General features: G+C 36.6%; 1 protein-coding gene and 1 pseudogene across 1 annotated transcript; both read right to left on the bottom strand.

The window, feature by feature from the left end:
* Positions 1-43,590: 43,590 nt before the first annotated feature.
* On the bottom strand, positions 43,591-71,937 carry LOC149263949 (uncharacterized; annotated as a pseudogene).
* A 13,898-nt stretch (positions 71,938-85,835) lies between these two features.
* Positions 85,836-91,638, bottom strand: LOC149263948 (uncharacterized). The gene is made up of 2 exons (XM_089388660.1): positions 90,505-91,638; positions 85,836-86,046 (listed from the first exon to the last, which is right to left on the bottom strand). The coding sequence occupies exons 1-2, from the start codon at positions 91,394-91,396 to the stop codon at positions 85,976-85,978; spliced, it is 963 nt and encodes a 320-aa protein (XP_089244786.1). The 5' UTR covers positions 91,397-91,638; the 3' UTR covers positions 85,836-85,975.
* Between the last annotated feature and the right edge of the window lie 52,541 nt (positions 91,639-144,179).

The raw sequence follows: 144,179 nt of genomic DNA, 5'->3' as shown, positions 1-144,179 counted from the left end.
TCTCTGTCTTGTTTATGTGTAGGTGTTGATCTAGGAGCTAGCAGAGGGGTCTTCCGCTTTGCTATATTTTGTTCTCCAGTAGTGCTACACCAAGGGCTGAGGTAATCTCTCTTCTTTGCTTTGATTATCATGCGTTGATATAGATATATGTATGCTTCTTTGTGACAAATGCAGTTAATCTGAATGACCTGTTCACAACCACCTGTGCATTAATCCCTATAGCAGAATTGGCGACTCCATTGGGGACTATAGTTAGTTCCCAGTTTTACCTCCCATGTTCCCAAATCTCTCTTTCTTTATAAGACTTGTTGTTCTTCTTGATTCCCATTTTGACCACTCAAGACACTTCACAACCTTCTTTACTATGCTCAGCCTTTGATCAGACCCTGAATGACTTTGTTTATAGCCTCTTCTCCTGTAACACACCCTAGTTGTGCAAACCAGTGAGTTATAATGCTGCCCAAGCTTGCAAATAGAGCGTTAGTCCTGCCATTAACAACCTGTAGCCTCTCCTGAAGTGTGTTAGCCAACCATTATCTTGATAAAAAACTTGCTCTGTGAATTCCTGGGTTGGGAAGCTGCTTATAGTCTGTTTCAAGGATCTCCAATTGTGCACTGTGCTTGGTTTCCTGTTTCCTGATCATTTTTTCTTTTTAGATAAATAACTTAAGTGCATTTGTTTTTTGAAAACAAAAATGAAAAAAATTATTTATTATTTTCTGTTTTAGCTTGTTAGATTCTGCATTTGTATATTGGGTTAGTTGTTAGAGAACATTGCATGTCTACAAGTTGTGCATGTGTTTACTACATTGGATGTATGGTGCTAAATTGATGTATAAATGATTATTTCCTTGTATAAATGATTCTCTCCTTGTAGAAATAATTCATTCATCAAATTGAAATTGAAAAGCATTTTCTACACGGTTTGCATCAGAGTCTCACAAAACTCCATACATCAACACCCTTCCAAAGACATTAATAAAGTACATTTAAAATATATCTCGTAATAAAAGCAATAAACAACTCTTTTTGAGTATACACACATATTAGTCTAGGCTAGGATCTTGGGCTAGGAAGTTGTGAGTTAACTACCCAAGATCGTAAAACTAAGACTAGTGTCGTTAAAGAGAGTAAAATCTTGTTGCACTCATACTATCCGGGACCGCTCCAGTCAAAGTGGAGTTAAATGTGAGACAACATTGGAATGTGAGAGAAGGTAGTCTGCCTTCAATTGCATCTCCATTGGGTATTCTATGTATTGGGGATCCCTTCGGGGATATCAGAGCTGAGTCAGGGACTTAGGTATCCTACCCACATAGCATACTATCTATGACCATGTCCCCCCCGATAGTGTCTATGATTTGAGGTAACCATAGTGGCCAAACTTTTTTAGGGATGAACATAAGGTGACTGGGGTAGGCTGCCTTGGTACCTAAACAGATGAACCTACTATGTCTTCGGTTTTTGGGAGGGTGCTCGTCTTCACGAGAGTACTTGGCCCCTTAATTTGAGGTTCGGGTGAAGCTCAAGAGTAATTGTAACTGTACATTTGGCCAACTCTCTCTTTTATCCATTGTGATATTGGGTTTCATCTCCAGCAAACGGTGGTTATTAGACAGAGTCATATCCCCTGACTGCTTGCTGATTGACTTTTAGAGTAATTTTTATTTTTTAGGTGTTGGTTTGTTATCAGTGAGACTATAAGAAAATATCGCTATAATTTTTTTTGATGAAATATATCGGTCATCGTGGAAACATATGGCCCTGATCATCAATCTTGGTGACAACAAGATCTTCCTCCACTAACTGCAGAGGATCAACTGAGCCTTGGTGATCCAGATTATCCCTCTTCGGGTAATCAGTCTCCAGTATCTAACACTAAATCACACAATACCTCCCAGGACACTATACTATTGGAGGACTTTTTCACTGAAGGAGTTGTACCTCCTTATAATCCTCCCCTCACTGATCCTCTGGGACCAATATTGATTCATGTAGCACCTGTACCTACCATGTCTTCGACTGTACCTACATCCACCATTCCCTTAGGGACTAATGGGTCGTTGGATTTTATGGACAAGTTTGGTCCACCCTCACTTCCCCCGCCAATAGTCAGTAATACACAGGTGATTGGTTACTCCGTTGTCCAAACTATGCCAAGTCCGAGCAACTTAGTTACACCAACTATGAGTGGAACCCAATACATGCAAGTTTCTACCCCTTTTGTGTCTACTCCCAAACCTTCGGCTATCGCTCCAAATGGCATTATTATCGTGAGTACCTTCAGTAATACTTTTGGTTGGAATCCTCTGTGAAGTTCAAACCCCCAGGCTCAAATTCTAGGGGGTAATGTTCCCAACATGCACATACCAGTAGGGGGCATTACCATAGCCCCTCTGCCTATAGGACAAGTTGGACTGTCATTAATTGACATAAATCCTCCAAGTGGACACTACCCCAATGTCAGTAATGTGCCTATGGCCAACTACATGGCTAATGGGATCCCTCAACCTGGTCCTGCTCAATCCATTTGGGAACCCTCTCCTCCCCAATGCCCAATGCCCCCTAAACTTCTAATGCTCTTGCTACTCAGCAACTTGGTCCCATTGGCACTACCTATGGGGCTACTGTAAAACAACTTATGTGCACATTGCCCAGTTGTCTATCGATATCGCTACATCTACCCAATCGGTTGGTCTTCCAACCACTGCGATCAAATTTGTGCTTTATACACAAAAACCAAGCAGAAAGAACAAGAAGAATAAGAAAAAGGCCTCTCCTTCTAAAGAGCAGTCCACTACGTAATCCAACCCCAAGAAAAAAGTTACTGTAAAATCTGACAATGGAAAGGGCAAAGTTGTAAAGTTCCCTTTCAAAATCTGTGTGGAAGACCATATGACACACCAATGTCCATGTCCCCAAGAATGCACAAATCTTCTTTCTCAAAAGGGCACTGGTCGGACCCCATCAGTCCTACATAGCCCATTCCCTACTTAGCAACAGTAACATCTTATTGCGACCCGCCTCAACCCCCGCAAGGGGGCAACGACAGTTCAAACCATCCTTCATGTCGTAAAGTATCATCAACCATTTACACCTTTGAAATGGTTGATATTCAAATGCAAGCCAAAACTTATGGAGCTCTAGTAGCTAACACTTAGGACCTTACCTCGAGTTCAAACCCACCGTCACCTAATGATCTTCATATTGAAAGGCTTGTTGTTGATCTTGTAATTTTCCCCCAAAAAGGGGCACTTTGTCGCACAACACATAATACTTCTGCACGTGCTACCCAAAACTACAGTATTGTAGAATATTTGGTGCAAGCACCATTAGCTATGTCTACACTCAAAGTATTGCAAACTTGTCTAGCACAACAGAAATCTTTGCTTTCGGCCATTAGTGGGGTAGACCCAAAGGATTCCATGCTAGCAATATTCAACATGGAGAAATGTAAACCTAGCCTTTCCCACCAACTTGCATTTCAAGTGCAGTTTTTTTCAAAAGGTAGAGGTGTCCATAGAATGGTCATTAATGAAGGCACTTGAACCTGCATCATGTCTAATTCATGTTGGCTCACCTTGGGTTCTCCGACGCTATCTGCATCATTGAATTCCCTTAAAGTATTCGATGGCCATACATTCATCCAAAAATGATATCCTACCAGCTACCCCATCACTTTGAGTGGGAAAACGATAACGGTGGACATTGAAGTTGTAGACCATCATATTAACTATAATCTGCCTTTGGGTCACAGTTGGTCTTATGCCATGACTTCCATTGTGTCTTCAGTCTTTCACCTCATCCTATTTCCATTGGATGGGAGAATAGTCACAGTGTGTATGTTGTCATTGTGTACTCCAGATTACTCCCTGTTTCCTAGTGGCATCATACCCTTAGTGGGTGGCATACTTGACTCTTACTTCAGTATTGGTACCAGTCTTTTGAAGGGTTCTTCCCTGATGGGTTGCTTTCCTCTCTCGCCATCCAAGGCTCCACAAATGGATTCTATGGTCTCTACCATTCCTCATGACCCAATCAATCCCTGGATCCTCCCAACCCCTTCTGACATTGACTCTTATGGAGAACAAATGCTACTGTCACCAGTCGAATTGGCTTACCAAGCCATTCAATCTACATCTGATTCTTCCATCACTTTGGTTACGACCAATGGTACCATCTCCTCTCCCATAACGACTCCCTCTAATGATCTCCTCAATGAAGTCCTACCTACAGATGAAGCTATTCGAGAGGTCTTTTATTTATACTAGTCGCCCTAGGAAACCTCTCACCATCACGCTTTGATATCTGATTCGGACGTGAACCCTATAAAAATCCTATCTTTTGAGCCACCTGAGGTTGTTCCCTCAAGTTACACAACTGTCCAAACTTTGGATTTAGAAGGGAACATGGGAAATATTTCTAAGACAATGCTCATTGATATCTTAGTCAAAACAAGTATCGTGGAAAATATTCAGATTGGAGCCGATTGCAATCCTAAGGAAATTGCAAGCTTCACCTGCCTTTTCAAGGAATTCCATGATGTATTCACTTGGTCTTATGAGGAAATGCCCGACATGGACCCTTCTATTGATGAGCATGAGATCAAGAAGTTCTGAGCATTCTTTTTATGGTATTTTTCTTGCTCATTAATCCAAAAAATCCCTGAGTTATCATCTTTGGGGTCGTAAAACTACTACGAAGATGATATGAGCACTTTCTTTTTTGGGACCTTTTCTCGCTCTTGAACTTAAAAAATCCATGAGTTATCTTTTTCGGGCTCATAAAAATTTTACGAAAAAGACTTGACCAGTTCTTTTATCTCTTTTTCCTCGCTCATTAAACTAACAAAGACATATCGAGTTTCCTTCATTCGACTCGTTAAAATTTTATGAATACTTATCGAGTTTTCTTCATTTGACTCGTTAAAATTTTATGAAGATCTATTGATTTTTTCTTCATGTGACTCATTAAAATTTCACGAAGAGTATTGAGTTTACTCCATCCCCTCGTACTTGTAACAAGATGAGGAAAACTTCTATTGAGCATAGGTTTATCACTTTATCCAGACTCAATAGACTAACTTACGGAAAAGAAATTGTGTCGGGTATACTATTAAACCTTTATTTCACCTGGTTATCAACCATGACAAAGGGAACCCCCTAGAGTTGCTCTTTAAGATCTTTTCAGACTCTCGAAATAGGAAAAGACCACCAAGTTTACCCTGTTGGCATTATGGCTAAAGTGTTGTCCTTGATGGCAACCCATTCAGGTGATAGATCACAGTACTTCAAGTCAGCAGCAGAGATTGATGATCAGCTATCAAATATTGAAGAAAATAAGGGGTACGCAGGTACACCTTACATAAGGTGCGTACACGCAGGTCAGTGTTACATAAAGTGCGTACATACCTGCAGTTATCCCATTCAGGAGGTGCGTACCCCCAGTGCACACATTTCAAGGCAAAGAAATTCACATGTGGGGTTTTCTTATGTTTTACTCTTGGTATTTAGCGGACAGTATTGGTTTATTATGGTGTCGGCTCGTGGTATTGATCCATGTTTTAAGGAAGAGCTTTCCTATATAAAGCAAAGGAGATCATTTGGCTTGAGCATGTTTTTGGTTGAATATCTTATGAGGGCTAGATCTGGTCTAGATCTAAATAAGGCGAATCTACTAATGGACCGAGATCTCTTCGACGCATGTTCAGATCTGTAGATCTGACTGTCTGGGTTATTTCTGAAATCTTGAGATCATCTATGCCTGAAGGTACGCAGGTACAGTGAGAGAAAAGTGCGTACATACGCAGGAACTAAGCGTTTCAGGTGCGTCGGTACGCAGGCACAGAAGGGTTTCAGGTGCGACGGTACGCAGGCACAGAAGGGTTTCAGGTGCGATGGTACGTAGGCACAGAAGGGTTTCAGGTGCGCCGGTACGCAGGCACAGAAGGGTTTCAGGTGCGCCGGTACGCAGGCACAGAAGGGTTGCAAGTGCGGAGGTCTGCAGGAAGTTCAATGGACTCAGAGCGAGGTACGCAGGCTAGCAGTTGAGCAGAGTGCGTGCGTAAGCAGGCGAGCAGTTGAGCAGGGTGCGTACTGTAAGCAGGCAAGCAGTTGAGCAGGGTGAGTACTGTAAGCAGGCCAACAGTTGAGCAGGGTGCTTAGGTAAGCAGGCGAGCAGTTGAGCAGGGTGCTTACTTCTCTTAAAATCTTTGTTTATCATTGTTGTGTTCTGGGTTTGGTCCTATTATTGTTGATCTGGTTACTACAGTTGACTGGGTGATTCTCTTATACTTGATGATTATTTGATGCTTATGGATCCAGTTTGAAAATTTATGAAAAGTGGTCCTTGTAAGAAAAGAAGTAGGGGGTTGTAGCTCCCTTCCAGGAGAGGCTGGAAAATGAGAGAGAGAGTTGTAGCTCTCTGCAGGTTGCTGCCTGCGTACTGGTAAAGGACTGCACCAGTACAAAACCATTGTAAAAGGAGTTTCTAATTTGAAAGAAGATAGAGACATATTGCAGCAGGTGGTTTTCACCCACATTGGGTTTCCACCTTACATCTTGTGTTCTTTGGTGTGACTATCTGTTTTCTTTTGTTCATGCTCATTATTTTATGGTACTGACATGCAAAAATAATTCAAAGAACAAATAAAGAAGATTTATTAAAAGAATTAGATAATACTGATTCACCCCCCTCTCAGTATTATTTCCAACAATTGGTATCAGAGAAGGTCCTTCAGAGAAGCTTGATCGCTTGAAGGTAGATCGTTCATCATGAGCAACTACGAGAGAGAAGCATCAATCAGGCCACCGGTTTTTGATGGGACAAACTTCAATTATTGGAAGGTAAGAGTTACTGCCTATCTTCAATCTCTTGGTACAGAAGTTTGGGACATCGTAGAGACAGGCTATGCTTTTCCTTCAGCTACTCCTATAGATGCAGCCGAGAAAAAGAAGTATGAAACAAATGCGAAAGCAGTCAGTACTCTATTAGGATGTATATCTCAATCAGAATTCATGAAGGTAATGCACTATAAATCTGCAAAAGAGATATGGGACAAAATTGTCACGAGCTATGAAGGAGATGAACAGGTAAAGCGTGCTAAACTTCAAACTCTCAGAATTCAGTATGAGACTCTCAAAATGTATAATGATGAAAGTGTGGCTAACTATTTTCTTCAGGTAGATGAGGTTGTTAACTGTATGAAAAATTTGGGTGAAGAAATAAAAGAGGCTATTGTGGTTGAAAAGGTTCTAAGATCATTGTCCCCCAAGTTTGAATCTCAAGTATCTGCAATAGAAGAAAAGGAAAATCTACGAATTCTTACTATGTCTCAGCTACATGGAATTCTAACTGCTTATGAAATGAGAAAGGGAGGTCCATCAGACAGAAGAGAAGCTGCTTTCAAGGCATCAGGCAAAGGAGATTATTATGAAGCGAGCCACGTCCCAGAAGAAGAGAAAGAAGAATCAAATTTTGTCAGAAATCTTCAAAGGGGTTCTGGAAGGTTTAGAGGTAAGTTACCTTTTAAATGCTTTGCTTGTGGAAGAGTAGGTCATTATGCTGCAAAATGTCCTTATAAGGATAAAGGAAAGGAACCTGCTAGATGGAACAAGAAACAGAATGCAAATAAGAAAAGCTACTACACTCATGAAGATAGTGATGGTCTATCAAACAGTGATGAAGATGAACAAGGTAATGAATATAAGTTGTTAATGGCATTTGAAGATGATGATTATATGGATGCTATAGATGTGGATAACCTTTATGATGAAATTACTAGACTCAAGAGATGTATAGAAGAAAAGAACATGATCATTGATACTCTACAATTTCAAATTGATGAAAAGGAAAAACATCTTGAAAAATTAGAAGGTGAAATTGTTGGTCTTAGAAAAGAGATTGAGAAAACAAAAGCTATTAATCTCAAGTTTGTCAAAGGATCTGAAACTTTGGATGAGATTATCAATGTGCAACGGTCTCCTCTAAACAAGACAGGTCTGGGCTATAATGGAGAAACTTCTCAAGCATCCACCTCAAAAAGTTATCTTGATGCAGCAAGAAGAAATGAGCAAAAGCACAATGAAGATCATCAGGTAAAGCAGGGACGAATTAGAAACAGAAACTATCAGGGGCAATCCATCTTAAGGGTGAACAAAAGCTACAACCAGCCACAGGTAAAATCTTCTCAATTTGGTTCAAGAATAGATGACAATAGAAATTACAATCAATTGGCTGGTAGATTCGATAACCACAGAAATTTCTTCAATGGACAATGCTTTTCTTGCCATAACTTTGGTCACAAAGCAGCTCAATGTGTTGCATATAAAACGATCATGACTAGGGAAGCTCAAAAACAAAGAAGTATGACGGGGATTACAAAAAGGACCTATAACAACTTTTCGGTTCTTGAAAATGAAGTTGAATGTTCTATTTGCAATAACTTTGGTCATGAAGACTCTGAATGCAGGAGTAGGTTTCAGCAGAAAAAGGAACAAGCCTCAAGCACCAAAACATGGAGAATAAAGGAACCTCAAACAGAAAGATGTGGGATAGCATTTTATGCAGAGGGACAGGAAAATCTATGGTACATTGACAGTGGATGTTCGAAGCATATGACAGGTGATAAAGAAAAACTTGAGTCTTATTCTACTCTAGAAAAGGGAAAGAAAGTCTCTTTTGGAAATGATACTCCTGCAACTATAAAAGGAAAAGGAATTGCTCAGTTAAAAGAAAAGGTCAAGGCTGGAAATGTTTTGTATGTTGATGGATTGAAGCATAATCTTCTAAGTGTCAGCCAGATGTGTGATCAAAGAACCGAGGTTATATTCAGATCAAATGGATGTCTTGTTCGTGATCTTGATACAGGTAAAACAGTGATCAAAGGCAAAAGAACTCCAAATAATCTGTACATATTTGAAGAAGGACAACAACAATGCTATCTGAGCAAGGATGATGAGCACTGGTTATGGCATCGGAGGTTGGGACATCTAAGCTTTTCACAAATAAGGAAAGCATGCAAATATCAGGCAGTTCGCGATCTTCCAGATATCAAAATTCCTGACAACACCATATGCAAATCATGTCAGTTTGGAAAACAAACCAGAACTAATTTTCCAGAGAAAGAAGGTTCAGCTAGCATGCCTCTTGAGCTAGTACATACAGATACATGCGGTCCTTTCAGGAAAAGAACACCTCGAGGAGAAGAATACTTGATATTATTCATTGACGATTTCTCCAGGTTTGTCAGGTTAGGACTTATGAAGCATAAAGATGAAGCATTCGAAAAATTCAAATCCTTCAAAGCCTTGGTTGAAAATGAATCAGGTCACAAAATTAAGCGCCTCAGATCCGACAGAGGTGGGGAATTTACTTCAAATGAATTTTTCGATTTCTGTGAAGAACATGGGATAAGAAGAGAATTCTCTACAGCAAGAACCCCTCAGCAAAATGGAGTTGTGGAAAGAATGAACAGAACAGTCCAACAAATGGCTCGTGCTATGCTTGATGAGTCAGGAACTCCCGCAACTTTCTGGGGTGAAGCTGCACATGCTACGGTTGTTATTCTCAACAAAACAAATGTCCGGGTGAACAGCACTCAAACTCCTCATGAGCTCTGGAGTGGTAGGACTCCTTCGGTAAAACACTTCAAAATCTTTGGGAGCAAATGCTATATCAAGAATACTGATGAGCAGCTTGGCAAACTTGAACCTAGAGCAGATGAAGGCATTCTTCTTGGTTACTCTCCACATAGCAAAGCATACAAATGCTACAATAAAAGACTTGGCAGAATTGTTGATAGCATTGATGTAGTGGTTGATGAGAAGGGATACATTCCTAGGCAAGTACATCATGAAGACATCGAAGAAGATGAAGGCTACCCCCAACGACAGAATGATGAAGAAGAAGAACCTCAAGAAGAACCTCAAGAAGAACCAGAAGAGCAAACAAGAATAGAAGAAAAGACTCCATCCAGATATGTTCAAAAGAATCATCCAGAATCTCAGATTATGGGGCAGAAAGAAGCAGGTGTACAAACAAGAAGAACAGTTGCAGAAGCTTCAAGCTATTTGGCATTACTCTCCTCTACTGAGCCACAAAATGTGAAAGAGGCATGCAAAGATGAATGTTGGGTGAAAGCAATGGATGAAGAACTTGAGCAGATCGAAAAGAACAACACTTGGGAGCTGGTTCCTAGACCAAAAGATAAGAATGTTATCGGGACAAAATGGGTCTTCAAAAATAAATTGAATAAAAATGGAGAAGTAATTAGAAACAAAGCCAGACTTGTTTGTAAAGGGTATGCGCAGCAAGAAGGAATAGACTTTGAAGAAACCTTTGCTCCTGTTGCAAGACTTGAGGCCATCCGAATGTTCCTTGCTCTCTCAAGTTTTCAAAACTTCAAAGTATTTCAAATGGATGTGAAATCAGCCTTTCTGAATGGAGACTTGGAAGAAGAAGTGTACTTTGAACAGCCAGATGGGTTCATTCTTGGAAATGATCCAAATCTTGTATGCAGATTGAAAAAGGCTCTCTATGGTCTCAAACAAGCTCCAAGGGCTTGGTACTATCGTTTGGACAAATATCTTCATCAACAAGGCTTTTCAAAAGGATCGGCAGATAGCAATCTTTATATAAAAGTTGAAAATGACAAATTGCTAATACTTGTTGTGTATGTAGATGACATTATTTTTGGGAGCAATGAAGAAGCTATGAGTCAAAACTTTGCCTTGGTCATGCAGAAAGAATTTGAAATGTCCTTGCTAGGAGAACTGACATATTTCCTTGGTTTGCAAATCCAACAAAAATAAGGAGGAATCTTTTTATCTCAAACCAAGTATCTCAAACAGATTTTGAAGAAATATGGTATGGAAGATGCAAAACCAGTATGTACACCCATGGTCACAGGATGTAGCCTCAGTGCAAATGATGAATCTGTAGCAGTACATCAACCAACCTACAGATCTATGATTGGAAGTTTACTTTATTTGACAGGTACCCGACCAGACATCATGCATGCAGTTGGAATAGTTGGAAGATTTCAGGCAAATCCGAAGGAGACTCATCTTCAGGCAGTGAAGAGAATTTTCAAATATCTTCAAGGGACTCAAAATTATGGCTTATGGTATCCTAGAGATACAGATCTTACACTTCATGCTTATACAGATGCAGATTGGGCCGGAAGCGTGGATGACAGGAAAAGCACAAGTGGTGGTGCGTTCTTTATGGGTTCCAGACTGGTATCTTGGTTCAGCAAGAAACAGAGTTCGATTGCCTTGTCTACAGCTAAAGCGGAATATGTTGCTGCTGCATCTTGTTGCACCCAACTCCTTTGGATGATGCAGACTTTGCAGGATTTTCAAATCACTTGTACACCACCAATCCCCATCTTATGTGATAACACAAGTGCAATCAGCATCTCAAAGAATCCTGTTATGCATTCAAAAACCAAGCACATACCAATCAAGTATCATTTTCTCCGGGAACAAGTGCTTGAACAGAAGGTCAAGTTGGAGTATGTTCCTTCTAAGGAACAAGTTGCTGATATTCTCACCAAACCATTGCCCAGGGACACTTTTGAATACCTCAGACAGACGCTGGGGGTTGTTGATGCATCATCTTATTGTTGAACCTCTTCTGATTGATGGTACAGGTTCAGGGGGAGCATATAATGCATTGTTGGCATTATGGAGGATGTGCAAAAGGAGATCTTGGAAGTAGCTGCAATATGTCTCTATCTCTTTCATGGTGGATTATGGTTCTTCGTTGCAAATCTGGTTCATTTTTAGGGGGAGCATGTTCTTAGGGGGAGCATAACCCTTTGCCCTTGATGTCAAAGGGGGAGAATGAAGCTGAAGTTTTGAGGTTGCCATCAAGTCCAAAGGGGGAGATTGTTGGCATTATGGCTAAAGTGTTGTCCTTGATGGCAACCCATTCAGGTGATAGATCACAGTACTTCAAGTCAGCAGCAGAGATTGATGATCAGCTATCAAATATTGAAGAAAATAAGGGGTACGCAGGTACACCTTACATAAGGTGCATACACGCAGGTCAGTGTTACATAAAGTGCATACATACCTGCAGTTATCCCGTTCAAGAGGTGCGTACCCCCAGTGCACACATTTCAAGGCAAAGAAATTCACATGTGGGGTTTTCTTATGTTTTACTCTTGGTATTTAGCCAACGGTATTGGGTTATTATGGTGTCGGCTCGTGGTATTGATCCATGTTTTAAGGAAGAGCTTTCCTATATAAAGCAAAGGAGATCATTTGTCTTGAGCATGTTTTTGGTTGAATATCTTATGAGGGCTAGATCTGGTCTAGATCTAAATAAGGCGAATCTACTGATGGACCGAGATCTCTTCGGCGCATGTTCAGATCTGTAGATCTGACTGTCTGGGTTATTTCTGAAATCTTGAGATCATCTATGCCCGAAGGTACGTAGGTACAGTGAGAGAAAAGTGTGTACATACGCAGGAACTAAGCGTTTCAGGTGCACCGGTACGCAGGCACAGAAGGGTTTCAGGTGCGATGGTACGCAGGCACAGAAGGGTTTCAGGTGTGACGGTACGCAGGCACAGAAGGGTTTCAGGTGCGCCGGTACGCAGGCACAGAAGGGTTGCAGGTGCGGAGGTCCACAGGCAGTTCAATGGACTCAGAGCGAGGTACGCAGGCTAGCAGTTGAGCAGGGTGCATACGTAAGCAGGCGAGCAGTTGAGCAGGGTGCGTACTGTAAGAAGGCAAGCAGTTGAGCAGGGTGAGTACTGTAAGCAGGCCAGCAGTTGAGCAGGGTGCTTACGTAAGCAGGCGAGCAGTTGAGCAGGGTGCTTACTTCTCTTAAAATCTTTGTTTATCATTGTTGTGTTATGGGTTTGGTCCTATTATTGTTGATCTGGTTACTACAGTTGACTGGGTGATTCTCTTATACTTGATGATTATTTGATGCTTATGGATCCAGTTTGAAAATTTATGAAAAGTGGTCCTTGTAAGAAAAGAAGTATGGGGTTGTAGCTCCCTTCCAGGAAAGACTGGAAAACGAGAGAGAGAGTTGTAGCTCTCTGCAGGTTGCAGCCTGCGTACTGGTAAAGGACTGCACCAGTACAAAACCATTGTAAAAGGAGTTTCTAATTTGAAAGAAGATAGAGACATATTGCAGCAGGTGGTTTTCACCCACATTGGGTTTCCACCTTACATCTTGTGTTCTTTGGTGTGACTATCTGTTTTCTTTTGTTCATGCTCATTATTTTATGGTACTGACATGCAAAAATAATTCAAAGAACAAATAAAGAAGATTTATTAAAAGAATTAGATAATACTGATTCACCCCCCCTCTCAGTATTATTTCCAACATACCCATCGGGACTCATTAAACTTAATCAGATGGGGAAATATTGGACAACACAGTGACTCAATATCTATATTCAAAAGGATCTTTTGGCAGCAGTCATTCGCTTGAACATGGAACTCCCTCAGAAAACCTCTTTTGTCAGCCTCTCAGATGAACCTTACCATCCTATGAGTTTAGCCTATATACTCCGATGTTCCTGCATCCCTGTATCCTAACACTCTTTGGCGTTCATGAGTCTAAAGCTGCCTGGTAAACCTTTGTGTCATACCTTCTATTGTTCAAGGGATTCACCTATCCTCTACTTCATGTATCAACCATCGATCATATACTTCCTTCATCTTGGGCCTCTGTCTGTTTGACCCTCTTCACAAAATTTATCTCCAAAACAAATCATTATTGTCCTATTTCATGTCGACTGATGTTGGACACCTTATTTCCTACCTTTCGACAAGTCTCTCCTATTGACTTCAACAATTTATCTAGGAAGCAGATCCATAATTATATCAGTACCCTCGAACTTCCAATCATTAGTGATAGGTTACCTTGTGTTTGATTGGATGTTTTCATCATTGGCTCCCAGTTGAATGATTCTACGAGTGTTCGACGACAACATCATTCTTCACACTCGCTAAATTGTATTTCGCATCTTGGAGACCATCATCATTATCGGTGGCCATCCTCGCATCTGTTAAAAATTTTCATTATTGAATGGTAATCTGATGATTTCTCACATGTTCGACATCAACTCCTTTATTCACATGTGCATAAATATGTTGTTCAGATAAAGCGACAACCAAGACCTTGGGTAGAGGCTTGCATCACTCAGCCTTGTTTCCTCTCCCAAGCTGCATATATTGTTTTCGGAGATAGCTTGTCAGGATTATCATATTATGACACAGTTCCACATTATGCTTATCGGTGGACAAGCTCATCATACCTCTTTTGAGAAATCACTCTGACATAGATACTAAGCATGGGAATGCCCGACTCAAGACATGATTCTATATTTTTGACATATGTGGTTTGTTTCAAGTTTCCTGCAGTCTTAAAGCTCCGATCCTCTCTCTCTCTTTCCAAACAATATTTATAAAGTATTTCGACCATCGTCTTCGTCTCTAACCTCACACTTTAGGGGCATCTATTATACAAGAAAATGACCTCCTCATCAGCTCAGAGGAGAAAGACAGTCTAGTTAAAGACATGACTTAAAGCACATGCCTATTTGCCAAGTTAACACTCCCTCAAAATAGGCAATAAGAGTTATAACGCTCTCCATGCATGAGCCAAGGGCATTAGTCCCTAGGGTAACTCACTGTTTTGCGTAAAGGACAACATTACCTAAGTTTTGTGAGATTCCAGAGGTCAAAGGGCGGGTTAAGTGACTGATATTCTGCTTTTCACTCAAATGTCAGCCCAAAAAGTAGGAAACATCTACCTCTGACCTAACTAAGGACATTTCTATTCCTAACGAAGTCTCATGAAAAGGGAAAGAGAAATAAAGTGAGGAAACATCCTCGATTTTTACTCAACGGAACCCATGAGGCAATTGGCAAGGATAAGCCTCTCATCATCCATATATTGGAGGCTTAGGCATTGTGATTGAGGTCAAATGGTTGTCAAATGATTGTCGAAACTTTGTATGAGATATAGTTTTTATGCTACCAAGAGGTTGAGAGAGAGAGAGAGAGAGATCAGGAGCTTGAGGACTAGAGGAAGCTTGATCCAACCAAGATGGCTGTAATCATTCTTCTTCAATCTAATAATATAGATTCGTTGTTGTGTTGTCTACTTGATGGTGTTTATGTAGTGTTTATTTACATGTTGATTCAATACCATAATTTATAAGTATCTTAGAGGCATGGTGTCTTATATCTTTATGTATGAATGCTTTAATTTCCAGAGTTTATATGTTGTAGGATTACTCTCCATCTTGTTTATGTGCAGGTGCTAATCTAGGAGCTAGAAGATGGGTCTCCCACTTTGATAAATTGTGTTCTCCAGCAGTGCTACACCAAGGACAAAGGTAATCTCTCGTCCTCGCTTTGATTATTATGCATTAATATAGATATATGTATGCTTCTTTGTGACAGCAGCAGTTAATCTGAATGGTCTACCTTGGATCTTGGGAAGGTCCTTGAGGGTATTCTAGCCAAAACTACCCATGCATAATCCCTATAGCATTGCCTTATTTAATTTTGCACCTATGGTTGTGGTTGTGCCTGTAGTTGTTGGGGTGTCCTCGAACTAGAGCTCGCTTTTTCCAGAGACACCTGTGGCATTGCTACTCCAATATGTGACTATATAGATTCTCTTTGAGTAGCCAATATATATAGATCCAACAATCCTTTCCACTCTTTTCCAATTGGCACAACATATGTTTGTGCATCCAAAATTGACCCTTCCAGATTTGTGACCACATCGTAGTCCACTTTCCCTTTTTCTTTGACAAGGTTCTTTAGAATGAACAAAAATTCAAAATGATCTCCATACAAGTTTAAAATATCTTTTCCTTACTGAGTGTGGTCCTCTTCTACAAAGTATTTCTAGTCATTTATGATTTCAATTAGGTTATTCATGGGATACTCCTTAGAATATAAGTCTCCATTACCATCAAAGAATTATGGGAATTTCCTCTTGTACAACATCTCACATTTATCCTTGAAGTCATGTACTTCCTTTTTCAGTGCCTCTGCCTTCTTCTCCACCATCATTACTAGTTTTTTCTTTCTTTTCATTTGATTGGCCCTTGCTACCAATCTATATTTATCAATATTTTCCTTCATGACATCCTCCTTAGGCATATGATTAAGGAAATATATTATCACTCTTGCCTTGGTGGGGGAGTCACTAATATTTTTCTTAATCACATTCATCTCTCTATTAGCTCTTTTGACAATTTCTATCTTCTCCTTAATGAAATCCATATGATCCCAGTGCTTATCAATTATCTTCATTATTCTATCCCATATGATTAATTTTACAACCTTAAAAGAGGATTTGTAGTGGGTGTTTCCTTCTTAGGACCTCCAATTCGACCTCAAATTTTTAACCATCTTCTTGTGTTCAGTATAGTTCTATGTTTGTGAATTCCAATTCCTCTTCCTTTTTCTTCAACTCTTCCTCCCAATTGGAGAGTAGAACTTGCAATTTCTTTGCATCCCCCAACATTATCATTGATTCAACCTGCCCTGCTATAGTTTAAGGAGTTTTATGACAGTGATATGTGTCACCTGACTTCTCTTTCATTCCTTGTACTTGTGCCTCTAGTAGAACAACATAATCTTTATATTCTTTATTCTTAATTAACACATTATGGAGCTTCTGCTTTAACTTCTAGTTCTCTTTCTTTGCCTCTACCAACTCATCAATTTGCACGGGGCATGCATTTGGGATCTTGAATTTCTTTTTCATGGAGGCTATCTCCCTATCCTTATCCTCCAACATGGTTTTATACTTCTTAAAATCATGAGGATACGTAGCCAAGTGGGTGATTTTATCCTCCAAGTTTTTATCTTCATTTTCATCGATCTACATACCATCCTTTCATACTTCAACTAGATGCTCACCTTGTTGTATATATTCCTATAACTTTCTAGCCATGACATTATTTATATGCATATGTCTATGCATCATATGAGTCACTTGCATATCCATTTCAATGAGATCTGTGGATGGAATATGATCTACTAGAAGGCACATTTGATGAACTTTGTAGTCCTCCATATACGTGATTGTCTCTGCCTCATATTGAAAAACTGCCAACTTGAAGATTCCCCTTTCGTGATCCAATGCACTCTTGACTTGCACTCGAGGAAGTGGTTGATTTTATGCTATCCTTATATCTCTTTTCCTCACTTTGGTTGCTTGTTTAGTCATTTATTGAAATTGTTCTACACTTACACCTGTCCGGGCTCAGAAATTTCACCTGACTCTACTACTTTGGATGCTAACATAGTAGAGGGCATATGTTCAATAGTAAAATCTTTCTTTGGCTGGGATACCAACTGGCTGTTATACAACACTAAGGCTTGTGACTTTATCTCTTCATCATCTTCCTCATCTTCCTCGTCTCCTTCCATTTATTCTCCCTTGGATTTCTTGGAGCTAGGATCCTCCCCTTGATCTATGTCCATGGGTTCTGAAGTGGCCCTTTTCTTCCCTGAGAGGCAAGACGTAATTGAATCTACTATATGTAATATTTATTTAACCTCCTCCCAAGTAGATTTATTGGCAAAATTCTCTACTGAGGGTTTTAATTCATGTTTATGATTTTCTATGTCTTTATCCTTTCTTCTCTTGTAAATGATATGAGGGTCATATTTCCATACTCTTGCTTGCAGGAAAGAAAAAAATTGCAAGGTCTTCTACACAAGATTTAAGGCATTCCTTTCATTAAGCACAAATGGTCCTACCTCATGAGGAAGACGGAAAGTCAAAACTGCCTTCTTGGAAGAAAATGTAGATTATCACTACTGAAACTTTGCCTTATGTACTCCAGTGCAAAGATGTAAGGAGTCAAGAATGCTGGTAACTAGTAAGGTCTATATTCGAATCCATAAAACATGATGACTATATATTCTTGGGAAAGGTACTAGTCACCTATTCTAGTATCAAGAGTGAATTGCAACTTCTCCCTAAGGAATTGGTGAGCTCTGAGTAAAGGTTCATTGTGCAACAAGGTATAGACAACAAACATGCAATACGGCACATTTTTGAAGAAGGCTTAATTATTTTTTGGTTTTCTAACCATGGGTAACCACTTATAAACAAGTAATTGGGCATTTTGTTCATCCACCATCTTGGGCTCTAACTTCTCAATATGGGAATACTTCTGGTGGATAAACAAATGGACTAGGTAAGCTTGATACCTAAAATACCTCCCCTCTTTAAATTCTATCAGTTGAGAATGAATATAATTCGATAAGAATTGAGGAAAATCATATTTTGTACAGGCCTTGGTGACTGGGCGACATAAGATGACTAAGAAACCTACAATAAACTCAATTATATGGACAGCTGTGTTGATATCGAGGGCTTGTGAAACCATAGAAAAAGATAATTTGGGCATAGAATCAAATGCTATGATGGAGTAGGGAGGAGGCTCGGAAGGGGAAACAATTCCTTCTTTGAAATGCCCATTGACCATTTTTTTCTTTACGTCTAGAGAAAGATCCTTCCATTTCTCTTCAATTATATCTTTGTCTAGCTTATGCATACCCATTCTATCTAGAAATGAGAGCATATGTGCAATGGCTTCTAGTTTTACTTTGATTACTGCCTTGTCTCCTTGAGATGAGATAGTGACTCTTTGATCTGGTAGATATCAGCTGACACACCATGATACCATTTCCAAGAAGTGATACACTTGTGGGACCATTGCTAGGACTAAATTTGATTAAGATAGATTGTTGTGATCCCCTATTATGTTGAAGGTTCTTTGTATCAGTTGGATAACCTTCCTCATGTCTTAGGTAGTTATGATAGGGTCTTGAACATTGGCATCCTGGTCATATAAATCAAGTTCTTTGGATTTTTCAACCATTAGAACATAAAAAGAACTTAGAGGAGATGAAGTGGTCATGGAAAAAGTAGGATTTGCTGAAAAACAGATTAGTTGAATGAGGTGGAGTGAGGAAAAGGAAAAAAGTGAGATTTGCAAGTGGGACTAACTTGCCAATGAGTAAGTGTTACATGGATAAAGGGGATTGGCTAGTGAGATGAAGGGAAATTATTTAAAATGTCTGGGTTGTGACTGGCTAGTCCACGCAAGTATGAAATTAGAAAATTTTGAAAGAGTTGTGTGTTTAAATTGAGTGATTTCAGGCTGATTAGGAGGCAAATTCGAGGTTAATTTTGCAAAGGGAAAGGTCAAATGGCTTATAATCAATTTTTCCTAAGGAATTGTGTGTTTCTTCATGGGGGGAAGTTAGGGTTTCCTATTAAATTCATATTCTTTCAAATTCATCTTGATTAAGGGTTTTAGTATGAGAAATTTACAAGGATGAGGTGAATTAGTGGGCTGAAACTATGAATTTGGGCTTAGAGGGTGCGGAAATGAGAAAATTGAGTTCATGGGTGCATCAGGTTGACTTGGAGAATGAATAGGAAAAAATGGTGGCAAAATGGGCCCCCATGCCCTTTTATAAAAAAAATTCTACCACGTGCCAAAACATTATTAGGCACAAAATTTTGTGTTGACATCATGCTGATGTCAATGAGACAAGGTTGGATCCTACCACATGTTGCCAAGTGGTAGGTGATGATTGGGTGGAAATTTGATGTGGTGTATCTAGTCGGCTTGGTGGAAGCTTATGTGGAGGGTTAGGTCAATGTGGGAGGCTGATGTGGTGGGTTGTATGGAGGCTAGCATGTTGCCCTCTGTATGCCCCCAAAATTGGAATTTGAAAATTTAGGCAGGGTGCGGGAGGCATGCAAGGGCACCACATGGATTCCTTCGCACCCCTCAACTGGGCTAACACCCGTGCACTTCAGCAGTATGGCGCACTGTGAGCCATTGGATCGACTTAATCACCCAACATTGGATCTTTGGTAGGTGCAACTCCCTCAGCCCCGCTAGTTGAAATTCCAGGCACCATGTTTGTCATTGTCACTTGCCCATCGGCACCTGCTGTTGGCGTGGTTGGGCGGGATTTTTCCCATGGGAACTTCGTGAACCAAACCTGTATGCCAAGAATCGTGTTTGTGATTTGTGGAAACCCTTATGAGCTCTTGCCTTGGACCTCTGGATTCTCTTGTGACCTCTTTTGCTTTGATAACCTTGAAGAAAAACTTCTTAGATATGGTGCATTTTGGCGTTAACACATGCCATGCAAATCAAAGGAAGCGAATCAGGTATGATGGAATTCCTTGGTTTATTCGGTGAAGGAGGGATACATCACTCTGCTCTTCCAATGTCAAGTTCCACCAAAGTACAACACTTGTAAAAAGGTATGAAAATCTAACACTAATCCAAAGGTAAAATATTTTTATTGGCTTCTTGCTCATAGAACAATTTTGATGGTTGAGAATTTAAGAAAGAGAGGCATTCATAGCCCATCTCAGTCTCCTCTTTTCTTGCATAAAGTGTAAGACATCTCCCATATATTCTTGGATTGTGATCATTCCATAGTGGTTTTGATGGAAGCAATTTCCTCACTCTTCAATAGAGTGAAATGGCCCCCTGATTTTCAAGAATTCTTTTATTCTTGGAAAAAACATTTTAATAGAAGAATTTCGAGGAAACCTCTCTTCAAAAATTATTAGGAAGCTCTCCCAAAGTTTATATGTTGGAAAATATGGTTAACAAGGAATAATGCAATATTTAATAACATGAATACTCTTCTCCACAACACAATGATGAAAACTATTTCCTTGTGTCCTAAGTTTGGATCTCAAAAAATAGATTATAATTCTTCTCAACAAACCTTAGACCAAATGGAATGGGATTGGATTAGAAATTTTATAGTTTTGGACAACTTTTCCCAAAACATAGGATGGAACAAGCCTAAAATAGATGAAATCTGGAAGCTAAGACTGACAAAGGTAGAATTAAGAGCATGGAAGAGCTCACAACAAGGTTGGATTCTCTATTTTGATGGGGCATCCAAATGAAACCCAGGGGTGGCAGGAGGGGGAGGGGTACTCTATGGCCTCAAAGAGGACAAAATTTTTAGGTACTCATGGGGTCTTGGTCATATGACAAATAATCAAGCATAGATATATGGTCTCTACCAGGGATCTTTGTTACCCAAAGAACATTATGTGGACACACTTACGGTTATGGAAGATTCTCTCCTAATCCTACATCATCTGGTCAAAGGCTCTCTCCCAAGGGAGAAATCTATGGAAAAATCATAAAAAGAATTAGAGAAACTGCGGAAGATATCCCATTCAAAGCACATTTCTGTGTCTTAAGAGGCTTTAATAGAGAAGCATATAAGTATGCTAATCGGGGTGTAAATTGAAGATAGGTGACTTAAATATTAATGATCAAATCATGCTTGCTATGATTCCTTAATGGCGGATAAAGTCTATTAATTTTTTTTTAGTTAAATTGGTTGATACAAGAAAATATAAAAATGGAAAACTAGGGGGCCCAAGAAGGGTGATTGAGGAGCTTAAAGACTAACTATTCAAAAACTTAACTCTTAGCATAAGTGACTCAGCTAGCTCAAGCACTCCAATAATTGTTAATTTCCTTGACTTGAATGAACTTCTCTAGGACAATAACAGGTTCATATTCATGAAAGATTTCATAATCAATCAATAGCATTATGTGTTGTAAATTTTGTGTTTTTTCGGGATAGTTTTGTAAGGTATTCACCTACAAAATCTCTCTTTTTGTTGCTTAGATATTTTCTCCTCAAGGAAATCATATATTCCTATTGGAAAGGAGAAAATGATTGGAAAATTATGACAAATTAGCTCTGTTATGCCTTTAAATGTATTTGTTGCAAACTAGGTGCGGGATTATACAATTCAAATACTCTTTCTAGTTTTGAAAAAAGTGTTCACTATGATTAATAAAATTTCAAAAAAGGGTTAAATTTTGTTTTCGGCTATGAATAAATGTTACTATTATTGATTTCATGAGAGAAGTTTTAAAAAATGTGTAGTTTAACTCTTTTATCTTTTGCTTTGTTTTTTGTTTTTTAAATTTAAATTTGATAAAAAAAAAATTGAAGAAATCATAATTTTTTGTTATATAAAATGTGTTTTTAAATATATAAATAAATTTAACACTTGAAAAAACTAAACTTTTGAATATTCCCATTATGTAGATCACTATCAAAAGCAAAAACCTAAAAGATTCTTAATGATAATTTTTATTTTTTTAATGTTATTTTTGTAAAATAGGCCATGGGGCTTTGAGTTTTATTTTTTTTAATGTTTTTTTGTACAATAGTCTATTGGGCTTTGGATTGATGGTGAATGGTGTACTATTAAAAAACTCCATGGGAAAATGTCACAGGCTCAAATCCCTTGTGACTGTTGACAAATTAAAACGTGATCACAATTTTTACATGTCATTATATTTTAAGTTAAATATAATTAAAATCATAGATATTGGTCTTAGTTTTAATATATTCATTTAGTTTATTAAATTTATAATATTAAATTAATAATTCTATATATATATATATATATATAGAGACACACACACTCAAACTTCTAGGCTCAATCATAGAGCCTGATCTTAAGAGTGTTGAGAGAATTGAACCCATGAACTCTCAATAGCAAAGATGCTTTAATGACGGGAACTTGACCTATTAAACTAACCCTACTGTGTTTTTTCTAAATATTATAGATATATAAAACTTAATATGATTGTTATTAATAATTTGGGAAGTTTACAAATCTATATGGTATTTCAACTTCCTTATATATAATAAGTGTAGTTACATTCCATGTTTAATTTTTAAACTTAATATGAATGTAAAGTTTAATATATTATCTTAATGGCCTATTTGGGGTAGCTTAATTGGCAAACTTCACTGGAAATCTTGGGTTCAAATCTTGTGCTATCCCCGAATCGGAGTGAGAAGTTGGACATGATAAAGATATAGTCCTACAAAATTCACAAAAAAATATATATTATCCTAATAAAATCATAGTGAAAGATAATCATGTAGTTAACTTATTTTGATATCATCTCTTTTTAATAATATGTGATTGATAATCTGTAGACACGTTAGTTTTCAACTTAATGCACTGGATCAATATTTTTAATCATATAACCATTATCAGAAGATTAAAAAAAAACTAATAGTATTACTACTTATTGATTTAGAGCTTAAAAATAAAACTCACAATGTTTATACCATTGATTATTTCCGGCAAAATAAATTTTATATGGTAAATAGATTCATGTAAATGTTATTAATTGTTTTTTAATTATATATTGATAAATGTTTTTCCATCCTTTCAATCCTCTATGAATTATTAGGGACTTGCAAAAATTGTTTGCTTGTTATTATATGGTTGGAAATAAAATTAGTAGGGTAAATATTGTTAATTGATAAAATATTAAAAGTAAAATTTAAACAAGGTAATTGAAAATTTATTTGTAATAAATTTAACAAATGATTTTTAAAAATAGAAAAAACACGTACCGGTGTAGATGTCATCATTAAAGATGTGGTTATGGTAGAAACTTGGTTAATGTGTCCAGCCAAACAATGGATCAGCCTATAGAAGTGGGTTGCCATTGTTTATGTCAATGAGTTTTGAAATGAAATGTGAATCTCATATTTATTTATTTTTTAACAAAAAAAATAGATGTCATTATTAGAAATGTGGTTAGTGTAAAAACTTGGTTTATGTGTCTAATTAAACCATGGATGAATTTATAAAGGTGGGTTGTGGGGTTGCCCTTGTTTATGTTAGTCATTGTTAGTTATGGTTAAAATGAAATGTGGATTTTCATAGTTATATTTTTGTTTTTAAAAAAAATTAAGAACTCAAGACCTTAATTAAGGGTTAATTAATCTTTCTGTTTATTCTTTGATGAAGGACATGTTCCATCCAAAATCCAAGACCTTAATTAAGGGTTAATTAATTTCTTTGTTTATTCTTTGATGAAGTACATGTTCAATCCATATCTAAATTATTTTTAAATCGAATCTTGCCCAAAAAAAAATGTGACCAAGCTTTGCGAATTCATCATAGTTAATTTCTTAATAAATAGAATTGAATATAAAATTAATATTTTTGTTAAAAACTATAGAAAAAGTAAAATATTAGGATTCAAGTATAATATAATTATTCTCATTTTTAAGTTTCATTAATTTTACCATCAATGTAATATCATCTTTCTTTTGTTGTATCAATTTAAACATGAACTTTTTAAGTTCATTATTTAGGTGTATTGTTTTCAGTGTAGATTTATTATATTATTTTTTGTACTACATTGATTTAAGCATGAAGTTTTTACGTTCATTATTTAGGTGCATTGTTTTTAGTGTAGATTTATTATATTATTCCTTGTATTGCATTGATTCCAACTAGATCCACGTGGTGGCATGTCATTGCTTTTTCTTTTTATATATAGATAAATTTTGTGTATGTAATTTTAGTTTGTTTGACTTGAGCCACTTGGTGACATGCCATTGTTTGTTTTTTATTTTTATATATAGATAAATTTTGTATATGTAATCTTAGTTTGTTTAACTTCGATAGAATTCGATGGAATTTTGATTTCAAAATAAAACTCACTTTCCATCTCATGGATGACTATTGTGCTTTGATAAATAAAATGAATGGCTATTCAAGGAATAATTCATTATACAAATTATAAGCATTTGATAACTGAGGAAAATAGCATTGGAAGAGCACTGACATAATAAGAGAAATTCTAAAAGAAATTATCATGTAAATAATTAAATGCAAGAGCTGAAAACTTAACAATGAATCTTAAAACAAGAATAAAATAACATAATGGTGATTATTACATATAAATATATACTTAATAGGATTACATATTATATTTTATTTTTATAATAATAATAATAATAATAATTCTTCATTTCTAATTATTTAATTAAATATTTCATCATCTTTAATTTAATTTTTCTTTTTCCATAATTTATCCATCATAATTATAAGTAAAAATGATTATTTCTTTACTAATAAATAGTTAATAAGATATTTTCATGTTTTAAATTTATTTCATATTTTATAAAAAATAATAAATCATGAGCTTGTTTGAAATTCATGTATGACTATGCAGATGGAATTTGATGATACAAAGTTCAATTATGTAGATGACTCGGTGTACTAGAAACAATAGCAATCAATGAAATTCAAAATGACAAGTCTATGATTAAGGAAGAATACTTGATTGATGTTTTAGACAACACAATATCCGAATCATGTTCCATAACTTTGTCCTAAGGAAAAGGTAAGAGGCCACACACCAATCTGTGCTCTGTAACTTGTCAAACATGATATTATATGACGGGCTCTAGATTCTAGAATTATATACAAATATTTGGAAAACAGGAAACAATGCTGCTAGCTTCTCAATTTTGTATTTTGGAATTGTGTATGGAGATTTAGTAACTTCATCGTTGTATGTGTAAGAGAATGCATATCTTAGAGTAAGAGAATGTTTTGACCTAAATAACTAAATCCAATGGCAGAAGATCAATTTGGAAAGAAATGAAAACAAAACAACTAAATATAAAACTACCATGGTATGTCATTATATTAATAACCCTGTCATGCAACATCCAATGCAATTGTATCAATAATCAATAATCCTCCCATGCAAAATCCAATGCAGTTGTATTAATAATCTTGTCATTTTTTATGGCATCCTGCACTTTCTAAGCCCACATCTATAAATCCTCTCTCCAATGCCAACAATTTTTCACCATGCATAAGGTGATCCACAATCAGCATAACCATGGAATCTAGCCACTTGGTTAGAAATGAAACCCGAAATGATGCAGGAGTAATTATCTCCCTATTTCTCATTGCATTTAGAATCCGATCAAGTAAAATATCTACTTTAACTTTCACACCAATGCAACTATATTTTGTCGGGTCACGAAGGTAATGTATGATCATGGAAGTAATCATCATTGCAAAAAACTTCAATAAGTGTTTGATAGACCTTCCCATCACAAAGCGTAATAACAACAAACACTTTCTTATTTAATGGCATTAATGGAGTTGGACAGGGATTTGACGATGCATTAGGATTTGGAGCTTTGATGTAGTGGCGCTGCTGACATCATCCCTAGAAAAACACAAAAGCCAAAATTAACTTTCTAAAATGTAATTCTTATTTTTATATTTTATATATGCCCCAAACTAATAACTCAATATGGATCATATATATTATTGCGAAGCTACAATGATATAACAAACAAATTTATTGTATTATATATTACAATATCTTAAATTTCCACAACAAATGATAATATTATTTTCTTGTAGTACATTAAATTCAATGTTTTCTTCCATATTAAAAAATGCATATCATCAAAAATAAAATATTGAATAAAACATAATCATGTTTGCTCATAATAAAAAAATTAATTAACACTTAAAGTAAAGAACCAAAACAGATAGTGTAAAAATGTGTTAAAAGACAATAACAAAATGAATCACAAAAATAAATGGAAAATTGAAGAAAACAATATCATGAGTAATATATATTTCACAGAGTGAGTGAAGGGATAGAAACATGATTAAAGAACTAAGGTTTAAATAAAGGAAACATAATCTTGCATAAAAAGCATAACAACAAACACAACAATATGGAACTATCGAATATTTGTTTGGGGATATTTTTGATACCAAATATTCTTATTTTGTATTCTTATTTTATGTGAATCACTAAATAGGACCTCAAAATTGAGTCTCTTTCTAAGAGGATTCTCTTGCTTCTTTCGTCTTCAGTACTGTTATAACATTGAACATATTCGCATCAATATTGCACTTAGCGTTTTAATACTAGTAAAGGACATTACCAATTTACTAGTCATATTTGATTAGTTTAGAAGAAACTAGGAGACATGTCAAATATATCTTTATTATCGAGAGAATTTTAATATTAGTTTAGAAGAAACTAGGAGACATGTCAAATATATTTTTATTAATGAGAGAATTTTTAATACATTTTTATCAATGAGATGAATTTTATAAAGAAAAATATGTTGTTGAATTGAGGCTTCTGTGATCCATATCAAATTTATGAGAGATTTTTTGGCGTAAATCACATGAAATTTCATTTGTCGATGCGTTTCGAACCAACCAGTGTGGTTCATTGTCAGGACAAATTGAAGAATCTGATCTAGCTTTGCATATTAAATCATGCTCAACTTCAACGAGTTTTCCTGAAAATTTTGTATATTTCTTTTTGGAATGGGAAGCATGAATGTTATTAGTGGGTGATTTTAAATAACTTCATAAAGGCCACTTTAGAAAAATATTATACTTATTCAAAAATGTTGTGGTTCTCGACACAATGTTGATTTAGAATGAGAATTATTAATGACATACATATACTTTTTCATGTGGTTTCACAAAAGAGCTTTTAATAAGGCCATATATTTGTTTATAAGAAATGATGATATCCATAATCATGATATATTTTTTGAGATTTATAATTCATTTAACGTATGTGATGTTGTTGCAAGAGTAAGAAAAAACTTTTCTATTAAAACAAATTATAAACAATAGAAAGTTGAATTTCTTATTTTAATTGAAGATAGAATAATATTTCCTTACAACTTATGGATTAATGTAGGGCTTGTTAATAGTGCACTTAGAGTTGTTGAATGAATTATTGTGTATAATCTTGAGAGTTCACATCTAAATTCATTTAACGTATGTGATGTTGTTGCAAGAGTAAGAAAAAACTTTTCTATTAAAACAAATTATAAACAATAGAAAGTTGAATTTCTTATTTCAATTGAAGATAGAGTAATATTTCCTTACAACTTATGGATTAATGTAGGGCTTGTTAATAGTGCACTTAGAGTTGTTGAATGAATTATTGTGTATAATCTTGAGAGTTCACATCTAAAACCTCCCATATATGTTTTAATAAAATTTGATAATTATATGGGATTATATAGAATGAGATATGCATTAAACTAAATCCTATTACAAAAGTAAAAAGAACATATTCCATGGAAAGTTGCTTCATGACAAACAAACCATAACATATATGGATTTTCACATTGAATAAAGTAATATCTTGAGTTAAATGTTTGAATGATTCTAAAATTCAACTTTCTTTCCAATGTAATTGAAAACATAATTTTGATATGATTACTTGTGATTGGAACTAGCCTAGATCCATCTTATTCGACATAAGCTAGGGTCAATTGACTTTTTGGATGAAAGAATGATTCACCCAAATGTGGGATGTTGTCACTAGGATTATGTGACATTTGATCAAGTTTGAATTCCCTTTGGGACAATGCAACCCCCACAATTGACTCCCACCCTCAACCCCTACATATGAGATTTGAATATCAGACCTTATGGGGCTAAACTCGATACAAACCAACTAATCTACACCAAGTATGTAGGATTATCAAGTGTATTTTAAAAGAGAATATGGGTGCATATGTGTATATTTCTAAAATTGAAATAATATACATAGAAAATTATAATTTTAATAATAATTTTTTTTGGTGAAGTTGGACCATTTATATTATGTTTAAAAAGAATGATACAACAATTATCACTTGCTACTAGCTACTACTTGGGAAACTATACCAATATCATAAGCTCAAAGTTTTGAGATTACTATTTCTATTTGCTGACTGATAGATTGTCAAAAAGAAAATGTCGCTAGCAGAGAAATTAAACTCTAAACCAATAAACATGCTAATGCCATTAGCATTAAAGAAATTCTGCTTAAAGTGAATGGCTCGCTTGGACTTCATTCTGTATGAGAATCCACCTAAATCGGTGGTTGTAGGTCATTAATATTATCAGAGGAAAAATCAAGATTTGTTAAGTTCTTGAGAAGGCCTTTGACCTTCTTGTTGAGTATGTCAACTTTGTCCACCAATTCTTCGATACAGATGACCAATTCTTATTGGGCATCAGTTCTGTCAATCAGGACTCTACCCATTAGAGTCTTGATATGCCAATGTAGATTAATGGTTTACATATAGGAGGTGGTTCTGGCTTTATGGAATTCCCCACATTTGGAACCTAATCCATGGTGTCTTGGTCAACTTTTCTATCTGGAATATAACATCTAGATTTCCTAACTTGCTCCTCTACATCATAGATGACTCTTTGAACCATTGCAAGGATAATATTCTTGTAATGCTCCATTGCTACTTGTGTTGTTTCTTGGGCTTGGGTATGATGGGCAAAGGAAGGTCTATGATTAAATGTTGGAGAAGGACCTGGTTGCCCTCTCCTTTTGCTTTGTAGAGGAGCAAAGAGTTGACACTAGGCCATTGAGTTAGGCCTTAGGATGGGAGAGCAAGGGAAGAAAATATCTTGTGACAAGTAGGGGAGAAGGACGCCGTAAAGGATGGGTACCTGAGAACAAAGAAAAAGATAGGAAAAAATCAGAGAAGCAACAAAATGTAGTAAACTTGGCAAAGTGAAACATGGTTGGCTCGGGGAAAGAAAAGGGAGGGAGGTTAGAAGGTAGATGAGATGAGAACCAGTGAAAGGTTGAGAAGTCACTGGGTCAAAATAAACATGCCCCCTAAAATTAGTAGTCCTAGAGAAGGGATACATAACCATAATCCAACAATCTTGAGTTGTGATTTCAATATTGTTAGCAGGAAATTTATAATTGAAGAAAAATCCTAAATTGAAATGATAATTACACCAAATGTGAAATGGTGGAGACTACCTCGAATTGTGTCGAAGGTCCAAAGTTTCCCCTTTGGAAAAATTACCAGCTGATAATCACTACAAACCTTGCATGCATCAAAGCCTCCATGAGTCTGCTTTCCAAGACAAGCAAATCTGCGAAAGCTCTCAACAACCCATGGATGACAAGTGATCTTCATGCAATAGACAATGAGTAAGGTGTTTAAATCCACAACTATCCATCCCTTGTCATAACACTGAAACTATCCCCCATATATTTCCATAATAGCCTATGAAATTCCCCTGCAAGTCAAATTTCAGACAGATCGCCCTTCACCTGTGTTCCACACGATTAGTTCCAGGTGCTCTACAAGTTCCCACAAGCATGCCTTCATGGATTCCCAAATGTGATGTACGAGCTCCCATATAGATTGTCGTTTAAAGAGCAACTTGCCACCATCATTTAAACCTATGGCTTTCATCACTAGAGGGTGGTGACTCCACATATAAACACCCTTTGTGGGAATTTAACAATAACATTTTATAATTATATCATTCTTATAAATACCATTTCAGTTATCAAAACTTATAATTCCAATTACACTAGACCTTAAAATTGTAATTCTATTTACATCGTCAAAAATCTTTATATATTTAAAAAATTTAGGTGTGTTAACAATTAACAACAAAATTGCCTATTATAAAGTGTTTTTACGGTGTTGTTTATTGACAACGGTACCTTGGATTTCTAAAAATTTGTCCTGAATTTTTTCAAAATCCTGTTGGAATTTCCATTGTTTTCCTCTTTAGACTGCATATTTTTTCTAACACTTATAAAAATAGATAATAAATTTGTAAAAGCATAGGCTACCATCACATTTCACGAACTGACTGAATTTGAAATTTCTACCTTTGTGCAAGGGACCATTGTTTTCCTCTTTAGACTGCATATTTTTTCTAACACTTATAAAAATAGATAATAAATTTGTAAAAGCATAGGCTACCATCACATTTCACGAACTGCCTGAATTTGAAATTTCTACCTTTGTGCAAGGGACCTATTTCCTATCACTCACAACCAGGGTTGGAATTTCAAAGTAGACCCACCCGTAATTTGATGGTTTTCACACCTCCCAATTGGTATTCACAGTTCCAAAAAAAGATTTTTTGACAATTTTACAAATTTCTTAACTGTGTTTGACGAGTAAATCATTCCATAACGTGAAATTTGCCTATCAAATTCCATCCCCACAAATCACAACCTACCGCTGACATCAACCCACAACCAACAGTAGAGTTAACTTGTCAAATTCCATACCTGCTCACAACCTGACACAAACAGTAGAGTCAACTTTTCATAGAAAACCGCCCCTGCTCACAACCTGACACAAACAGTGGAGTCAACTTTTCATAGAAAACCGCCCCTGCTCAACCGCCCGTGAATTTTATTGCTGCCCTTGTTCAACGGGTAGCATTAACAGCAGGCGTTAGGAGTTAGTTCGTATGTATACGACAATCTTCCTTGAGGCTGACGATATGAATGGAAGCTTCCTCTTCGTTTTTCTTCTTTGTAATAAATGCGAGTAAAGGTAAAGGCAATTGTGCGCGACATTTCGAACCCGTGATCGCTGTCAGTGTGTTGTTGGCTGAATTTTCTGGTGAACACAGCAGCATTTAACGCCGAAGATACAATCCAAGGTTGTACACGCGCCTGCCGTGGCATTAAATGCTATTGTGCGGGTTGTTTATATCTTGTCGAAATTTCCTAATCAAGCGACACAGATTGAAAACCTGTAGTACCTAGTTGTTTTTTGGATGGGGTGTAGTTTTAATAGTTTTTTTAAGGTGGTGGAGTGCAGTTTTCTGTCAGGGTAAATTATTCAATTTTAATATATATATAGATTTATATCCATATAGATATAAAATTTATCATATATATTTAATATATTAAAAAATTTATTATAATTTAGTTGTTTAATTGATAGTGGAACAATTATTATTGACTAATATCGGTTATTGTAATTAATTCTATTTTTTGTTTTGGTTTTAAACCAATAAAATTAATTTAAAATATACTCCAAATACATAATTTATATATATATATAAATTGATTGATTTAAGAAATATGTAATTTTTTATAATATATAAAATTTATATGCAAACAGATTTTGATACACTATAACTTATATAAAATATTAAATGTTAAATAAAAAGTACTCAAAACATATAACCAAAAAAATAGACATATTCTCATTCTTTTATATTTTATTTTTGTTTTAAATAAAAACAAATTTTCAATTAAAAAAATAAAAGAATTGAATTTTTTTAGCTCTAACCTATCAGATAATCCATGTTGGCATATATTGAATAATCCACGTTAATTCAAAACATTTACCTCAAACTAATTAGAAAAAGCCATTTAGTTCGATTTCCATGGAACCAAATAAAAAAAATCAATTTTTAAATAAAACCAATATATAATGTCTCAACTCTATTCAATATATAATGTCTCGACTCTATGTAAAATTTAAACTATTATTTATGGAAAATTTATGGAAATGCAACTTGGAGGGTTATTACATGTGGATTTTTACAGTTTGAATAGAAATATTATCAGGAAAAAGTCATTTAGTTCAATTTCCATTGAATCGAATTAAAAAAATCAATTTTTAAATAAAACCAATATATAATGTTTCAACTCTATGCAAAACTCAAACTATTATTTATAGAAAAATTTATGGAAATGCAACCTAGAAAGTTATTACACATGGATTTTTACACTTTGAATAGAAATATTATCAGTAAGGGTTAATATTTTCTATGAATTAGCTCCACATAACATTTCACTCTTTAAAACATAAAATGTAATGTAACAAAAGTGTGATATAAACTTGCCAAATTTGAAAATTATAATTTCTAACTAATGTTGCATTGAGATTAATGCCTTGAGATTAATGCCTCTAGTGTATTTACATGACCAATGTTGTTGAAAGAAGATCACTTCTCTAGACCATATAATCAATAAACTTAAGATTTATGTTAATATATTATTTTAAAATGCTAATTTTAAAATATTATTTTAATTAATGTGATTATAGTTAATATTAATTATGATATGTGAAATTGTTATTTATATATTAATTTAAATATGTAATATTATTTTTTCAAGTATCATTATCATATGTTTTATTAATCTATTTAATAAATAACATTAAGACTCATTCTACATTGAATTTAGTGTTTTTTTGTTAGGAGATACATATCTAAATAAAATATAAAATATTGAATATAACATAATTGTCTCTTCATAATATAAATGTTAAAGAGCTTTTAGTTACAATCTACTAATTGAGAAATATTTTGTCATAGTAATCATGATTTGATTTGTGCATGAGACATCGAGCCAAAGCATTGATGAAATATCCATTTTTCGTAATAGTGGAAATCATAAAACATTAAGAATAATGCTATTGAATTTAGTGCTTTTCTTTGTTAAGGGATATACACCCAAATAAAATATTAAATATAACATAATTGTCTCCTCATATTATAAATGTTAGAGAGTTTTTAGTTACAGTTGGGAAACATTTTGTCATACTAATCTTGATTTGATTTATGCATGAGACATATAGCCAAAGCATTAATGAAATATTCATCTTTCTTAATAGTGGAAATCATAAAATATTTCTCTTACCAATGACCTTTTCCTTATGCTGACTTTAATTATGAAATTCACAAATTTTATATAAACAAAATCATAATTATATTAATCACATTATCATATACAACCTTTTGCATCTATGAAAACAAATACATTTACCATATTTAAAACAAAATGCAATTAAAAAAAACATATATGAATTACTATTAGTGACATTAATAACAATGTCTTATCAAATTCAAGAATTATTAAGATGATAAAGACAATGTCATCTTGAAATACATACTTAATGACTTTTTGTTTCCTAAAACATATGCCAAGATCTAAAAAATTTCACTTAATAATATAAAGTCTTAATGAAGTTGAAGAAAATACTAATATCCTTTACCAGATGTATCTGTTGAATATTAGATATATTTTCATATTTTTTTGGGGTTAAATTTGGATAAAACAATATAAATTTACAATTTTTAAATATATTTATTTATCAAATTAAGTAAAATTAAATATATCTATTTTAAATTGATATTGAATTTCTGTTACTCAAAAAAAAAATTATATGATCATCCACCATTTCATACAATCCATCATTCACCATTCCATAATTAACTACTAATAACAATATAAGTAAAAGATGTAAACTTCCACATTTTTGTTGAAAATAGCAATAAGAAATGCTAAAAATAGAAGTGCTAAAAATAGCACTGCTATAAATAGCAGTTTGGGTACTAGTGCTGGATTGAGCAACAGGGACTGAAAAATGGAAGTGCTAAAAATAACATTGTTATTTTTGGCAGTTCGGGATGGATTCCTATTTTAGTCAGTCCCTGGACTAAAAATAGGAAGTAAAATTCGAATTTGAACTTGATAGTTGTTTGAAAATAAATTAATTAATTCACCATGAGTTAATTAGTTGTGAAAAATCAAACCTGAAGTCTATGTGAGGACATGCAACAATTTCTCCATTAATTGAGGAATTTATCCATCGGTTAAAGAGATAAGGATGAGTTCTAATTTGAGTAATAATTAGTTGGCTCAGTTAACTGAGTCAAGTCCAGTTAGATTGATTTAAACAGTTTGTTTAAATTAATGTGAGTTCAGTTAGTTAATGCATGCTTGCATATAACTGCTGCACTTCAAATAACTGAATATTCTCTCATGAATAACTCATGCATGTCAGTTCAAACAGAGACCCAGTTGAGATCAGAGGAGGGACAGTGTACTATCAGTTGGATGGATTTTTTTCCTATAAAGGAAGCTCATCCATGGAGAAGGATTTATCTCCTTTAGGATTGTGCTGTTAGATCAGAGGTTAGTGAGTGTGTGAAGAGGCCAATTCACACATGTGGCTTCACTGGACCCCAAGAAAAAATGTGCAAGGAAATAGGAGGCTTGGAGGGCAGAGGAGAAGGTTTGAGAGAGGCCTTTGACTGTCTATGAGCAGCAGAGGGATTGCAGAGAGAGCAGGATAGCTTGAGAGCTGATTATTTTTGTAATCCGAACTATATTTCCACTTGTATGATAATACAGAGTTGGGGTTTTAGGCTGAGGTTTTCCCCGGGTTATTTCTTCTATGTTATGTGTGATTGATTCCTTCTTATCAGTTATATGTGTTCAATTGATCTTGCTCAATTCGATTAAGCTTCCACATAATTGGTTGTAGAAGTAGATCAAGTATTTTGCTTTAGTATATTGCATTATCAGGTGATCTACAGTGGGAATTTCTACATGGTATCAGAGCAAAGGTGGTCAAGGAAGAACAGCATACAAGAAGGGAGAAGTTTGAAGTTTGTGATTCTTGAATACAGAAATCGAGTTCTTATCACATCTCTATTTCACCTATGGCGTTCAGTGGTTTAAGACTTGAATATGCCCTTCATGGCAGTTCGAATTATGTAGCCTGGAAGGATCGCATGGAGGCAGTATTAGAAGATAACGGTCTAAAGGACTTCATTGATCAAGAAGTCCCCAAGCCGACTGATGTTACTCAATTGGCGGAATGGAAAAAGTGTGTGGCTAGAGCAAGGAGAATCCTTTTGGAGGGAGTTCGAGATCACATAGTCTCGGGTCTCCATGGGAAGGAGACACCATTTTCAATGTGGAAAACATTGAAAGATCTATATCAAAATAGCAGTGATTAGAGGAAGCTGGCACTAAAAGACAAGCTTTGTAAAATCAAGTGTGAAAAGGGTGACACGATCTCTACATATCTGAACAAGCTCACCACCTGCAGGGATGAGCTTGGAAGTGTAGGGATCACGACAGCTAATGATGACATGGTGAGTCCTGCACTCCTCGTTCTTCCTAAGAGCTGGCATAGTTACCAGGACTCGGTTAATGGAAGAGAGAAACTACTAGATTGGGAACGACTTTGGTCGGATCTGATGCAGGAGGAGATAAGAAGAAGCACCAAAGATGGTTCTTCATCCATGGAGGATGAAGAAAACTGCGCCTTAGCGAGTAAGGCGAAGAAGGGGAAGGAGAAGGATTCTCTTTCCCAATCTAGTTCTTCCCAAGGTGGGAAGAAGTTTGACAAATTGAAAGTGCGATGTTTTCGTTGTCATGAGGTATTTTGCTACAAATTTTCCACTGAGGAAATCCAAGAAGGGATTCGTGGAAGGATCAGAAGATGAGGCACTTGCCTCACAGTTCGAGTTGGATTTCACACTGTTCGCATGCATGGTTTCATCCATGGTGGGAAGTGGTTGGTTTCTTGACAGTGGAGCTTCTTTCCACATGATCAACGACAAGAGTTTGTTCAGTACTTTGGAGGAGAAAGATCTCCAGATACTCATAGTGATGGGTAATGATGAAAAGTATAGTGTCTCAGGTGTAGGCACGATTGTTTTTCAGAGGGAGCATGGAGCTCGCATTACCTTGACCGATGTCAAGTATGTACCAGGACTGAAGAGAAATTTGGTGTCAATCGCGATGCTGGAAGATAGAGGCTATGATGTAGTCTTCAGTAAGGGAAAGGTTTTCCTTAGACACATCATCACTAGACAGGTGAAGCAGATCGGTTCACGGGTCAAGAACCTATATGCTCTTGAGGTTCAAGATGCATGCAAAGCCTTGAGGAGCAAGGCAACTGATGGAGACTTTGTGGTTGAGAGGGAGAGTACATTACCTCTCAACATGTAGCGCCAGAAGAAGTCTCAAATGATTGTGGAGGAGCCACGATTGGTGAAGTAGCTTCAGGAGGTTGTGGAGTAGCCACAACTGGGGGAGCTGAGAGGAGACAGAGTGGAGGCATCCACTCATGTAGAGACCTCCAGTAGGGAGAAATTTCGAGCCAAGTGGGCAGAGGGATCACATGCATCCATACCTTCAGGTAGGAGGTGGGGCGATGTGTAGTGATCGTCCCAAGAAGGCTGGAATAGAGGCAGGATCCTTGAGGTACCCAACCTCTTTAATTCGACTTTGCTACAGGAGCCTCGACGGGGAGTAACAGGACTGGCTGATTGGGTAGAGACAGATGCGGATGGAGTGACAGAGAGAGCTACAGTGCAGGAGTTCCAGGACTATGTAGAGCTAGTAGGCTGCAACAATGCGAGAGGCACAAGAGTGTTGCACCAGTGTAGGATGGCACAAGGAGGTGTGCAATAGTGAAAGATGCATGGATTTTTGCAGTAACTCAGAGGTCAGAGAGGGAGCACTTGTCAGCAGCAGGTAGAGCTTCAGCATCAGAGTATGTTTCTAGCCCAACAGAGAGGTTAGTGGGGAGTTTTTTTGTTTCTAGAGTTGCTGGAGCAACCACACTTGGTAGAAGTGTTGCATGCAGAACATTCCAAAGGTACAGGATCGGGTTCAAGTTGAATGCCTTTCTTGTTGAGAGGGAGTGTTGAAAATAGCAACAAGAAATGCTAAAAATAGAAGTGTTAAAAATAGCACTGCTATAAATAGTAGTTTGGGTATCAGTGCTGGATTGAGCAACAGGGAATGAAAAATGGAAGTGCTAAAAATAGCATTGCTATTTTTAGCAGTTCGGGATGGATTCCTATTTTAGTCAGTCCCTGGACTAAAAATAGGAAGTAAAATTCGAATTTGAACTTAACAGCTGTTTGAAAATAAATTAATTAATTCACCATGAGTTAATTAGTTGTGAAAAATCAAACATGAAGTCTATGTGAGGACATGCAACAGTTTCTCCATTAATTGAGGAATTTATCCATCAGTTAAAGAGATAAGGATGAGTTCTAATTTGAGTAGTAATTAGTTGGCTCAGTTAACTGAGTCAAGTCCAGTTAGATTGATTTAAACAGTTTGTTTAAATTAATATGAGTTCAATTATTTAATGCATGCTTGCATATAATTGCTGCACTTCAGATAACTGAATATTCTCTCATGAATAACTCATGCATGTCAGTTCAGATAGAGACCCAGTTGAGATAAGAGGAGGGACAGTGTACCATCAGTTGGATGGATTTTTTCTTATAAAGGAAGCTCATCCATGGAGAAGGATTTATCTCCTTTAGGATTGCGCAGTTAGATCAGAGGTTAGTGAGTGTGTGAAGAGGCCAATTCACACATGTGGCTTCACTCGACCCTAAGAAAAACTGCACAAGGAAATAGGAGGCTTGGAGGGCAGAGGAGAAGGTTTGAGAGAGGCCTTTGAATGTCTATGAGAAGCAAAGGGATTGCAGAGATAGTAGGATAGTTTGAGAGCTGATTCTTTTTGTAATCCGGACTATATTTCCACTTGTATGATAATACAGAGTTGGGGTTTTAAGCTGATGTTTTCCCCGGGTTATTTATTCTATGTTATGTGTGATTGATTCCTTCTTATCAATTATATGTGTTCAATTGATCTTGCTCAATTCGATTAAGCTTCCACATAATTGGTTGTAGAAGTAGATCAAGTATTTTGCTTTAGTATATTGCATTATTAGGTGATCTATAGTGGGAATTTCTATAATTTTATCTATTTATCATATTAATTAATTATTTAATTATTTATTTTTTTGTGTTATTTATCTAATAAATCTCTGTAAATATAGCTATACAAGTTGAGAATGAAAAATATCATACAAATGATTCTTTAAAAGTCCACTCCAAAGTTTGAATAATTTAATATAATCATAATCTTATTTATTTGCATGGGTTACCAAGTCCGTCCTATTGTATAAATATATACTATCTAGAAAGTTTTATTTTAATAAATAGTATTATTTATAAATTAATGATGATGATGATGGTTAACGTCCGCTGAGACCAAATAATGATCTATCGGACCTAAAAAGACAAATTATTTATTTTGATTTAAGATTTTATTCCTATGCTCAAAAAGCTTGGAGAGAAGCCTCCCGAGTTCACTATAATTTTGGCATTGTAAAAGGCTAGGAAGGTCAGTATTGTAACAAAGGTTGTGAAATTGAGATCTAATGTGGTTGTATGCAGGGCACTCTAAGAGGAAGTGGTTTTCATCCTCGATGCTCCTATTCTCACAAATATGGCAGATCCTTTCCATCCATGGTGTTTTAGGAACTGCCCAGCGGCCAGTTTCACTATGGAGCTCATGAGAATTCGTTCTTATTAATTTTCTTCTTTGAGCTAGTTAGAATAGAGAGATACTTTTGATCTTCAAGGGTGGGGTTGATGACCTTCTTATAATAACTTAATTTTCTTTTAGACGCTAAATCTTTCTCACACCACAATTTTTCTTTGAACTTAGAAGTAACAATATCTTTAATGTTATTTATGTTTTGCAAAGCATCATTCTCACTGATCTCCCAATAGTTTAACCAGGCCCTTGTGTCCTTATGCCATCCTCGGTTAAGCCTTAGGTGGTTTTGGCTGGAATTTAAAGCTAGCTTAGGAAGTCTATGATTGTCTATGTTATTGAGCTTGTGCTTGTACAACAGAAACCTGAGCATAGCTAGGCTCTCAATAGGAGAAAGACCTGCTTCTATAAGGAGAATAGGATAGGTTGTATTACTTTTAATTTTCAGGTTATAAGTTATAAAGCGCTTCTGGATTTGCTCAATCTTCCTCCATGATTCTCTGGAGATGCTGCAGCCCCAAACTTCATAGCCATATAAGTCTTAAGATAACAGGAGTGACTAAAGTTTCAAAGAGGAACTTCTTTTTATCCCACATTACGAGGTTTGCTGTTTTACAATTAGTTTCAAGACCAAAATAAGCTTTCCATCCCCCATTGATCCTTTTCTCAATGCTATGGTTCCAGTTGAGCTTGTGATGGATATCAATTCCTAGGTACTTGTAAGAATACACTTCCTCCAAGTTATTATTTTCATACATAAAATTAGCGCAAGTGTCCTTCTTGGATTTGATAATCATAACTTTTGTTTTGTCAGTGTTAACAGTCATACCCATGGTAGAGCAGAAATCCTTAAGAAGCTTTAGTTGCTTATCAAGATCAGAAGGGCACCTTGCCAAAAGAACAATATCGTCAGCATAGAGAAGAAGGATAATGACTATCCCAGCTACGATTGTGCCACCACATCCTGCTTCTTCTAAATAACCTTCGAGCTTATCGATGTAAATGCCAAATAGAGTAGGGGAGAGGGGGCAACCTTGTTTAACTCCGATGTTACACTTAATATCTTTTGACCACCCCTCATTATTCTTTAGCTTGGCAATTACATTCTCGTATAGCCTTATAGCAGCAGCTCTTAACTCAAGAGGAACCTTTAGCTCTTCTAACCTATTCCAAAGGTTGTATCTAGGAACCGTATCGAAAGCCTTTCTAAAGTCTACAAAGCAGCAAAATAAATTGGATTTATCATTACGACATTCCTCCGCAGTGATCCTTAGCGTAACAAGGTGGTCTGTTGTTGAGTGATGCCTTCTGAAACCTGCTTGGCCTTTAGCCCGCTTACCTTCACTTTCAAGCCATATGCTTAACTTTTTTTCCAGAATACTACCATATAACTTGGCTAAGAGAGGGCTGATCATAATTGTCCGATAATTAGAGGGGTTATTTGTATCTCCACTTTTAAAAATAGGGATAATGAGGCTCTCAGTCCAAGGTTTAGGGAACCCTTGCTTAACAGCTTGATTGAAAAGCTTGTGGATGTGGGGGATGAGGACAGGGCCTCCAATTTTTAAGATTTCTGCTTGGTAACCTTCAATGTCCTTAGCTTTCCCATTCGCGAGGCGATTAACCCCAAACTTAATGTCTTCTAAAGAGAAGACTTCTTTCGTTGTGAGCAGGGTTTCCAAATTATCCATGACATTAGGAGATTCATAAAGCTTTTTAAGATAAGAATTCCAATCGTGAAGAGCAATTTTATTATTATCCTTAGTCTTCCTAGTCAGAATCTGCCTCCAAAATTTCTTAGGAGCTACCTTAGAGAGGTGTAAGAGATTCTCCTGTCTTTGACGAATGTACTGCCTCTTTCTCCTTTTAATATGAATAGCATTATTTATAATTTAATATCTTTCAATATTATTAGTTTCAATAGAAATGAATGATATGTATTTGTTATGTTTTTAAGTTTTGAGATATAAATATTATCACTAATTAAATTTTAAGTTAAAAACATGTTATATGTTACAATATTATTGTAAATTTGTGCAATATTTTTTTTACCATTAAAAATTATTTAAAAATCATTATAATTTTTGTTGTAAATTTGTGTAATATTTTTTTACTTTTAAGAATCATTATAATTAAAAATTATAATATCTTCAAAATTTAAAAATTTTAAATTTATTTTAATTAATAAAATAAATTTTAATTTGATTTTAATAAAAAAATTAACAAATAATTTAATTAACAAAAAATATTTATCATTATAATTATTTACAATAAATTAACAAAAAAATTAATTGACAAAAAATATTTATTATTATAATTATTTATAATAAAACATAATTTAAAATTATAATTTTTCAAACCAAAAAATTATATATATATATAATATTTTTGGTTTGAAAAATTATAATTTATTTTATTATAAATTACATATATGTGAAAATATTTTACGCCAATACTCAAATTACATCTTATTAAATTACTTGTATAATAAAATTGCATCTTTTAATGATTTTTTCATATTAAAAATAAATATCAAAAACTATTATTTTATTTTTTTGTTATTTTTATTTTTATTTTTTAATTTAATAAATCCCATAATCATTATGCTTAAATCTTATAAACTAATTACTTACCTATAATAAACTAATTACTTTTATATATATATATATATATATATAAAGAGATATTATGTATTGCCAATTTAGTGGTCTTAGAATAGGGGTGATGCAATTTGTTAGATATTTGTTTTGGGAATTGCACGCAATTTTTTATCCATTGATTTTCAATAATGATATGCACTACTTTGTATTATAATTATATATAATTTATTATTTGTTTTTTTTAAGGTTGTTAAATATTTATGTTGATGTTATTATTAATTGGTGATAAGTTTTTTTGAGATTTCAAAAGTGATTTGTATATATTGTAAATTTATTTGTTGCATTTATTTCAATAATTGTATTGGGCAAAATAATCTAGTGCATTGTTTTCAATAATTAGTTCCAAATGTTTTAGTGCAAATGTGTGTAGCAAGAATATAACACAAAATTGATATTAACAATGATATAATGCACAATGGTCTAGTGAATAAATTTTAGAAATGATTTAGTGGAAAACAAATTGATTCATTGATTTCAGATTGCACAATAATCCACTAGTCATCTCTTGTACTTTTTTTTAGTTTCTTTTCTTCATCATTTCAACTTTAGAGTTCTTATTGTGAAAATATGAAATGAAGGATAACTTTAAGGTAATGAGATATTGCTGTTTGTTTGTTTAGATTGGATTATATATTTAGAGTAGTTTTTCATTATTGCCAATCAAGTAGTGGAAGAAGAATATATTCAATTGAGTAGAGGTTTGGTTAACTATAGATTATATGAGTCTTTATATTTCCTATTCGAACTGAGAAAATTGGGTTGCTTACCCATGTCAAGGTTCCATGAGATTTTATGATTGTCCCCACTAGAAAGAAATAGATTTGGATAAATTTTGTTTAGTTTTGCTTGGTGATTAACTTTTCATATGTCACAAGGATTAATATTGTTGGAAAGAAAAAGTAACATGGCTTAACCTTTGCTATAATAACTCGAGTTAAAAGTTATAGTTCTTTATTTCAACTTTTCTCATATGATTGATTTCACAATATAGAAAAGTGTATAAGTGTTTTCAAGAAAAACATTAAATTATTTATATATATATATATATATATATATATATATTTTTTTTCTTTTCATTACTAAACATTGTTATTATAAGAGGTTAGAATATATATATTATATAGATTTTTTTATTTTTTTTTTTAAGTAAAATTACTCTATTAACATTAAAAGGGGGTAAAATTACATCTAGACCGGAGTAAAAAACAACTGCCCTGAGGGAGCGACAGAGAATATCAGAAACACTACCCACGGTAGAGAACTTAGCCGAGAACTAGTTATCACATCCCACGCAGGGGAACAAGTGTTGACCTTCTTACAGAGCTTACAGAAATTCACAAAAACTTGCATTATGTACCATAATTTGCAGATGTTGACCCTCTTATCAGCATGAACAAAAATTTGCCCGCTACTATGGGCCGAAAGACAAGAAACAGAAGCAGCAGAGAACGACCTACACATCTGGAGGCTCTTCCACAATTCTGCACCAACCGAAATCAGGCAGATCCCTTGCACGAGCAGCAGCCGATTCAGAAGGACCAAGAGCAGCATCAGTTCCAGAAGGACCAGGAGCCGCTGGCGCCATCACCATGTCCAAGGCATTGTGAGCAAGGGCCTCCGAAGCCTGCACAGAAAAAGGATTTGGCTCAAAGATGGAGGCAGGGCCCTCCTGATGAGAGCTAGACTCTCCAACCTCCTGGGCTTCCTCATGAAATATCACCGAGATGTGAGCAGAAATCCTTGGACGATTCATAGAGCAATTGAAGGTGAAAATCGTAGAGCCGAATGAGGGAGAAGACGAGGAGTCTGGAGGATGGGGCTCAGGGTAATGGCTGGGCAAAAGAAAACACCCTCTCCCACTGCGAGTGCGAGGGTAATGGCCGGCTATGAATTCGCTGGAGAGGGAGGGAGAACTGGAGGACGGGCTGGAGGGCACACGCTGAGGAGTTCCCCTGCGGCTCCTCATTCTATGGCGAAGACGGGGCATAACGAAAACAACAGTGGCACTATGAGAGCAAGACCGAACAACCACTACGACAGAACACAGGCTATTCAAAGGATCATCCGAACGAGGGCCTGAGGCCTCAGAAAGAAACCTGGGAAATGACGGAAACAGCTTCTCAGGATTGCCAGAGCATAACCATACCAACAAAGCAACAGACCATAACAGACCATGACCATGAACAGACCATGAACAGAGGCTCCAAAGTAATCCCATGACTAAGCCTATATTTATCACCCTCAATCCTGCCTCGAATTGCACCCGCCATTACTCTGGCATTGAAGAGAGCCGAGGACCAGGGCAATTCAGAGCGTGCGGAGGCGAAAAACAAATCGGAGGACAGGCTGGGCGGATCAGAGCCACTTGAAGTGAAGCAAGTGAACCTTACGATCCCCATATGCCGAGGATCATCCTTCGTCAGGCGTTTAACACTGCGGTACAGGGCAGGCAGGTGTCGACCTACCTCGCCCCACCCCTGTCCCATCACATTAACTATCTGGCGATACACCCGCATCCAGAGACATCTATATAGATTTTACCATAACCATAAAAATTAATTATTATTATTATTGATATTTTATTAATTTAATGATTTTTTTATTTTTTATTTTTTTATAATATAATCACTTACCACTAAAATAATATAAGTCCATCTAATTCCAAATTTATTATTTATTAAACACCAAAAAAGATCAAATCCATAAAAATAAGAACTTTTATCAAATTTTCTTTTTTCAAAATACATTATACTTTAAAATAAATTATTAAGTAAATTGCTTTATATATACTATACTATAAATTTGAATTACAGCGTACACTCAATACGCGCATTAAAATAATTGAAATAATACTTTTTCTTTATTACCATAATGGATGGGTGGGACAAGATATGAAATTAGTCAGGCTTTTACCATTTCCATATAGTCACAACTCACTGACATGCATTCGTTGAGTTCGCAAATTCCAATGGGATACAAATGAAAATGAGTAAGTGAATTAGTAGGCTTTTACCATTTCCATATAATCACAACTCGTTGACATGCATTCAAATTCCAATGGGATACAAATGAAGATGAGTTAAGTGAATAAGTGGGAATCATGTACATGAGAATTAGGGTTGCATAAAATGGTTCCGGTGGGTGTCTCTTACTTAAAAAATGTGTTTAAGTTTATATATATGAATAATATATTTTTTTTCAAAGTGGAAAAATTTATCAAACTCAGTTATCAAACCAACAATGAGGACAATTATCTCTGGTTGCTATTCCTGAGTGTTGGTTGACCTATCATTGTTATCAAGGAAAACCACGCCACCTGGAATAACCCACTGGTGGTCCGTAAGGGGGCAGGGTTTCACTCCTATGAGATGCCTCTGGGTCCTGGGCCGTTAACCTGTTTCCTTACGTCCGAGGAAGACGACCTCTTAACCAAGCAGAAGCAGTTTTACGGCATACTCCAAGCCGAATATGAATAATATATTTATTTAAAATAATAAAGTATTTTAATTTAATATATTATTATTATTATTATTGAAAATATTATTAAAAAATTAGTTAATTTAATTTAAAATTTAAAATAAATTATTTTGAATTAATGAAATTATAAGTATTAAATGTCAAGTTTTATTAGCACAATTAGTTGAGGATAGACCTTGTTAGCAAGACAATTCAGGATCAAACTTCATAGGGGTGATTATGCCTTGTGATAAGAGAAGAGACATGCAAAAATATCTAGCTAGCTTAGGGTTGGTGTGGCCTAGACCGGGTGCAATCCCTGGGTGACTTTGATGGATTAGATGACCCAGGACTTTGATGAATTAGATGCCCCTGGGTCGCAACTCCTAAAACCACAAATCAAGAATGGAAGATCACTAACAACTTAAGAAACAAAAAAAGAAATGATAAATATTAAATATTAATATTATATAATTTAGTAATAATAAAAATATTTGGGAATGTTTAATTCATTTTTTTATTAAAATAATAATTCATCAATTTAATATAATTTTAATAAAAAATACATGATTAAATAATAATAATAATAATAATAATAAATATTTATTTTTTTCCTTTAAAAAATATAATATAATATATTACTATACAAAATATTTATTTATTTTATTTATTTAATTGTAAAACAATATTTATAGTTTTATTATTAGAATAGAAATTATATTTCTTAATATAGTCAAAAATTATTTTTAATATTTTTGTTAGAATAAAGATGAAATAATATTAATATTTATTTATATTTGGCTAAAAAATATTTAGGAAAATTATTTTTTCCAATTTCGATTAAAAGTAATTGTTTTATAGTTGTGTATATTTAACAGTTGGAAATATTTGTTCATTGCTACTATGATCTGATTCTTCATCTTATCTTAACAATAAACCACACTGATTAATTCTAAACACATCAGCAAACAACTTCTACTTAATATAATTATTTTTCTGAAATAATTTTCTATATATACACTCTATAAAAATAATTGAGAAATAATTTCATCATGAACATTGTACTTAACTTATTTAAGGCTTAATGATTTATAATTGATTCGAAGTGTCGATGATAGAGAATAATCAATGTACTTTATCTAAGGTTCCATAATTTATAATTGAAGTCTCGATAGTAGAGAAGAGTCAAAGTTTAATGTTGACTCAAGGTTGATTGAGATGCTTTGGAATATTTTTAGTGGAGCATTACTAAATTTCTTCATGAAAACTATGAATGTGGTTTCCCTTAAATATTTTTTTTGTGATTTTATTTCAAACTTTTTAAAGGTAAATTGAAATAGATTCGAGAGGTTTAATATAGAGACAAAAATATGGTCAATTTCTTTAATGTACACTTTATGGTACATTTATAAAGTAAAACTTTTAGTTAGTGGTTAAAGAAGTCTATATATAAAACAAAATTAAATTGACCATAGAAGACATTTTCCACATAAATTAAAGTTCAGTTGTAAGAGAAGAAAACTAGTAGATTAATGTGATTTCCTTTTTTCTAAGAGAACATACACCTTTCAATGTATGATTAGATACCCATAATATTTATGGGAAAGCCATTATTTAATGTTCAGGTTTTCTTTAGTAAAACATGTCAATGCAAGTTTCTTTCTATACTATTTTCATATAAAACATGTTAATGCAAGTTTCTTTCCTATACTATTTTCATATATATATATATATATATATTAAATATGCTTTTGGAACGCAAATTTAGGGTTTTGGTGGAGGTGGTGTGCTTTGTTTTTATTTTCATTTTAATTGTAAATATAAGTATATATTTAATCGATGTTTAGTTGATGGAAAGGGGTATAGTTTAGAATGTAATTGATATTTTGATGGTAATAACATTTTTTTTTAATGGTTGATTTTGTATATATTTATGAATAGCAAGGATCTTAAAAGTGTGATTGGATAGGTGAGTAGTGATGTGTTGTATCAGCTAATGTTTGATTCTTTTGCGAGGTAGAGATCCATTGAATTAATGGATGACTTTTTCTCTCGAACACAATAACCAAAGAATGTTTTTCTTGCTTATGACATTTAACTAGAGTTTGAAATTGGAATTTTTGGACTTTATGTAAACAAAATAATCTAGAGATATAAGTATTGCGATGACATTGTCATGTATTCACACTTCCAAGTCAAAAGTTATCTAGATCTTCATTGTCCATGTTCTCCATTTCTAAAGGTATGTTGGTTTTCATTATGCAAATAATTCTTTTGTGTTTGTGTAAATAACTATTTTGTGTTTATGGACCTTTCCACCAAATCTTACAAATAGAGACCAAATTTTAGTTAAGAAAGCAAAGAAATAAAAATATATCCAAACAAATGCTTAACTCCATTCATCTGTATAGATTTACAATAGGTACATTCAAATTAATTGACATTTTAAAAGAATAAATAAACTAAAATTAGGCAACACAAGGTTATAAATAAGCTAAAACTAATGTAATATATGCAACTTGAAGGATAAAAGATGCAAATAGTAATCCTTACATGTTGTTAGCTAAGCATTGCTTATGAAGCATCTTCCTTGGGTTGTGCCACTGTTGAAGTCTCCATCTAGGTGAATTTATTCTTTCATTCCACATCAATTCCTCCCCATTTTGTTGAAATTGTCCCCAATTTCTCAATTAGCTAGAGGAATGTGGATTTAAACATAGATTTGATCAATAACCACTTGGCTTGGGTTGGGAGTTGTTCTCTACACCCCATGAGATAAAAATAATGTTGCTGGTAATGCATGGATATGATGTGCACATCCAATAGTGCATCTTTTCCAAAAAGGAGTTGATAATATGGGATTTTACTTACTATGTGAAACATGTGAACTTCATCTTCCAAATGCAAATGTTCCTACAACTTAAGATTGTTAACTTTTACCACATCATGAATCGTCAATTATGAGGACATTTGTAGACAATGTGTGTTATCATTCATATTATGCACAATGATATATGACCCATAAAATATAGGTTTTAGTTTGTAATGCCATTATCCTTTGAAATGTTTCTTGTTGAGATATAACTAAACTATATCCCCACCTGAAGTTGTGTAGGCACTCCATGGTACTATTAGAATGTATTGTATTAAGAATTGAAAATTGCTAGTCCTACTACAACATGTGAATGAATGAGCTACAATTTCTAAACAAAGGATGAAGTATGTTTCTATTGATGTTGTTGGTGTGGGGAGGCTATAGGTTGAAGAGTGACCAATAATTCATAAGAAGCTAGTGGTTGGTACTCATATCATGCTTCAAATGGAAAGTACCTTGTTGATATAATAATTATCCCATTATAGTTTTCTTATGGCACATGTAAACATGCATCTTACCATTTATTATAAGCGTATAGATACAAAATGCATGTACTAATCTATGGATCACCAATTCAATATGTCCATTTACTTGAGGGTGAAAGGCTATAAAAAATAATAATTGATCTCATCATATCCTCTTAGTTGCCACAATATTTTGAAGAAAATTCCAAGTAATTGGGAATCATGATTAGAGATAATGTTGAGAGGTATCCCAAAATGAGACCAACATGAGAGAAAAATAGTTTTGATGTCTATTGTGAATAAGTGATTTTGGTACATGTCGTAAATATGGTCATTTTTTAGAAACAATGGATAGAAACAACATAAAGTCATATTTACAAAATGACATAGGTAAGTCACTTTAAAAAAACCATGACATGATTTCTCAAGGTGAGGAAAAGATGGGAAGAGGTTGATACAAACTCAATTTTTGGTTGGTTGGATTGATATGGCTACAAAAAGAGCATTAGGGGATGAAACATTCCACTCAGTAGTTCATAGAGGGCCAAAAGAAGTGACATTATAAATATTGGAAAGTCTTGAGCTTAACAAAATGTGCCTCACCCACCCATATGAAGAACATGTGCTTCTTGTAACAAAATTTAACAATTTTGGGTGTTAGGAAAAAACACCTGGTTAAGTTTATAAATCAATAGCTCATAAACTAAATGTTCTAAAATTAGTGTCTAGTTGACCTATATGGCATGCCATCTGTCGTACTAGTAGAGCTATAAATATATATGTCTCATAAAATTGCTTCTAATCTTCATATGTAGCACAATGAAAATTTAGAATGCGTAAAACTTGAACTAGGGGGTGGCTCAACACATTTTCTACCTTATTAGAACACCCATTAACCATGGTTAGACCACCTTCATCATCTTCGTCAAGATCATTTGCAATACCCTCATTGAGTGGAACATTCTCTATAATATTGACATATGCCTTTGGAATCCTAGATTCACTAGTAGTGTAGTTCTAGATGACATCAACTTTATCTTCTTAGTAGTCCCTATGCTTGTCAAGGAGAATGACATTGATAACAATCCATACCTTCTATCACATCCTTCACAAAATATGATAGATATACTTTCTTCTATTGATGCAAAGGCTTTACAATGGTCATTGATGATCACCTTAAGGTTGAGCATACTTTTTCTCATCTTACTTGGACAATAATTCTATATTCTCATCACATGCTTGATTTTCTCCATGGAAAATTTTAGGGGCGAATGTTCGCCCTTAGGCGATATTAAGGGGTTTTAAATTTTTAGTGGACGAATATTTTGTATCATAGTACATTTTTACAAATCGCCTCAAATAGCCCACTTTATTTTAAGGGAGAGGGTAAAAAAGGTAAATTTAGCCCTTGAAATTAGGAGTTACAACCTTCCATTTGCCCTAATTTTCAAGAATAGGTTTTATTTAAGTGAATCCTATGGGCCAAATACCATATTTATAAAAGAGGTATGGTAAATTAATAAAAATATAAATAAATGAGAGGTATGGTAGATAAATAAAACATTTTTTTATATTTACTCCATAAGTCACCTTATATACATGCAAGGGTGTAAACAAATAAAAATATAAATAAAGTGGAGGTATGGTAAATAAATAAAATCTCTTTTTATACTTACTCAAAAGGTATGGTAAATAAATAAAAATATAAATAAACTAGACATATGGTAAATAAATAAAACCTCTTTTTATATTTAGTCCATAACCCTCTTTCTATTTATGAAGGCTCAAAAAAGAGGTTTTATTTAAGTGAATCCTATGGGCCAAATGCCATATTTGTAAAAGAGGTATGGTAAATTAATAAAAATATAAATAAACGAGAGGTATGGTAAACAAACAAAACATTTTTTATATTTACTCCATAAGTCACCTTATATTTAAGAACACTCAAAAAATGCATTATATTTAGGTGAAACCTATGGGAAAAATACTATGGGCCAAATACCATGGGCTAGATTATTATTAATACCATGCAAAAAAACATTATTAACCCTAATATTAGTATTAATAAAAATAAAAATGGCACACGGTATTGACCCATGGTATTCACGTGAAATGTAGCCTATTTAAATGGGGGAATTAAACGAGCATAAATCCATCTTTACTCTGGATATTAGTATTAATAAAAATAAAAATGGCACATGGTATTGACCCATGGTATTCACGTGAAATGTAGCCTATTTAAATAGGGGAATTAAATCAGCATAGATCCATCTTTACTCTGGATCTACTAAGCCACGAGAGGGTCAAATATCGTGATATGTAAACTAGGATAGAGTGAAAAAATATTTGATCCCTGTCAGAGCTTGGTGGATCAAGAGTAAAAATGGATGTTGTAATTTAACGTATGTTAAACATTTTACTTGGTCAAAATAAAAAATAAAATAAAAATCAATTATTAATTTTTATAAATTACTAATAGTAATTTTTAAACTCGAGGTTTATGATAACCCATGGTATTGACTGATGGTAATACCATGGTATTCATGTGAGCATAGACTACTTGAAGGGGAAATTCTATCATCTTAGATCCATCTTGGGTCTACCAAGTGCTCAGAGGGATAAATAGATTTCATCCCCCTAAGAGTGGTAGATGTGGAGTTAAGATGGATATAGGTTGGTTTTTATGATAATGAAGATATTAAATAGACTTAGGAAATTATATTGTAAAAACATCTTAAGGGAATGGTTAAAGCTACGTTTAGTCACTTCACAAAATTTAGTAAAAAATACCAATATCTCCATTAATATTGGTTTTTAACTTTTTTCTAATTTAACAAAAAAAATTTAAAACAATGAAACCTTATCACTCTTTCCGCATCACCCTCGCAGAAGATTTCTCACCATTTTTCGAACATTCTCAATATGATATCTTCATGAAAAAGTTTAGGTACTGATGTTGGATTAGTTGTTTGAAAAATAAGTTGGTTTGTACAACCTTTCATCTTCTGTGCTATTCTTAGTTTGTCCTAATGATTTGTAGGGGTTGGAGCCACTACACCATATTTTCCTAAAAGGCGGAGATTGTTCACCAAAAAGGAAATTAATCTACATGTTACAATCAACAAAAAGGAAATTAATCTACATGTTACAACGCTGTTAAAAAATGCGAGACCTATGAGGGTAGTGAATTATGCTAATAAGCAATTTAGATTGGGAGAGACATAATTAAATTTTATTATTTAATTGAAGATTTCCAATTAAAATAATAATAAATCTACATTTATATATTCATATATTGATTGGAAGGATTCTTACAATGGTCACTTCTTTCAATTAGATCCCCTTCAAGCCTTTGGGATACCTAATACTTTCTTATATAATATAATTGGGGCTTGCTACTTGTTGGTGTGTTGGGGTAAACAAACTTGATGATTTTTTTTTTTTTTTGTAGTTGGAGTCTATGGAATAAGAAAGAAATTTGATAACTTGAAAAAAGTGGTAGCTTGACAAAAGTTGTAGAGAAAAGATTAATCTCTCCTACCTTGACAGAACTCGTTGTCAATATTAACACCTACAAGAACTTTGTTGTGGAATATTATCAAAACTAATAGAAGCTTATGAAAGAGTGTATTGTAAGAACCTTGACAAACATGGCCACTGAAACTTGAAACATTGTTTGTAGGAAGATAAAATTATGTTTCTTTTTTCCAAACATGTATGTTGTCAATATCAACACCTACAAGAACTTTGTTGTGGAATATTATCAAAACTAATACAAGCATATGAAAGAGTGTATTGTAAGAACCTTGACAAACACGACTACGGAAACTTGGAACATTGTTTGTAGGAAGAGAAAATTATGTTTCTTTTTTCCAAACATGTATGCTAGTATATTACAGTTTAATGAATATGTTTTCTTATTATCATATATGGTTTCATACTTTAACAAAACATTCACCAAAACTTCACAATGTTTTATTATTCAATAAAAGATTTGCCAAGATCTTACAAGATTTTATAATCCAGTGAAAGATTCTCTATCACTATACAAGATAATATAATCTGGTGAGAGATTCGCCAAAAAAATTATATAGACATATTATATTATTGATAAAATCGCCTTCCATTTTTCCTATGTATCATGGGGATTAGCCCATTTATTATACATATAAATTTAGGGTGGTTCTTAAAATTTTCCCTAATTTTTTTCCATATTCTAGTTCTTACTTCCCTTTCCTTTATTCTTAAACATCCTTCCTTATCAACCACTAACCCTGAGTTGACCTTAGAAAATAATAAAAAAATCAAACTATCGTACCAAAACAAACTCAGTATTTTTCTTATATTTTTCTAGAAACAAACCATACTTCAATGAAAAATAAATGTATTAATTAATTTTCTATTTATCGAGAAACAATCCTACCATTAAAATGCTTATAACAAAAACCAAACAAACACAAATCATTCAAGTTTTTTTTACCCATGATAAAACAACGATCTCATGATGAGATAAATACAAAGTACTTATTTACATAAAGAAAACTTAGCATACCTTCAAAAATGGAGAATATGGATGGTGAAGACATGGAGACCCTAACTTGAAGTGCATTGAGTATTTAAGAGAAAACTAAAAATGGCATTATGGTTGCAAATTCTCCATATGGCTTTGTTTATGGCTTTGTTTATGTAGGATCCATAAATTCCATTATTAAAATCAACACAAAGCTCATGGTTGAGAGAACATTATACGGTTTCCAGGTGTGAGAGAGATAATTATTTCATTAATATATGGCATATTTGTCTCATAAAGTAAGCAAACTATGACTCATGTGTCACATTGTTCCCTAATAGTAACTATAAGCTCTTGAAAATTGAAAGTTGTATCTAAGGAATCAACCTTTAAAAACACCAACACCAGTGGCATGAGACACACCAAAAATTACATTTAAATGAGAGACACCAAAAATTACATTTATCCGAGTTATACCTTGACCATTAATTTAGAATAAGTTAACAATTAAATGAAATAAATAATTATTTATATATAATACCAGTAATAGATATAGTGTGCTTTCAGTAACATCCCTTTTCTAAACAAATATCCATATTAAGAAAACATCTTCAGTACAAATATTTTATTAGTTCCAACCAATGCAAAGAGAATACTTTTCCTTTGCAAGTCAAAATTTCTTTGAATTTACATTAACTTTGTTTATATTATAATTTTTTATGAAGTTTTTCTTAAAAAAAGAGTAATTTATTAAATTTATTTTTTTTAAATGAAAGGAAATAAAATAAGTTAAAATTAAATTTCATTTATTTCATTTTTTAATGGGTAAAATATGTTATTGATGGAAAATTATATATATATATGTGTGTGTGTGTGTGTGTGTGTGTGAGAGAGAGTGGAAGTTTTTAAAAGTGCCATGTGGTAATTTTTACATGGCGTTTGTAAGTTTTATTAATTTTTTTGTTTTTCCATTGAGAGGTGCTCTACAACATAGGTTTTTGATGCTGTAAAAGTTTTATGTGTAAGTTGGATCATGTAGCGAAATTGATATTATATTTTTAGTTGAAACTTTTTAGCATTATCAGTCTAAGGTTCCTCACATAGATGGCTTCATTTTTTGGTCAGCTTGGAGCAAGAAATCCTCTCGCAAAGGATTTGGAAGATTATCCTATTATATAAAAAGGAGTGTGTTGCCGCTGCGACAAAAATCCTCCAAAATTTTTCCTACACTTGAATTTTGGAGCCTCCTTATGATCCAATGATCTATCATCTCAACTTGTTCATGTTCACTTCATGATCGATTGATGCTTTTCCAAGTCCATAAGTTTTCTTATGAGATTCTAACTGTCAAAGTCACTTGCTTACACATGCTTAGATTTTTTATGCATTTACAAGTGAAACTCTTCCTAACAAGGTCAGTTGTCAGTTTTTGCCTAGGAAGATAAGCATTGTGTAGTCCTTGAGAGCAATGTTTGTGCAATCTCTAGAAATAGTAATTGCATAGTCCTTAGTGGCTGGCATTGTGCAACTCCTAAACATTGCACAATCCTTGATGATAGTACTTGCATTGCAGACAAGGACAATGATTGCCCAATCCATGTGGAAAGTCAGTGCAAAATTTTAGTTGACAATATCCCTCACTCTTAGTTGCAAGTGTACCATCATCCTAGTGAGTTTTCTCAACTGTCGGTTTTGCGCACTTTTTCTTTCATAAGTGTTGCTTTCACTTTCACATTTATTGTTTTTGCTTGCTTTCATTTTCGCAAGTGTCGCTTCTACTTTCTTTCAATTTCACATGTGTCACTTTCACTTTTGTTATCTTTTGAAAGTGTCGTCTTCACTTATTCTTACTATTGCAAGTGTTGCTTTTGATTGTTTTCTCCTACATGTATCACGTTTTTGCGCACCACTAGAGGCATCTCTAACACCCTCTTTTGCATTATATAATATTATATATCATAATCATATGTGCTAGAAACTTGCCCATAACTTAGCGTACTTTATGGTTGCAGTCGACACTTGTGTTATAACTTGTATTCTAAGGGTCACAAGTTACATTTCAACTATCACACTTAGAAATAAGTGTCACTTTGTTGTCGTTTCAAGGTATGCATGTGGATCTTGAGTATTGTGTAGTCTCTTGGTTTGTGTTTGATGGTATACATGTGTGTGAATCTATTTTGGAACTTTTTCTTATCATGCACTCTCTCTTGTTCGATTGATCCAACACTTAGCCATTTTTGGGCTTTCCCTTGTCTTCACACTTTGTATACCTAAACTCCCAGGTACTGGATCAACACTTTGTGTAATCTTAATAAAAAAGGATGTATTCCTTATATTTTACAAATGTGCACTGTGCCATCCTAAGGACAAACTACCTCACAAACACATTACACAATCCTCAAGCATAGTCACTCATCTTTACTGCTCACACTTGCTCACTGTGCCCAGAGCTAACTTATGCTTGCCTCCATTTCACAATTATAGTGGACAATAAAGCCTCCTCTTGATCATTGGTGAAGATAACTATGCAGTTCACTAAGAATGTCCCTCAATCACTACACATTGTGTAGTTACAATGGATCGTATTGACTGAAATCCCTCACTGCGCAAATCCTTTCCTTGTATTTCCTCCTACTATGCATTGTACAGTTCTAGTGGATAATGGAGTCATGCCTCAATACCTATGAAGCTCAACTACACAATCTTTGCCTCCTCTTCCATGAGCACTACACATTGTGTAGTCATTGTGAGTTGTCACTCCACTCCTATCTCCTGGACTTTCCCACCATGTAGAATCTCTACCGATCCCGTCCTACGCTACACAATGCATAGTTCTAGTTAGCAATGAGGCATCCCTAGACCCTTGCAACAAATAAATATGCAATACCTTGTCCCTCTCTCTCTTATGGGTAGCTTCAATCCTCAAGCCTCTAACCACTGCCTCTGATACTTCACATACATGTTTATCTCTTCCTCTTTCCCTAGTGCAGTGTGTATTTCTAGTACACAGTCTCCCACTTCTTATCTCATGTAACTTTCCAATTCTCTCAATGAATCCTTTCAATCTCAACCCTTGCACAAACCCATCATAGTAAGCAATTTCCATGAGGAAGCAAAGGAAGAATAGGTAGTTTTCAGACTGATGTTGGCTTGTCATGTGGACTCTATTTGCAGTGTTATCATCTCAACATGGAAGGGTGGTGATCAAGGGAGGTTATTGATGAGATGTTTTAATAAGGCACTTGTGAAGATGGAGAAAAAGGAGGAGCCACCATGAAGGAATCTTCGACCAAGAGATGACAACTCATGTTGACTTAGAAGGTTCCAACACTCATTCAGACCCTTTGTAGGGTGAAGGTGGAGTACAAGAAAAGATATATCATGAAGAAGTCAAAGAAATAGTAGCATAGAGAAGAGATTAGCCTTTATGTACTATGCAATATTATGTCACTGTCGCCAAGTCATGGATTCTCAAAGTTTCACCACAAGAGTCATATGAGTCAATGTTATTTGGCACATCATTTGTGGAATATGATTACTTTAGTTTCAAAAATAAGAAAATTTAAAATATGTGGAAGCCTAAGTGTCCCACATGGAATGTGAATTTCACTATAAAGTTTTAAAGTCATGTAGAATATCAAAGGTCACATAGGAATTCAAAAAGTCATAGTAGAAGATCAAGAGCCATGACGGAGGTCAAGAGTCACATGGGAGGTGGAGAGTCACCTCATTTGTTATAAATACACCCTCATAGCCCAAGACGAATGACTTTTAACTTTTCATCTTGGATTCTTTAGTTTGGCATATGAGAGAAGATCTTTCTTTAGAGGATAAAGTGGTGACTTAATGTTCTACTATTGGAGCTAGTGTTGCATCATTATAATAATGTATCTTGGGACTTTCACTTAATATATGAAGCTCTTAGAGTCATCACACTTTCATGCATATGTAGTGAATGCTTTTAAGACTATTCTTTCATTGTTTGAGGTGTATGTTCATGTTAACACATATTGATGAAAATGAACTATTTTGTTGGCTTTGGTATGCATCTTATTAAATGTATGTTTCTACTCGCTTTTATGATCATTGTTATCTTGTGAAGTACTTTGTAGCTTAACTAACGATTCTTTCCATTCTCTTGCGTGTCCCTCTTAGGAAAGTACTATAACTTTTCTTCTAGAGGCTCACTCTCTCTCTTTCCCTTCGGTGAATGTACCTTATATACATTGCAATTGTAGGCCTCACAGTGTCAACTTACTTTCTTGTTTCAAAGATTCTTTGCATAATCTTTTATGTTGATAAATGCAACCAAGACAAATCCATAAGAATTATGGAAACCAACCTTATTTTTCGGTCAGGGCTCCTACTGCAAACGGTGTGAAGCCTAGTTGGGACTTCATACCAAGGAGACCCCATTTATTGGTGGGTTTCCAGAATGTTCAACAAGTGGCACTAGAAGGAGGTCCAATTGAAAAGTTGAGCCCATTAGGTCTGTTTGAATATCCTATCTCGAATGGATCATTCCAAAATCATAATCCATGGATGTCAGATGGTGAGGGTGGAACTTCCATAGCCAAGCATACATCTCAATTTATTAAGTTTTTTGATATTAATGAGGTGAATTATGAAGATATTTCTTGTAAATTATTCACCCTCACACTTGAAGGTCATGTTAAGTTGTGGTGTCATACCTTACCAGCTGCTTACATTCATTCATTTGAACAAATTTTCAAGGAGCTTCATCAATCCTTTGATAGGTATGATTATCAAGATGTTTATAAAAGGATTGACCACCTTATAATTAATCTTAATGAATCAATAGAGGGTTTTTCCAATAGAGTTCTTCACCTATGCCATGAATTTCCTGAAGAAGATGTGGATTAGTATTTCTTCAAAGAAATGTTTCAACATTTGGTTCAAATATCTTTTAAACATTGCAAAATTGAATCCATGGTTGTTTGTTCTATCCAAAATTTTATTAATCATGAGACACCACTAATCTCAGAGGAGGAACTTACTTCCCCTTTTGTCCCTTGTCCTCCTCCCTTTTCATTTCCTAAAAAGGCAGTCTCTAGTGTTATTGTTGAAGTTGGGAAATATGAGAATCAGATTGTTGATCCACCTCTTCCATCTTCTTTTGTCTTCCATAATCAAGACTTTATCTTGTAAAACTTTGAATGTTTTAACCAATCCAAGCAACCTAAGGTGAAGACTAGTCCCTCAATTCCCCCATGATCACATTGATGTACATAACTAAAATATTGAATATGATATCGTTAAAAGTGTTGTTTCTTAAAGGGACACCTGTCATCCTCTATTACCTACATCTCATGGCCCTTTGTATCTTGCTCTATTTAATCAATTTGCTCCACCAACAAGTTCTTCAATTACTCATGATTCTCAATTTGTTGGTCCAAGTTTTGATCAGGTACAAGGTGGTCACATTCCACGGGTATAGGAGTAGAAGGGTGAAGATACTTTTGATCTCTTTCACCCTTTTTCGAAGTCCTCTATGTCAAGATGTTGTTCGTTCATTCTTGGTTGATCTAGAATCTTGTGATTTCAACAATCAGTCAAAAGAAATCAAGATGTTTAATCAATCTAAAGCCTTGGGAAACCCTTGTTTTGATAACAATGGCTCCATTTATATGTACGGTGATGATTTCCCAAGTACATTGGCTAATCTCTTGATTTCTCAAGAAGATATTATTATAGAGAATTATTACTTAGTTTGTTATCCCTTGTGTCCTGAAGTTTATAATGAATTAACTCGTGATGAAAATATACCATGCTCTTCAGATTTACAATCTGATGAGCATAATTTTGAATTGACACAAGGTAGTGAGGTAATCTATGATGTAGAAGAAAACAATGAAATAATTAAGCATCCATCCCATGCCTTGCAATTTCTAGTCCTGCATCAGAATGGTTCTTTAGCTAATATTTCTCATGAAATTTCTCCAATCTATACATCCTTAGATACACAATGAGAAGAACTTGATGACTTGAGTAATCTACTTCTTGGGGTTTAAAAGTATGATCAAACCAATGGTGTAGATGGTTTCTGTCTAAATAATAGTGATCTTGTTGAAATCACTGGTAGTAGCTATCCACATACAATTCATGATCTGGATCAACTCTCAAAATATAATTATTCAACATTTTAAAGTTCTGAGGCTTGTCAAGGAATCAAGGCACTTCAACTCTCATTGATGGTTATGTCAGGTTCTCGCGATACTGACAAGATCCCTAAACTATGTCATATCTAGATTTTCTCATATTATTATTTTCTCCGTATAGTTTCAATGAAAATAAACTCATTATTAAAATATTTGCAAAGTTTACAAGTCAGTTTTCCTAACTTTCAAGATCTGGTTTCTTATCGGATAGAGAATCATGTTTCAATTGATTCATATTCATGTAAACCTCTTATATCAAACTCAGGATTGGAATGTAAATCTTTTATAGGTGCACTGAGTTATGAAGACAATAATTTTAATTATCATAACAAATATTATCATTGGCCAAAGGATTCACATCTATCAAATGCTTCTGTGAATAATAAGCTCCTAGCCTTTGTTGTGAATATTATGATGTTAATCATTTTCGTTCTAGCACAGGCTATCCTATGGAATGTTAGTGAATGTTTGAATTATTTATGAGTCAAATTCCTTATTTTGATAGATTAATTTCCCAAGCTGATATATATGTTGATCCTTTGTATCCCATCTAGTTTCATGTATTTTCTATACTAGCATTCATTTTTAATTCCTTTTAATTGTGTGTTGCGAGTTTAGTTTGTGATCAGATACAAGGTAGTGATTTTTTGCATTTTTCATGTGAGGAAAATGATTCTATTATTAAAAGCATTTAAATAACTGCTCAAATCAAGATATCCCTATTTTCAAACAATGGAGTATCTTATGCTTTAACTGATCCATCTAATTATAATATTGGTTCTAATAACTGTCATTCAATTAATCATTTTCCCACTAGCATATCTGATGATAATTTTTTATACATTGATTGATATTTGTTGAACCCATTGATATTTACGATTTATCCTTTCACTGTTCAGATAATTGTCAAGCAGTTTAGGTACTTCAACTTTTGTTGATGGTTATGCCAAGTCCTCACAATATTGACAAGAATTTTAAACATGATTAGATCAAATTTCCCTCACAAGATTCTCTTCATAATTTGAATGCATTAATTGAAAATTCATTCTCTAATGAATTTCAAGGTTTTCAAAAGGATTGTTTCTAATTCCATGATCGAATATATGATTTTCTAGAAACATCTTACCAGGAAATTTCTGTCACTAATAATAAGTTTCGATCTTTCTTGATGTTTGCTAAGAATGAAAACATGGAAGGAGGTACATTCACAATAAGCTTTTGAGGATTGTATGATTGTGGTTCTAGTTGAAAAGGTAAGGTTACAGATTGGTTAAAGTTAGTTGTTGTGACTCATCTTTTTACCAGTAGGAAAGACCTTCCATTTCTTGTGCAAGATATTCAAGTTGTTATCTTTACTTTTGCAGGTTGATTTATATTGTTTTTAATTGATCGTATCTTTGTACTTGCGGGTCAGGGGAAAATCCTATGGTTACATTGGAAATTTGACTTCACTTATCCCTGACCATCTAGTTGGTTAGGTTAGGAGAAGATCTGTCTACATTCTAGTTGCAGTGCATGACCCTGCATTTTTCTCTCCATCTAGTCATTACTTTAGCTCTGTTTCTTGCTTTTGTCTTGCATGCTACTTTTCATTTCAGTCTTAAATTTATTTTCCTTTCTTGTTTTGTTTAATAAGATCATGATTCGAAACCACTCTTGCTTGTCTCAAGAAATAATGTGGCAAAGCTTTGAAAGGGATTTGTGACACACATCAACACTTAGTTAACTTTTGGTCCCTCTTCTTCACTTGGGTCTGATATCTTTAAAGTCAATGATGTATGAATGAAAAATACGATTCATTCAAATGGAAAGCTATAAGAAGAAATAGGATCCCCATATCTATTTTAGGGTCTTCAATCCTTGCCTTGCTATGGTAATTGAATGGTGTTTTGCCTACCAATAAAATCGAGTAGATAAGGAAAAGGAAATAGATAAGAGTGAGCATATTAATTTTAGAGGTATATAAAAGCCTCTAAATTAATAACCTCTCTTTCTCTCAATAAGTTTGGATCCATCTTACACCTTGGCAATATAAACATCGATAGAATGCTAATGATCATATTAAAAATGATTTAAAGGGTGAAAGAAGAGAAATTATTCCTGCTTAGAGAGGTGAATCAATCAACTTCACCGGGGTACTGAACAAGCTCATTGGAAGCGAATCAATGCTTGTGTTCCTGTAGTGACTTCGTTGAGGTACTGAAAAGGCATGCTAGCAGTGGAGCAACACCAAAGATGGAACTAAAACTATGACCATCTTAAATGCACAAATATATACTATCTTTCTCCTAGATCGAAAAAATGGAGATTTGGTAATATTTGTAAATGTGTTTAGCCAAGAAAGGGGATAAGAGAGACTATACTTATAACCAAGATAAATGGGGAAGTTGAGGTGGTACACACGATGAATCAATACTTCCTAAAGGACTAAGAATTTGTGCTCAAAGGTAGACCTAAACAAAGAAGCTGGAGTTCTTATAATGTATCACCAAGTGTTGTCACTGTGACAAACACCCTCCAGAATTTTTCCTACACTCAAATTTTGGAGTCTCCTTATGATCCTATGATCTGTCATCTCAACTTGTGCATGTTCATTTCGTGATCTATTAATGCTTTTCCAAGTTCTTAAGTTTTCCTATGAGATTCTAACTGTTGAAGTCACTTGCTTACGCACACTAAGATTTTTGATGCATTCACTAGCACACCTCTTCTTAGCAATATCAACAATCAATGTCTACCTGGGAAGATAAGCATTGTGAAGTCCTTGAGAGCATTGCTTGTGTAGTCTCTAGAAATAGTATTTGCACAGTACTTAATGGCAGGCATTTTGTAGCTCCTAAACTTTGCGCGGTTCTGGATGAAAAAAATTTCACTGTTGACAAGGGATGGTGATTTCACAATCCATGTGTATAGTCAGTGTACAATTTCAGTTGACTGTCTGCCTCACTCTTACCTGCAAGTGTACCATCATCCCAATCAGTTTTCTCAATTGTAATTTTTTCATGATTTTACTTTCATAAGTGTCTCTTTAAATTTTGTGATTGTCATTTCTTCTTGATTTCACTTTCGTAAGTGTCTCTTCTGCTTTCTTTCACTTTCACATGTGTCTTTTTCACTTTCTTTAGCTTTTGCAAGTGTCATATTCACTTATTCTTATTTTCATAAGTGTTACTTTTGATTGTTTTCACTCTTGCATGCATCGCATTTTGGCACACCATTATAGGTAGCTCTAGCACTCTCTTATACATTAGTTAATCTTATATATCATAAGAATATGTGCTAGGCACTCTCCCATGACTTAGCACACTTTCTGGTTGCAATCAACACTTGTCTTGTAACTTGTATTCTAAGTGTCACAAGCTACGTTTCAACTGTTGCACTTAGAAATAAGTGGCACTTTGATGTCGTTTCAAGGTATGCATGTAAATCTTGAGTACTGTGCATTATCTTGGCTTGTGTTTGATGGTATACATGTGTGTGAATCTTTTTGGAACTTTTTTATTATCATTTTCTCTCTCTTGTTCTGTTTATCCAACACTTAGCCATTTTTGGGCTTTCCCTTGTATTCACACATTGGATACCTAAACTACCAGCTACTAGATAAAAGAATTACACAATCTTAGTAAGCAAGGATGCATTCCTAATCTCATACAAATGCACATTGCACAATCCTAAGGACAACCTCCATAAACACATTGCGCAATCCTAAAGCATAGTCACTCAAGTATTTAATGCTCACACTTGCTCATTGTGCCTAGAGACAACTTCTTCTTGCCTCCATTTTGCATTGTGCAATTATAGTGGATAACCGATCCTCCTCATGATCATTGCTAAAGAGAACTATGCAATTAACCGAGCCTGTCCCTCAATCACTACACATTACGTAGTTATAGTGGCTAGTCATGCTACTCTTGCTGACTAAAACCCCTTATTAAGAAATTCATTGCATTTCCTTGCCTCCTACTATGGATTGTGTAGTTCCAATGGATAGTAGGGTCATCCATCAGTCCCTGTGAATCTCAACTGTGCAATATCTTCCTCCTCATCCTTGAGCACTTTACATTGCGCAGTCACAGTCAACATTCACTCCACCCTTGTCTCATGGACTTTCCCACTACGCATAAGCTCTGTTGATCCCCTATTACACTATGCAGTTTGTAGTTCCAGTTGGCAGTGAGGAATCCCTAGACCTTTGCAATAGGAAATTGTGCAATTCCTTGTCCCTCTCTCTCTCTTGGGAAACTTCAACCCTCAAGTCTCTAGTCACTGTCTCTGGTACTTCACAAACATTCTTGTCTCTTCCTCTTTCCCTAGTGCACTACACATTTATAGTACTTAATCAACAACTTCTTACCTCTTGTAACTACACAATGCTCCCAAGGAAGCCTCTCCCTCTCAGCCCTTGCACAAACTCATCACAGTTAGCACTTTCCATGAACCAGAAAAGGAAGAATAGGAAATTTTCGAACTGATGTTGGCTTGTCATGAGTGGACTCCGTTTGTAGTGTTATAATCTCAATATGGAAAGGTTATTCTCTAGGTAGGTTATCAAGGAGAGGTTATAAGAAGGCAATTGTGAAGATGAAGGAAAATGAGGAACCACTATGAAGGAATCTTGGACCAAGAGATGACAACTCATGCTAACTTAGAAGGTTCCAACACTCATTTAGACCCTTTGGAGGGTGAAGGTGGAGTACAGGAAAAGATCTATCATGAAGAAGTCAAAGACATAGGAATAAATAGAATATCTTAGCCTTTATGTACTATGAAATCTTATGGCATCGTCGCCAAGTCATGGCTTCTCAAAGTGTCACCACAAGGGTCATCTGAGTCAATGTATTTTGCCACATTATTTATGGAATGTAATTATTGTAATTTCATAAATAAGAAAATGTAAAATGTATGGAAGCCTAAGGGTCCCACATGGAATGTGAAAAGTCACTAGAAAGTTCTAAAGTCATGTAGAAGATCAAAGGTCACATAGGAATTCAAAAATTCATAGTAGAAGCACAAGAGCCAGGAGGGAGGTCAAGAGTCATATGGGAGTTGGAGATTCACCTCATTTTTTATAAATACGTCCTTATATATCAAGAGAAATGACTTTTTACTTTTCACCTTGGCTTCTCTAGTTTGGCATAAGAGAAGATCTTTCTTTGGAGGAGAAAGTGTTGACTTAACGTTCCACTATTGGAGCTAGTGTTGCATCATTTTAATCATGTATCTTGGGACATTCAATTAATTTATGAATCTCTCATAGCCATCAAAATTTCATGCATATGTTGTGAATTATTGTAAGACTATTATTTCATTGTTTTCGATGTATTTTCATGTTAACACATACTAATGAAAATGAACTATTTTGTTCACTTTAGTCTGCATCTTGTCAAATGCATGTTGTTACTTTATTTTATGATTGTTGTTATCTTGTGAACTACTTTGTATGTTAAGTAATTATTCTTTCCATGCTCTTGTGTGTCTCTCTTAGGATAGTACTATTAATTTTCTTCTAGAGGCTCACTCTCTTTCTTTCCCTTCCGTGAAAGTACCTTACATACATTGCAACTGTATGCCCACAATGTGTCAACATCCTTGCTTGTTTTAAAGATTTTTTGCATGATCACTTATGTTTATAATTGCAACCAAGACAAATCCCTAAGAATTATGTCAACTAGTCTTCTTTTCCGGTTGGGGCTCCTACTCCAAACAACGTGAGGTCTAGTTGGGGCTTCATACTGGGGAAGCCCCCTTTTGTTGGAATATTTCCAACACCATCAACAAAGTGTCTCTCGTCACACTCAACTTCATAAGATAGACCTACTCAATCAATACATTTGAATCAAAATACCTAACATTAATGCTAAAAGGATTTATATCACAATTTGTTATTTTCCACCTATCAACCCTACCTTTTATAAGAAAAACAATATAGATAAGAATTTCCCTTATAATACTTTATAGTAGGATATACATAGTCTAAGGAATGAAGGTAATATCATTTTGTTGGGAGACTTTAAAGCTAGCACCACATTTAACCAAGCTATTATTCTAAGTAATGTTTCAAACCCTAATCCAGTTTGTCTAGATGCAGACCTTGGTTTAGCTAGTAGATTCAAAAGAAACTTTAAATACCTAATTGAGAATCTATTTGGTACTAAGTTAGTCAAACTTTGTAGTGCTAAAGACCTTATAATTTGAAATAATGTAATAAACTGGTCAAACTCCAACAAGATGACTTGTATTCATGGGCTTGGAACTAGTGTCATGGATAATGTGATATTTGGAAAACCTATTTCCAACAAAATTATAAAATTTGACTTGTTAAATGACCATGAATCTGACTATGATCATAGACCTTTAACCTTAACTCTAAACTTTTCCATGCAAAAAAAGCACATGCATGAGAATTGCAACAGTCAAAGCCACCTTCTTGTTGACAAGAGTAAAACATATCTCTTCTTAAAGGGTTTAGATAGGGATATTCAAAATTGTAATTAAAAAAATGTCATTTTAATATTTTTTTTCATTCATTAAAATTGGAGAAATATAAGATGATTTAAGTTTTAGATAATCAATACCTTTTATTTCTCTAAGTTAATGTACTTTTGACCTGACTTTTTCCTTATCTTATTTTTATTTTATATATATGTTTACCCTAAATTAAAAATTAAGTATGTTGTATAAATAATGATAATGTAAAAATGATGTTTCAAATATCTTATTTGTTTTTTTTTCTAAAAAAAAAGGAATAATTATATTATAAAAAGAAATAAAATTACACTGTGTAGATACATGACTAGCATGTATTAAAATATAGAGGATGACTTGGATCCATCACAGAAAGAGGCTTGAAGCCCTCATGACAGAGCAACATTAGATAAAAGACTAATTGGAAAGCCTAATGAGCTATGTAGTTGTAGAAATCATCCACATTTCCTTTCTTCCCATTCCTCCTTTTTACTTCCTTCCATACCCCTGGGTAGGTTGGATAACTGCTAGTGCTATATCCATCATGTTTGCAATAGTGGGGAGATCTTTTTTCAAATTCAGATCTCTTCATTTCATGTGTTCTTTTGGTTGTTAGCATCGATTCATTATTTGTTATTGTTGCATTGATGATTGTTACATTTGGTGTGAATTCCATATCTGTATTTTGATTGAGATCTATGTTCTGTGTGGGGGGAGGGGGGGGGGGCTTGTCATGTATGGAATTTCCAGTAATTTCCTTGTTATATTTTATGGGGAAGTCCTTTAGATACACCTCTTCTTCATTATCTAAAAAAGAGGGCTCAAAAGGTTACCAGATCTTTGTCTTAATCTACGGCCCTATCCTCTTGTTTACCGTTTTTTTGGCCAAAGAGAAGGTATCTTGCAAATATCATATTTGGTTACAAACACAACATCTGAAGGTCATGTTTTCATAATCAAGAATTTGTGTCCACCAGAAATGTCCATTTTTTTAGTTGGATGTGATTTGGAAGCCCCTTGCTGAGGCCGATCTCCACACATATGGTGGCATAGGTGAAAATCACCTTTGTTATTCTCTCATTGTCTATTTTTATGAATGTTAGCAGTGCATTTCCCATGTCTTCAAGAACTAGGTGATACCAAAAGGGAGAGGGAGTTTTGGAAAGAGTACCCAGACAAGCATTTTGTGACTTCCATGGTGGATGAGTTGAAGTCTAGGAACTAGAAGGTAGTGTATAACCCAACTCTTCCCAAAATACACATTCTTTCCTCCATAATTTTCTAGTAAACTACTTTTAAGAAAGGGTGTACTATGAAGAAACCCTTGTAGCAAAGCTATATGTCACATACTTTGGTCTAATTGGTGTAGATCCACTGGTAAAGTTCTTTATTTTTAGGGAAGAAACCGTTGAATATAAAAATTACACCCTCTTTGTGAAAATATGAGAACATGTTGTTTACTTATGAATCTTTTATCTCTATTTGTGGATTATCCTCCTTTTCCACTATGTAAGGCCTAGGCAGAGAACCATATGGGGCAGGGGAAGTAGCCTTAGCTTGTCCTGCACCAACTCTAGCTGCTTCTTTATAGGAGATTGATGGGCTATGTCCTAATCTACCACTTGATTCTAAGACCAATGATAGAGAAGATCCCTTGTTTATCTTATAGTCTTTGAGATTCCTCTTGTCTTGTAACAATTTCCTTGCTGAGATGAGATTTTTCTCTACAATTGGGAGCCCCACTCATGGTTGAATCTTGGTTTTGAGGATTTCCACTAATTCCTCATCCTTGACCCATATCAGTATAAATACCTTTATACCTTGAAGGTCCCATTTTTCTTTGTGCATGTTGGAGGTTAGGCTTCCTCTAGTCTGAGAGAGTGCCTCTTGTCCTTAATCAAAATTTATTTTGATCCATGGGACGTAAATGGTGGATTGACTCCTCCTTTGTGCTTGAGGTTCTTCTAACCTAAGATTAAGCTTGATATGAAGGAGAAAGTGTGAAGTTCCTATGGGGAGGCGTCGGGATGGTCAGAAGATGACCTTGCAAGGCATTCCTAACATAGCCACCACAAATAATCCTTATCGCCATCATAGATCTAGGATTTGGAATCTGATATCGAGCTTTGTTCCCTCTCTATAGGTGTAAAGGGGTCCCTGGCATAATTTTTTTTTGAGAAGCCGAATAGACGCTTAACATCATGGGACGATTACTCATGGAAGCATGATTTATGCACTATAGCATGATGAAGGGACGAGATCTCCCTTTGATCATCGCCTCGCAGGTTGAAATGGGATTTTTCTTCACTCTAATACCAGTCCTCACTGTATCTCATGGACATAAGACCCTTGGAGGTTTCAAGAAGGGAGTTGCAAAGAGACCAAAACATAGCACAACATGAGACCTCTATTTTCCTCCAACCTTCCAAATATCTTATTTGTTAGACATGTTAACTCTTATTTTTCTTGAGTTTAATAATTGATATTCCTCGTATATCTAATATTTTCTTGATTTATTTGTATTATATAGAAGATTGTTAGTTAATTGGATTTGAGATATTTATTGCAAGTAAAATAACTCCTAGTGTATTCTTTGATTGAGATATTTTCTCAACTAAATGATTGTTTGGTTAAGATAATCTTTATATCTTACACTAATACTTAATATATTTATGTGTGAAATTTTTAATATTTAATAGAATACAAAATTATTGATATTTAGTGTACATGAATCCAAACCTTGATACTGGTCTTAATTTTGTAATGGTTTTCAAAATAATATTCCATGATATAAAGTATAAAAGAGACACCTTGTAACTCCACAAAATTGACATATTCAATGAGCCACAAACTGAGTATGTCATAATTGGAGGAATGAGAAACTTTAGATTTTCTTGTGGTTATGCAGTTGTTACCACAAAATCATTCTATGGCCCGAATTTTGTTCTCAAGTTCAACACCACTCTCCACATTCATCAATTATTATTTTCTTCTTTCTACTATCAAGTACCACACTTGTTTTCATCTAATGCCTTGATAAATTGGTACTTCTAGGGTTTTAATCCGTTCCCTGTTTAGTTTGTGTTTGTATGTTTTTGATGGGTATACATTTATAATTGAAATTTAGTTTGGTAGACTAGTGTGAGTGATTATAATATTTTTGTTGTTTGCGTATGATTAGGTTTTATAAAATATTTAACATGTTGACATGGCCATAAAGCTTGTGCTTCTTGGTGAACATGGTGCGATAAGAACACTTTGATTAGTTTTCCTACAATTTTTATAATGCATTCAGATTTGTAAACTTTTGTGTACTTGTGAGTATGAGTAAAGTAAATGGTAATGAATATTTAAAATTATATCAAAGAGGTCATGTTGTAAAATTGACTCTTGGTACATTTAATCTAGACTAGTTTCTTAGATGACTGACGAATACATAGGTGAGCCATGCATTTCGACAAATGGAACTACATTAATAGAATGGCTATTAGTTCAATCATTATAAATAGTAAATTGATATTATGAAAAAATCATATCTTCAATCGATCATTAGTTCACTATGATGGTTGTGTGATGGAGCTTAGTTTATGACGTTTCAGAGCGGAATGTTGATGAAGAATTTTCCAAACAAAGTTCAAAAAAAATATTAAGACAAATACTAGCAAAGAATAGTTCACTATGATGGTTCTATGATGGAGCTCAATCTATGAGGTTTTAGAGTGGACAAAGATGTTAATGAAGAATTTTACAGACAAATATCATACACAATATTAACACAAATACTAGTTAAGATTGTCTTGCACTTTTAGTATAACATAAAATAGTTCCTAATGTAGTGGTTGATAGAGATATTTCTCAATTAGTTGACTGTGTAGTTAAGATAATGTTTCTATCTTATACCAATATTTCATGTATTTATACTTGTAAAATTATTTATGTTTAATAAAATACAAATAATATTTTTGTGTGTAATATTTTATAAATTTATTTTATTATATAAAATTAGTATAATTAATAATTAATAAATATAGAAAAAAACATCAAATATATATTTATATTATTATAAATTTTTGTTTTAGAATTGGGTGAGAGAATGTAAGTTATTTTAATAAAATACTAATATATGTAATTAGGATTTAAGAGGTTAGGAATGTTTTGGATGTTATTATTAAATTAAAGATTTGTATTATAAATATTATGATTAATAAATAGTTAATTAAAATTATTTACATTGTTTCATTAATCTATAGCCACAACGACATATCAAGTTTAAAGAGAAGTGGAATGGAAGTGCAACCTACAAAAAATTTCATCTTGTAGCCGAGCATCTCAAAGATACATTTCCTAAATGATTTATTTACATTTTTCAATACATTAAACAAAATTCCAATAAGTTCAATTTCAGTTTAATATCTTGCAGGTTGGATTTTCCCTAGAAATATCAATATAATTGCGTGTTTGATTTAATCACATGGTTGATTTCTTCCGTATTATATTTAATTAAAAGTTGAGTTTAATTACAATGTCAATTTAATTTTTCATGGCTTATGAATCTGAATTTATAGTTCAATATATATATTATAAATCTAAAACTCTATGTGCTTTTTGGTCCAAAGATGAACAAGGGAGGCTACGAAGTAGCAAGTCCTTTTCAATTACTAGAATTGGGAATGGAGAAATCTATAATTGATTGCCTTAGATTATGAGGTAGATGAGGAAAAATTGTGAAGGCAGTGGAAATGGTGAAAAAGATGAAGACTTTCATGAATAGGCAAGTTTCTTAATGTTCTTCTGCAACTTGGATTCCGCAACCAATGGAAAAATTTCACACATGTTCCCACATGCGGGAGCTTCTTATGTTAATATACATGTATTTTCCTCACATAAAATTAATCTCACTCATTGATTGTGTGGATGGATAGACAATGCCCAAAGGAGACCACTCCAATACTAACCAAATAAGCAACAAATGTACTCGCTGTCCATTTGAGTCCAAAATACATAAGCTTAGGATACAACTATAATACAATTATAACACAAATATTTCAATGTCAAGACCTTAGATAACACATAAGGTATACAATAATGCTAGCATGTAACACTTGGAGATGTTTTATAAGGTTTTTAGTGATCTTGTTGAAGAGAAATGGTGCTCTAAATTTGCAAGTGAGCATGTATACAGTCTAGAGTCCAAAAACATTCGAGATGAAGTTGTGATGATATTTGCATCCTTAAACTAGAATCTCTAGCTTAATAAATAAAAAACAAAAGGACCACTAATAGCTGAATAACAAAAGGACCACCCACTACTTATAAAGGAAGATTGCAATTTTTGTGTTCATGGCAGAAACAATTTTTACCACCACAAAGTTGATGTAAATGTAATAGTCACAGAATGAACTCCGATGCGTATCAAAGAAACTAAATATGAAGATGCTACTTACAAATAAACTAGATTTGCAATGTTCATGAACATCATAAGGCACAGTTTGTATTTTGATCCAATCTTGTTAAAAACAAAAACCACCAGAACCGAATCCAACATGAGCAACAAGCCTAATTGAAAACCAATAGTTAATCTTAGAAATATCTGTCATTGATGGTTCTCTTGTCTTTATCCCTATGCATCCCCATTAGGGGGTCCATGTTGCTAATTTGCTTCATTAGCAGTAGGATCATTTTGAGGAGTTGTATCAACTCTTTGGGTGGTTACTTCCACAAGAGAAGTTCACCACTACCTACAAAAATACCAATTTATGAAGAATAAAGTCCATTAGTTGCTCACACATATCAATCAAGCTCTTCATTTCAAGTGGAGATATAAAGATCTAAGGGGTAATAACATGGAGAGTTAGTGTGCCATGAAATTTTGTGGCAGAAATTTTGAACCACGAACCTTTTATTGCTTTTAAAATTAAAGAAATATATCCCCTTGCTAACATTTATAATACTATGAGCGTACCACCCTAAGCAATGTGAAGGTAATATCAATTACTTTCTTAACTTCGTTAGAAATTAAAACTAGGGACCCTGATGGAAAGATGGTAGGAAAATTACTTTCCTGAGTTAGACAAGTTGGTCATGTGAGGTCTTAATAAGGGTGGGTTGGACCTAGGGTAAGGGCAAACACACCTGACTGGTAGATGCCAAAAATGAACCCCCTCCATTAAAGAAGTGAAACAAAATCATTTTTTCTAGAAGTTGTGGGGTTTTGAAGCCAAAAATAAATGAACCAAAACCTACAAAGTAGAAACATCACATTGCATCAAAATTTCATTGAACTCAAGCTGAACTTTTCACATTACAGTTAGTGGTAAGTAAATACTTAGAGGAGGGAACTGTGTAAGAAATGGGAATAAGTCCTCCAAGGTAGAACCCTGGCATATTTCCATGAAAGGAAGAATATGACATTGTATAATGTTTATCCCTCCCCTTAGTTGTTGGACTATTAAAACCCATGTAGGATACATTTACCCAAATACTGGAGGGCCAAGCCAATTAGGGCACATTGGTAAAATTATTGTTCATTTGAAACACACACACACACACAAAAAAAATGAGATTTAACAATCACTCTAATTTATATAGGTAAAACACAGGTATAGATGCAAGAATACAAAGAGTTAACAATAATACCATTGGTTCCCGATGAAGTGGAATTGAAGAGGAGACATTATTGGACTTGGATACTTGAACTAGATTCATCATTTCATGAATTACAATGATTCTTTGCTACAAAATCGTAATACAATTTTATTTATTTTTAATTGTATGTTTTAATTGTTGGGTCTAATCTTTTATTGGATATAAATGTCCCCAAAAGGAATGTTTTCAAAATGATTTGAAAAATACAAGAGCACAGTTTAGATTGAATTCACATCCTTAAAAATTGTATTTGCCTAGCACTGCTAAACCTACCACTTTAGATCTCATAATAGTGTCATTTTCAAGGTCAGTTGTTTCTTTGCCATCCTGTTGGAGCAACTCTATTAACAAATTTTCCCTTCTTCATTGTTTGCATAGAATTGGAATTGAAAATGCCACCATTATTAAAGAGAACGACGAAGCCATAAAAATATAAGCACACAAAGAAAATGCACAATACAGTTCTCTCAAGATTTTCTTGAATACTTTTGAATTTTGTCCATAGAACTAGTAAATTTAGCAAGAATTCCAAGAAAATTTACGTTAGGCTGCATATTATTAACTTTTCAAAATTGTTTGAGTAACGTCACGATTTTGCAATATCGTGAGCTGTATACTATAAAACAAATTCAATTGTATAATTCTTATCCCTTCAACATTGAGCAGGTTAGATCAATCATGAACTACTATTATCCATGGAATAATGTATATGGGAGAAGAATATTTTTTGATACCTTTCTTGAATCTACCATCACCTTAAAAATCCTAACTTATAAAAAACACGGGCAGAGAGAATTCCATAGTATGAGATGCATAATGAAACCTAGAAGTACACTTTGTTTGCACATTATTTGTAATGGTAACCTTTATTAATAATGGTTTTGTTGAAGGACCAAATACTGTACACTCAAAAATAAGAAAGACTAGATACATATAATTGATGTTATCTTAATGCTTGATACCATACAAATTATAATTTTACAAAGGTCTAGGCCCTCATTTAGCTATTTCACATGAAAGAAAACAAGGCATTTTAGACATCCAACACACTTTTGCTTCCTGAAAATCAAATATGAATGCAAATTCTTGAATCAAATATTATTTTTATTGTTAAGGTATAAATGCCACCAACAAAACAACTCAACCATTCTACCTATTGACATCTTTAAGATTCACTGAAAGGAAATTTTGTTGACTGTCCTTAATTGCATTCTCCATATCCAATATCTAATACCTATTTTGTCATAGCATACTGGAAAATTCCACATGTTTGATCCTCTGACCATCCGGTCTTGCTGGACAATCACCAACCTAAAGTCTTCATTTAAAATCTGCACATAACAAGGAAAATGCATTTTGGCTAGATCATTGCCATATTTTATGGATAATTCCAATAAAGACTGTTAGGCCTGATAATTGAGGAGTTTTTATCATTTTAATGCCCTATTCCCCCTTGCCTCTTATTTTCCAATTTTGAGCCTCCTACTGTCCATCCTGAAAACCCTTTTGGCACAACAGTGGAAGAATGTTTCCAATAAACAAATTTTAAAAAGTTAAAAGGTATATTTTTAATTATACTATAACTCCTTTGTTTGAATTCATTTCTAGGCTTATTTTTTATTGGAGAGGTTTCTAACGATGGGTATGTAGGTCCTGCACCCCTCACTGGATCCTGCATCCTTGACTGGATCCTGCAACCAATGAACCCTATCAATATTTAATTTGAATCATGGTTGAGATACAAGGAGATGATCTTTGAGTTCTTTCTTAATAGATCAGCCATCTCCTAAGATTAGCTTATGGGCATAACCATATTTTATTCTACGGACTGTTACTATCTATAATTTGTTTTGTATCTATTTCGGTTGGTTTGAATTCTATTATTGTATTGTGAACATTATAAGAGACTAGCCATGGCTTGTTTCCTGGTCAGCAGTCCTTTTGTAATATTATTCTCATTATAATGTAAAGAATGATCGAATCTTTAATGGAAAGGAAATGCTAGGTTCTATACATAATTATTTGTGCATTTTGTTAACTTTGTGATTTAACTCTTACCAGGAGGCAACGAGTTGGTTGGTTGGGCCTACCAACTCAACCTATTTCCCTTCCTTCCTGCTTTCTTATCAGTATAGGTTATAGAATTTTTATGTAACGCTCAATATATTGCATGTGATGTGTTTATCTATATATGATTTCTTTTAGATCTAAAAAATTGGTGTGATAATATCAAGAAGGGTCGTGTACTCTGTTTTATGGTGCAATACCTTTCTCTTTCGCTTGAGTTGTGTGTATCTTTATCTAGGTAATGTGAAGGTTGAAACCTGAATAAATCATTTTTCTTTGCTACCACATATCATTAACAACATGACTACAATAACTCACATTTATTTGAAAAATCATTGAATGATATGTTCCTAAAGGGATTGTTTTAGATAGTCTATTTCGAAAGGGACTTGATCCTTTAGGTTAAGATTTGAAGTGTGCATATGATATTTGATGAGTGGCTTATTAAAATCTATGTAATTACTAGATGCTCCTGTAACTTTACTTCGAGAATCAATTTCTTTTTTTTTTGTTTAAATACAATGAATGCTTGTCTGCTTATTAAGAATTGTGGGTTATATATATATGATAGTGACGCATCCATATGATCACATTCTAAACTATGTTACTATTTATGAAGATTAGATCTAAAAGGGACTTGTGTAGAAGGCTATGATATTAAGGCTTATTCCTCATAACCCTTGAAAATAGATTTGACAAGGATACTTTATGAACTTTTGTGGTCATCAGGATATTGTTACAATAGTCCTTTCCTTTATTAAGTGTTATTGTTATGGATTATGGAAGTGAGTAAGTTTCCCAGAAGTTATATCTTTCTCAGATTTTGATTGGATTTGATTTTTTAAACACATGCACAAGATTTCTCAATAAACGTTGAGTTTTAGTATGAATAGATGCATTGTAACTTGCATAAAATATTGGGTTTGTATTGGCACATTGCATACATTTGTTTCCAGATTGATGTGTGATTAAGATAGATTTATAAGCCTTCATTTCTTTCGAAGTAGACCTGGTTGGTTACAGAGTCGTTATTATAGGTCTGTGTGAAGGACTATCATTGAATTCAATTCTCTTTTTCTCTTGCTTTCTGCATTAAGTTAGAACAAGAATTTATTTACATTTCCATTCCTTTCTTTTGATAAAGTGAAGTTTGGTAAGGATTTATAATTCCCATACAACTAATATAGATCCTTGAAGAGGTTTCTCAATTTAGTAAGGAGTTGGAGGTTGGATTTCTAAGTGATTAAGTAGCTATGGTTTTCACTTCAATAAATTCCATTTGGTTGCTGAATTTGAACACAATGTTGATTATTCTTTGAAGGTACATGAAGGTTTGAATAGATAGACTCTAGAATACAATAGGGTTTGTTTTTTGCAAGTCAGTACAAGATTCTTCTGTCACATACTATGCTGCACCTCGAAGTACAAGATACACCAAATTAACATAATTATGTTGGGTTATCAATCAAACATATACTGCAACCAACATTTTGGCATCATTGTTGGGGAGGTACTGAGGACAAGATTCTGGTAAATCTTAACCTTTGAGTGAATTCTCTAGAATTAGAGGTAAGAACCAATGTTTTTTTCTTTAGTAGGAGTGCCTCTATTGTGCTCCTTATCAGGAAGGTTTTATTACTTTACTGTAAATGATTACTATAGGTGTGAATTTTTAGCAACAAATGAAACATTTTATTGAGTTATAGTTATTGTATACAACAAGTAATTTTATAGTCTTTTCTTGGTTTTTCATTGAATTTCTCTATTAAGCATGCATGAATAGGGGTAATGGTCCTAATCCTAGGAAGGGTAAAGGAAAATATTATATTTTGGAAAGTTATTTTTCTAACATTGGGTCTGTTTTAGGAAAACATTCTAGATATACCCAAACCAACGAGGCTAGAACATTGTGCTTGAATTTTGGAGATAACATTTCATGTGTATCTCAACCAACAGGGGATAAGAGAGTGACATTTTCAAAAAATCCTCCTCTTCCAGCTAATTCTGCAGATAAGACAAATCCAAGGAATAGTCAGTTCTCACAATTGGATAATGGGAACTACTTGATTGGAAATCACATTAAAATTGTAGATCATGAGGATGGAACTAGAGAGGGATGTGGTGAGAAAAATGCACAGGGAGAAATCACATTTTGATTTCCAATTGTGGACCCCAAATGTATAGTTCAAATGAAGAATATTTCTCTGTCATTTCTTCCACATTTCCATGGTAATATTAAAGAAAACCTAGATGTGTTTCTTATTGAATTTGACATATTGTGTAGGAGTTTGATTAGTCTTCCAATGCCCAGAAACTCAAGCTTTTCTCCACTGCCCTTATGGACACAATGTTACGTTGGTTCATGGGGCTGGGGGAACACCAATTGCACATCGGATGAATGAGAAGAACATTCCTCAGAAAATATTAGGAATACTGTAAGGCTCGTGACTTACAGGATGAAATTTTCAAAATGACACAATGAGATGAGGAAAATATGGAAGACTACCTTGAAAGGTTTCTTTACAATCTATAAAGGTCCAAACACATATTAAAACCAAGCACTATTAGAACCATATTTTTGCGAGATACATTAGATTAATCAATAAATTTATTAAATTTGTTAGGCCAAGGGGATGTGTCTCAATTGAATTTTGAGCATATTCACAATTTGTGCAAGAAGTATTCACATAACAAGTCTAGGTCTTGTATGGGTTTCAAAGGTAGTTCTTTTAAAAATATCAAATTTGGAACAAATGGTGTTACTAAAACTGAACTTGGACAAATTTTCTAGAAAATTTTAAGACTAAATTTTTTGAAAACTTGAATTTGCAAATCGAAGTTTTATAATTTAAAAAGAAGCAAGAAGATGAGCATAATGCACTTTCTATATTTTGTCCAAAATGTAGATAGGAACACTCACTGCATGATTGTCCTGCAATCATTGCTAATACTTGTGTCATTTGTGCAAGTGATAATTCCATGGATCAATATCCCTCCATACCAAGTTTGAAGGCCATATTTTGCAAGGGGATTCAAACACTTGAACCAATACATGCGATGGGAGCCAAAAGAGCCTCAAAATAGTTAATTTTAGGTATGTCATTTGAACCTACACCTAATGATTCTAATTTTCATAGGAAACGAATTCATTTCATAATTAGAATTATTTATCTCTGTGGCAAGGGTATCCTTCATAGTATGGCCAAAACCATCCTTGGTAACCGGGATGGAGAGGCCCTTCATATCCTCCTTATCCATACCCCATGCCACCTCAACAATTTTATCCTGCACCATATCCACAATATCCTCAAACTCAGACTTTTTATTCAACTACTTTTCCTTAACAAATGCATCCTGTACCATCTCAATTACCATTACCTCCACCTTTCAGGCCACCATAATTACCTACACAGCTAGTTCCAAGCCCCAACAATAAAGTAGTTCAACAAATTTTTCCTACAGAACTATCCCATTTCCATACATATAAAATCATTCCATTTGGTATCCAAGACCTTCAATTGAGGCCTGGAGAGGTGGTAGAAAAAAAAAAACCTTTAGTCATCATTGAAGAGAAAATTGAGGAGGAAACTCTTGATGATTCAGACAATTATGATGAAATAAATCCTTCCCCCCAAAAATTAGTTCCCTTAGCATCTTAAAGCGCATCTCCTTACCCTGAGAGGTTGTCTATGGAGAAGGTTGGTCCAAGCCCTGAGTATGACCTAACTTATGAGCAGAGGAACATTTGTATTAAAGTTCCTTTGTTGCAAGCCCTTAAAGAGATTCCATTATATGCCAAAACCAACTGGGAACTTTTTATTAAGAATCCAATTAGGAAGAGAAAAAAACCTCATACCATATAGTTTATTGGAAAGGCAACCAAGTTATTGACAGGGCATGATTTTTTTGAAAAATATACGGACCCTAGAAAATCGTTCGTCTTTGTCCAAATTAGTGGCATTCTTGTTCGTAATGTTTTCATTTCCCTAGGAGCTACCATCAACATGATGACAAAACAAACCATGGAGAAGCTTGGGCTTACTCACCTTCATCCTACACCAACTATCTTAGAGTTTGCTAACATATCAAAAATCAAGCCAAAGGGTGTCTTGGATGACATGATCATATTTGTAGATTCTTGGGAATACCTTGCATACTTTATATTCCTTCAGCCTAATAAATCCCATAGGGGGACATCGTTTGATATTGGGATGACCATTTCTTACGACGAGTGATGCATATATTGATTGTTGCTTCGACGAAATGTTTATTACACACGGGTAATCGAGAGATAAGAATGAAAAAAGTTCACCGTTTATCCTCCCACCATATCCATTTAGGACCTACTTGATATACTGTAGCTGGATGAGAGTAGTCGGGATGAGGATACCCAATCATATTTCCAATATAGACTATATTTTTCAGTATACGTAATTTACTGAGGAAAGTCAGACTCATGACTTTTTTTTAACCTGTATACTTTACAAAATTTTGAATTATTCTATCTTATATTTAGCCCAGGTTTTAAAGAAAGTTGTCATCCTCAAACCTCATCACTATTATAGAGCCTAGTGACTACCATGGATACTCACGAGCCTAATGTTACACTTGTTAAGGTGAGTTCAGGTAAATTCCTATACATTAACTCACAAATCAAACCATCCCAACAAAAAAAACTAGTGAAAATGTTGAAAGATCATCTTGGTGCATTCACTTGGAACTATGAAGACATGAGAGGCATACCTCCTGACACATGTAGTCACCACATTTATATTCAGGAGTGGGCCAGACCTGTCTAACAACCCTAATGATGAATGGACCCTGTGTTCTAGGACATTGCAAAAGAGGAATTTTAGAAACTCCTAGATGTTGGTTTTATCTACCCTATTTCCCATATCCAGTGGGTCTCCCCATTGGTAATAATCCCGAAGAAAGATGGAAGGTGGTGGATTTTTGTGGACTATAAAGAATTAAACAAAGACACACTTAAATATTACTGTTTTAGTGTTTTCTTCTCAAAGATGTACGAAAAGAACCCACTTAAGATTGTGGATGACAAACAATGTCAAAAATATCAATGGCTGCTAAGCATTGTAGATTTGCAGCAACTGATAGAAATAAAACCTGCCAAAGTCCAGATCTATGCCACAATCATAGTTAAACAACAAAAACAAAGAGTAATAACTCTAATCATCCATTGGAAACCAAATATGTAAAGAATAATTTTATTATAATACCTGTGGAGGGAACAAATAAATGTTACTAGTACCCCTCTATGGGATGGGTTCTTTGTTATCCTCAAACTTCTTTAGCTTGTATAGAGTCTCTCTCCTCTATAATGTGAAAACCTAGCAAAAATATGGTGTGCAACAATGAAAAAATTAGAGTCACAACAGTGAATGCAACAATGAAAATAATCAAAAGTGAATAATGAATGGAAAGCCCTTCTATTTATAACAAAATATTGAGTTATCCTCGAGTAATGAGCAATAATAAAATATTATTGATCCCATTCTTGGAATAACCACTTGGAATATTTTATTATATTTGGTTAGGAGGGAAAAAATATTTAAACTTTTATTAGAAATAATAAATAAATAAATGATTTATTTATCATCTCAAGGAATTAGTTAAGGAATAATAAACAAACAAGGATTTATTTAATTATTCCTAAGGGATTTAAGAAAATTTAACAAAGAATAATAATTAATTAGTGATTAATTAATTATTCTTAGAGAAAAATAAGAAAAATAATGATTTATCTATTTATTTTTCATGATTGGGTCAAATTTGACAAGGAATAATAATAAAACAATGGTTTAATTAATTATTCCTAGAAGAAAATCAAATAAATAGTGATTTATTTAATTATTCTTCATGGGTTTAACTATAGATTACTTAAAAAATGTGGTTTATTAGGTAATTTCTCACAGTGAAAGCAATTTTACTATGGTAAAATTGGCTTTACATGGTGTACTTCGATCCATCTAGTAAATTAGGCTAGATGATCAATTTTTTGGTGATAACAGATTTCCCCCCAACGTACGAGTGTTAGGAGAAAAATGTATGACCGAAGTACGTTGTAAAGACACAATCACTTAGACAACACAGGGGAGTCAGAGAGAGAGAGAGAGAGAGAGAGAGAGAGAGACCAATGAAGCTAAATTTGAAAGAGGATAGGGACAGAGGGGGCGAGACTAATGCAAGTATCCTTTTATGTTGTGGTACTGGACCTCAATGAGGTGGGGGAGGCATACCCATACCCGCCGAGATAACTTAGTACAAAAATAATGGTTTGCCCAGAAATATAAAACTAAGCAATGAAGTACATACTGAATGGTACATGACATGATGGTGTAATAAAGCCAGAAAATAATACAATGTTTCCCATATACATAATGCACATGGAAAAATATGATCCAGGACTGAATACAATAATATCTGAGTACATGAGATACAAAGCCCCTTCCCTAAAAAAAATGGGTGGGAGGGAGGGTAGAACAACCAGAGAAGCCCTGCTGAACAAGGAAGGGCTCTGCAAAACTGAATGGATCATCTGGAGGAGATGTGCATGCTATGAACACTGCGATCGGTAGGAACCGAACCCATCAACTCTGCGGAACTACATATGAGGCTGTAGCATAGTAGGTATGCATCTAGGCATGTGGGGGGCTACCTAAAGGGACACCCCCTCATGAGGTCTGAAACATCTCACACATACCCAAGAATCACTGGTACAATCTGCTGCATCACTGGACCATCAACTGTATGAATCACAAACATGAAACAACCACGTAAAACGGTTGTAATGAGACCCTCTACTCGATCCAAGGCATTGAAAAAGAATGGAAGCTAGAACCAAGATACACCGCCCTCTAGGTCATTCTTATGGAATAAATGAGCTGATGTCGACATAATAGGGCCCGCGATAGATGAGGCAATGAGGATTCTCAACTAAAGCATGAGGGAAAATAGTAATGTGACAGATGGACTAACACCAGGGATAATGGAGAAAAGTGCTACTGAGGGACAAACAAATGACTACCCTTGTTAGAGCATAGAGTGCATGGTTGACCTGGTAGCAACTAACTCAATTCCAAAGGGGATGGGGATAGTATGACTGAAGGCAAAAATGGGAAACACAGGATGAACGGTATGCAATAGGGATGGAATACTGTGACATGAGATGATGGGATATGAAATAGACTCCAAGAATGCAAGGGTGACTCATCGCGGATCCTCTAAACAAGGGTGACTTGATGAAACTACCACACAGACTAGGCCCGGTGGGGACCGTGAAATTATGAGTAAATGATGGTTACTCATGACAAAAATCAACATATGGTATGAAAAATATTAATAGGAGGTGGACCTCAAAGTACAAGTGTCGCTTTATGACGAAATTCGATTTTGAGAGGCAATGAAGTGACTTTTCTTGGAAAAATGTCTTCCTAGAGAAGTCTCATATCATCAAAAACTAGTGAAGCCCATTATAGAGCTTGGTGAGAGCTTTCCAATGGTACTGCCAGTTCATCAAACTGAGCTACGGTCTAGTTACAATGGGCGATAGAAAAATTGGGGATTTTTCCATGAAATGACGTTTTCCCTCCAATTTGTATTCATTTGTTAAGTGAGTTGTGGTCAATTTGTAGAGGAGGAAAAATACCTAAATATTGTGGAGATCATAGCAGACAAACCAACCATCAAAATCAGGATCTGTGACTTTCAAGTAGGTGGTCTTACTCATTTCTTCAATTTCAGTGGTTTATTTCTTGATTTTTGGCACCTGGCAGCTCCTTGAGAGACCCACACTCTTTCTCACATTCGCATCGCACTTTCTGGCCCAAAAGTGCGATCTGGCTCATAGGAAACAACTAGAAACCTATGAGCTCACACTTTCTGGGTTGAAAAATGCGATTTGGGGCTGGAGGAAGAGTTGGTCTGCTAGCCTGGTGGGAGTTATAGGATGATCAATGTAGACCATTGTTTTCTTTTCTGAATTGTCAAGACATGTGGTGTTTTGCAGATATGGTAGAGCTGCAAAATCAACTGGCATGAATGAGAATTGGATACTCTTCGATCCGAGATCTAGGGGGATCAGGTGGTTCTAGGGGCATTGGCTCATTATGGGGTTCTCAAGTTGATAGAGAACCCGCTGATGAGGGCAGGTGAGCCCTTGCTATTGAGAATTGTGAGCTATTGGGATCCAAACCAGGAGGTCTTTGTCATGCAGGGGCACAAGATCAAGCTCTCATTATAGGATATTTACATCTTGACTGGACTTCCTCCCCTCATAGTGGTGGGGGATATTCATCTAGTGTTATCTCGTGGGAGGAACATTACTAAGTTCATGGAGCACCATTGTTGACGGGGTGTTTGTGTCAAGGGCACGACTATCCCACTTGTTAATCTAGAGAGGCTAGAGACACAGGCTGTTTCCGCAGATGTGCTATAGGTTTTCAGCAGCCAGGCATTCCACCACATCACTGGTGGGCAGATGAGGTTAGTTGAGAGTGTTTTGGGTGGGAGCTACTATGGGTGGGCCCAAATGATGCTGTTGTCGGTGAAGCGATAATTGAGTCTTTGCAAGAGGTAAGTGAATCGTGACTGTGCTTTTGGTACAGTGCTATGTGTGTTCTTCTTTGAGAAGATACCCACTATCTGTCCTCATGTACACATCCGAGATGGGTGCCCACAGGAGCCCAAGATGCACTGTTGGAGGCATCTAATGCAGAGAGGAGGAGGAGGGGGAGTCGGATAGGTGTTCCGACCTGAGTTTTTCACACATTGGGATTAGATTCCCCTTTACATTGACGATTACCCTTATAGTGGGATGAACTATCAGGGGGATCCTGACTTGACACTTTTTCTTGGGCGAGCATGGGGACCAGACGGTGTAGAGCTTTGAAATTACACCTCTCCTACACATTTTCCCAAACTTTTCTCCCTCACCAGTACTCCATAAGCTGTCAGAAATCATTGCATATTGATTCTAAAAGAGCATTTAAGTGCTTTTCTAACTATGTTTTTGTGTTTGCTGTTTGAACTAGATTTTGCTCATTAGCTGCGGAATCCAGTGACTTTCTGTAGCTGTTTTTGTTAAACTCTATGTTGCAGGTGTCATCAGGCAAAACAAGCCACATGGGAAAGTTAGAAATGACCTGGACATGGATCAGGTCCTATTGGTTTAGCTGAATTTATCAAGGGAAGCTGTGGTCAACGGTAGTCAAACAGTGGTCCAACATAAGAGTCCTATGGCAGCCAGACTCTGTTTTCAAACATGTGAAATATTCTGAAGGATGTGTGGCCATTCCTAAATCTCTAGGGTCATGTTGCCACCTGTAGATTGACCCATGACACGAATCCAACAGCCACAGTTGATAGATTTAATATTCTCGGCAGCCATTATGCTAAATACATGGACACTGTCTTTTACATGTCCCCTGTTCACACAATTTTATAAGAAAACAATTATGTTACCTTTGTTATAAATAACGTGTTTCTATAACACATAGAGTTAGTTTTTGGTTAATGTAATTTTGCTGTTCAAAGTCCATTGTGCCATAACACTAGTTTTATTGTTGTAACTGTGTTTTGAAATATATGGGAAGACTCTGTTTCTACATGATTGTGTGAACATAATTTTGGATTGATAGCCTATTGACTGAGGCCGTGTAGAGGGATCTTGTACGCTGAGGTTTCATTTCCCTTATTGCTGTAAAGTTTTATGCATCGTTTTCTTATTTCCATCGCATATATTCCATAGTTATCCACCTGTATATATTTAATTGTTATGGTATTTCACTTCTGTTCATGATTTTACAAGTTTGTATGACACTGATCAGTGCATGTATGTTTTAGGATAGAGTAGTCAGCCTAGGCATCTGCATATAATTTTTGCAATGACTAATGACATGGGATTAATTATCTGCTGACTTTGCTTTTCTTAGTATTTTTCCAGTTCTATTTTGTTGATTTCAGTCTTGATCATTTGCTTTGTTAGTTAGTTTAGAAATCAACTTGCTCATGTCATTGACGATTACCTCCGAAAGCCATAGCTAGACTAATTGGCGAGGGATCAGATTATGAATGTTGTGAATTGATTTTAGTTTTACTTTTCTGCAAGTAGATATAAAATTGCTCATGTCAATGATGATTATCTCCGAAAGCCATAGCTAGACTAACTGGCGAGGAATAAGATTATGAATGTTGTGATTTGATTTTAATTTTACTTTTCTGCAATTAGATATTAAATTGCTCATATAATTGATGGTTACCTCCGAAAGCCATAGCTAGACTAACTGGCGAGGGATCGAATTATGAATGTGTGATTTGATTTTAGTTTTACTTTTCTACAATTAGATATCAGATTTCTCATGTTATTGACGATTATCTCCGAAAGCCATAGCTAGACTAACTGGCGAGAGATCAAAGTATGAATGATGTAATTTGATTTTATTTTACTTTCTTTTCAATTTTTGATTTCTTTGAGTGCAGTAGCTTAAATCACTTTTCTGTATTTAGACAACAGTAGAGATAATAGTTTCATGATCAGTAGTTCATTATTTACTTGTTTTAAATAGCAGCACATTTTCCATTCTTGTTCAAGCATTACTGTCATCACTAGTACATTCTAAGATCTTCTGAAGTGTTAAGTGCTGGAAACCATTATAGAGGACATAATTGCCTCAAATCCATATCCATGCTTGCCTTCTAAAGACCCAGGAATGGCCATTCACATTAGGAGATAAATGAAGATAAAAAACCCCCAAAACAAAACAAAAATTGAAAAATGAAAAAAATATAGGAAAGAGGCTATCTTGCACATATAGTGCGCCACACTTCATCAGTTTACGACTCTCGGATTGATAATTAATGTAGCAATTTAGGACACACTCAATTGACCAAACAGACGGTAAGTGATAAATTGCTATGTTTTATGGTGCATTTTATATTTCTATCACATGTATATGGTACTGAGTGTGAAATATGTTGTATGAAGACATAGCACTGGTAAAGTCGGTAAGTAGGGCGAGCCACAGCGTCTAAGGCTGCATATCGGGGGACATCATCGTCACAGCATGGTCTAGACAATACTACGATGCTTGTTGATTTGTATTGTAGGTTTGATGTACTCTTGACCGGGGTGTCAGAGAGCGAATGGAATGACTTAGAGGATGGGTACATAGATGAGTGTACTGATCTTCCCTCAAAGTGGCGAGGTATCATGCGCCGCCTGGAAATGGTAGGTCAGGTAGTACGTGATCTACGTGCAGGTGGAGTAGAGCCTTAGGCGCGAGATCTGCCAGACAGTGACTAGATGTAGGGACATATGGGTCCCATTGATTATAATTTTTGTAACATGTTTTTCCAGGGAAAAAAGCAGTATTTATTATAATAATAAAAGTTTTGATCCAGTAGTTCTTAAGCCGCGCAGGGCTTAATGAAGCAGTCACAGCTCGACCCGCAGGGAGCTTTTTTACTGTTGAGAAACTGGGAAAGTCTACCTCCCGAGAGGAGGTTGTGAATCCATTTGTTACAATAGTTCAAAAAAAGCTGGAGTCTCCATATTGGAAAACAACTCCATTACCGTCAGAAAAAAGTGTCCATCAGCACTGTGTAAGAGCAAAATTTACAAAATTTGATAAACTGAAAGCCGAGAAATAAATAGCCGGAATAAACGAGAAGTGCTATGGAGGAATATATACAGAAAGTACAATCAGAGAGAGATATAAAATCTGATATGAGCCAACAAAAACGGGGCGGAGCATATACTGAGAAAGTACTACTGATCATAAGGAGGCAAGTCTGATCTGACTGATTGCCCCTGGAAAATTTCTTCTATCGCCCAGCTGTCCGGATCCTGTAGTATACCTGCCTTAGATAACTGATCGGCTTCTTCGTTCCTTTCCCTGTAGATATGACATAATGAAAACCTGTTAAAGAGAGTCTTTAGGAATAAAATCTCTTCAACAATTGTCACTAGAATTTGATTTTGACAAGCAGCAGATCCATTGACCCAATTTATAACGTTTAGAGAGTCCCCAAATAACTGAATTGTGTTGATGTGTCTGTGTTGAAGCCAGCAAAGAAGAAGGCGCAAAGAGGATAGTTCTGCAAAATTGTTGGTTCCTGGGCCCAACCCAACTGAGGCTTTTAGGATGTGTTCTGAATTGATGTGTAAACTCAAGCCTGCGCCAGCCCTATTATTTTGAGAGGCTCCGTCGAAGAAGCCACAAGGGATGTCCTCCTGAAAAATGATATTGTTTTGATTTATTCTGGGTTTCTTTGCTTCAGGGGGAGGCAGAGTATGATAGATGGCTGCGATATTAGAGGCGATAGCGGAAGGCGGAGTAATTTGGTCCTGGAACAGGCTCTTATTTCTCACGAGCCACACACCCCAGCAGAAGATAATCGGAAGGTTCCGCATATTCCCCTCTGAGTATGTATACCACCACTTCCTCCAGGAATCGTCTAGGGACTCATTTCCCCAATGTGCAATGACCTTGAGAAGCCCAGTGACCTCCGCCCAGATCTGCCGTGAGAAGGGACAGGAGATGAAAAGATGATTTAAAGTTTCCTCATTATCCTTACACAGGGGGCAACGCCCTGGGCCAACTAGAAACCTAGATTGGAGGATTTCCCATGTCGGAGCCTTCTTTTTTAGAATACACCATAGGAAGAGCTTTGATTTTGTTGGGCTTTTAAGTTTCCATAATGCTTTGGACCACCATTCCGGAGCATCCCAACCTTTCTTTCCCAGAAGATAAGAGTAGCCCTCCTTTGGTGAATATCCCCCCGATTTGCTGTGAGCCCACATTAACCTATCAGGTTCCTCCTTGATCCTAACATTGGAACGTTTTAATTCTTTTATAAAACCTGTCCATTCATTCTTCCATCTGATATTTAGCCCTAATTCTTCATCATCCTTCCAGGCCTGGCCCCAAATGGAAAACTGTCCAACTCTTGCCACCTGATTTAATGAGGTGATATCTTTGGAATCAAGATGTTGAAGAAGCCCAGGAGATAAGGCGAATGCTTCGTTGCACCCGATCCAAGGGTCTCTACCGATCCTAATATGTCTACCATCTCCCACTTTCCAAGCTAAACCTTGCTCAATCACTGAGAAAGCATCCACTGTGGCCTTCCAAATTACAGATGAGTTTTTAGCCTTCTTGTTTTGACTCCGGATCCAATCTTCCAAGGGCGTTGGATCGATATACTTCCTTTTGATCACCCTTGTCCATAGATTTTCTGTGGTTATAAGCCTCCAGCCAGACTTTGCAGCTAAAGAGGTGCTGAACTCGGGAAGTCTTTTGATCCCCCAACCTCCCCATTCTTTTGATCTGGCCACTTTGTCCCAAGCCACCCACGGTAAACCAGAGAATTCCTTAGAACCAGCCCAAAGAAATCTGCAACAAATTCTCCTGATTTTCTCCATTACTCCTTTAGGAATCCAAGTTAGAGCGGCCCAGTAAACCGGAATGGCTAGCAAGACCGACTTGATGAGAGTTAGCCTACCAGCTCTGGATAGCCATCTAAAGCTCCAGTGTGATATTCTAGCTTCAATTTTTGCTATGATCCAGTTCCAATCTGCTTTTCTGTAGGCGACAGGTTTTAGCCAAAACCCCAAATATTTGAAAGGAGCATCCAAGGATTGGCTAGGAAACGGAAAAAGATCAGCTATAAGGCTCCTTTCCCTTCTGTCCACATCTGCTAAACAAACTTGTGATTTCATAGAGTTTATCTGCATTCCTGTAGCTTTAAGAAAGAGATCAAAGATACATTTTATCTCCTTTAATTCGCTGGAATTTCCATTTGTAAAGATCAATATGTCATCGACGAAAAGAAGATGGGTGATAAAGAGATTTATGGCTACCTCTATACCTTTTACCTTGTCCGCACTTCTGGCTTTATGGATCAGCCTGCTAAGACCTTCGGCCACAAGGAGAAACAGAAGTGGTGATAATGGGCACCCTTGTCTAAGGCCCCTCTGACTAGAAAAGAATGAAGAAGCAGCTCCATTGACCAGAACTGCAAAGCTGACATTAGTTATGCAACCCATGATCCAACTGACAAATTGGTAGTTGAATCCCACATGAGTAAGAAGCATTCGAAGGTAGAGCCAGCTAATCCTATCAAATGCTTTGGAAAGGTCAATTTTTAGAACAGCTCCTTTCTTTTTCTTTAATTTGATACTATGGATTGTCTCCTAAGCAACCCCTATAGCTTCATGAATTTGTCTGCCATCTAGGAACCCAAATTGTTCCATAGATATGTTCCTTGACAGAATTGGAGCTAATCTGAGGGCAATGACCTTTGAAATAATCTTATAAATACAGTTGCACAAAGAAATTGGTCTGAAATCATCAAAGCTTTCTGGCTCGTTCTTCTTAGGAATGAGAGCAATAAATGTTGAGTTAAATGGTCTATAAATATCTCCTTTCAATCTGGACTCCTCTACAACTTCGGATATCTCATCTCCAATTAAATCAAAGAAATGAAGAAACAATTCAATAGTCCAACCATCAGGACCTGGACTTTTGTCTTTGCCTAAAAGCTTCATGGCTGCTTCAGTTTCCGCCTTGGTGACCGGAATTGAAAGATCTTCAGATTCTTCTTCCTCAATGAATCTGGGGAAACATTGCACCGTTTTGAAGATTTCTGCTATAGTTGCTTCTCTCTGATCAGAGTATAACTTATGAAAATGTCGTTTCCCTAGTCCAGAGAGATCAGAAAAGGACTTGACCTCTCTTCCTTCTTCATTTTTAAGGCTCCAAATTGTATTTATTGATTTTCTTCCTTTTGCAAAATTATGAAAGAATTTTGTATTTTCATCCCCAGACTTAAGCCAGATTGCCCTGCTCTTGATTCTCCATTCTTCTTCCTTTTCCAGAAGAATTTTGGTTTGCTGCTTCTCCAGAAGAAGAATTCTTTCCTTGGATTCTTGAGATGAATATCCATCAGAATCCAAACTCTCCTTTTTCTTCAGATCTTCCCTAATACAGTTTAGCTCCTCATTTTGTTTCAATTTCCTATCCCTTGCCCAAGAGATTGTTGCAGATTTCATTCTTTTTAAATTTTCCATGAACAAATAGCTTTTCTCCGCTCCTGCATTGTGATCTGGGTGAATCCAAGTTTTTTTAAACAATTCACTGAAAGAGGGATCTTGAAGCCAAGCTGGATTAAATTTGAAAGGGGCGGGGGGCTTGTGAGGAGGAGAAGAAAGATCTAGAAAGATTGGGAAATGGTCGGAATTCCCAATTTCATCAACCCACTGTCTGATAAGGGGAATTTTAGCAGAAAGAGGATCTGAGAGGAGGAAGCGATCAAGCCTCTTAGCTATCCTGTCAGCACCAACTCTTCGATTCCGCCAAGTTGGCTTTAGCTTGATCGGGAGAGGATCAACTAAATTATGCGCTGAGATGAGATTGTGGAAAAATTCTGTTTGTGGATCTTCTCTCGCCATGGGTCCCCAGGCTTCGGCACGACCTAGAGAGAAATTTAGGTCACCACCCAGAATCATCACTGGAGTTTTCATAATAGATGTAGCCATCAAGGAATCCCAAAAAAATTCCCTGCCTTGACAAGGCCCATAAATATTTATAATGGAGATTGGGAACTGGAAGTCAGGGGATACTATCTCCATTCCCAATACGTTCTTCATCCCCCAAGTATTGAGAACTTTAACTCTCCCATCTTTGAACCCAATTGCTAATCCCCCCGAATGACCAAAGGCATCCATAGCGCAGAAGGACCACCCTGGAAGAAGAGCCATAAGCATAGGTTCGATCTCAGAGGCCTTCCCAAGGGTTTCTTGCAGTAGGATAACATCTACTTTAGAGTTGAGAATCCAATCTTTCAGGGCCAGTTTTTTCGGTTTGCTGGCCAAACCTCTGCAATTCCAGGATGTAAAAATCATTTGATAACTCCTTCGGGGGGATGGGCTGCTCTAAGGACCCCCTGGATGGAGAATTGTTTGCCATCTGCAATATCCATCTTTGCTTTGAGTTTTGCCTTGAATAGATCAGATTTCCGTCCTCGTTTGTTCTTGGATTTTGTCTGTGAAGGAATCAAGCCCAGCCCACCTAAAGACTCCTGAATCACTTGGATCCCACCCTGGGATCGCAGATTGTAAGGACAAGGGGTCCGAGTCACAGGATGAGGAAGAGGGGGCCAATTTTCTTCACAGTTTATATCTAGGAGGGGCAGAGTTTCAGTTAGGGTTTCCACATTTGGCTCAGAGAAATGGTCGCCCAAATTGTCAACAATTTTTAAGTTTTTTTCAAGATAAGACAAAGAGGCAATGTTACATTTTTCATTTGAAGACACAGGAGAAATAAAAGAGGAGGGAGTCCCCGAGCACTTACCCTTCTCAGGATCGTCGGATAGGTTTGGAAGTGTTTCTTCAGCCGAGCATTTCTCTGCTTCCGGGACTTTGGCTGTTACCTCGACGGTCCCTTCCACAACGGCCTGGTCTGTACCAATTTCTGCTTCCAGATTTGTAGACTTTGCGTTTGTATTCGATGGTTCTTTCTCGGTCTCCTCTGCCTCCATATTCATTTGTTCATGTGGCTCCGGCAAGTCCTGCTCCATCCTTATGTGAGCATCGGATTGTGCATTTGCTCTATGAGCAGGAGTCCTACGAAAATGTCGCCTTCTTCTCTTATGGGGGCAATCTTTTGCTAAATGGCCGTGCTCGTGGCACCAATGGCATCTAAAAGGAAGGTATTCATAGTCTAAAAGCTGCTCATGGACATATTCGCCAAATTGAAGGTTTACCTTTTGTGCCAAACCCCCACTTGGTTTGAGCATTACAAGAAAACGCGCGGTTGCCAAATTGTTTGTTGTTAAGAAGGACATGTCTGCAGTCATGTATTCCCCCAGCCGGTTGCCGATTGTTCTAAAAACTTCCTCAGTCCATAGAAGGGAGGGTAGACCCGGAGCACGTACCCAGACAGGAAAAGAGTCAGTACGTTCCTTGATAGCATCAAATAATGGAGACCATTTTTTGAATAGAACGGGGATGTTATCAATATGCCATAAACGCTGCAGAACCCAATCCGCCGTGTCTTTGTCTTCAAATTTGAACTTAAACCATCCTTTTGCTAAAACTTGTGCTTCGAAATTTACGGGTCTTTCTGGAGTGAAGCTTTTTTCCCCCCATTCTTGAAGAAAAACTGATGAATATGGCTTACCTCTTACTCTTCCTACCAATGTGCAGTCAGCCACCGCAATAGCTTCTCTCATCGAAACCTCCATCCCTAGAACCAGATTCTCCGCTATTATCTGAGAACCAATAGGTCTTTTCTGTTTCCTTGTCGTGCCTCTTGGTCTTGAGCATTCCCCCCCCCGGTCTTCTTCCTTCACAGTCCTCGGTATTATCGGATGTTATTTGAGCTGAGCCCAAGATGGTATCTGGTTCCCATAGGGGCGGGATCTGTCCTGAGAGAACCAGGTTGACATTTCCGGCGGACAAAGTTTCAGCCCCTTGACCATCATTTCCTGCCGGACCGACAGCTAAGGAGGTGCCTTGGTCGCTTGGCTGGACCTCGGGGAGGCCTTGTGAATCTCGGGAAAGAGAAACCCTCGTGAGCGAACCTGGAGCGCCTGGGGGTCTAGAGTGCTCGTCGTTCGCAGGAAACCCTAGCTGTGAGATTTCTTCGAGCCCTTTAGGGTTTGGAAACCGTGGTTTCAAAGAAAGACCCTTTGGCTCCGAAGGCTTTGATGCCGCAAACGCCCTTCTCAGCTCTGTCTCTATTGCTTGATGAGAAGGGCCGGTCGAAAAATCTTCTGGCTGGAGCTCTCTGTCCGGCGCCTGAACTTGGGAAAGAACCTGAAGGATCTCCGGCTGAGTAGCTGACGCCAAGCTGGGGGAATCTACTGATCCAAAATAATAGTCCACATTCTGTGAGTTGATTTCTTTGCCCCACATGGAGAGAATGTCCTCGACGTCTGGGTCCAGTGCAAGAAACTCGGAGGGCTTAACCATGGTTGTTATTAACGAAGGAGAGAGACCACCGACAGACCGAAAGAAACGGAGACTGCTAACAGCTGACAGTTGACAGTGATAAAAAATTGTCTTTATCGATCCTAGGAAAGACCAAAATGCGAAATAACCTCCAACTGCCAGTTGCAAGGAGCTGATGGGAAGCTTCGAGAAGGCAGCTGTGCGTAAAACTGGCCTCTGCTGTTCACCCAAACCCTGTTCGAGGTTCAAGGATTTGTCCAGGGATCGAGTTCCTTCCCCGCTGCATCCTTCCGTCTCTTCGCAACCAAGTTCTTTTTTTTTGTAACATGTTATGGGCATGTCGGATGTATTTAGATCTATGGCTCCAAATTTTTTTATAATACATAATATGATTATGCATTTTATATGATGATGATGGTTCGCCATTTGTTTTTTATCTTCTGTGGTATACATGTGATAAATGCCAATATAGAATGTTGTTTGCAATGGTATCTACATAGTGATTTTGAGCTCTAGGCACATGAATAAAAATAATGGTTTAAAATTCGCGTACCAATAGCTTCACTCATAGATATTTTCTAAATAGGACTTGGTTATACACATGATACACACCATTCAATTGCATGTCAAGTAACAAGGAATATAAATGAACATGAAGATGAAGGATGCGATGAGCGAGGGCATCGACTAACAGACCTATCATTGCATCATATTCAACTTGATTATTGGTGGAATATCTAATGCACATGCCGTTTGAAAGGACTAATGTATGAAAGGGGGTAAAAATGGTCAAGGCTAAATTTTAGGAAAATAATCTTGCACCGTCGGTATGACCAATATACGGTGTGGATAATGGATCCATCTGAAAGGTGCAAAACACAACTGATGAGATGATGCAATCTACCTAACTTTATGGTAGAAATAAAGACAAGAAAATCAAAGGGATGTGCTATGATAGAAATTTCTTGAGGTAGAGTGCATTGGGAGAATTAGGAAGAAAATGGCCTTCAAAATCCTCTAAAGGAATTCCCCCTTACCTAATGGTGGGGGTAATCAGGGGTAGACATAGCTTCCATTGTGTTTGCATCAGGATGAGAGATGGACGAATGGGAGGAAGACTGACTACATGATGCAGAGGCAATTCCTGGTGCATCAACCTGAGAAAGAAGGTTCACATACGCATCATCTTGTGTGGTAGACAACGGGCTAGTATACGGAGGATCTACGGATGTTGAGACCTGGGATTCTATCGAAAGAGGTTCGAAAGAAGTGCATACAGAAACCTTAGGAAGGTTTTCCTGTGAGGAACTCAAGGATGACGACAGGTAAAGAATGGGGCCTGTGGTGTTTGCCATCTCGACATTAGGGGGAGGGATCACAATAGTGGGGACAAAGTCTCCCTATTCTGGTTTACTTGTGGTACCAAAATCCATAGGTAGAGGAGTAGAGGCTCCACTACGAGTGGCCTCGTATTCGCAGATCGCTCCAAGGCAATCACGAAACTCATCGAGACGAGGGTAACAATGGAAATAATGACCATGAAGATCACACATGGCACAAGAGTGGTTTATGTGTAGCGTTTTCAGTTTCTTAAGTGGGACCGGTAAGTTAATATGGACTTCTGGAAGATTTGACTCAGGGAATGCTTCATGAACCAGAGGTTTAAATTGAGGAAGTTCAGTAAAAATGTTGGTGGCGTGCCCAACAACTTGACACAAAGCACATGGGGGTGTCGGCTTTGGGGCCTTAGGGGCTAGGGGAGATTGGGGAGCCTTGTCTTTTGAATCTTTCCTTTTCGCTTTCCCCCCTAGCCAGATGTCTTTGCAATAGGAGGTGGTTCCTATTGAGGTTGTGATGGAACTGAAGCAGTGGTAGGGGTCATGGGCACTGATTGAACCACGGTCAAGGCATGGTATGGTCTTGGATGACTGGAAATAATGTTTGTTGGGGGATCGATGTACCATACTGGGATCCCCAGAGTCATGTTAGGAAGGACCAACGAGGCCATGATTGGTACAGAAAAATTCCTGGAGGGGGGAATAAGAAAGGTATCTGGATGGCAGGGTAATGTCCTGGAGGAATAGCTCCTAGATGGTTGAGACTTGGTGGAACAGTCCCTGTTGGGAACATAGGAGAGGCACCCACAAATGGAGGAGGTCCTGAGGGAGTGGGTCCAGAGGGTTCAGCTAGAAGAGAAACAACAGGGTGCTGAGGAGCTGGTTGTTGATCAGGTGTACCAAAATGTTTAAGGGTAGCCAGTGATGCTTGTAACATGAAAGTACTCATAGAGGTAGGCTCTAAGATGGGAGGGGGAGGACCAAGGAAAGCACCCAACAATGAGGAACCTTTATAAAGTCTAGGTGAAACATTGGTGGAAGGGGTTGAAGACTGTTTGTCGGACATTGATGAGATAATGGACTTGGGGGAGGTCACTGATGCCAACTCGTAGTAAGTCAACTGATCGATGGTAACGATCTTCCCTTCATGGGGGAAGAGCATCTTTCGGAAAACTGTAGATGCGACGACTGACATAGCATATGTGTAACTATGACCTAAGAGAATGTTGTAATCCAAAGGGGCATCAATGACTTCAATGTTGACATGGACAGTCTTAGCTGAAAGGTCACTGGATAGTTGTGGTACATGCCAAGGGGTTGGTAGGGGTGTCCATCCCAAGCATACAAAGTGATGGTGGAGGGGGACAACTCGGGTGACTTGAGATGTTTCCAAATAGCAGTGGACATCACACAGGTGGATGTGCCTTCGTCAATAATGCATCTGGAGATGATGGCATTACAGACTTTAATTTGTATTTGGAAAGAAATAGATGAAGGCAATGGGGGATGCTCTGTTGTATCAACTAGGAAGACAATCAGATGATTGTATGAAGGATCTACTACACCCAAGGTAAATAGTAGAGCTTTCTTTTGGGATGGGCACGACTGGAGGATTTCCAACGTCGACATGGCAGCAGGTGATTGCGACAAGTTGTCTACTATACTGTATGTATGGGCAGCTCTGTTAGAAGCCGCATTACAACATAATGGTCCCTTTGGGATCTTGGGAATGGCCTCAAATTTAGGTTGGGGGATCTATAATGGAACATTTAGTGTTGTAAGAGGCTTAGCAAACACTTTGGTTTTGGACTTGGTAGCAGACAAAGTGGAGGGCTTGTCATATTGGCGCGACCGAGTTTGTAGGTTGATATGGGAGGGTTTAACCTCATTAGATTTCATCACAAGGATATGGTAGTCACCGAGACCAGAACGTTGGGGGAGGTGGACTGCTTGACCTGGCTAGGGTTGAGCAACACTATTGGTTGAGCTGGCGTAGGATTATGAGGTGATTGTTGACCTCGAGAAGCTGCTTGAGCATCCCACATTTGGCTCATCTGGGATTAAAGAGGACACTCTTGTGTATAGTGGCCATGTAAACCACAACATGCATAAGGCTTGTTCGTACAAATAGACTTTTTCTACTTGGGTTGGCTGCCATATTGTTGGTTGTTGGTGTTAGGTTGGTTCCCCTAGGGTTCACTAGGATGATTTCCTTAATTACCCTAGTTACCCTTGTTACCCTTCAACTTATTCGTTTTCTTTGAATTTGGGGGATTGGTAGCACTCTGCTGTGAAAACACTTGACCTTGAGGGGGCGATGGCTGAGGATGAATGGGAGGTTGTGACACTAATGCTTGAGGGGCTGGAGCGCTAGGTTGTGCATAGGGAGGAGCAACAGTTTGGTAGATAGGTTGGGGCCCAGGAAACATGTTGCTAACAGGAGGGGCATAAGTGTTGGAGGAACTAGTGCCCCCCTGCGGGTAGCCATAACTTTGCTGAGTATATGGCGGAGAGTGTGAAATAGATCCAATGATACTGTCAGTGACGTGAGATGCCCCTGGTGCATTGACACTTCCAGGGCGAGGGAGGTTTGGAATGACTGTATAGACATAACTAAATTGTGCATAAATCAAATCATATCTTAGAGCGGTTTGGAGAGCTTCTTCCTTGGTATGAGGAAAATGAGATGCGACATCTTTTCCAATGGGAGATAAAAGGCTCCTAAGAAACCAATCTAGATAGACTCAGTCTTCTAAAGGTGGGGCACGACATGTGCTCCTCCTTCGACGCCACTCTTGAACATGGCCAGAAAGGCAAGTGTCGGAGGACTGACGAAAAGTGGTCAATAGCTCCATACTAGTTTCGTACCAAAGAGGTAAATGGAAATATGAAAGGAATTCTTTAGCAAGTGTCGTGAAAATGGAATGAGATGCGGAGGGCTGCTCTACATACCATTTGGTAGCATCTCCAATGAGCGTGCGTTGGAATAACCGAAGACAAATGGAATCATCGGTTATGGAGTTCGACGAACACCACATGTGGAAGGATCAGACATGGTTGGTAGGATCCTCTCCAGCATTACCCTCAAACTCTGGGATGTCTAAGGGAGGCTTAGTTGACATAGAGGGCCAACCAACATCATGGTGTATGGGGTCGTTTATCGACTGGTTAAAATCTGGTAGACTTAACATAGCCATAAAGGGGAGCATGGGGGTTGTCAGAACAGTTCCTAAGATTGTTTCACTGGATGTGACCACTGGTATAGAACCGGAGCCAACACCAGGTTGGGTTCCTACACCAGCTGTGGGTCTAGACATGGAGATGATACGCAGTGAAGGAAGCTTGGAATCTGATGAGGAATCATATGAACCAGGAGAAGAGTCGGTATGGGGACTTGGAGGGCTATGAACTTGAACTCGATTGGGAGGGGTAATATGCCCAAGCAGAAACTGGGGGTGAAGGCCTAATAGTTGCCATGAAAAATGCCTTGGTGGCGCAATGGTGGTAGGACACACGTGACATGGAAATGGTGAAGGGAGATCTACAATATATCTTTGTCTTGATGAGGGGAGATAAATTTATTATGTTAAGTCTTGGCTTGGTGGTGTAAACCAAGCACCCTTCGCTCAAGGTGTGCTTGTGTGTGCAAGTTATTAATTGATTAAGCCTAGATCATGTTTGTAAAAAAGAATAAAGGTTGCTGAAAATGAACTGAAATTAATAACAGAAAATGAACAGAAAAACAATTAACTAAACCCCACCCAAATTTGGTTTACAAACACTGTGCTGCTTGGTGTCTAAACCTATGGAAAATACACTAAAACAATCAAGAGATCTAAATGTCGGTGTGATTGGGATCAAGTGACATTAAGCTGCTAGAAAGTGGTGCAGCAACAGAAAAAAACCAAAGAGGAAGATCACTGCAAAAATATAGGGAGATGGGTGTAACACCTAGGGAAACCAATGGGACCCTAAGAAAAATGACCAAACAAGTTTAAATGTGAAACTATGGATGGTAGAAACCTATCTTAACAGATCTGAAATAGAAAGGTACAGATCTGGAAAATGTGGCTAAAAGAACTGCAGAAACTCAAATTACTCACTCAACTAAACTCCTCCTAAAATGGTTGAAGCGTACTAGAATGACTAGAGGAGGATAAATTTGACTTTGACAAGTAAATTAGGTTGGATCAAGGCCTAAGTGAGATGAGACAGAGGTCAGAAAACCTAGCAGACAACTCTCTGCAAAACCCAGAAACAGATCTGAGAAAAACCCTAAAACCCAAAAATCGCAGGTACTGACCTGTTTCTCTATAGGGATCACACTTCTCAGGCTGTTTAGTGCACTTTGGCCTCCATATCGCACTTTTTGGGCCAAAAAGTGTGATGTCTGCTTTGTGGCTCATGATTAGCAAATCTCAGAAAAAAGTGTCGCCTTTGTTGCGGCTGGTTCTTGTGACCTGCGGAAACAACCAGAAAGCTTGCGGAAGTCAGAAATTTATCAGATCTAGGGTTAAAAAACTAGGAAACATTAAGAGAATTGAAAAAAGAAGAAACCATAAGCTGAAAACCAAAGGTCACCCAGGTTTCTAGATCTGAAGTATAAAATCCAGTGGAGTTGCTAATTTTGTGATTGGAGACCCAGGTTTCTGAACTGGAATTATTCCCCAGTGGAGTCACCAATTTTGTCGTAGTGTTTTCTTCTCAAAGATGTATGAAAAGAACCCAATTAATATTGTGGATAACAAACAATCTCAATAATATAAATGGTTGCTAAACATTGTAGATTTGCAACAATTGATAAAAACGAAACCTGCCAAAGTCTAGATCTTTGCCATAATCATAGTTAAACAACAAAAAGAAAGAGTAATAACTCCAATCATCTAATGGAAACTAGATATGTAAAGAATAATTTGATTATAACACCTGTGAAGGGAACAAATAAACATTACTAGTCCCCCTCTATGGGATGGGTTCTTGGCTATTCTCAAACATCTTTAGATTGTATAGAGTCTCTCTCCTCTATAATGTGAAAACTCAACAAAAACAGGGTGTGCGACAATGAAAATAATTAGAGTCACAACAATGAGTGCAACAATGAAAATAATCAAAAGTGAATAATGAATGGAAAACCCTTGTATTTATAACAAAATATTGAGTTATCCTCGAATAATGAGCAATAATAAAATATTATTGATCCCATTCTTGGAATATTTTATTATATTTGGTTAGGAGGGAAAAAGCATTTAAAATTTTATTTAGAAATAATAAATAAATAAATGATTTATTTATCATCTCAAGGAATTCGTTAAGGAATAATAAACAAATAGGGATTTATTTAATTATTCCTAAGGGATTTAGTCAAATTTAACAAAGAATAATAATTAATTAGTGATTAATTAATTATTCTTAGAGAAAAATAAGAAAAATAATGATTTATCTGTCTATTTTTCATGATTGGGTCAAATTTGACAAGGAAAAATAATAAAACAATGGTTTAATTAATTATTCCTAGAATAAAATCAAATAAATAGCGATTTGTTCAATTATTCTTCATGGGTTTAACTATAAATTACTTAACAAAGGTGGTTTATTAGGTAATTTCTTAGAGCGAAAGCAATTTTACAATGGTAAAATTGGCTTTACATGGTGTACTTCAATCCATCTAGCAAATTAGGCTAGATGATCAATTTTTTGGTGATAACAATTACTTCTCCATCCTAGATCGATAAGGTACTTGATACCCTCGTGGGTAAAAAGTAATTCTCCTTCCTCGTCAACTTCAATGGTTATAATCAGATACGAATCGTACCCAGGGATCAAGAAAATATCACTTTCACATGTTTGTGGGGGACATTCACTTATCAAGTGCTCCCCTTTTGGCTGTGTAATGCCCCTTCTATCTTTCAGCAGGCGGTCCTAGCCATATTTGTTGATCTTGAGTGTGTTAAGGTGTATAAGGATGGCTTTTCCGTATATGGTGACACTTTTCAAGAAGTTCTCCAGAACTTGGAGAAAGTGTTGATTAGGTGACTAGAGGCCAACCTCACCTTAAGTGATGTAAAATGAAAGATGATGTTTAGTGTGGGAATATTCCTTTGCACCTTATTTCTAGTGAGGGTATACAAGTGAGCCCTGCCAAAGTTGAAGTGATTATACACCGACTAGTACCCAACTTTGGCAATGGTACTTATTAGGCAGTGCACACTTTTGACAATGGAGAATTAGAAGTGAAAATGTTGATGAGTAGGGGACCATATTCTTGGTGAATGGGCATAGGCTCATATTATATCAACAACCCAACAGTAAAGAAGATTTTATTCAAGAGATGAAGCAACATTCAAAACTGGAAATGGTAGGTAGGATGGACTTCCAAGTTGTTGTAAGGAATTCTTATCCTATTCTTTTCTTTAAAAAAAAAAAGCAAAAAAGAATAATAAAACAAAAAAAAGTAAAAACAAAAATAATGTTTGGTTGTGAAAACTAGCTTGAAAACTATGGCACTAGTGGGCATATTCTCTCTTAAATAATTCAATAAAAAAGGTGTGCTAACTAATTTTTTTAGCATTTGGGCTTGTCACTAAGAACTTAAGTTTCTAAGGATAGTTCATCCAAATTGGATCATTATATTATTTGTAATCCATAATGATGCATTCAGAGTGGAAAAAGTGGAGGAACCAACTCATAGGATTGTTTTTATTGGTGGCACCTAGTTTGGCAAAACAAGGTTTGAAACCTTCCGGGATAATTTTGAGGCATCAAACAAAGTTTTCTGGGGGTAAAAATTTTCCGTTTCAAGGTCACACCTTTTCATGTTATTCTACACAAGATACATTTCGAATGACATAAGAATCGCTTCAATCAGAGTCGGTATGCGAAAATTATGCCACTGAAAAGTTAGCCTTTTGTTTTCACCACCATAATTCGAGAGGATTCCACATCATCCCCAATTATTCATGGAAAATGAGCTAGCCACGTGATTATGATGAAGACGACTCTAGAAGAGTCAATATTGTAAATATGGTTAAGAGTTGAGGTAGTTAAACCTAACCATTAATAGGCTATCAGGCGTGTTAGGTGTGGAGCCTGATTATCTTCTATATTCAAAGGTATCGACACATTCGACCCCAGTTCAAAATGGGGGCGGCAACGCCGCCCGTAAAATATTCGCTGCAGGGGGGGTCCAGGGGGGGCGGCTGCGACCTTTGGGAGCCCCCCCTGGTGGGGGTTTCGGGGGCAGCGCCCCCGAAGCTAAAAACAACTGTAAAATTGCCTTGTAAAAGTATAGTAATTTCTAGTCAATCTGGGCCATTCATTAGGCGGATGATCTGACGGTAGAACTTATGTTTTAGTTTATTTTTTTTTTCCCTAGAAGGCAACCCCTCTCTTTGTATGAGGGCATTGTATTTGAGGCTGTGTAATAGATGTGTATTCTGTGAGTGAGAAACAGAGAGGTGAGACTGTGAGAGAAAACAGAGGATATTACAACGGATTTGCTGTAGGTTGTGTCTCTTCATTTTGCTGGATAATAGAAAGGAAGGACTGGCTGTTCGGGGTGGACGTAGCCCAAACTGGGTGAACCACGTATATCTGTGTCTCTCTTGTTTTGTGCGTTTTTTGTGTTTATATTTCTGCAATATTTTATGTGTTCCATTGCTCCGTAATATATAATTTTCTAACAACTGGTATTAGAGCCGAAGGTCTATTTGGCTGATAAACTCACAGGAAAGAAGGGTTCCTAGTTCGAGTGGGAGCAATGGCGGAAGATGGTAAGTTTAGGGTCGAGAAATTTAACGGCCAAAACTTCTCGCTGTGGAAGATGCAGATGGAAGATTATCTGTATCAGAAAGATCTGTACCTACCATTGGGCGGAAAAGCAAAGATGCCGATGGGCATGACAGATGAAGAATGGAACCTTCTCGATAGAAAGGCACTCGGAACAATACGGTTGTGCCTTGCTGCATCAGTCTCCTTCAACATTTCGAAGGAAACAACGATAGAGGGTTTGATTCAGGCGTTGTCCAAACTATATGAAAAACCCTCGGCCTCAAACAAGGTATTTCTCATGAAACGGTTATTTAATATGAAGATGTCGGAAGGTGGATCTATTGCAGACCATTTAAATGATTTTAATACTGTTACAAGTCAGTTATGTTCTGTAGGGGTAAACTTTGATGATGAAGTTAGAGCTCTGTTATTCTTGTGCTCATTACCAGAAAGTTGGAATGGTTTGGTAATGGCCATTAGTAACTCCGTTTCTAGATCTAGTACTTTAAAGTTTGATGATGTTGTCGGTGCTATCCTTAGCGAGGAAATGTGACGGAAAAGCTCCGGTAAGACATCGGGAAATGCTTTGAGTGCAAAGTCTAGAGGAAGAAAAATGGAAAGAGGAAAGAGCTCAGGATATCGCAGTAAATCAAGGAAAGGGCGATCCAAGTCCAGATCGGGGATAGTGTGCTGGAAATGTGGAAAGAAAGGACACCTAAAGAAAGACTGTAGATCTCGGAAGGGAAAAGAAGGAGATGCACAGTAAGAAAACAATCATGAAGCAAATGTGACAGGTGAGGTGTTACAAGATGCTTTGATTCTTTCTTTCGAAAATATTACTGATTCCTGGGTGGTAGATTCAGGGGCTTCATTCCATGCCACACCTGATAAGAAATACTTTCATGACTATGTTCAAGGAGATTTTGGACAAGTTCGTCTGGGTGATGATAAACCCTGTAAAATCGTTGGAATGGGTAAGGTTCTTGTAAAATAGAAGAATGGAAACCAATGGCTATTAAAGGAGGTAAGGCATGTTCCAGATCTAAAGAAAAATCTGATTTCAACATGGCAGTTAGGTGGTGAAGGTTGTGTGACAACTTTCACAGATAAAGCTTGGAAGTTCACCAAAGGAGCCCTGGTAATAGCAAAAGGCGAAAATGTCGGTACATTGTATTTATGCAATGGTATTTCTAACTCTGTTAATGCTTTAACTTCCCAAGGAGCAGATGCAGCATTATGGCATCATAGGCTCGGACACATGAGTGAAAAGGGGATGAAGATTCTTCACTCAAGGAATTTGTTGCTGGGTTTGAAGAATGTTGATTTGGACTTTTGTGAGAATTGCATTTATGGAAAACATAAGAGAGTCAGATTTCTCAGAGTTGGGAAAGAAAAGAAGAGCGAAAAACTAGAGCTTGTGCATACAGATGTATGGGGACCTGCTCAGGTATCATCTCTTGGTGGCTCTCGTTATTATGTTACTTTTATTGATGATGCAACTAGAAAAACTTGGATTTATTGTACTAAGAATAAATCTGATGTATTTGATACTTTCAAGAAATGGAAAGCTTTGGTTGAGATTGAGACAGGAAAGAAATTGAAGTGTCTTAGATTAGACAATGGAGGTGAATATTGCAGCAATGAGTTTGATAGGTACTCTTCAGGGCATGGAATTCGTAGAGAGAAGACAGTTCCAAGAACACCACAAGAAAATGGTGTGTCAGAAAGGATGAACAGAACAATCATGGAGCATGCAAGGTGCATGAGATTGCATGCAGGATTGCCTTTACAGTTTTGGGTAGATGCTGTAGATACTACTGTTTATCTAATAAATAGAGGGCCTTCAAGTTCCTTGGATGGTGGTGTTCCAGAGGAAGCATGGACAGGTATAAAGGTAAACTACTCTATTTTAAAGCCTTTTGGTTGTGAGGCCTTTGTCCATATTGATAAAGAAAATAGAACAAAGCTTGAGGCAAAGTCAAAGAAATGTACCTTTATTGGATATGGTGTTAATGATTTTGGTTATCGCTTATATGATTATGAAAATCACAAAATCATTAGGAGCAGAGATGTAATATTCAATGAAAATGTCTTGTATAAGAATCAGTTGCAGGAAAAGAAACAGGAAAAGGAAAACAAGGAATACGCAGTTCTTGACGAAATCACTGAAAAAGTAAAGGTGCCTGAAAATAATAATAATCAACAACCACAACAACAACAACCATCAAAACAACAACAAGCACCCCAAACACCTGAAAGTGGTGTTAGAAGATCTACCAGGATAAGTAGACCCCCTGAACGATACTCTCCTTCATTATATTATTTATTGTTGACTAATTCCGGTGAACCAGAATGTTATGAAGAAGCAATGCAGGTTGAAAGCAGGAAGAAGTGGGAGGTAGCCATGGAAGAAGAGATGGACTCCTTAATGCATAAATAGACTTGGTATTTAGTCAGGTTGCCTGTAGGAAAAAATACATTTAAGAATAAATGGGTTTACAGGCTGAAGGAAGAAGATGGAGGAAGATAGAGGTACAAAGCTAGACTTGTGGTGAAGGGGTTTGCACAGAAGAAAGGTATTGATTTTGATGAAATATTTTCTCCTGTTGTTAAAATGACTTCAATCAGAACTATTTTAAGTCTTGTAGTAGCTGAAGATTTGCATCTTGAGCAGTTAGATGTAAAGACAGCCTTTCTCCATGGGGATTTGGAGGAAGAGATATATATGCAGCAGCCACAAGGATATGAGGTGAAAGGGAAGGAGAAACTAGTGTGCAGGTTGAAGAAGAGCTTGTATGGCTTAAAACAGGCTCCTAGGCAGTGGTATCTAAAATTTGACAAGTTTATGTCTGAACAAGGTTATACTAGATGTCACTCTGATCATTGTGTTTATTTGAAAAAGCAAAATGATGGCAGCTATATTATATTGTTATTGTATGTAGATGACATGCTTGTTGCAGGATATAACATGTAGGAAATAAACGTGCTCAAAAGAAAATTGGCAAATTCATTTGCAATGAAGGATTTGGGAGCTGCAAAACAAATCCTTGGTATGAGAATAACTAGAGACAGGAAAAATCATAAATTAACATTGTCTCAGAATGAGTACATACAAAGGTGTTGAAAAGATTTAAAATGCACAATGCAAAACCAGTTAGTACACCTTTTGCTAGCCATTTCAAACTTAGAAGGAAATGTGCCCATGTTACACTAAAAAATGTCACCTTGACTACTTACAGTTAGTATGGCTCAAATCAACAGTCATGCTACCCTCTTAGGCAAGTCTCATGCCTCTGTTATCCATCTCAAACTCAAAGAAGAGAGAAAGTCTTGTAAAAACTATGTTTATCTCTGGGGTCGCAGGTTCTCTCTAGCCTTACCTGCGGGGACGCTGACCATGTTCACAAAATCTGCGTCCATGGACGCTCTGTATGTTAAGGGACAGGTGCGTCCCTCTGTAAAAGGCAAAATTCGCGAGTTTTATCTTGAAAAAGTTACTTGTGGTTACTTCTAGAACATTCTAGAGGTCGGTTTGATGAAATGGATGCGCCTCCAGTTGGTTCATGTATCTCTATTAAGGGGGAACTTATCCCATCAATAAGGGAGCTATCCCACCCAAAGAGGGGGATTATCCCATTGATGGTGGACCTGAATAACCTCTTTACAGCACTATAAATAAAGGCATTGAGCCAGAAGGAGAGGAGGTTGGAGCTATACATTTTCTTTGGGTAAATGCTGCAGGATTTAGGTCTTCCATTAGAGCCTTTGTGAGGAGAGATTGTCTTCACTTGATTCTACTTGGGAGAGGGTGAGCTTTGTCAAAGTAGAGGAAAACCCTTGATGGACCCTGGGAGGAACTTGCACAACACCAAGGCCAGGTTGTAAGAGTTTCTTTGTTTCGTTATTAATACAAACTGGTTTATTTTTCTCAATAGCTTGTGTTAATGAGTTATTTCATGTGTTCCTTGGTCTGCATGTTGAATATATGTTTTATTATATGAAATGCAAGTGCTTGGTAATTGTTTGATTGTTTGTGGTTGCAGGAATTGACTTGAAGGAGGAGCTCATCCGGATCGTCAAGAACGGACTTCAACAACAGCATTTTGGAATAAGGTAAGCCTAAACACTTGTAGTTTTCATGTTGTAAAAGGTGTATTTAGAGAAAGATCACTCCATTTTGTTTGTTTGTCATTAGAACGTCTTAGACTTCTAGGAAGGTCAGTCGTGCCCGCACCCTTGACAAATTCCGTGTGACAAATTGGCGACTCCGCTGGGGATAGATTCCATTGATGAGAAAAGTCTTTTCCTTTATGTGAACTTTGCTTTGAGAAAATTGGTTTATTTTTCTGGTTTTGGCTCTGTGATTCTGTCTCTGGGTGGGTTAGCTTAGGATTAGTTTTATTTTGGTTTTTCTTGAGTTTTTTAGACGGACGCACCCTCTGAGTGCTGCATAGTGCGTCCCTGGACGCACTTTTGCTGCGTGCACAGAGCGGGCCCGCACCTGTGCTAACGGGTTGCCTGCGTCCCCTGCCAAAATTTGAGAAAATTCCATTTTTTGCCTTTTTTTTGCTCTTAGATTTTGTTTTTTCTTAGTTTTTTCTGCCCAGATTCATTAGTCCCTTGTCCAGAATCTTCACCTAAGCTTGTTCCTGCTCTTAGCTTTCATCAATTGGGTGTTTTGAGTCTCTCTCTTGAGAAATTCTTGATTTGATTTCCTTTGATCATTACTTGGAGGTTTGTCTCAGTCTTTTCACAATTTTGCATGAGTGTTAATCGCCTTTGAGTGTTTTTATGTTTTGGTCTTTGGAACTCTCACCCAATTTTCTCGACTTGCACTTGATTGGTTCTTAGATTACATTAGAATCATCTTGTGTTTGAGAATTCTTTTGCATAGATCACATTTGCACAATTAGAATTCTCATTTTCAGAATATGAATGAAAAATGTGCATAGATTACATTTGCATACTTTTCAAGTGAATTGTGCTTAGATTACAATTGCATAGTTTACATTCTAAAAAATCAATCGTAGATTTAGATCAGCTTTCTTTGATTTGAATTTACACAAAAATAAAAATAAAAATTGGTTTGGAATTGATTTGCATTAATTTTTCTTGATGAAATTAGTGCATTAGAGAATTTGTTAAATTTTCTCTTAATGATCAATTTTTTGCATTGTTGGAAGTGAATGGAAACTCTCTCCTTACTCTAGTTAGGATTCATCGAATTGAAAGGATTGCATTATCATATTTGATTGCATTTAGTTGAGTCGGGTCATAACACCATTGGTTTCATCTCCATTTACCCATTTGAGTAATAACAGCCTTAATAACACAGCGCTTAATTAAAATTCATCTAGTAATTTTTACATTTCTAGGGCTCTGAAACACCAACATAGCTTAGGCTAGGGTCTTGGAGTAGGTGAGTACTTAACTCTCCAAGACTACAAAACCAAACAGATAGTTTATCTTGAGTAGAATAAATCCAATTGTTTCAATTGCACTCTGGGAAAGCTCCTCTTAAAGGAGAAGCACGAGCTCGTGTCCGAACCAGTGAGGGGATCATTCCCCCCTCGTTGGGAACGACGCCAGACAGTACGTATTACAAACGGTAAACCTCGGATTAACCATTGTCGAGGAGCCAGGGGTCACTTATCGGTAAACCTTGGATTGTTGTCAAGGAGCCGGTAAGGGGATTGAGCTTGCTACTCTGCCCTTGCGTGCTGTCGGAGTTTAGACTGTTCCCCCAGGTGTGTTTGTTACTGTTGGTGACCTTAGTGACCATAATCTTTAGGGTTCTACCGAGGTGACGGTGGAGGGAAGGTCCCACTGTACCTGGAGCAGACGTCGGTTATACTCACTTGGATTTTCCGGGGGGTTCACTTCACTTCGAGACGGTTAAAGTGGAGGAACTTGTGCCGGTCTATTCATTAAGCAGGTTGCCGGGGTAACTGTTCCACCCACCACTTCTGTACTGAATTCGGCGATGTTGGGCTTCATCACCAACTAGTGTTTTCGGTTCGGAAGGCTACTGTTTGTGTATGGTTTGACTCCTAGATTTGATAGCGCGTGTTAATTTGTTTGTTTTTACTTTTAGAGACCATAGGTGTGAATTGTGAATTTTAGTTGTTAAGTGTGAATTGTGAATTGTTAATTTTAGTTTTAAATTGTTAATAAAAATCACTGAAGTTGAATATAATGGCAAATGTTCCGGAATTTATCAACCTAGGAACCCCTCCTAATGAGAATCCTAGTACTTTTCCTTACTTTGGAAATGTTGGTCCTCCTTATATGGCTACTTTGTCATTGCCTGGATTTACAATAGGTTTACCGATATGGTTATTTTCAACTTCGTTGGCCCAAAATACTCCAATTGTTCCATCTCAACCGGATGCTTCACCTCAACAGAGTTCACCATCTCAACATCACCAACTTTCTATTGACCCTTTACCTTCTTCGCCTAATTTTTCTTCCTCCATTTCTTCCTCTTCGCCTGGTAAAAGCCTTGATGCTAGTAACCAGGAGGCTAAGAAGAAGAAGAAAGGGAAGAAGAAGAAGAAGAAGAAGAAGCAAGATAAGAAAGAAGTCAACCAACCAACCATGGCTGTAAGTGTTAGTTGTGTTGAGGAAAATTCCGACATGCATCGTAAACCCAAATACCCTTGCAGGCTTTGTAAGGGTGACCACTTCCTTGTCAATTGTCCTGGTATTCCAAAGGTCTTGGAAGTATGGTCAGAAAAATCTCATCAACTTTCCATTGATCCATCAACCAGTGATAGTCAGGTTCCTGGGAAAAAGGGTAAAGTTAGGTTTCCTTGTAAGTTATGCAAAGGGAGTCATCAAACTCACATTTTCCCTCACATGGATGAAGCCTCAACATTGTTGGAAAACCTTACTGTTCCACAGCAAGAATTTCCAACTGGTTACCGTAAACTTTCTCCCAACCTACCGTCAACTGACGGAGTGATTGATCTAAATTCAAGTACAGTCGATCACACTCTCCCATTGGAGAGTGAAACTCATGTCACTCAGGTTGATGATCCATTAGTTGATCAAGTGGTCGATTCAATTTCACATTCGGTCGATCACACTCTCCTTTTCGAGAGTAAATTTCATACCGCTGATGTTCTTCTTGTTACATCAGATTCTTCTATGCCGGGGGGCATTTCACCTATTTCTACAGAACCCCCTCCAAGTACTGAGGTCTTTTCCTTTGATTGGAATAGACTGACAGAACCTCGTCTTCCTTCCTCCATCCCTTTCCAAATCATTGTCAAGGCTGGTGGTAGGGACATACATCGTACTCAGGTAGATGAAGGTGCTTCTGTTAGTATTTTATCCTCAGCTGTTTGGAAAGCTTTGGGTTCCCCTCAGCTTGCGCCTATTACGTAGAATCTGAAAGCTTTTAACAGAACAATTAGTGAACCTTTAGGGATCCTTCCTAAGTTTTCTATTACCTTGGAAGGTAAAACTGTTTGTGTTGATCTTATGGTAGTTCGAGGTCCCTTGGATTTCAATTTACTCCTTGGGCGAGACTATGTTTATGCAATGAAAGCTGTCGTATCGACACTCTTTCGCGTGATGTCTTTCCCTCACAATGGCAGTATTGTGACTGTAGACCAGCTTTCGTTCCCTAGTCTTTTTTCAACTACCAATAATATGACACCCCTAAATGTTCCTGATTCTAAAGTGGTATCTACCCTGCCATGGGTTAATTATGTGGCAACCGGTCCCATGATTTCAGTTACCGATGTAAGTGAGCCTCTCACTGTTTGCTCATCTTCCTTTGATTTAGCTCCGGTAATTGACATGGAAAACTCTATGGGATTACTTGAACACGATGTTCTTATCCCTTTTGAGTCCCTTGACATGTGTTCCTTCCCAAGAAGTATTCTTCCTTCGGATGAAGACCTCTTGGAAGCCATGATCAAGGTGTGTCCATTGACATGTCTTTCCTCCAGTTGGAAGCCATGATCAATGTTACGAGGATAGTTTTTTCTTGTATTAACCTCGTTAAAAAATGAAACAGGCTGTCATGAGGACAGTTCTTTTACTGAGTCAACCTCATTAAAAAATGAATCAGCTAGTTTTTAGGTCAGGTAGATTGTAGAAAGTAAGTGTGTTTGAGGATAGTTCCTGTTACTGAGTCAACCTCGTTAAAAAATGAATCGGGTATGAGGATAGTTCCTGTTACTGAGTCAACCTCGTTAAAAAATGAATCAGGTACGAGGATAGTTTTTTCCTGTATCAACCTCGTTAAAAAATGAAATAGGCTAGTTTGAGGACAATTCCTATTACTGAGTCAACCTCGTTAAAAAATGAATCAGGTTTGAGGATAGTTCCTGTTACTGAGTCAACCTTGTTAAAAAAATGAATCAGGTATGAGGATAGTTCTTTTCTTGTGTCAACCTCTTTAAAAATGAAACAACTCCCTTTTCAAGTTAAATATTGAAAGTAAACCTTCATTTCATCCAGCCGGTTGAATGCAATGAAGCCTGGGGGGCATGTACCTCATTTCGCATCATTATGCTGGGGGCATGCGAAATTTTTGAGCATAGTTCCTTGTCTTGTGTCAAGCTCGTTAAAAAATGAAACAAGGGTAGGTTAAGTAGGTAGATTGTAGAGAGTAGTTATGAGCATAGTTCCTTGTCTTGTGTCAAGCTCATTAAAAAATGAATCAAGGTTTCTAGAGCACAGTTCCTTGTCTTGTGTCAAGCTCGTTAAAAAATGAATCAAGGTTTTTTAGAGTATAGTTTTTTGTTAGGTAGATTGTAGAAAGTAGTTATGAGCATAGTTCCTTGTCTTGTGTCAAGCTCACTAAAAAATGAAACAACTCCCATGAGTCTTTCCAAGATTTTGAAAGTAAAGCTTCATTCCATCCACCTCATTGAATGCAATGAAGCTTGGGGGGCATGTACCTTGATTTGCATCATTATGCCGGGGGCATGTGAACTTGCAACAAGCATAGTTTTTCGTTTCAAGCTTGCATAAACATGAAACTGAATCCGAGCATAGTTCTTTTCCTGTGTCAAGCTCGTTAAAAAATGAAACAAATCCTCCTCTAATTGAGTCGAGAGTTTGACTAGACCTCATAGATGTTAGGTTGTACGTTTAGGTTAGTTATTTCAGTTTTTGCATAATTTTCTTACAGTTTTAGGTCGAGTCTTTCAAATGATCTCGTTCATGAACCTTCATTTCATCCAACTGGTTGAATGAAATGAAGCTGGGGGGCATGCGCTCTAGCAATCATGCTTAGGGGGCATCAAGCACAGTTTTCTCTCTGTTTCGAGCTTGTGAAAAAATGAAACTACTCTGAAGCATAGTTTTTCTTTGTTTCAAGCTTTTGTAAAAATGAAACCTATCTCGAGTCAATTTCAGTTATTTTCAAGACTCGTTAAACTCATGAAAATACCGAGATTATTTTGCTATCTTTCATTCTCGTAAAACAAATGAAAAATGTCGAGTTCTTTCCGTCTTTTCCTGCTCGTAAATTAAATTGAAAGTCGGCCATATGAGTACATTTTTATCCCTTTTTCGAACTCATTAAAACTTACGAAAAAGTGAAAACCATGAGTACATTTTTATCCCTTTTTCGAACTCGTTAAAACTTACGAAAAAGTGAAACCTCAGAGTCATCTTTTAAGCCCTTTTCTGACTCCTAAAATATGAAAAGATCGCCGAGCGTTTCTTTTACACTCGTTAAAACGGAATTAAAAGACGGTCCCCTTATAGCTCTTTTCTGACCGTAAAATTAGGAAAAGATTGCCGGGTTTTTGTCGTTTCAAACTCGATAAGGAAATAAAACGACGTGTCCTTGATCGCTTTTTACTTTTCAAGTCAACGACACTATTATGAAAGTACTCCTTGATCGCAAGATCAAGCGGTTCCCCCAGGTATTATTTTATACTTTTTCGGGCTTGAGGGACACAAATGTACGAAAAAGTTCAACGTGGAGTCTCCTTTAGTTTTTTCAGACTCTCTAAAATTGAAAAACGCCGAGTTTCTCCTATACTGGGCTCGTTAAACTTTTACAGTAGAGGACCTGTTCAATTACAAACAGGAACGAACCACTCCTTCCTAGGGTTCGAATTTAAACTAGGTTGGACTCGTCCGAAGGATGAGCTTATAATCAAGCATATGTTATCCTCCTCAAGCTTGTTAAAAATAAAGAGGTACTTGCCAGAAATGGTGGGGGAAAAGAGAGAAGAATGAACCTGTTTGTTACCTTTTGTCTCAAAAGAAACTTTATTACCACTCTTGAACACGACACTTTTTCATTCACCTGGGTTGGGAAATCTTTTACCTCACAGTTGACCAAATCACTTTGAAAGTCTTTAACCGGGTTTTGGGGATTAACTTTGAGTTATTCGTCACCAAGCCATCTGTTGTGTCGTTATGTGTTCAAGAGGTCTGCAAGCAAAACTTTCATCTGCAAAATACTTGTCATCCATTTGACCATCCCTGAGTCAGTCCTTACAGCAACATTTCTTCAACTTGAACAATGATTTCGTGTTGTGGGCTTGCCTGCAACGGGTCGCTTTCTATCGACATCGACACATTATCTAGAAAGATGACTTAGGAATCGACAGTACCTTGAAGTCTGCATGCATCAATGGCAGGTTTCTCGCCTTTGACGTCAGTTTACATCATTGACTTTCGATCAAAGGATTCCGTGAAGTGTTCGACATCAAAACATCTATTCACATTTCACGGGTTGTGCTTGGTACTTTGAGAACCATTGACATTACTGGTGGTTTCTCTCATGCTTGTTAACAGTTTACATCATTGACTGGTAATCAAGTGGTTTCTACCATGTTCGACATCGAATCATTTAATCACATGGCTAGAATCGTACCAATTCGGGAAGTAGAAGTGAAGACCCTGGATCTAGTTTCTACCATCCAGGCTGCGAGGAGTTTTGTATTCATTATCTATGTAGACTAATCATAAACAGATGGCTGCGTCCATACTGTGTCTACAAAAGTCTATAAAAATGATGTACTGCAAGATCATTCCTGTATCAGAATAGTTAGTCCATTAGTTAAAGTTTTGAATCTGAGTATAGGAATGCCTACCTCAGTGATGATATAATCTTATCCATGTATTTTGTGTTGAAAATTGCAGGTTCCAACCAGGCCATCCACAAGACAATCCTTGAAATGATAAAGCGCTTCACCCTTCCTAGAATTACAAAACCCTACTCTATTCCAGGCTTCGCACTTTAGGGGGCAATCTGTTACACTAAAAAATGTCACCTTGACTACTTACAGTTAGTATGGCTCAAATCAACAGTCATGCTACCCTCTTAGGCAAGTCTCATGCCTCTGTTATCCATCTCAAACTCAAAGAAGAGAGAAAGTCTTGTAAAAACTATGTTTATCTCTGGGGTCGCAGGTTCTCTCTAGCCTTACCTGCGGGGACGTTGACCATGTTCACAAAATCTGCGTCCATGGACGCTCTGTATGTTAAGGGACAGGTGCGTCCCTCTGTAAAAGGCAAAATTCGCGAGTTTTATCTTGAAAAAGTTACTTGTGGTTACTTCTAGAACATTCTAGAGGTCGGTTTGATGAAATGGATGCGCCTCCAGTTGGTTCATGTATCTCTATTAAGGGGGAACTTATCCCATCAATAAGGGAGCTATCCCACCCAAAGAGGGGGATTATCCCATTGATGGTGGACCTGAATAACCTCTTTACAGCACTATAAATAAAGGCATTGAGCCAGAAGGAGAGGAGGTTGGAGCTATACATTTTCTTTGGGTAAATGCTGCAGGATTTAGGTCTTCCATTAGAGCCTTTGTGAGGAGAGATTGTCTTCACTTGATTATACTTGGGAGAGGGTGAGCTTTGTCAAAGTAGAGGAAAACCCTTGATGGACCCTGGGAGGAACTTGCACAACACCAAGGCCAGGTTGTAAGAGTTTCTTTGTTTCGTTATTAATACAAACTGGTTTATTTTTCTCAATAGCTTGTGTTAATGAGTTATTTCATGTGTTCCTTGGTCTGCATGTTGAATATATGTTTTATCATATGAAATGCAAGTGCTTGGTAATTGTTTGATTGTTTGTGGTTGCAGGAATTGACTTGAAGGAGGAGCTCATCTGGATCGTCAAGAACGGACTTCAACAACAGCATTTTGGAATAAGGTAAGCCTAAACACTTGTAGTTTTCATGTTGTAAAAGGTGTATTTAGAGAAAGATCACTCCATTTTGTCTTGTTTGTCATTAGAACGTCTTAGACTTCTAGGAAGGTCAGTCGTGCCCGCACCCTTGACAAATTCCGTGTGACAGCTCAAAGACCCAAGAAGACATGGATTATATCTCTAAAGTTCCATATGCATCAGCAGTTGGAAGCTTAATGTATGTAATGGTCTGCATAAGGCCTGATATTGCACATGTAGTGGGAGTTGTAAGCAGGTACATGAACAATCCAGGAAAGGAACATTGGATGGCAGTGAAATGGATTCTCAGATATTTGAAAGGTACCACAAATCAAGCATTATGCTTTGGTGGTTCAAACATTTCCCTACAAGGATATGTTGATGCAGATATGGCAGGTGACAGAGACAATAGGAGGAGCACTACAGGATATGTATTTACTATTGAAGGAACACCTGTCAGTTGGGTTTCAAAAATCCAAAGTGTTGTTGCACTTTCAGCAAAAGAAGCATAGTATGTTGCTGCTACAGAGGCTAGTAAAGAAATGATTTGGTTACAAAGGTTTATGGGTGAATTGGGTAAGGAGCATGATAAGGGCACGTTATACAGTGATAGACAAAGTGCCATTCATCTTGCAAAGAACTCAGCATTTCATTCCAGGACTAAACACATACAACTCAAGTACCATTTCATACGATCAGTGTTGGAAGATGGAGAGTTGAAGCTGGAAAAGATACACACTAGCCAGAATCCTGCAGATATGCTAACAAAAGTTGTAACCAGGTAGAAACTGAGAATATGGTCAGTTTCAATTGGTCTTCAAGGATGACGATGAAGATGAGAAACATCCAGGTCTAAAGAGGAGTCATTGTCCAGCATATGGAGCAGCGGTGGAGTTGCTACAATTAGTCTCCAAGTGGGAGATTGTTGGGTGTGGAGCCTGATTATCTTCTATATTCAAAGGTATAGCCACATTGGACCCCAGTTCGAAATGGGGGCGGCAACGCCGCCCGTAAAATATTCGCTGCAGGGGGGGTCCAGGGGGGGCAGCTGCGACCTTTGGGAGCCGCCCCCGTGGCGGGGGGTTTCGGGGGCAGCGCCCCCGAAGCTAAAAACAACTGTAAAATTGCCTTGTAAAAGTATAGTAATTTCTAGTCAATCTGGGCCGTTCATTAGGCGGATGATCTGACGGTAGAACTTATGTTTTAGTTTAGGGTGTTTTCCCTAGAAGGCAACCCCTCTCTTTGTATGAGGGCATTGTATTTGAGGCTGTGTAATAGATGTGTATTCTGTGAGCGAGAAACAGAGAGGTGAGACTGTGAGAGAAAACAGAGGATATTACAGCGGATTTGCTGTAGGTTGTGTCTCTTCATTTTGCTGGATAATAGAAAGGAAGGAGTGCCTATTCGGGGTGGACGTAGCCCAAACTGGGTGAACCACGTATATCTGTGTCTCTCTTGTTTTGTGCATTTTCTATGTTTATATTTCTGCAATATTTTATGTGTTCCATTGCTCCGTAATATATAATTTTCTAACAAGGCGATGCTATAATCGGGCCACCAGGAGGAAAAGGTATTCCATTCTTTTGAGTGCATTTGTTCCATAGATAAGAAAAAATAGCCAATAGGGATAAGAGGTAGAGCGCACAAAGAGGATTTGTACAATATGGAAGCCCACAGGCCATAGGCCATTCTTCTTTGTACATGCAACCATACTTTCGTTAAGAGAAAGAGAGCAAAGTGACCTCACCTTCCAGCTAATTTTTTCTCCCGAAAGGGTTCCTAGAGCATATCTTGTGTCAAATATGTGTCTCTAAGGTTTTTTTTTCCATTCTCTATTTTCTGCATAATTTTAATTTGCATGCATGCACTATTAACAATAAATATATAGATCTATAAATCTAATAAAAATATAATAGTGTAGACTTTCATATTTTGAATATAGTATTATTTGATCTATTGTGACGAACTATCAAGTGGAATATCCACGTTAGTTTATGAATCAATAGTTCTGGTTGCATTAAACGTGATACGTAAGAATATTTCTCCTTACCAAGTTCAGGGGTTCCATCTTGCTTAATTTGGACACAGTTGGCATGACGCTCCTGCTATAGTTATTTTTTCACACAAGTCACCAACATTATTTCCTTATAGAGGGACTTTTTCACTAGATTTGTGCATTTCTATGTTGCTCATATCCCTATCTTTTTCGTCCCTCCTATTGTTCCCTCTTTACATCCTCCCCATTCTTATCATAATACCCTTTCGCTATTTTAGTGTCTGTTCTCTTACTATCCTTTCTCTATATTCTACCCATTCTTATCAACATATCTCGTTCCCTACTTCTATCACCCCTTCTTTTATTTCCTTGTTAAATATCCCTCCTATTCTTTCCCCTTCTCAATATCCCCCCTATTCTCATCACTATATCCCTGTCCCTATCTCTATTGTCCCTTCTATATGTCCCTAGTTTATATCCATCCTATTCTTTGATCCACGACATCTCTGTCCCCACTATTTTTTCCCATCTTCAACATTTATGTGTTTGATATATTAGTGCTCTTGTATTTTCCAACATTCCTTGATATGAATTTATGAAGGAACAAAACGAAATACATATAAACAGAAACACAGAGATACAATGAAAACAAAAATTCAATTCAATAATAACAAACTACTGAAAATTGTTTACATGCAGAATGGAAATAAACTAGCTATGGCGATGATATCTTATCTCTGAGAAGAGACGTGGTGGCTACATGCCTTTTGAAATATGTCACAATGAGGCTTGGAAGCCTATTTATCATTGAGAAACAATGGAAAACCCTAAATATCCAAAAACCTAACCCTAAGAGATGAAGCACCAAAAGTCAGTGGGCCTTGTTGGGTAAAATTGGTACTCAACTTCCCGAGGTTGTAACTTTGGCATACGATCTCCGTTTGATGCGTACGATACCCCATTAGAAATACCCATCAAAGGATTAAAAACTTTGACAAAAAAACTTGCTATAAGAGAAAATTTTCCCATTTTCCAAAAAAACGTCATTTAGGGCCTCAAAACGGCTCCAGATGTTCAAGACCCGAAAAACTGCCAAAAATAGTAAATTGTACTATAATTAAGGAAACTGAAAGAAACCATGGTGTGGGTCCAAGTGAAATAGGAGAGTGTCCACCAATATCCATCTGGATCATTCCTACTTTGGAAACCTTGGCATTAGCCCCACTCTTTAGAAAATTATTGCAACTCAGTCTTGATTTTGACTTGATCAAATGCAAAAGAACTAGTATGCATCATTTTGTATCAATTTCAAGACAACTAGACCAAGTGAGAATATTTAATTGTGTTTTTTGACTATGATACAGAGTTGCAAGAAATTTATGGCAGGTGCAAGATCACTTATAGCCTACAAATCACTCTGTTATCATTTGCAATTGAATATCTTTTTCAAATTGTTTTTTTTTTATAGCTTCAGAAGTGTATGGGATGCACAAATTCAAGAGTTAAAATTTTTCTTGACAGTCTTATGGTATTGACAGTCCTATTGTACTAACAATCCTATTTTATTGTGCTTCAAGTTTTAAGAATATTGATTAGACAGAACATCATTGCAATATGCATGATCTTCTGACCATGGTACCTGAGGCAACCTTATTTTTTTAAGTCCTATTAATGTATAAGAATCATTGAAATATTTCTGTATTTATAACATTTTAACTTAATTTGTAATTATGTCTTGGCTACTCTATATTCGTTGTTATCATTATAAGGAATGGGGTGTGAAGTAGTGGCTCTCCCTGCCCCTATCCATGCTATCATACCAAATTCAGGGGCATCATTTAATCAAAATTGATTGTCCCGTAATTAGAACCCACTAACTACTTATCTTAATCCCTGTTCTCAGTATATATCGATACCTTTTTCCCATGCTATGCCTTGATGACCGAAAATGTTTGACAATTATAGTCTTGACCCATTAAATTTATCTTCCCTTCCTAATTACTGAAGAGTTGTGAGACTCAGCCAAAGTAAGTATGGCAAAACTCGACCCATTTAGATTGAAGTTGTGGTCCGTAAAGGAGATGGAAGGAGTTTCAGAGTATAATGCTAGTTTTACCCTGCTCCATGCCGCAAGGTGGACGCCATTATTGCAAAACTTTAAAGGATTTGATATAGTAGTCACTAGAGAATTTTCCATGAATTTTGATGGGAGGGTTGCTACTGTTGGCAGTCAAGTGATGATGCTTTCAGTGAACTTTGTTTCACATGAACTAGGTCTCCCTCATCAAGGTGAGAAATGGTTCAAAAACTAACATGTGGAGTGAGGGGCATGTCATAGATTCGTCGTTGAGCCCATATATGAAGTTTATTGGAAGAAAGGCATGCCACAACATATCATTGTAGAAAATTGGAAGTATATTTTATATGTCTTGTAGAGTTTTGTCACTTGTGAGGGTTAATATTCGATGATGTTCCTATATCATATCAGACTACTCTTACACTTTGAGTTTAGTGAGTTAATTGACTTCCCCTATTTTCTTTTTAATATCTAAAATCGAATGGCCTAGGGGGTCTAGTGGAGCCCCTTAACAAAAATTTCATACTGGCTTTATTACCACAATTTGATTAAAATTCTATTTTTTGAAAAATTGAGGGGATGAGAATCTAGTTGGGATGACTTCCTCATTAGTAACCAATTTGGAAATACTAGGGCTCTGACTGTAAACTCTAGAGAAAATATAGTTGAATAGCAAGTTGAAACCTTTGTAGATAAGTTGATAGTTCTTAGGTCGAAATCCATACAGACTAAAGGACCTAGTTTGAAAAGTAAATGAGGAAACATTTGAAATTTGAACAAAGAAGAAGAAGGGAAGGCTATCTTGGTAGAGGCGGCAACATCCACGCCTATCAGAAGTGTGAAAAGGAACATGATAAAAGAGAAGCAGGTCCCCTCATAATTGGAAACCCCTATATAAACTGAAATACTCCAAATTTCTCTATCCAATAGGGAGACAAACCTAGAATATGAGCCCTCTCCAAATGAAGAAGCCCACTTTTCTGCTGGAGAACAGAGTCCTCTAGAAACTATAGACTACATGGAAGAAACACCTGTAGTTGAAAAAGGGAAAAACATGACCAACAATAGATGATCTGTCCCAAGGAAGAAACCAATGGATAAAAGGGGAAAAATTTTAGTATTGGTTGAGATTATGGCATCCATGAATGAATATGAATATGACTTTATGTCCTTAGAAGACTCATGGTAATCATTGCCATTTATTTTTCTACAATAGTAGGTGAAGTACAAGAAGAATACTAGAAATTTGGAAGAGGGGGTTAAAGTGATTAAGGCCCTTGAATGATATCTTAAATCACAAAACTTGATTATGAAGACTAGGAACAAGGAATTGGTGGGGGAACTAGAGAAATTGAAGGAGGAAAATAAGAATATTGTTAATTAATCTAAGAAATAGCGAGAACACTCTCCGCATTTGTAGGAGCATAATAGGAAACTTAAGAGTAAATTGAAAGAGATGCAATCCACTAAGACATGAATCAATATCCACATTAGAAAGTAAGTAGAGGAAGGTTCTAAAAAGTTTTGCATGGGAACAATTCTGATATAGTGCAAAAATTGTGTTGTTGTGTGAGGACACAAATTCACTGGGATGGGGGAGATGTCAAGCCTAAGAATTGAGGAGTTTTTATCACTTTAATGCCCTATACCCCTCCTATTTTCCCATTTTGAGCCTCCTAATCTCCATCCTCACACCCCTTTTTGGTACCACAGTGGAAGAATATGCTCAACAAACAATTTTTAAAAAGTAGATGTTTAATTATACCATAATTGCTTCGTTCAAATACATTTCTAGGCTTCATTTTTATTGCAAAGGTTGCTAATGATGGGTATGCAGGTCTTGCACCCCTCAATAGATCCTGCAACTAAGGAAGGATATGTATGTTTGATTGTTTGGTACAAATATCACCAACTGGACCATGATGAGTGCATGTATTTTACACCCTGTCAAGTCCTTGGAAAGGATTAGGTCAAAGTATGACCTATTAAGATTTTAGGTGAATCATGGTTGAGATACAAGGAACGAATGTTTGAGTTCTTTCATAGAATATTGGTCATCTCCCATGATTATCTCATGGGAATAACCAAATCTATTTTCTTCTATGGGCTGTAACAATCTATACTTATTTTATTTTGTATCTGTTTTGGTTGATTCAAAGTCTATTATTGTACTGTGAGCATTATAAGAGACCAGCCTTGGCCTTTTCCTAGTTAGTGGTCCTTTTGTAAGATTATGATGTTGTATTAAACTTTTAGATCATTCCCAATGGTAATTGGATCTTGACCAAGCTCAATTTAATGTAAATAATGTTCAACTCTTTAATGGAAAGGAAATGCCCGATTCTATACTTCATTATTTATGCATTTTATTGATTCTCTGATTTAGCTCTTAATAGGAGGAAATGAGTTGGTTGGCTGGCCTTCCAACTCAACCCATTGCCATTCCTTCCCACTTTCTTATCAATATAGGTTATAGATATATTGTGTAATTCTCAATATATTGTGTGTGGTGTGTTTATTTATATATGGTTACTTTAAGATATAAACTATTGGTTTGATAATATCAAGAAAGGATGTGTACTCTATTTTATCTTGATCAACCTATTTTTCTACCCAGAGTCAGTACTCATGAGTTGTTTCACTATTTAACATATGTTTGAGCTTTGAACTCTCTTTTGGCTTGGTTTTATCCACACTCACTGGGATCTAGTGTTTTACAGAGAAGTTCTAACCCTCTAGTCATGTGTAGCACCCTTATTCATAGTGAGTGGAGTTGATATTTCTCCTTTCAATCCTCATGGCATTGGTTTATGTTCTATAAGCTTAATTTTCCTAGGAGATCAATTCAAAATTACATATTATATTCTCTCTTTGAGTTGGTTTGGATGCATTATTACAGAAGCTTCCTAACTTTTCTTTATCCCAAGAATCTACATTAATTCTCCTTGGAATCCCTCTAAGTATTTATATATGAGTCCATCCTTGAGGATCAGGCTAGTTTTGGAGAATTATAATTGAGCTGCAATGAGAGATTGTGAGCCATTTTGTTCTCAAGATCATATTGCTTAGAGAAGGGGAGACTCTGTCAAAACATGGAGGAGAAGGTCCCCATGTGAAGGTATAACATTTTTTGTACTCATTTGATTCCCTGATTAATAATAAGTGAAGATTGCTTTCCTTCAGATATGTGTTTATAATCAATTGTTCATGTTAAACTATTTGAGCTAACGATCCTTCATGAAAGGCAATTTGTGTGCATTTTTTTTTGGTTCTTGTGTGCAAGATTCATATCTATTGTAGAGGACAAGATCTCTTTATTGGAGCATGAATTCTTTGCATTGAATCCAACACTCTCCATCAGCCCTCATGCATCTCGGGTACCAAACTCAAACCCTAGATAGGGAACTCTATACATGGATGATTGATCTTCTTGTTTGGTTTTGGGATCTATTGTTTGTTCACTTCTTTCCTTATACACCTATGATTTAGTAGTGTTGTCAAGGTCAACATTATTAAGCAATTACTCCTAGTGGATGTGTATAAATTTCCGTAACAGAACTGGTGAATCCATTGGGGAGTCTGCCATGTTTGTCTTAATATCTCCTCTTTCTCTTTGGATTTGGTTCTTGGTGTCTTATTGAATTTGTTTGTGCATTTGTGAGTCCTTATGACATATATATCTTATAATCAACCTTGATTTCATCTTGTTTCTCGCACAATTATTTAAAAGAAAAATTCCTTTTACAGTCGCTGACACATAAGGGGTTACAAAGTGACTCTGCCATATCTACTTGGTAGATCACTACATCCTTGTGACTGTACCTTTGCAGAGTCGTACTATGTAGGTCTCCTTCCCCGTGACTATGATGGGATTTCTAAAAAATTCTGAGAGATCCTACAAGAATCTGTCCTTAAGATTAACTTTGTTCCTCAACCTCTTCCCTGAGTCTAGATTTACTACAAATATGATCCATCTCCGTCATTTTGGGTTATATTTGTCATCTTGTTTTATTAGGGTTCTTGGTTAGTTGATTTGGTTTTAATATCAACTCCATTTTATATGAAATATTCTTGGATTCTTGGATTTGTTTGCTACTGTGCCATATATCCGATCTAAGTGCTTTTATCGCTTTTGATTGAGTGATACAATTCTCTCTTGTGTGCTTGCTTTTGTTTGCAAGAGGTGGTAGTTTTTTGTTGTGGCTGTGTGAATTGTGACTTGAAAAGTTTATTTGGGTATGTTTTATTTGTTCCTTGTTTCATATTTGCTTTTTATTGCTCCCATTCATTTTTTTTCTAGTATTTCTTGCTATTAGGGTTTGGTTTTGTCCTTGTAGAACATTGCCTCTCATTGAGACATTATGCTACAACCCTAGCTTGTTTGCATTGCCTTCCTATTTCTATTATTTTTCTTTCTTGTTGATTTCTTAAGAGTGTTTGTTTGGCATTGATTCCAAGTTTTGATGCTTTTTGAGTGCTTTTTGTTCTAGCTTGGGGATATTTTGGCCTCTTTTTTTATTTTGTTTCTTGAATTGTATTTTTTGTCTGCAATTTTATAAATTTCTGTATTTCATTTAAGGATAAGTAAGTGGTGAATTTGGTAGATTATTATTATTTTTTTTTTTTTTAATTTATTTTGAAAAGTGAAAAGACCCTTAACCTACTATATTTAGCTTTCATCGAATTGAAAAGAGAATTGTGCATATAGCTACTTTAGGGTGTTACTGACAACAACCATCACAACATTTGTGTTTCACATCACTACTAACCTGAGTAAATAATAACCCTTAAAATAAATGCTTTAATAAAATTCACTAGACTCGTCTTTTCATTTTATTGGTAGTACACCAACACTAGCTTAGGCTAGGGTTTTGGAGCTAGGAGTGTGAGTAAACTGCTCCACAACCATAAAACCAACTTAGCAGCCTATAGTAGGGAGATTAAAAATCCTCCATAACCCAATGGTTAAAACCAAAGTGCATCAAAAACCTATTTGAGAGAGATTTAGTCTTAGGTCAAAGTGGGAGTGGTTCGCCTTGAGGCTACACAACTCGGTGTAGGGAATCTCGCACTGATGACTAACTACCCATATGCCCACGTTTCACGTGCTCTCGTGGGATGAAGGTACCTTAGTGGAAATTCCTAAGAAAAAAAACCTATGGGTGGTGGTTGTGGGAAACAACCATGCCCATAGATTACCTTCCCCTCAAACACTCTACTTGCGGAGTTTCAATCTCTCAAGTAAGAAGTTGTTTGGAAGGCCATCTAAAACATAGTACTAGAATTGGTTTGCATGTGACTACCTTTTAGGGCTTTGTTTGTCTGTGTTTTTTGGTCCAAGTCAATAGTTTGGCCTTAGGGGTTTCTATACTAACTTTATTTGGTTAAAAACTATTTTTTCCCCTAGCTGAATCCAGTCACCATCAGTCACGTAGAATCTGGGGTCTACCTCCTCAGAGATGAAAATTGTTGACTCCTAATTTTAGAGTTCCTTTCCATACTCAAGACCCATACTAACCTCTAGTTATGAAATATATTCCTGGTCCTCCTGGTAGTGACTTGATACCCATCGAGACACTTGCAGACAATTATGTCTCTCTTATTAATTCACCTTTGACCTACCCATCAGGACTAGAATTACTATAGCTGAATCTAGACGGTTAAGCACCTGCATACATTTATATTCCCTTTATTTCACTACATTTTGAGGAGGTGAATTCTTGTTTACGCTCTGCATCTAAAGTTTCTGTTGCTATGACATCATTGCACCACTGAGTGTGGTAGGATCTACACCTCCTTCAATAACTCTCACATCCTCTTATGGCATACCACCAGTCCCTTCTATAACTCCCAATAGTTTCCCTAGTGTCTTTGTGCCCATTCCTTCATCTATTTATGCCATGGGAGACAACCTTATCCACTCTATAGGATCAAGCATCTTTACTCCTAGTTTTGTTTAGCCTACTGTGTTTGTTCCTAGTATGGGCATAATTGCCTTGGGTAATGTGTGTGGGGGATCATTTGTTGATCCTAACCAACCTTGGGGAAACCTCACTTCTAATATTTCCCAAGCCTGGTATAGCTCATTTGTTAGAGGGATTTCATCCTCTCCTACTTTTCCTGGAGGGGCTAGTTTACCTGGGGAAAACCTTACCACTAAGATCATTGTTCTTGTGAATTATCCTTACTATGTTGGTGCTTCTATGAAAGGAGGACCTTCTTTCGGGTACAACCCCACTAGAAACCATGCTCTTGGGGATCCTTTTCTCTCTGGGGGCACTTACCAAGGGGGGAAAACTAACACCATTCCTACTGGCTTGTATCCTCAATTTACTGGGATGAATTATAACCATGGTACACTGGTTGTTACTCAAAACTAGGGTATGGGGGGACCTCAGAGTTGGTTAAGGGGTTCTTCATTCTATGACCCATTTAGTCAACAACATAATCCTTTCCTTTCCTCCCTTGATCTTTTGGATTTTTCTAAGATGATGAATGAACCCATCAGTCATGATCCTTGGTGGCCACCCATGGTTGCAAAGTTGCCATATGATATCCCTAAGTTTGAAGGGAAACCTGGAGAGAACCCCTTGACACATAACCACACCTACTATCTTTGGTGCTCATCTAACTCTTTGGTGTATGGTTCTATCAAATTAAGTCTATTCCAATGAACCCTGACTAGAGATGCTTCTAAATGGTATATTGAATTGGACATGCCATCTTTCATTGACTTATTTGGCTATGGCATTTCTTACCCATTTTCAATGACCTATGATATATGACATTGATTCTAGTTTCTTGTACAAATTTAAGCAAGACAAGTCCACTCTAATCTCTGATCATATCCATGAGTGCTGACAATGTAAGAGGTTAGTTCAAACCAAGCTCCTTGGTGAGATTCTTCGTAAATAGTTCATTCGATCATTGTTACCAACCATATACAAGAATTTTTCTATGTTCAAATTTATTACTGAGGAACAAGCTATTTTAATTTCCCAACAACTAGATTTAATTTCCTCTCAGTCGGGCATGCTTTATGATGTAATTACTAATGCTCCTCGCCCTTGTACAGACCCACCAAAACCTACCCAGGACCATACTATTATGGTTTGATTTGTTCTGTATCTAAATCTATGAGCCAACTTACTGCCCAACTATGAAAATTGATTATTACATCATAGGCCCTGACAAATGCGTCTAAAACTGAAAAATAACCTTCTTCTAAGCAACCCACTAATATTCTAATGGTTAAGTCCATAACACCTAAGAACACTCAGCAACCTAGCAGTAAAAAGAATAAAAGGAATAAAAAAAGGAATCAACCTGCTCAGGAGACTCAATCAAATCCATCTAACTAGGGTGCGAGCACCAGTGAACAACATCGCAATATCAAGTTCCCTTGCAATATTTTTCAAGGTGATTATTTGACTCACAAGTTCCCTCGAATGGATGAAGTCGACTAGCTTCTTGCATCACCACCTACTAATCACCAATCATCTTAACTCATCCATTCCCTGCACAAACTCAACAAGAAATGGTTTCCAGGCTCGTCAACCTCCATAAAGGGGCAATGAGGGGGCCTGTTTTCATCCTACCAATAATACATCCATCATTATGTGCCAAGAGCAAGTTAACGTAACTACATGATCCAAATATTATGATACTCTTAAATCAAGTTCTTCCTCTAAGGACTCAACCACCCTGATTGCATGCACTAGACCAATCACGCTAGATAAGCCTATGGAGCCAATCTATCATGCATCTAAGGGTGTCGTTCGCAAGTCAACACACAATCCATCTACATGGGATGCTCAACACTACAATATTGTTGTGGATTTAGCCCAAGCTCCTTGTGCCATGTCTGCCTTGGAGGTTTTACATATCTACCCCCAACAACATATAACCTTGCTAGCTATGATGGGGGGTGTGGATCCCTCAGCGTATAATCTCATCACTTTTAATGTTGAAGTTCCTCATTATAGGATTCTCCACCAAATTTCCTTCCATATTTGTGTGTGAATATTTCACAAAAATATTCATTCCATTCTATTGGATGAAGGTTCTTCTACATGTATTATGTTAGCATCATGATGGAAATCTCTTAGTTCTCCATCACTTGCTAAGTCTACTACCACTATTCAGGAATTTTAGGGACATCATTTTGTACCTCAAGGGGTTCTCCCTAAGTTTTCCATCGAGCTAGGGGCCAAGACTGCCTATGTTGATGTTGAAGTAGTTGACACTCTCTTGGACTATAACCTACTCCTTTTCTGTAGTTGGTTTTATGCTATGTGCATTATCATGTCTTTGGTATTTCATGTTCTCTTTTTTCCCTATGAAGGAAAGATAGTCACAATCGATCAGTTGGACTATTGTGTGTCGTTGACCCAACTTACTGCTACAGGGAATTTTGTCCCACTTGTTGGAGATAACATTGGGGTTATGAGAGTGTCAGTGTAGGTTATTCAATATCTCATCCTTTATTGGTGTCTTTCCTTTATCCCCACCTAACATTCCTTCTTCTTCTGCTACATTGGTCCCATGCACATGGTCTCTTCTATCACTTGTGGACCCCATGGGTCTCCTAACCCTTTCAGAGATTTCTTCTTCTATAGATATTGGTATGGTGAGCATACACCACCTTTAGTGGAAGAGATTGTCTCTTTGGAAGTCCCGTTAGTACCTCTAGATGTTGGTTAGAAACTCCATCCTAATATGGAATATGACCAGGATCATTTTCCCACATGGTTTGGCACTTTGTCTCTTCCTCATGACTCCCTTGATGATGAGTCTTCTCCTCGATAGGCCATCTTAGAGGTCATGGATTCACCTATTGCTAAGCATAGGGATATTATGTCTCTTCATGCCTCTAGTCTCCCCAAATTGGAAAAGGTAGAGATTAGAAAACAAAATATTGAATCAACCTAGGGGGAATATCATTGGCCCTTGCTAGAAGTGCCACCCATGGACCGAGTCAAGTCTTAGGTTTCTAATATTAAACTTAACAATGAATTTTCCAACTCATCTCAACCCATTGATGAGTGTCTTGTACCCGCTATATTTATTGATAGTTCTTGTTAGGGAGCTACACTTGCTAATGGGACCACTCACTTTGTATGCCCACGAGTCATTCCTAATAATGATATGGTTCTAGGTATTTCCTAGTATCATCAACCTTTAGGAATCAGGTAGTTCAACTTTATATGGAATGGCCCCTTCATGGTGTGCCATATGGTACCTCCAGTCCTCCATGAGTTCATGTATTAGAATCCTTGGCCTATGCCCAACAACAGGCACACTTTGATGTGACCTATTAGACTAAGTTGCGCTTGTGCATATTGTACATAGGTGTGTGATGATTTTATTTATTTTTCAGCTTGGTTTCTGATGTGAGATCTCTTCTAGTATCTCATATATGTTGAAAATCCAAAAAATTACAAAAATCAAAATATAAAAAACAAATATGGTCCTGGTTTTACCAAATACATGTTTTATTTATTTCATTATGTGATTTAACCATGTGCCTAGTCTTTTTGGATGGTTTTTACAAGATAAGGTGGAATTCCTATTGCAAAATCCATTGGACCTTAGGTGCATTTCTTTCGAACTTGGTTTTTAGGGCTAGGTCACATATTTTCCTCTCCATTGCATTGTTGACTGTAAGTGCCATTATTGTGCCATAGGGTTTGACCTCGACGATTTGTGAAATTAGCCTCTCTCTTTCACGCACGTTGTAATTTGGTGGTATAGCCTGCCTATACATTGATGCCCTAGTTTAGCACCTATTTTCCATGTTGTCTTCCATGCAGTATCTCATTTATTTTCTTCACAAAATCCCTCCTTCTGATCCACCATGACATCGAATATGAGCCTCATGTATTCTTCTTTCTCATATTTCTAACCATACCATAGGAGGATTCCACATTTTACCCCTCATGATTGTTATTTTTTATCAGCCTAGTTTTGCACGATGAGCCTTCATTTTCTCATGCCATCGTCATCCTCTTCTTGGTATATCATCTTCTTTCACTTGGTGTTTTACCCTTTCTTGGAGGAATCACTGCTACGAGTGGTCTTATTTTCTAGTCTCTCTATCTCCATATTATTTGAGTGGTTCCATCATACCACAACTGATTTCTACCTTTTATACCACTCGTTCCTCTAGGATAAGCTTCTGTAGTGTCCTTCTTATGCTCGTTAAACCCTAAATGACTTCGAGCTCCTTTTTGTTAGAAACCGGGACAATACTGAGAGGTGGGTGAATTTTTATTGTAGGAATTTTCAAATATTTATTTCACTTGCAGTGATATTAGGACACTAAGAAATACTTCAACACTTAATTTAGTTGAGCATGATGAGAATCAACATAACTAGCACAAATAGTACACAAATTCTTCAATACCTTTTTACTATTTCTTCACAAGGAAAGCTACAAATTGCTACTAAAAAATTATCTAGCTACAACCAATAGGAAGCTAAAAATCCATGATTTATCAACTATAACTGAAAGGAGCTTCAAACCCTAATTGTTTACCAACACCTACTGGAAAGAGCTACAACCCTTGGTCTATAGCCTACAACTTGCTTGACATCAATGATTCACTTTTCATCCATATTCACACTAGAACCATGAATGCCACATATTTTACAAAATAAAACAATTTGTCTCTTCAAACACTCACCAAAACACTTTCATCAATCTCTTATTAATGAGGATCTCACCATCCACGCCAGCAACCGCAATTCAACCACATTCACACACTACTACAACACTCTTACAAAATTCCTCAATCAATTTTGCTTATAAAGAAAATTGACTGATATTTTTAGCTTCTTTGCATTTTTAGTTTATGTGCACTTCAATCCTTGCATGAATCCCTTATTTTTGGCTTTATCCTCCTTCAAATGGCTCTTCTGAATAGGATATGCAAGTATAAAAACACTTCTCTGTTGTTTAAAACTCAATTTCTAAGTCAAACTACAAATTTAAGGTATTCTGACACATTACAACGTTTAAGTGGGACTTTAGCTGTAGTTCCAACTTTTTTCAGTGCTATATTTGCCCAAACTTCCAAATAAGCTATCAAAAGCGTCCATGCCATTGAATTTGTCGTTAAGCCCCTGTGCGTTGGCCCTTTTCCCACAAGACCATGATGCGTAACCTTCGCCTTAGTCTCCAAGTGCTTAGTTTCAAACTTCGCGGGCCCTTTTCTCCTTTAAGCCCTTGGGGATTGTTTTCTTTACAAACTACCTCACTGCCCTCGGTCATCTCATCATGTTAGACCAAGTGCTAGCACTTGGTTATCGACACCGTTATCCTGAATATTTTCTATTGTGCCCTCAACTTCCTTTTGGGGTCATGTTGCCAGGTCGACGTGTCCCATGGGGCCACCTGTCATCTTCTCTGATTGGTTACTACTGCCCAACTATGACGTGTCCCATCCTTATCACCCTGTTGAATCCCCTGTGCACCTTTAATTTATCTTTGGGGTCTACCTTCAGGCATGAGCTATCCCGGTGGGTTCCCCATTGCTCTTGTGAGCCAATCAACTAGTAGACTAGGCTTGGTTATCTCTGACAACTATCATTTCATCCCGACGCCCAATCAACATGCTATTTCTTATTCTATGCACTTCAAAGCCTTTTGGGATCAATCCATCAAGATAATATCACGCTGACATCACACGTGCCACATGTTTCCATCTGAGTGGTGACACATGTCACCTAAAAATGGCTCAATTGGGTACCCAAAATGTTCAAATTTTCATGTCATGTGTCCAGCATACTTGATGTCATGTTGACATCATCTACCATGTTAGAGGAGAGAGAAACAGTCCCAAAGCCTTGTGTTTTGCAACCATTTCCTTTATAAATATTCTTATGGGCCCTAACCATTTTTTGTGCTATGTTGTTTCCTAACAAATTTCTTCTGCTATGTCACCCAACCTTGCTCTAAAAACCACTTTTGGTTTATGTTGGAAAAACCACCCATTATTACACCCATCCTCACAGTTTGTGGTATTAAGCGGGGAGAGTGTTATAGTCAATCTCCTTTGTTTATCACAAGATCGATGGTATGGGAAAACCGTCCATTCCCGACATCCTTATGCATATTAAGGCTTCCACATGTTGACTTTTCGGAATACCTATGATGTAATGGAGGGATGTGTGGGGCTCAATCCATCAACTAACATGCCCATCTTTTAACTCTTTCCACCTGTTAGGATTGCATCATCTCGCTTGCGTCATTTCAGTCCCTCTTCTATTCCCTCATTGAAAAGTGTCAGGGTACTCCTGTTGGGATGAGTTATACAGTGGGATCCACCAAGGTCCAATAGAACTGCCTTATGCTATGCTATTGTCTGCCAAATATTCCCAACCATTTGTATAACCACTCTGCTAAAACGTTCTACCATCTTTGGGTACAACACCAAACATAATGTGTGTCAATGAGTCCTCCAACAATACTTAGCTCTACAAATTTGAATTTTAGGGTTCTTCAAATTTGATTGGTAATTAATTATGATCTAGGAGGTCATTTTCAAACTTCCATATTCTGCCAGAAAGCTATTTTAGATCCATATCCATCTTCTTGGGTTCGATATGATTTTGAAGTTATTTATTGCACTACAAATTACTTCAAATTATCAACACCATTTCACCATGATCTGTTCATCTTCCAGTCACCTGGTTTCATCCTTTGTCCATGCTTTTCCATCAATGACAACATAATTCTTACATTCTCCCCCTTTTGTTATGTAAAAAAATTAGTTAATTTTAGTTAATTATTTATTTTTAATTTTAATTAGATGAAAGGGCATGATCATAAGATCATGCCCTTTCCCAAAGGGTGCCCATGGCGGTATATAAGCCAGGCAACCCATTGTAAACAATCATCATCTGTAATTTCATCTTTTTAATAAAATATTTCTATATATATTTCTGTCTATCCAGAGGTTTTATGCTTCATTGGTATCAGAGCCAACACACGAGACTAGTAACGCCCACAAATTTCGCTGACTATCTGGCCCCACGGGTCTTCCATAAAACAACAGGCGTGTGGGGCTGTGCTTATTCTCCTGGAGTGACACGCTGAGTCAACAAGAAGCCTGCGTGTACCGGCTGTCCAACTGCCTGGGCTCTGCGGGAAACGGTTCAAAAAAGTTTCGTCATTTGTCTGCGCTGAACCAACGATTCCGGTGTTGTTTATATCTACGGTTAGTCATGACAAGACTGAAAGTCCGTTGCAGAGATACGCTGAACCCTGCCGTAGGGATTATTCATTGCGGTATAATACTGAAATCACTGATTCGGTGTGGTTATATCCCTGTCCGATTGTCGGTGCGGTTATATCCCTGTCCGATTGCGTGGCTCTGCGGTTAGGAAGCCCTGGCAATTGTCTGCCATAATAACGCAGAAAAAAAAACGAGCAACTTTTGAACAGTCAACGGAACGTGACACTTCCGTGGGACGTGACTGTCCATTCGATCATTAAAATAATTCTGAAAAATAGTACGTGACAGTAGGAATATCAAACCATATATAACGTCAAATCTATATATATAACATTTGTATATATATATATATATCATGTAAATATATAATATATATAACATATATACGTAATTCTATTATATATTATATATAATATATATAATTTGATTAATTAAATTTATTTTAATTAATTAAAAGTTATATATATATAAGTTAATTTAATTAATTAAATTTATTTTAATTAATTAAAAGTTATATGTATAAAATTTATTTTAGCTAACTAAAAAAAAAGAGGAAAAATATTTTCGCTGGCAAATAAATACATGCCCTCGCAAACCCGCTCAATGTTGACAATGACAATGGCGGATTTCCAAAAAAAATTGTTGGATGCAGAGCATAAGATAAATAGCAACCACGATGAGGTCAATAAAAGACTAAATGAATTCGAGATCAAGCTTGGGGAGCAAGCTGATGAAATCAAAAATCTTCACGATACGACAAATCGAATAGAAATAAAGATGGAAAATTACCATGTTCTGACAGAAGCAGGGATCAAAGAGGTCTTAACAATGTTGAAAATTCTGTGTAAAAGGTCGAATTGTACACCCGAACAACTACTAAAAGAAGGTGAAGAGAATCAAGAACACATCTCGTCAGATTCAACAAAGTCAACAGACTCTCATGAAAAAGTTGAATCCCCAAAAAAATAAGCGACACCCCACCAAGAAGCGAGTAACACAGCCTTTACAAGCAAGCAACTCTGGGATAAATTTACTAATCAACACCCTTTTTCCGCTCAACCATTAGCAACATACTAGCGAAGGGCAAAAGTTGAGATGCCTAAATTCGATGGAAATGAAAAAAACAATGTTGCATGGATAAATAAAGCAGAAGAATACTTTGAGATATATGACATCAATGATGATGACGAAAAGCTCAGGCATGCATCCATGAAAATGGAAGGAAAAGCATATAACTGGTATATGTGGTGGAAAAAAACAACACACGTCATTAGCTGGAGAAAATTTAAAGATGCATTCTTTAAAAGATTCCAAGGTGTAAGAGAAGAAGAGTTCTTTTCAAAACTCATCAAATTACGACAAAAAGGAAGTGTGGATGAATACACTCAAGAATGGGAGACCTTAGTAACACGAGTACCTGGGTTATCAGAATCTCGTCTAATTCAGTCATACATCTCGGGACTCAAAACCCATTTACAAGAAGAACTTGAGATGCATGATATTATATCTATAGAAGTAGCAAGACGAAAAGCAAAAACAGCCAAAAAGAAATCCGAACCAATATTTTGGTCAAAAGCGGAAAAAACTTATGCAAGACGAAGGATACCCCAGTATATGGACTCCAATAATACAAGATATGTTCCACCACATCGTCGTAAAGATGAAAAATCTAATGTGGAAATGCAAAGGATAAAAGAGGGTAAATGTAAGCGCTGTGGTGAGAAGTGGGACCCCAAACATAGATGTGTTAAAGGAAAAGAACCAAAGAACCTATATAATTGTGAAGCAACCAATGATTCAAACAGTGAAGATTATGACATAGAAGACACAGAAGACACCCCAAAATTCTCACCAAAATTAGATGACGGAAGTATTCTGCAAGTGTCATTATCAGCTATGATAGGTATATCAAAACCTCAGACTTTAAAGTTAAAAGGACACATAAAGAAGAACAACGTAGTGGTTCTCATCGACTTAGGTAGCACACACAATTTTTTAGATGCAACCGGGGCAAGGAGACTCAATATTTTTTCATTTCCCTTACCAAACATGAAAGTGATGGTAGCTAATGGTAAGAATATTGAAAAGGTAGGGAAATGCCATAAGGTCAATTTGCAGATTCAAGACTTTAATCTAGGGTCTCCTTTCTTCACGGTACGATTAGGAGGAGTAGATGTAGTCCTAGGTATCCAATGGCTATGAAATTTAGGCACTTATGCCGCCAACCATCAAGTACAATTTATAAAATTCAAATGGGGAGGTCAGAAGTACAAACTACACGGATTCCAAGCACCAGAAAATCAAGTTGTATCATCATCTCAAATGCTGAAGCTGAGTCGAAGAAGAGCACCTGATTATGCAATACAATGTCACCAATTAGAAATGTTATCTGCAAATATGACTAGAGAAGAGTCACCAGGGATACAAGATTTGATTCAGAAGCATGAAAAAGTAATTCAAGACCTACCTATGAAGAGGCCGCCTAATAGGGAAATTGAGCATACAATAGAAGTCAAGGCAGGGTTAGACCCTGTCAACATCAAGCCATACCGATATCCACATCACCAAAAAACGGAACTTGAGAGATTAATCCAAGACCTTTTAAAGTGTGCGACCTTGATCATCTTGGAATATCTGATCAAGTGGAAGGACTTACCCGAAGAAGACGCTTTCCGGGAGAATGAATCATTCTTCAACAACATCCGTTGTTACTTATGCTTTGAGGACAAAGCATTCTTTCGAGAGGAAGGCAATGTTATGTAAAAAAATTAGTTAATTTTAGGTTATTATTTAATTTTAATTTTAATTAGACGAAAGGGCACGATCATAAGATCATGCCCTTTCCCAAAGGGTGCCCATGGCGGTATATAAGCCAGGCAACCCATTGTAAACAATCATCATCTGTAATTTCATCTTTTTAATAACATATTTCTATATATATTTCTGTCTATCCAGAGGTTTTATGCTTCACCTTTGGCATTGATGACAACACATTTGATCAAACAAAACAACATATTGAAAACAAGATGTGCACATGTTCTTGTTTCTCTTTTGAAGAATTCTCACCGTGTAATATACTTATATCGTGTTGTGCTATTTCTATTGTGGTGTTGTTGTTGTTCTTCTGCACCATGAATACTCCAAGACTCTTTCCCGTTTAAATTTTTTATGGTTGGGGACACTTCTTGCTTTTGTTTGATCACCAAGACATATCCCCCTTTGACTTCAATGACAAAGACACTAATGGACTACCCGTACAAGTTTACTCCCCAGTCAACAATATTACCCTATCTTGTTGATCCCGTGGACTTAGAAGCTTCATCTTGATATGCTGAAGGTATAACCCTTTACTTTTTTCCTTTTGAAGGAAGATCTAGTGGAAGAAGGAAGGAGGAACTACTCCTAATCTCTGCTTCAAATACCCAAACTGATCTCTTGGGAGAGGTTTTGTTAAAATATCAACAACTTTTTCTTTGGTAGGAACATACTCTAGCTGCACAATTTGATTGGAAACTTTCTCTCTAAAAAAATGGTACTTGATTGTAATATGCTTTGTCTTTGAGTGGAAAATATGCTTATTTGGCATGTTGATGGCACTTGTGTTGTCACAAATAATAGGAATAGGTTGATCATAAAACAAATGTACATCTTGTAAGGTATGATTCATCCACAATAGTTGAGTGAAACAAGAAGTTGATGCAATATATTATGCTTTAATTGTAGATAAATATATGGAAGCTTGCTTCTTTCTCAACCATAAAACTAAACATTTTCTAAGAAATAAAGCACCACCACTAGTGCCCTTTCGATCATCTACATCACCTGCCTAATCAACATCAGTATAAACAGTTAGGGAAAATTATTTACCTCTTGGGTACCACAGTCCATAATCCATTGTGGATCTAAGATATTTGAGAATCCTCTTGGCTACTAGAAGATGGCTCTATTTGGGGGTTGCATGAAATCTTCCAAAAATATCAAATGCCTACTGTTAACAGTGTTGGACGTTGCCAACATTGTAAGGGGATCTTTTGATGTGAAGTTCCAACTAGACCTCACACCATTTGTTGTAGGAGTCCCATTTGGTCATATGGTCTGACCACCCTTGGAATTAGTTAAAGATATGCCTTGGGTATGAACCAATACAGGAGAAAACACACTACTTTGGGGCAACAAGAATGTCAGATTTGTGGGACATCCTATGTAAGATATACGAGGGAGACTTCCACAGCTGGTGAGGGAAATTAGCCATTGGTTAGAAAAGTAACAGTATTATCCTAAAGGGGGGACCATGGATAAAGAGAAATACTTGTTGAGTACCTGTAGATTAGTCCACATAATAAACAACAATAATTAAATAATAACAACAGTAATTCAATAATAGCCATAACTAAGCAATGCATTAGTTCATTAAATTAGTATGTAAATAAAGAAAAGTTTACCTCAAACATAACTAGAGTATTTCGACTAAGTTCACGATACATGTATTAAGGAATGTTGACTCATTGAGCTTCTGCTTAAAAGTGTAAGATCCCAAGTACACTGTTACATGAATGAAAAATTGTATCCAATATTGGGACACGAAGCCAAAACTTGCTTCTCCAAAGAATGATCTATCTCCTATGTATTAAAAGAGAAGCCAAGGAAATACCTCTAGAATCTAAAGCCTTCCAAAATCCCTTTGCTTGAGTTATGAGGAGTTATTTATAACAATTGACAATGACCTTTGAGATTCCTCATGACTCTTTGACTCCTATTATTGTTCATATTCTATACATGACTCATTACATTCCAATGTTTGGCTTTCCACATTCCACAGGTGTCCTTTGGAATTCATTACATAACATTTATTACTTAAAATAATTTACAAATGAGATGGTGGCCTAATAAGACAAATTTGACAATGGGACAAAGATTCATCAAATGGGTAAATCATTTTCTTCCTCACAGAGTTCACCTGTGATGTAAGTGTGCCATGCTCTAAACTCCTTTGTGATGGTTTCGATCTGAACTGGAAAGTCCCCTTTGTAGCGCATCTTCATGTCCAATGCCTCCATCAACATGTTCTTGGAGCTTGAATGTACATTATTACATGGCCATGAGAGATTCATGTGCACTTTTACTAGTGAAAAGGCATACTGTAGAATAATGTCTATGGTTACCTCCAAGCCTTCCCATTTTGTTTCTTTCTTGAATTGTTCAATATTTTCTTTGATATCCTTGAAGATGAGTTATTTTCCTCTGATTGCTTCAAGATATCCATGGTAGCCATCCCATATTTCTATGTTAGAGATTCAAACCCATTATGTAGCTGGTTATATGCAATGATAGTATTAACTGACTTTTCTCAAGATGCAAGCAGTTCTGTAGGTGGAGATTCAACTAAACTTTTTCTATTTTTCTCACAATATTTTGTTTTCTTTCTAAATGTTGCAGAGCATCTGGATATTTGAAACCCCACTCTTGCATATGACCAACTACTCTACCTTCTATCTTTAGGAGTTTCACCACTTCCTATGCAATTTTTTGAATGCTAATGAGAGGATCCATGACTTGTTGATAAGTATCATCTCATCTTATAGTCACACCATGGTTTCCTCCATTGACCCCCACTCTTCTTATATGGTTAACTACCATTTCGTGATGTTGAAGTTCTATGATGAAAACTGCTTCTTCTTTTCTGCATGATGTTCTGCTTGTTGCTTCACTGCAACAAGTACTCTTCTCCATATATCATTCTCATTCAATAAATACTCAGAGTTATCCCGTGCCACTGTAGCAAATGCAACATTTTCCACCATGACTTCCCTTAGATTCCTTTTGGTGTTGGAAATTATCACCTTCTTTGTAGACACTGAGATTGGATTTAGAGGACTCTTTTAGAAATATCTATGCTTTCTGTTGCATTATCCTCTTCTTAAGTTGATCGAAAATTACACTGCATACATCCATGACTCCATCGACTAGTGGAGGTGTGATCCCCATCTCTCCGAATGGAAGATGACCACCTATGAGAGGATGTTATCTTGGAGTATCTGGTTTTTACTTCATTGGTTGGATGGTATCTTCTTCCTTAAACTGTTTGTCTTCTAGCTCTTGAGTCAACTATTATTCCTCCAATATTTGTGTTGCTTCATCCTCCTGGGACTGCCTCTGTTGCTCATCTTCTATCCTCCTCTTCTCTTCTTCATTTTATTGTTGCTTCTATAGAAATCCATCCTATTGACTCTTCCTCTCTTATTCTTCTTCTTCTCCATGCTATGCTTGAATGGATCATGAGTTCAAAAGATCAACTTTCAATTTTTTGCTTCTCTCGCCTATTGAGGAATACATGATCCTTTTCTTAGGAGCTACTTTATTTTCTTAAGGTGTTATCTCCTCCTCCTCCTGCACTTGCAAGTATTGAGCTAGTGGATCGTAAGATGAACTAGAATCCATTGTTGGATGTGTATTCATGTTGGCATTGTACTAGTTATTTATCTTCTCATCCCTGTATTATGACCAATCCTTTGAAAATGTTGCCTGACAATTCACATAGGATCATATCCATGGAAATATTTAGTAGTGAAATGTAGGTGGTCAAACTCATATATCTCTGTTGTTGTCGTCTTTTGGATATTTAACTCATACAATTCGATCCTCAATGGAAATATAGGCCAAGGGGATTTCTTCCTCCTGTGAAGAATTCCTAACAATACCTTGTCCAGTTGATTTGCAACTTCTTTCATGACCACCTTGTTGGTCACTTATCGCGACATAATATTAGGGTATATTTGACAACTGGAGCACCTGATGTATGTACCCTTAGGAGCTACAGACCATTTTTCCATATCTCTAAGTGACTCCTTTACTTGATCGGTCATGCAAGGAGGATAGATCTCAAATATCATGTGGAAGATAACTACAAAGAAGTGTTCTGCCAATTTTTCATATATGCCTTTAAAGCTTCTTTCTGATAAAACTCTGTAGTGGAAGTAAACTGGGAACTTCTCCTCAAGGGTCCAGTTCCAGTTCATTCCAAGGAATGCATACTATGCACAAATTCCATCTAAGAGAATGTATACATATAGAATTCTGGTGCTTGGTTCACCCATAAAGATGCTTTTTCCTGGCCAGCCTAACGTTGTAACTCAAATGATAGGATATCTTCCAAATTGAAAGTTCTACCACGGGTCACCACTATATTGAGCTTGTATATCCAATTATCCTCGAACACCTCAACATTATTACACCCATATAACCGAAAATACATGGCTATTAAGTATTGATATACATATCTAAAAATATTTGTTGGATACACTGTAGATGAGAAATGGTGAAACTTGGAAAGCTCTTGACACCATGATTTGATAATGTGACTAGTGTTGAGGGTTTCCCATATTGTGTAAAAGTTTTCATTTTCTTATTCATTGGGCTTGAGCATCTTATAATATGACTGCATATCTTCACCAAAATAGGTGGCAAGTTGATCGTCACTTTCACTATGTAGCACAAGGTGAGAGTCATCCATATATTTAATGATCCATTCAATCACCTTTGCACATGGAATGACCAGGAATCTGCATGTGATCCTATGCATTTTAGACTTCTTGACGTTGATATATGTAGGAATATCTTCTAAGTCCTTAGAAAATATTTCATGCATGAATGTGTTGTAAATATGTTGGGTGTGGAGCTTCATTATCTTCCTGATTCATAGGTCTTGTTTCAGCCATGTTTGGATACCAATCCCCAATAGGGGGTTGTGTGGGGGTCGCGTACCCACTATTGTTTCCTGGGGAGTCCTTGAGGGGGCGAATGCATGTTTGGAGCCCCCCTTGGTGGGGGTTCGGTGGAAGCACCCCTGAAGCTAAAAATTGTTAGGTCCCTATAATACTAATGTATCCCCCTTATTTTTATTGTTGTGCCCACGTAGCCCCCATATTGTTATTTTTGTACCCCATAAAATCACACTATTGTTATTGTTGTGCCCTTACATTATTATTTTTATGTAGGCTCTGATTATATTGTGACCCCTTAGACCCTTATATATACAAAGGAGGTCTTGTCATTTGTATCATCCAAGAATTGTTCATTTATGTAATGTAAAGGAGATTTCCTCCTCAAAGAGGATAATTTTTAAGTTTTTGATCTATCTATTTGTGAGGTGGCTGCATAGCATTTGGTATCAGAGCTTTGGATTCTAGGGTTTCGCTACTTCAAACAGGTCATCATGGAATTTTTTCTATAACTTCTTTTCTACAAAGCTTCAAAAGCTGAAATTGAAACCACGTGGATCCAAATCTTGGTGAACCTTATATGCGAATTTCAAATCTTGTCTCAATATAGTTTTAAAGATATGATACGAGGAAGTTATGGTTTTTGCAGGCTCCATAATTCCATCTCAAATAGGTGACCTTGGGAAAATAGTCATAAATTTCTCTCTGAGTATCGGATTTAAATTTAATAAAATGTGAAAAAAAGAGGACAAATTTTAGTTGTTTGGGTATCATTTTCAGCACTGAAGGTCGAAAAAATGACACGTGGCACTCTGTACAAGTTCGATCTATTAAACTAGTCTATAATCAGGTCATCATGGAAGATTGGAGATAACGCCTTCTTGAAGAATCCAATATCAATTAGACTTGTGGGGTTGGAAAGAGGACGCAGAGGGATACCACAGGATGAAAGTTTAGACCTTGAAGATAGGAAATTACAAAGATACAATAGATTCAATATCGAGCTCCTAGAAAGGAAGAAAAAGAAAGAAAATGGAAACACCTAGTAAGCAACCCGAAAGCTCTACTATGATGCATGAAGAAGAGGAAGAAATGTGACATTATATAACAAAATTACAGCCATTAAGGAATGGAAAATCCCCACAACCATACAGAATCTTCGAGGATTTCTTAGATTGACAGGGTATTATCACAAGTTTGTTAAGAATTATGGGAGAATAGTGGCACCTCTAACATAATTACCAAAGAAAGATGATTTTTTTTGGACTCCAGAAGTTACGAAGGCCTTTGAACATATTAAAGAGGCAATGTGACAAGCACCAGTCTTAGCTAGGCCAGACTTCACAATTTGTTTTATCGTGGAATGTGATGCTTCAGGAAATGGAATTGGTGTTGTTTTAATGCAAGAAGGAAGACCCATTTCTTTTGAAAGTCATCCAATCAAAGGAAATTATTTACACAAGCCTATTTATGAGAAATAAATGTTGGAAATACTACATTCACTAAAGAAATGGTGACCTTACTTAATGGGAAGACACTTCAAGGTAAACACATATCATGATAGTCTTAAATACTTTTTGGAACAAAGATTATCTTCATAAGAGTAGCAAAAATGGGTGACAAAGATGTTGGGTTATGACTTTGAAATCATCTACAAAAAAGGGAAGCAAAATGTTGTTGCAGATACACTCTCAAGAAATGATGAGGATGTGGAAGCATTGCTTTGTGCCATTTCTAATATCAAACCTGAGTGGATAACCAAAGAAAGGGATCAAAGAAAGAATGATGAAGAGGTGTGGTCACTCATTCAAAATTTGCAGCAAGATCCAAGTACATCTAATACATTTAGATGGAAAGATGATTCATTATGGTACAAAGATTGCTTATATCTTTGTAAGAATTCCCAACTCAAACAAAATATTCTTTTGGATTTGCACACATCCCCCTTAGGAGGGCACTAAAGATTTTTAAAAACTTACCATAGGGTCAAGAAGGATTTTTTTTGGTATGGACCTAAATTTTATATTCAAAAATTTGTGGCAGAATGTTTGGTTTGCCAACAAAATAAAGTTGAGAAAGTTAAGACCCCATGTCTGCAACAAACTTTAGCCATTCCAAGTCAGCGTTGGGAAGACGTATAAATGTATTTTATCACAGGTTTACCCAAGTATGAAGGAAAGAGTGTCATCATGTTGGTAACTGATAGAATTACCAAGTATGTGCACTTTTGTGCATTATCTCATCCTTTTAAAGCCAACATAGTTGCTATTTCATTTATGTAAACAATTCAAAAGCTTCATGGAAATCCAAAGATTATAGTAAGTGACGGAGATCCCATTTTCAATTGAAATTTTTGGACAAAATTATTTTATTGTCTTGTTAATCAATTAGCTCATAGTTGATCTTATCGTCCTTAATCTATGGGATAAATGAGATAGTGAACAAGTGTTTGGAAGAATATCTCATTTTCTTTGTATTTGACAAACAAACATAATGGCTCAAGTGGGTACCTTTGTTGGCTTTATGGGCCCTGACGTAGGTTCAAAGTTAGTCAGCCAAGTAAATCCCTACACTACCGGCCCTTTTGGCATCAGTCTGTGGAGCACGGACTGAAGTCTCACCCACAGTAGTATGGGGGGATGTAGGAACCAAGTTTCTGCACCCTGAGATGGTTGTGATGTTAGTTTTATACCTTAAACCCTTCCTTCACACAAATCGATAAGCCTTTAGAGCTTATCAATGTACTTTCTTTTTCGTTTCTTAGAACCTCCGTGAAGGTATATGAATATCTTTCGTGCAACCCTAACTAGCGACTTAGGAACTTACGTGCCTTTATTACTGCGTTATTGTATAATTTCCCGAATTATCTTAAGTGTTCACCAATTTTACCATGCAATTAAGATTATCTTCGCGTAAACATATAGCCTTATTTGCGTTCATATAGTAGATGGAAACATATATATTTGCGTACCAAATTAGCATTATAAAATAAACCCATAACTTAACATAACATAATCGCATGCAATCCACAGAGGCAAAATACACAGTCATTTTAGAATACTTCTCTTTATTGATGATTCAGATTTCCAGTATAGACTCTATCTGCCCCATGCACACAGCTACAGGGGTCCGCGCACTCAGTTGCAAACTTCTACCCTAGACCTCTGCACACTTATCTACACAGTCTCTTCCTACACTAAGACTCTCAATCTTTGCTCTTCACAGACTCATGCAGAACTCAAACTTACTTAGAATTCTACTTCTCTTTCGTTAGACTCTTCTAAGACTCTGTTTTTATACAATCCCATGGTCCCCGAACCAAGGGCAGATATCTAAAGCCAACACAAGCTATCTAAAGTAATGGCGGAAACCCTTTTTGACCCTTGATATCTTCACACTCCGCGGCCACAAAATGCAGAGACTTTACATTCCTTTATACAAAATTTGGGCTTTCTGCCCCAAAGTTAGGATTTTAGTCCCAGAAATGACCCTAGGGGACTCATTCCCAACAGGTCCCCAACACAAACATGGTGACACGCCCTCGAGTCACGTGGCTGGAGCGGAGATCTTGTTCTGGTAGTAGGGGTGTGTGCAGGGTGACCTTACAGTCATCAATATCCTTCGGCACCTTCGTTTTGATCTTGCGCAGAGGAATGTACTCAGGTAGCTTAGAAATGGGATCAGACCCCTCAACCTCAACATCCTCTGTTTCCATCACAATATTCTCATCATCCATGGGGATTTTTTCGTCCTCTTCTTCCGACTCTAGGTTAACCACCTTTCCCTTTTCCTGAGTGGTGGGCTTATCCTTCTGTAGGTGCTTTCTAGATGATGCACGCATTGGCTGCAGTGTCACAACATACTTGTCTTTCTTGTTCTTTGGACCCTCCTTGGTCGGGGTAGGCCTCAGCCTAGGCGACCAAGGTGACTTAAGTACTTTAGTTGGTACTTCCGTAGTTGCAACCTCTGGGGCAGCTCCTTCAGCTGCCATGGCTGCCTATGGAATAACTCCTTCTGCTGTCATTGCTTCCCCAACATTTACAGTCTCATCCGCCGTCGACATGTTGCTATTCAACAACTCCTGTGTCTCCTTTGGAAACTTCTCAAACGCTAAACTCGCTATCAAAGCTTCAAAGTATTCATGGTTCATGCGCGCCTGAGAGCTCAACACATAAATTCTCAAAATGCCAAGTTTTTTCCATTGGGAAACCCTTTTTAATTTATAGGCATTTTCAAATTCAAATCCGACTGTTGCCCCCACAATCAGTTCATTAATGCTAGATTGGTGGCATATTTTTAAAGATCTGGTCCATAAATTCTGACTTAAATGCCGCCCCCACTCTATTTAGCCATTTTTTCATCATCAAATCATGAATAGTGACTTTAATGGTCACTTTCCGGCTGTCCTGCACAGTTTTTCCTTTGGTAACGCAGCTGCCTGTACGCTTCTGTGGGCTCTGTGACATTTCTTCATTCCGCGCAGTTCCCCAATCACATAGCTCTCTGACCCGAGTAGTGTAGTTTATAGTCCCGCGCTTCCTTTCAGCTGCCTGGAATGCTAAGATTGTGCTTCCCTCATATAGTCACCTAGCTGGATCATTGGTGTATGGCTTCAATTGGATGCCATTCACCTTCCTTGGGAAGGATTCTCCATTCAATTTGACCAGCTGAGCTGCTCCACCATCGGTAATCTCCTTAATGACATACAACCCTAGCCAGTGCATCCTAAATTTTCCTGTAAATTTATCAAACTTGCTGTCATATAACAAGACCTTATCATTTACCTTGAAGGTACACAGTTTTATGTGTCAATCCTGCCATGTATTTTCGCACTCCTTTTGAACTTGTTGATGAAATCCAGCTAGAAATCGGTCCTCCTCAAGATCTGCTAGCTGCGTGAGCCTCTCTTCTAGGGCTCCGTGATCCGCCATTCTTGTGAATGCCGCTATGCACAGACTAGGTACACTGTATTCCATTTGCATCACAACCTCTACACCATACACGAGTCTTACAAGAATTTCTCCAGTCAGCTTCTTGCAAGTCATTCTGTAGGCCCATAACACCGCGGGTACACACACATCCCAGTCATTTCTCTGAGCATTGCAGACCTTCATCAGCGCATTCTCTAGTATCTTATTGAATGATTCAACCATCCCATTAGCTTGCGGAAGATAAGGCATACTTTTTTTATGATACACCTAAAATTCCTCTGTCAATGTGTTAATTGTTTCGTTAAGAAAATGAGTACCACGATCGCTCATCAAAATCTTTGGACACTTGAATCTCATCAGGACATACTGAAAGATAATTTTTACTGCTGTCACGCCTGTGTAGTCCATCACAGTCTATGCCTTTGCCCATCTGGTCAAATATTCAATCATGGTGATGATGTACTGCGCACCCGTCTTCTTTCCTTGAGGCTGAATTGGTCCCACAAAGTCAATTACCCATTTTTCGAATGGTTGTAACATCACCGCCGGGATTAGAGGTAGCTCATCCCTCCGTGACAGCCTACCAGTCCTTTGACATCCATCACATGCCCTGCAATATGCTTTCGAATCCCTATGCAGGGTTGGCCACCACAACCCACCGCGTAGAATCTTCTACGCTGTTTCTTTCCCTGCATAATTTCCTCCTGCAGCTCCTCCATGAACCTCAACGAGGATGGTGCTTCGTTCAAAGTCAAGCACATAACGTCACAATATTTCGTTTGTTCCCATTTTGTACAAGTGCCCTGTAATGATAGAAAAGTTTGTCGCTCACACTACCAGTTCCTTATTCGGTT

Source organism: Pinus tabuliformis, chromosome 6 (assembly GCF_031772625.1).
Source record: "Pinus tabuliformis cultivar Carrire ecotype Pingquan chromosome 6, CPIR1, whole genome shotgun sequence".
In the NCBI taxonomy this organism is placed as follows: domain Eukaryota; kingdom Viridiplantae; phylum Streptophyta; class Pinopsida; order Pinales; family Pinaceae; genus Pinus; species Pinus tabuliformis.
This window is presented reverse-complemented; position numbering and strand designations above follow the sequence as displayed.

Coding starts and splice junctions, on each gene's coding strand:
- LOC149263948 (XM_089388660.1), bottom strand. CDS start 91,396: ATGGAGGTTTCGATGAGAGAAGCTATTGCGGTGGCTGACTGCACATTG. Junction 86,047..90,504: donor ATCCGACGATCCTGAGAAGG/GTAAGTGCTCGG, acceptor TCATATCTACAG/GGAAAGGAACGAAGAAGCCG.